The 116,829-nt window shown below is 38.7% G+C and overlaps 2 protein-coding genes across 7 annotated transcripts; both read right to left on the bottom strand.

Moving 5' to 3' along the window:
* Window positions 1–30,863: 30,863 nt before the first annotated feature.
* Window positions 30,864–67,823, bottom strand: LOC120496313 (coiled-coil domain-containing protein 169-like). Its single transcript, XM_039696642.1, has 9 exons — window positions 67,806–67,823; window positions 60,942–61,432; window positions 54,546–54,628; window positions 53,983–54,093; window positions 53,844–53,884; window positions 40,316–40,414; window positions 40,062–40,115; window positions 37,079–37,155; window positions 30,864–33,797 (listed from the first exon to the last, which is right to left on the bottom strand). The coding sequence occupies exons 1-9, from the start codon at window positions 67,821–67,823 to the stop codon at window positions 33,695–33,697; spliced, it is 1,077 nt and encodes a 358-aa protein (XP_039552576.1). The 3' UTR covers window positions 30,864–33,694.
* On the bottom strand, window positions 66,373–83,625 carry SPART (spartin). 6 transcript variants are annotated; one of them, XM_039696605.1, is made up of 9 exons: window positions 83,504–83,625; window positions 77,780–78,615; window positions 76,670–76,867; window positions 75,559–75,663; window positions 73,671–73,800; window positions 72,697–72,891; window positions 71,498–71,656; window positions 71,330–71,420; window positions 68,402–68,588 (listed from the first exon to the last, which is right to left on the bottom strand). In XM_039696605.1, exons 2-9 carry the CDS (start codon window positions 78,611–78,613, stop codon window positions 68,402–68,404), a joined length of 1,899 nt encoding a protein of 632 aa, XP_039552539.1. In that variant the 5' UTR covers window positions 78,614–78,615; window positions 83,504–83,625. The 6 variants fall into 6 exon arrangements, with proteins under 6 accessions (XP_039552538.1, XP_039552542.1, XP_039552539.1 ...); XM_039696606.1 differs by lacking the exon at window positions 83,504–83,625 and adding an exon at window positions 83,296–83,319; XM_039696607.1 differs by lacking the exon at window positions 83,504–83,625 and adding an exon at window positions 79,187–79,291.
* Window positions 83,626–116,829: the final 33,204 nt, after the last annotated feature.

The raw sequence follows: 116,829 nt of genomic DNA, 5'->3' as shown, positions 1-116,829 counted from the left end.
TTATTGTAAAATTTTTCAGTGTTAATTTCTCATATGTTTGTCATTGATGCTTCATTTGTCACAGACTTACAATAATGGGCAAAAGAAAAGTTTTTGCTAGATTATCTGTCCTGTATTTCTCTTCATTGAGGCTATGTTTAAAAAAAAACAATACTCTCTCTAACTGCACAACTGAATTTTTGAATCTGGTAAAATCATTCACTGTTACAGACTCTTTTCCTCATTTGTTTTCTTATAAGTGACTTTTCCAAGAAATTAATCTTTTTAAACTGCAGACCAGGAGTTAATTCTCTTTACATAGAGCAGATAAAATTACATGCTGGTCATTGGATAAAACATTCTTAAACTTATTTCTACGTCTTTGTCCACTGGAAAGAGATCTCATTGTAAAGAGAACACATTCCGTATTGGAAAGTTATCTTATTTCACTTTCTGATATTCTATGAATGCTTTAACCATGTCAAAGAAAGACCTCTAGCATGGCTTGTCAGACTTATGTCTCTTATTGTTCTTCCAGGTATTATTATTTCAGGTACAAGTAAGGACATGTTTAAAGAGCTGTTTTGCTGATTTGATTTGCCCGTATTGGTTACCAAATTAAACCTAAAGCCCTGTCTTTTGGGTTTATAAATTACAAATTAGCCATCCATGTGCCAAGTCAAATCTTTCCTGTGAAACAACTCTATCCATCTCCAAATATTCTCCATCATCATGTAGTATAGAAAGATATATATTTGAGTAAACTCTTCCTATAATTTTTCTTCTTTGCAGATTGCCAGGAAGCTGAATTAAAATAATTCTGAAGTGTAGGATCTGAGTTTTTGCTGGTGTTTGATTTAAACTAGTTAAATAGAATTGATATTCTTTTCTGACTGATAACCTTTAGCAGAAGCAATTTAAATAATTTAGACTATGTATGTTAACAATAACCTCAACTCAATCTCAGTGGTATTCACATGCGCTCTAGGCTGAAGATTTCAGGACTGTTTTTTTCATTTGGAGAGACAGATGGAATGTTTCATGAATATAAATGCACAAACTCTTTTGGTTTTTTTTTAGTTTGTTGGTTTTGGGTTTTTTTAATGACCTAAGATCAGCATATGTGGTAGTTTTGTTTACCAGCATTTTAAAAATAAGTTAGAGGGGCTAGGGTTGGGATACAATTTTGACAAACATTACTTTTAAAAAGGAGATGCTTCCCAAAAGAATTTAGAGTGTGAAATTCTTCACCAACTACTGGCACTTTTGAAGTAAAGCCCCAAATAATATATTTTTGCCAAGTGGGTCTTGTCAGTCAGAACAGGGCTGGAATATCACAGTAGCTCAGACAGGATTTTATGAGGAGAGGGAGGGATAGACATAAACTCATCCTCAGGTAGGTAATCAGCCAGTGTGTGTCCCAGGTCCCTAAGGGATGTGTGAGGGACATAAACAGGAAACACCAGGGAAAACCTCAGGTCATTCAAAGAGGAGAAATGAAGTGGAAGAACTTTAATGACACAGGAATTGTCTCAAATTTTAACTGCATAGGAATAGCATTTTCACCTTCTAGATACTATTTTTTGTGATGCACTGGCCATGTGAGGTTGTCTAGCAGTGTTTACGGGGTTCCACAGCTCCTGTTACAACCAGAATCAGATCCTTTGGGCAGGAGGACAGATCCTTTTTCTGACTGAGGATATGGATGCCATCCTCTCCCACAGTCCATTCCCAGGTTAAGGGTGCAAGGCAAAGCTGTTGCTGTAACAGCTGCTACTCCTTACATTGTCTACACTGATGGTCCTGCCACTCAACCACCCCAGGACAAAGAGCTGCAGCAGGTAGAACTAATTCCATTGCTTTTAATTAAAGATTGATCTATGTTATTGCTGAAAGTAAAATTCTTATTAATTTAGAGATTATTACCTCATTCTATCATTAATTTAGATTACCTGAGTCTATCATGGTAATCTTAGAGATTTCAATCTAATCATCTAATACCATCAGTGCATGCATAAATAGTAAGTATTATTTTAAGACGCTGAGCAGGAAATAATTTTATTTCCAAATTATTTAAAACATAGGGTCTAGAGAAAGGCTCTTTAACAATATCTCTGGTTATGTTAAGAGATAATATTTGCTATTTGGCTATTCTTAGCTACCATAAGGTTGGGTACTTCTGTAAGGTTCATCAGGTAAAAGACAAACAAAAGGATCTCAGATATCAATCCTAAATGTTGCTAAAAAAACCTAAGGTAATGTACAGGCATTGAAAGTTTTGTGTCTGATGGAGCACACTGCTTTAATTAGCAGTGTTTTAATGGAATAAATGTGACTCTTGTGGTAATATGGCTTAAGGTAAAATCAGATCAAAGTATAATATCCCACAGTCATCATAGATTGTGTCAGGGATGCTCAGACAGCTAAATCAGCATACACAGAGCAAAAAGAATGAAAGTTGGAGACTCTCTTAGGGAAACCAAACAGCCAGTAAATGGAGAAGGCATCTAAATGTAGCTGACAGTCTTCTCATCTTCTCCCAGAGAAAGAACTTAAATACTTAAAACTAGACTCAAACTTTAGAAACCTAAATACATCATCCCAATATACTGCCCTTCTGGACAGTTCCAGGCACCTCCAGCTCTACTGCACAAAATCAGTGTTAGCTCAAAATTTTTCAAAAACTTGACCTTGAAAAGTCTTCAGCCAGTCTAAAAGACAATGATCTGGGATGATTCAAAATTATATATCTTTAAGAGCTGCTATTTTAGAATTACTTGTTAAAAATGTAAGACAAAAGCTCTGGGCTTGCATAGATTGATGTTTTCTGTAATTTTAAAACTCTGGATTGTCAGCTCAGTCCTTTGATAATAAATAGAGCCATTGTAATCTATAGGGTAACCATGTTTGTGGGGGGAAATTAATGAGGTCTAGAAAAGAATAGGGTAGCTGGCCAATAATTCTTTTTCTTCTTGTCCATGTATGTATTTATATTTTGAAGGTTTAGGTACAGTCAATGTGAAATAAATTCACATATAGATTTACAGGCAAATTTTGATCAAAAGATGCTGTTACCATTAATAGCCATAAAAAAGTCAAAGAGAAATCTTAAGATTACATTCAAATCATTGTTGATAGAAAGGAAATTGGTATTAAGAAAGTTAATCCACATGCTCTTAGATAGTAACAAAGCAAAATCTAATTTGCCGTGAATGTGAAATTCAGAGTCCTCTGTTTTGAAGAACTAATTAATTTTGCTTTAGTACACAGAAATTTAGTGTAAAATATCCCTTGAAAATGTATGAGAAAGGCTGTTTTACATAAACAGAATTATACTTCATTAAAGCTTTAAAGAACCATAAATCATGCATAGTTTAAATTTGTGAAGCTTCAATAAAGGAAGTTATTGCGGGAAAAATAGCATTTCTTTAGGGTTAACAATTAATTGATGATATTGTAGTAGATAGTGGCATTAAAACTTGTCTTTTCTTTCTTCCTTTTTGGGTGGTGTAGGCCTAGGGGAAATTGCCTCCAAACAATTCTTGTTTTCTTTCCTCAGTTTAATTTTACCAGGGTTATTGCATTAAGAATTATCCAAACAACAGAAAAGCCACTTCTAAGTTTAAAAAAAAAGGCTTTTTTTTTTTTTTTTAATTGTTATGGAGTGCCATTGTGGAAAGAATCAGACATTAAGAAGATATGTGAAGCTCCCATGGACCCAGAAGCTGTCACGGAATGTTTCAACCCTTTTTCAGTCTTGTTAATTCCTCAGTTATCAGAGAAGAGGAAGATTTTCTCTGTCATTTGTCAGCTTCCTTTTAAAGTCTTTCTAATTCTTTAATTAAACTTCCTTTGTAAGAGATCTCCACAGTGATGTCAAAATTTCCATGATAAATCAAAGTTTCCCTGTAAAGCCAGGAGACAAACACTCATTTCTCAGTCTGTAACACTGCTGTCTGCTGTGATGGTAACATCTCACTTTTCTAAGTGGCAAGTTATTTTGAGAGTTGAAGAGTAACCAATGTCAAGGTTGCAGAGAAAGATTCAGCTGAGCTTTTTTTTGGTCACTGAGTGTGCCTTCATTTGTCCTCTGTGGAATCTCGCAGTTCTCCTATCCCTCAAGCAGTCCTGGAGCTGAAGCACTCTATCATCCATGAGTTGCCCATAAGGATTGGGTGAGTTTGAGTCAGTAACCTGTGAAGTGTCACACAGTGAAACAGGCTCTGCCTCTGCTCTTTATCTCTGTCTGTCCCTCATGCATTCCTGCAGTGTAGCACTTTGCTTTCCTACTCTGACTATCATGTTCCCCGGAGGATATCTTAGCTCTGCCGTTCCTCTTTTCCCTCCCTTCCTCCCTCTGCTCAATCACATGCTATAAGGTGCCAGACACATCCCACACCATACCCCAATCTGTACTGCTCTCTCATGCACAGGAGAAAATACTTAAGGAATGTAAAAATATGTGAATCCTTGTTAAAAACAAAATATGATTATTTTTCAGAAGAAATAAAGCTCTTAGAAAGACTTTTTTTAACAATCTAAAGATATGTTTACATTACTCTGGGACATAAAATTTTGTGATCGTCATCCATGAAGCCGTAGTTTTATCCAAATATATCAAAAAATGTTGACTGTGTCTCAGTTTTGTCCTTGCAAACTTGTTTTTGCCTCTGGCTTGCAGGGTCCTTTTTCTGCCCTGTTATCATTCTTTCAGCCTGTGCTCTCAAGCTATGACTCTTCTGGCCTTGCCTTTTCATCAAGGGTCTTCAGGACCTATGGCTGTGGTCACTGACCCTTAACAGCTTATATGTCTGTAAGAGTAGCTACACTGAGTTTCTTTTCTGCCTGTTTCCTCAGGCACAGTGCTGCCAGATGTCTGAATACAGCAAACATCCCATTAACCAAGAAAAACACATAATCTCTCTCAGAACGGCACTAAATTTAACATGGTCATTAAAAAATGCTGCTAGGGATTCATTTCATAGACCTGCTACTATTCTGCAGCCTACAAAATAAAAGACTAACATGCCATCTTAATTACACCAAATAATTATGAGTTGCAATCAGAGACTCTTAAGATACATTTCCTCCAGAAACTGAGGGGAGCATATGAAAAGGGGAGGGAATTAAAATGAAGTTGATCATAAAGCTGAGATTTTCCTTACTATGCATGTTACCATGTCAACCTGAGTTATGCAGCATCACATTTGAGATCTATTCAAGACCCCTTCAAAAGCTTAGCAACTAACCAGGATATTATAGATGGATTTTCAGCTGATTTTGACATCTTTTGCATGATAAATGCTACTTAACCACATTCTTTTTCTGGTTTAATATCAAATACAACTGAGCAAATGTTTAATTATATCCATGCAGATGGTTTATTATGTAAGAGATAATTACTTGTCCCACTTTTTAAGTACTAAACCATTCAGAAAACATGAGGCACAATAATTTTAAGACAGCAAGTAACTTAATATAAAGTATTATTTCTTGCACATAGCAGAGAAAAACATGAAACCTCAATATCCTGTATGTGTATAAGTCTCAGATGGTTTAATGGGGATTCTTTCATGTTACTGTGTGAATATTTCTCCTGTTCTAGCTGCCTTCTTAATGTCAGCATAGCTTTCCACTTCTGTCTGACAGTGGCCTAAAGCCTTTGAGTGAAAATTGAAGCAATGTAAAGTTTGACAGCTAATCTTTCAGAAAATGCACCTTTCTTTATTTTTAAGTACTTAAATATTCTTTGTAAAATACCTTATATATATTATGAGAAGTATTAGTTGCAGTTTCAGCATAGATTTGAGCATTATATAATCTGGTACACAACAAAAGTTGGTAGATAGATCCTATTAAAGAATTTGAACATTTTTACCTGTTTCCCATGTTAGTTGAGCTATTTAAATGTTTTGAGAAACAAAAGATGCAAAAAAAATAACTTAAAAGCAAAACAAAAATATCAGCCTGAAATTGTTTAAATTCTCATTCTTACTAAAGAACTTGGACTTATTTTAGTAAAACACTGTATTAAACCTGCAAAAGGGAATAACTCCAGAAGTGATAAATCTATTGCACAATATTGTGACAATCACTTAACTAGATGAAAGTCACCAATAATGTAAATTTACCATCAGATGCAGAAAGTTCCCTTGCTCTTAAGACAGATGCTGAAACCACTGTTCTCAGACCAGCAGAGCATATGGAGTTTAGCCAGTTGCACATCTTGCCTATATTGTTTCTTCGATGTCCAATGGTGAGAGAGTTTCTTAATCTTTTCCTCAGCACTGACACAAATACTCTTTCTCTCTAGTCAGGTGTCTTATTTCATAACATTTTCAGGAATTCAAAATGGTTTTGTTCTCTCCTCTTCTCCAATTTGATTACAGTTTCCAGTGCCTGCAGATGATCAGGAGGCAGTTGATGGACATGACTTGTTCAACAGCAAGCTGGCAGGGATCCTCCAGAAAGTATGAAGAGTCTCTGTGGAAGTAGATGATCAGGAGGCAGTTGATGGACATGACTTGTTCAACAAGGGCATCAAGCTGGCAGGGGTCCTCCAGAAAGTGTGAAAAGTCTCTGTGGAAGCATGGATGGTTCATACCTTATCACTGCCAAAGACATGTTCAGGTATGTGCTCAGTTTGACAGTGTTTGCTCCTTAAAGTCTCTGTGGAAGCATGGATGGTTCATACCTTATCACTGCCAAAGACATGCTGAAAGTTCAGGTAGGTGCACAGTTTGACAGTGTTTGCTCCTCAATTTAGAGCAAATTAATTTTTAATTGAGAATCACTGAATTTTATGAGTTTCATATCTTTAGCTAAACCAGTACACAAAATCTCTGTCTCAGCAAATGTCTTCCAGACAGATCCATTTATACAATCCCTGCATGTTCCTTGGGCAGCTCAGCATATTCCCCAAGCATCCATAATCTCAGTAAGAAAATTGTCTTCCTATGCTACTTCATATTCCAGAATGAAAGTGGGACTATAGAATAATCAACATTCCCCTCTGGCTCACTTAAGTTATGTTACATTTGCACACAAATAATATGCAGGAGCATAACCATACTGCCTACTCACTCAAACATGTAATTCCTGGGCTGTGGTTTCCAGGGATGTCATCTTTTATCTAATCCCTGATGATGCTGGATACAGAAATAGTCCAGCAGAAGGTGGGTATCTGAACCCAGGATGACTTATGTTGCTTTCTGTTTTCTCTCTTTCCACTTGCAAACAAAAATAGGGAGCAAGAGGGAGAAAGAAGCAAAGGGCAAAGGTGTATTATGAGGAAGAAAAAAATCATAATAATAATTACTTTTTGGTTGTGTGAATAGTTTTGAAAAATGTACCTAGAGCAAAAGCTGTGCTTTTGTCAGGCTTATGAGACAAAAATAATATTGTTAGAAGTTGATAGCTTTATTTTGTAAGGGAGCTGAAGTGACCCTATACAAACTAAGGCTGAGCTCTATATTAAGATGAATCCTTGAATATCTGGTTTGAAAAATGCTTTTTTCTCCTTTCTCATTAAACAGAGATTGCTTTATTGTTGCTGGGCATCCACAGTGAGTCCTTCAGTTTCCCCACGGCCACATAGTGTATAGTGCAAAGCTGGAAGAATTGCCCTAGATTCTGCACCTTTTCTGCCCTTCTGTCTGTGTAAGAAGGCATGAAAACTGCAGAAAGAAATGTTGTAATAGCGATTCTCCTGAACTCCCTGCAGAGTTTTTGGTGTTCATACTTTTTCATTCTCGAGCTGGAGAGGAAACACAAAGCTTCAGGGTGGGAAAGGATAAAACAGGCACAAAGCTGGTTGAAGAAAAAAGAGGAAACAAAGTAAAGACAGGATTTAAAACATGTGCTTCATGTTTTAGTATTATAACTATGTGTGATGATAATACGCCTGTAAAAAGCAGTGGTCTAATGGTCTAATCAGTAGGAATGTGTGCTCTTATGTGTACCTAATATAATATGTTCTCAGAGATGCAAGTTAAAATGAAATTTGTGAGTATAGGTTTTAAAGAGCACTAATTTCTACCCATGTTGTGTCAGCCCCATCTATATTTCATGGTGTGCCAACTTAAAACAAAGAGTTTTAAGTATGCAGCAGTGTGTCTACCCAACTTAAGTAAAGAAAGTTGATTGGATGATATTCTGAATAAATCATGTGTATGATTGGTTTTGTTACAAGACACTATAGATTAAAATATTCTCCTTTAGGTACATAAGGAGTCCTGGCATGTTTTCCCAGAAATAGGATCTAGCAGACAAAAGCAGAGCAGGTATATTCCTGAATTTATGAAAATTTAAATACATGTATCTGCTGAGAACTGAGGTACAGCATAGCTATATGGCAAAGAGGGGGTGATTGCCATGTGGGGGCTGAGAGGAAGAAACAGGCTGCTGTGTTGAAAACTGAGGGGGAGAGTGGTTATATAAAGATGAAAGACAAGGTGCTGCCTACAAGCCTGATATAAGAAGATATACTTTGGGAAAAATCAGTGGTAATGAGACATAAACAGGAAAAGGAAAGGATATATGTGTACGCCCATGTACACACATCGGACACAAGGCAAATTAAGACAAGGGAGGTTAACTGTTTTGTATTTATTCAGATCCTCTTATGTTGTACATCCTAGCCTCTCCATCCTCTTTATTGTAAGTTTCTTATATGTGTCTTTTTTTCCTTTGGATACGAGTATGAGATAAAATTCAAAGGAAAGCAAATTGCCTTGATTGGTTTTTTCTTTTGTTTTGTTTTGTTTTGCTTTTTAAAATGAAATATGATACAGCAGACTTAAAAGAAATTTAGTCTGATCCAAGCAACCATAAATCTACTCCTCAGAGAGCCAGGGTCAAACCTATAACATATATAATATATGTAACATACCTGCTGTTTGAGAGGTACAGCCCATTGGTTTCTCAGGCTTTCATTTGGAAATGTTTGCCATGGTGTGATTTGTGCACTACTCACAAGCATATGCTTCCTATATTAACAGTGCTAAAGAAAATACTGCCATTTATTTTATGATTCAGTGTATTGCAGTGGGGGCCCTTTGCATGTGACTGTAATACAAATGGCATATAAATAACCCCTAAAAGCAGAGGGGGGTTGTAATGGGCCTCTGGTATAAGATATTATTTTATCTTCTTAGTCCCAGTTTATGTTGCATTTGGGGAGTTCTTATTCTCACAAGTATTAGGTTATGTGTCGGGTGTTAAGGCATTTATAAAATTAACAGTTCTATTATACCAACAAATGAAAACTGGCATCAGTTGTTAATCAGACCAGTAGCCTGTGGAAATGAGAACTGTGTGATAATGGGAGAGGGGGCTCTGTGTGCACATTGATCTCTGCCTCTCCCTCCTAAGCACTCTGGAAAGCCGATTGCCACAGAATGGCCGGGCTTTAGCAGAGAGAACGTGTCTGTGTCTTACCATGACCAGCAGAAGGCAAACCCTTTCTGGCCACACAGCTCTGAATGTACAGAATGACAATACCAGGTCTGCCTCAGGCAATGACAGACAGCAAGCATCTTCTCAGCTTAGTTTCTACCCTAGATCCTCCTAAAGCTTTAATCCTAAAGCTTGTCCTTCAGCCTGGTGCGCTGCTGTGGTCATCAGATACTGTCTAATTGTCCCTTTTGCTTCTGTTGTCCTGGTAGAATATATTCATGAAGTATGCTTATGTATCCTTGATGGCAGGCTCAGAGTCTCTGCTGCCTTCTTTGCAGACACAAATTTGCAATAAAATACACTAAACTGAAGAACTGTGATGATAGCCTCTGAATATTGTCTTACTTTCCCCAAAAGGGACAAATGAAAACTAAATAGGAGATTAAAGTTTCCACTCCTCTCCTAAGGGTTGTTGTTACAGCCCTTGGTTATGAAATTTCAAGGGCTGGATGTGTGTGTCTGCAATTGCATTCCAGATTTCTATGAAGTATCTTCAGAAGATCTTTGTTGAATGTTTTCTTTCTAAGACTGGATTTGAAAAAGAGGTGAGGGGATATATTTTCTGTTTATGTTTCATGTTTTATCTTGACTGCAGCAGAAAAAAGGCATCATCAGACTGAAGATGTTTGGAAAGCAATATTTCTGCTGATCACATTAATTGTAAAATAAAACCAAGTCAATTCTCCTTAGATTTGAAGCATCTTCCTCAGCAATTACAGAAACTGCACTTTGATGTTTAGCAAGTGATAGAAAGACTGCTTAGGTGAGGAATCTGTAAAACAAAAAGGTTTGTTTTCTAAAAATAAACAAAGAAGCAGTTTCTAAATAATGAAAAAGACAAATAGAAAACAAATATTAGAGGTATAAGATGAAGAAGACATCCAAAAGTAGAGCTGAGCATGGGTAAGATACAGGACAGATAATCTAATTATTAAAAAACAAACCAGAATTATGACTGAGCAGAACATTTACCCATATGCTGATTGAAGCATATGCTGATTAATGTGTGTGAAGTTATACTTAAGACTGCTAGAAATAAGTAAATCTAATTGCTTTTGCCTTTAATTAAACTGTACACAGAATTTTACTTTGTTTAGAAATAATATAAAATAGCGTGTATGCCTAGTAGCTTTAAGAAAGTGCTAGGGATTGAAGAAAAAAGGGTAATTATATAAGGAAAGATTATATGTGCCACTCAAAACTGTGAGAACACTCTGATGAATGAACTGAACTTCTCTAAAGTATAGCCAAGTCTGCAGAGCTGAAAAGCTGTGTTGAGCTGTTCATCTTAGGATTGCACATTTATATAAAAGAAAATCCCACCCTGATTCATCACATTGCTAACAGTAGCAGAATTCTTAATAAAATTTCAAGGGTTGCAGGAGCAGTAGACCTTTGGCATATAAATGAAAGGTGTGGATGGATATAACAAAGTGTAGTTTAACTGGACACTGTTTCCTCAGATCAAAAAAAAACATTCATTTTGTTATAGTAAGTATTATGAACCCAGGAGACTTTGAAGTCAGTGGACTGCGGACGTTTTTATTTAGAGGTTGTGGTGGAACAAACCTATTCCACTTTTAGTCTGAACACAGTTTGGGACCCAGTGCCAAAAAACTCCTGAACACACAACTAATCACTGAGACCCAATGGAGTTGTTTACATTAGTAAAGTAGTATTATTGAAAAAGTGTATGCCAAAGACAAATGCCTTCTGTGGAATGATACACATTAAAGTGTGTGGATACCTCATCAAGGTACAAAACCCATGAAACAGGCTCTGTGGGATCAAAGCACACATATTTTCTGCAGTGGAGTGAGCAGTGGAGGGGAAGTCCTTCTATAGGCAGTTTGTTGCCAATAACACAATTGTGAATTTGCCATCAGTTGCCTGAATAACTGATAAAGCTTATTATCTCTGGCTGTACCTGCATTCTAAATGCATTTCCTACAGGGACAACCCTGCACTCCCAGGTGCAGGATGGCTCCTGTCCACACTGGGACTTCCTTTGCCTGAACAAACTGGCTGCATCCAAACTAGCCTTGGGCTTCCTCCTCGGGGACCTACATGGTGCCCTGGTTGCTGAGAAACATAATTGGTTTTTAATAGATTGCATATTCTAGTAGAAATTGAAAGAAATTGTTTCAGCCTATCAAGATCTGTATTTTTATAGCATGAAACAGAACTAATGTATTACCTCTTTTGGGGAGACACGTAAGGCTGCTTGAGGCTGCAAAGCCCACTGAGAATGGATTGCAAGAATGTAATGCAGGAGTTAACAGTTTGTGTACTGTCATATCATCTTTGAAGAACACTTTTTTGGAGTGAATTATCCCCAGAACTGCACCTAGACTTTATTTCGTGGGGAACTATATGTTTCAGTCCAAAGGAGTACTTACCCTGAACCAGTGTACACAATAAAGATGATCAGGGAGCCAAGACCCAGAAGACAAGTGGAGGAGTAAGATATTTGGTAGTTCTGAGGAACCCCTTGAGAAAAGGTTATGAATACATAATTCCCTATTAGCCATTCAGAGAGCCTAATAGCTCTCTGAAAAAATATAAACAAGTCACCTGTGAAAAATGACAATATGAATCTTATTGCTTTTCCTCATTCAACTGCTGCCATATAAAATGGTTTTTGGTTTACAATCTCTCCCTTATGGTATCCCTCTAGTATTAAAAATGAATGCATTTTAAAATTATTTTGCCATCTGCTCTTATTAGAGGCTCAGGCTGACTTTTAACAAGAAATACAATTTCAAAGAAATCTAACTCAGTGCCTTACTGTAAATTAATTACAATTGTTTGCAATTTTCCTTTAGCACTGCTCATGTCACTGGAATCAACCACTTAAATGCCACATAGATTATGGATTTCAGCTTCAGCAATTTTGTAATTATGAAAGGCAGTTCTTTATCTCCTATTTTGAGAAATAAAAAAAATAATTAATCATACAAGTACATATGAGGAGCACAGAAAGGTGTGAGATGGGTACTAGGAGATGAATTCTTCACTTAATTCAAAGCTGTAGGAGACCCAAGAAGAACAGCCATATGAAAGTGAAATTTAAACAAGTTATTTGTGCTCTTGGCATGAATCCTTTCACATGGGCCTGTGCTCCTCATAAAGTACACATGGGGAACAAGGAATATCAAAACAGGCTGCAAAGCTGGGTGAAATGAATGTTGTCCTAGATCTCAGTAGGATTTAGGGGTGAGCGCTGCAGAGTGTTTCACCTATGAAGATTGATGTTCCTGGATGTGCAATGACACAGGGTATTATGAACATGCACAGATAGCACTGCATGCCAAAAAGAAATATCTGTCACCCTCAGGTGCCTCAGTCCCTGTACAGTAGAGAGCTGTATAGGGAGTTGCTGGCATAACAGTTTCTTGCTGTAATTCAATATATATTCAATGAGAGGAGAAAATTCACTAAAAAATCACTATTATCTGTGAAAAAATGAGCAGCAGATTGCAGCAGAATACAGCAGATTTCAATATACCAGGCACACTACAAAATAAAATGTATTAGGATGCCTTTAACTGCATAACACAGGTGCAGGAACACAGTATTCTTTGATACTCTATTTCATCATTATGTAAAAAAATGAAATTAAACAAGTCTTCAGGTTCAGAAGACTTTAAATATTAATATTTCCTGTAGAACTGTGATCTTATTAAAAGTACATCTTTTACAAATTAGGTTTTGTGAATGAAGAGCAAATTCAATGCACATATTTCAAAGTTACTTGAAATGTATTTCCTAATGGAAGCTCTTATTATAAAATTGACTTTTTTAGCAGAACAAGGCCTCATCAGAGAGTAAAAATCATTTATCTTATAAAGGCAAGTTCTACTATAGTTACTCCAGAAATCATCAAATACTAGTAGAGCACTATATAAAATTATCGATTTAGAAACTAAAATGTATGTGGTTAGAAAGCTAAATGATACTGGGAAAAGTTTCAAAAGGTAATTGACTTGTTTCAGTAGAGTTCTAAAATAAGTTCAATTAGATCAAGCAATATTTACAGAAAAAAACATCAACAGAAATCAGTTTCATGGCAAAAATCATTGCATCTTACACAGCACCTTGGGAACCTCCATTCTCTTAAGAACTGTTTGAAAACTGTGCTTCCCATCAATTACATCTCAGATAAATGAATCTGTTCTTGAACATAGAAAATAATTTAAAGAGCTGGTTGTTCATGTCGGATCACCATAGGAAAAAAAAAATCTTTATGGGGTTGTGCAACATATTCAGGGGCTTTTGCAGCCCCAAAATCAAGAATGGGTCAGGAACAATATGAAGTAATAAGGAGTTATATGGTGTATTATAGTGCTCAACCTCCAACCTTGCAGGTGTGACACCAGAAAATGCCTGTATTCCAGATTAATACAGAATTGCAAAAGGCAGAGCAAATTAGATGGCTCAAGATACTGCTTCTCAGGTGACTGATACCAGGCTTGGATAACAGATAAGACTGTACTTTAGATTATCAGAACCCCTACATTTCTCGTGTTCCTCTAGTGCAGTGTTCCCTAGCAAGAGATCAGCTTTGTTCTCAGTAACTCTGAACAGTGGTGATGGGACCCTCAGAGCGGAAAGAACAATTTCGACTTTGTAATGAAAGATCTGTAAACAATGAGCAGCATAGCAGTGCTGCATGATTTACTTTAAGTATTACACAGTAAAAGGTTACTGAATCATACACAGCAATCTGGCTGAGTTTCACCAGTCTGAATTTGGCCCATTGCTTTGTCTAATACCCTGTACATGTTGGGCTCTGCACATTGATGTTCACAGTGTAGCAGGCACAGAAAAATATCTGGGTAACTTATTGGTATTTGGAAAGCATTTGTACATTTCAAATTCCAGCAATTTAAATTTCACATTTAGTGCAACAGGTTAATTGTCTGAATTGGCCATAAAATTACAAAAATCTTAATATTTTAATAATTATTTCAGCACAACAGTGATCGTATATCTCATTCTCTTCACAGAAATCTTTAGAAAAAAGCATGAGAAATGCCTTATTTATATACTAAAAAAAAGGAAAAATGTGTACATTCAACCAGGTTCATGAATTTAATTAAACTTATTTTAAAACAGATAATACTCAGATTAGCCTTCCATCCTGTATTCCAGACAGAATCTAGATTGTCTTCTGTGCTCTTCTGATGCACATGATGATTCCCACAGGATTCCATAGTGACAACATTGTATTTGTAGACAATCATCATATTCCATTTTAGTGGCTTCTAGAAGAATCTGTCTCTAACTGTGCATCAGTCTGCCAATTCCTCCCTTCAGCACTGACAGTCCACAGGAAATCTAGTGAACTGAATTAAATAGGAAATGTTTGGGGAGGGTTTTAAATTCTTCATTTGGATACTACGTAATTTTGGATGCTCTTAGGCATCATGCCTGATTGCTCTTCGTCATGTCACAATATTCTCAGACAAAACAGACAAAGTTTTCAGCCCTGTGAGATGAAATCTGACCTCATATTCATCGGTCAGTTAAAATTTATATGTGATTGTTTGCTTCACTCAATACACTTTTATAAGTTAATTTTGTTAGTGTCTTTATTACATCCACTTCCCATTTTGGCAATCCCCAAGAAATACATGAAATTGTTTGAAATTAATATTGAGCTTGGTGTGTCAAACTGATTGTTGTTACTACGATTTTATATGCCATCACTGTGAGCTCAACTGTTTTCCAGTACATTGCATGTATTATTTTACAGCAAAGCTTCAAGGACTTTTTTGCTGCTGAAAGCCTCTTGCAAATTCATTCTGTTTTGACTGGACGACAGGATATCAGCAGGGGATGACTAAAAACCAGCAATAAGAGGAAAAAGTTTCCCTCTAGGAGACTCAGACAGCCAGAATGCAGACTTCCCTTTGGATGGGGAAGAAATTTAATTATGTAGGAAGAATAACGGAAAAAAATAAGAAAATGTAGATAATTAACGACTGGCTTCACCTAACAACAGCAAGCATTCATCTGATTATTGTCAAACAGAAAGTAATTATAACAATATTCAGAGTATGAGCAATAAACTACTTATTTCGGTACTCTTGTCTGTTTCCTAGAATAAAGCACCCCAATGTGACTGTGTCACTTAAACTTTTGTAAAGGGAAGAAAATCCTCTGAGTCTTCTTATGCATATTCTGATCAGCTCATGGAAATGTCAGAATCTTCACACAAGTAAATGGTGTGTGAAAGTCTTCAGCATTCAAAGGAAAAGGGAAGAAAAAAGCCTGGGTACTCTTCCTTCACTGTAATCACATAGTTTTGTAATCAAATGGTATTACTCCAATTTAAAGAAGTTGAAGAGCAAGTCCAGAACAAAAGTTAATCAAATAAATGGGACAGCAGCTGTTAGAAGTGGCCATCTTTGGCACAAGGGTGTATTGTTGGCTTTTGATCATCTTGTCAACTAAAGCCACCACATCATTTTATGGAAAGCTGTCTTTTAGCTGTTGGTCCCCAGTCTTTGTTGGTGCCTGGAGGTTTTCTATTCCAGAAGTTCAAGTTTGAATTTGTTTTTATATGTTTTGTTTTGGGTTTTTGGTTGGTTGGTTGGCTGGTTTTATGTCTAATTTTCCTTTTGATTTTAGGTTTTTTTTTTAGTTTTTGAGGTTTCTACTCAGGTTCTTAAAAATCCATAAGTCAACCTATATTCAACCATAACTGAAATTTTTACAGATTAAAAAAAATAAGTTAAAAATAAAAGCAATTAAAAAATATTCTTCTTCTGATGGAAAAATTTCTTCACTGAAAAGCTTGTCAAGCATAGGGACAGGCTGCCCATGGAAGTGGTTGAGCCACCATCCCTGCAGGTTTTTAAAAAATGTGTGGATGTGGCACTGAGGGACATGGTGTAGTGGTGGTCTTAGCAGTGCTATGTTAGCAAAGATCTTATCCAGCCTAAAAAGTTGCATCATTCTATGATTCTACATTTCTTGGAAGCATTGCAAACCTGCAAGGCTGCATTCTGCTAACCACTAAGTAATGTCTGAATGCAACTGGTGATCCTAACAAATAACCCTTGGTCAGGGAATTATTTTCAAGAAACAGAAGGTCAATAACTCAGAGACAATACTTTAGTTCATCTTCAGACCCACCATTTTGCTTTGGTAGAGTAGCAGTGTAAAGATTACATTCCGTGAGGAAATGTAAGGCTGAAAAATCTCAATTTTTTTTCAAGCTTCAGGCTTCTTAGATCAAGCATTTTCATACTGAAAGCAGACATTCTTACTTATGAGACTATCTTTTCTTTGTGAGACTTAGCTTTATTTACAGCCTGTAGGCATGGGCAGCCACAACCATTTCAAGAAAAAAGTTACTGGTATCTTTATCATGATTATGCAGGTATTATTGGTAAAATATTTTGCTTTTATGTTCTCCATGGACCACAAATGATGGTAGTCTAAACAGCCTTTAATCTTCTTATTAGCAAGAATTATACTTCTTTGGAAACTGACAGTGTCCTGCCTGGAATAAAAAAAAATAAAATAAAGGGAAGTATTTCATTATTGCTACCAATACTTGCAGCACAGTTTCTCCTGCTGATGGCAAGGGTACTCAAGGTGATGGAAACCCACACACTTGATTCTCGCTCAGTATATTTAAAAGATATGAAGAGGCAAGTCCTGAGCTCCTTAAATTAGATAAACTTCAACTGAAAAAAAAGGCACCTGAATAGTAATTTATACTTAAGATTAAATTAGGCACATAGTAGCCATTTTTTAGTTTGGCTCTCAGCTTATATTTATGTTACTTATCATTCTGTTGGCCGTATCTAAACTGGGTAAAAAAAAAAATCACATTTTACCCTGCCCAGATAACCAGACATTTAACATAACATATTTATATGACGTGTTAGGAATTTAATGTCACTAATCTCACAATTTGCTTTATCCTGATAAACTCTCTTTACATACAGATGCATATTTCAAACTGTTCTGCAGTGCTTCCAAATATTAACTGGGAAAATAAAAGATTTTTTAAAGATTAGTGATAGATAAATTCCTTGAGAACAAAGGAATGAGGAAGGTCCTTGAAAGACACTGCTGAGGCATTTTCAAATTATGAGAACTGTTGACAGCACCAGAACAAGCAGATATAAGTGATCTTGTAACTTTTTATTAATGCTTACATTTTTGTGCCTAAATCAAGCCTCATGACAGAGACCTAACCAATGCTTTTGTTAGGTTTTGTCTGTTACTTCACTTTTACTGATCTCCTGTCGTTATGTAATCTAGAACAAACTATACACACTATGCTAGAAATAATGTCTGTGGTCCATCCTGTGCACAGCACAGCAAGGAAGGAACTCTGGTGGAAATGGTCTAACCTATCAAGAATATCATTCCACTGTGGATATCCTGACTGTGGACACCTGGGCTGTGATGGATAGATGGAAGCTGAATCTCATGGACAATTGCCTTTCCATTCCAGTTAGCTAGATGGCCTTTACTTTCCAGGAATCATTTACCTTCCATATAATTTTTCATTCCACACATCCTTACACACATTTATGACTGTTAATTTCAGGCACTCAGCTGAGTTTTCTCAAAGGTGAGAGGGAAATGTCAGTGAGAATGCACTTGCCTCAAAAATGGAATAATTTTCTAGGAGCAATTTTCTTGCTTTCTTAGTCTTTAAAGGGGATCTTAAGAATATTTTCCCAACTTAAGGAGGCATCATAACTCCTATAGGCTTATAATTGGATAATTTCTTGAATGCAAAGAAGCTATCAACTCCACACCAAAACCCCCCCTCAACAGATAGTCTTTCTAAGATTTCTGGAGCTCACTGAAGTAATACTAAAAACATTATTTCAGGTAACAACATTAAGAAAAAAAAAAATTCTGACCAGTCAGATTTTGACATCCCTGACAACTGTGTCCTCCTGCATGCACAAAGTGCTTTCACTCATGAAAATCTGTCTTAGCAAAGCTCAACTTGCAAATATGGAGAAATGACAAGGTTCTGCTTAGTACTTCTGCATGCTTTAAAAACTGCCTGAAAGGCAGTGGTGTGGGCTGAAGTTAAGACAGTCATTAAGGAAAGTGGGATGCTGGCATGAAAAATTAGTGCAACCTGCACTAACCCACCATCAGAGAAAAGAGTAACTTATGGTCTTTTGAACTGCAGCTGCTTTACTCCTTTTTCTTTATCTCCAAGGAGCTCAGCTGAAGATTGGCAGGCTGACCTGACAGGAAGGGGAAGATGGGTGCCTATGTAAAAAAGAAACTTACAGTCATGCAATTCCTGTAAACCAGCCCAGATAAGGTCTTCAGCAAGATCTTCAGGACAACTGAAAGCCAAACCCATGCTCAAAGAATCTTTAAATTATTCCTTTTTGTTTGTGAATGGAAACCTGAAGGTCACTTGAATCTGGTCTGAGACTCATGAAGTAGCAGTGCAAGCTATCAACATTTCTTTGACAAGGGTGTTGCTAGTGGCTTGCTGCCGTCTTGCATTGCCTCTCTTGTTGGCACCAAGCCCCTTTGGCAGCTGGGATGAGTGAAAATTCTCCCCCAGTGGTTGTTGTGTGGTTGTTTCTACTGAGTTTCTGAACACTGTATTCTGATGTGTTTTCCAGCTCATTAGAGAAGGTGATACATAATCCTGGGACAGAAGTCTGGCCCTGGTTTCTGGAGCCCAAAGCACTGCACAACATAAATACAAAACTGTCAGAGCTGCTTGTGGGAATGCTTCCAGGTAACTCACAGCAGGGTGCCAAGGGACTTGGTCTCAGGCAGCATTTAGGACAGATCTACGTGAACTTGGTGCCATTGTGATCACACGTACAGCCACGCAAACAGCACTCAGAAGAACAATGACCCAAGCTATTAGAATATTAAGAAGAACTACTCCTGATAAGAGACAGGTTATACACTTGCCAACATCATGGAATCATAGAATCCTAGAATGGCTTGGGTTGGAAGGGACTTTAAAGACCATCTCATTCCAACGCCCCTGCCACAGGCATGAACAGCTTCTCTAGACCAGGTTGATCAAAGCCCCAAGTTGATCCAACATAGGCTTGAAGACCTCCAGGGATGGGGCACCCACAGCTTCTATGTGCAACCAGCAGCCAGTGTCTCACCACCATCACGGAAAAGATTTCCTCCTAATACCTAAATCTACTCTCTGACAGTTTAAAACCATTACCTTTTCTCTTCTATCACTACATCCACTTCTGAAGAGTCCCTCTCCTGCTCTCTTGCAGGTGTCCTTTATGTCCTGGAAGGCTGCTATAAGATCTCCCCAGAGCATTCTTTTGCCCAAGCTGAACAACCCCAGCTCTCTCTCTTCGACTGTCTTCTTGTGCATGCCTAATAGACCTGGTGTATTGACACTCAGCAGTGAAGAAGCATAATTGAGATCCAGATCCTAAAGGACCCACATCTGCCAGGAATACCTCTGTGACTTGACACAGGCTGGTGGTGATGGAAGCCCAGGCATCAGATGCTTCTTATGAGTCCTTTCATTGCTTTGAAGTGTTTTTGCAATGTAATGATAGGAAGAAAAATCAGTTAGGCACAGGGAAATATTTTTAGGCAGGGTATACAATACTGTAAAATATTCAATGAGTTCTGAAGGCCTGAAAAGTCCTATTTTGGATATACTTTGTATAACCAGATTGTACTTGAAGAATTACTAAAACATCATTTCCCCCCCTTTATTTGCTTCAGGAGATCAAAGTTATAACTTTTTAGTAATACCTTCATTTGATCATAGTTGGAAGACTAAAAACTTCATTTATTTTCTAGTTAAAATAATCAGAAGAGTTTATATATTCTCCTTGAAAGCAAGCTGTTGTAGTAGTTGCTTAATGAATTAACAATGCTCACCATCTTGGCTTCTTCTGGTAGGGAGAAAGCAGCTCAAGTTCTTCCCCAGGAAAATAATCCCATTTCACTACATGTGTCCCTGTTTTGTACTGCAGTGCAGTGGCTCAGAGGCAAAACTGTTGCATTCCTTGAAAATTAATGTTCATAGAAGTTGTACATTGTGACATCTCAGCACAATCTAGTTAAATTTTTACAGTTCAGGCAACTTATATATATTGCTTGGTCTTCTATGTCCTTTACAGACACTCATATGTAGTGTTTGCTCTTTACTCTTTTCATTATAAAATTATGAGATTCTAAAACCAGCATTCAGAAACTTAATAAAAATAAGAGCCAAATAAATGATGAGCTTGAAAATTCTTTAACCTTCATTTTAAGTGCTCCATATGGCAGTGACAAATCATAATCTGATAGTGGGAGACCTTTCACTGTGTTGTTTTTGGGTTTTTTCTAGAAATCTTGCATGTTGGAAGTGATTTAAGTGCATTGCATCTTTTCCCTGCCAACACGTGGTAGTTTCAAACCAGCCAGGCTGATGTGCATGGCAGTTCTGTAGGGAACTCTGCAGTGGCAGTCACGGTGTTTTGTTTCCAATAATACATTCCTGCTAACTCATTACTGGAAGTTTGAAAATGCCTTGAAAGAAGACAGGCCTGTGTTTTCATCCTTCCAAAAGCTGGGGGACAAAGAGTGTGTGCTATCATTACCGTCATGTGGTATTTATTTCCCATCTAACTAAATGTCAGCCTTTTAAAAATCCAGCTTAAAGATTCATTTCAACAGCACACACCAAAGGCAGATTCTCAGGTGAGCTAGATGGTATGGAAAAGTAGGCAACAAACAGTGATTTACAGACATGGAGAGTGTCCAGCTGCAAAACCACATTTCTGTGTTAATCTTAAAGGGAGTTCAAGGAAAGTTGAGAATTTAATCTGCTCTTTGTTGTTCTGGTCTATTTTTGCTTTGGAATGGGGGAAAAGTTGCCTTCACCTTTCAGATCTTATGCAAGAGAACAAATTTATAAAAATGTTTACATTTTTTCCTGAAGGCTTTTGCTCTGACTGTGCCTATTATAAGTGTTGTAACAACAAGAGCTTAAAAAAATGTTTTTTGCCCTTAGGTTGCGGAAATAGCAGCACTGTGTGCCCTCTGCCAGCACGACTCAGTGACTTTTAAGATGAATAAGAGGGCCTTTACAACTCAGTTGGTTCTCCTTCCTTAATAACTACATTTTCCTAAACCTACCAATTTTTTTCTGATAAAAAAAATTCAAAGCAAAAAAAAATAGAAGCAAAGAAATGGAGGAAAGCACGGACCACAGGCAAGGCTAGCTCAGTATCCAGGTCTTTGAAGAAAGAAGCAGAAGGCAGCAAGCAGAACTTTGTCATATAATTTTTTGTTATTTCCTCTGCTTTTCAAAGCATGTTGGCTATTTGATCTCTAGCAGAGAGTCACTGTAGCCATTTTTACACCAGAGGCTTGTCTTTATATACCCCTTTTAGAACTATATTTCACAGTGAATGGCAAGAGAAACTACTAACTGATCTTCAAAACCACTTGCAAGCAAAATGGCAAGCTATCACACCATTGTTCTCTTAATTTTTCTTTCTGAGGCTCACTTTAATTTTTTTCTCTTTTTTTTGATTATTCTTTCCAAATGAATGAGGTGCTACTTGAGCTTTAAATGTCAAAATCCCTTTGAATGGCATTACTGTGAACTCTGGAGCCACATACCAACATGTGAATAGCTAATATACATAGGATGATGCCAGCTTATGAATTCATTTTATTATTCCTATCACCTCCCCACCCCCACAAAAACAAATTTTCAACTAGCTACTGCTATTTTAGGAAGAGAGTAGGGAGGGAATATACTGGCAGGCTGATTGACATAAGTCAGCCAGCTCTTCCAGCTAAAGGTCTGAGTCTGCAAGCTGTTTCCTGTGGGTGGATCTCTGTGCTTAGATTGAGAAGCCTGAAGAATTCAAACTGAAATCAGCTACAGCTAAGTTATAAGCCATAAACTCACACTTTAAAAGTTATTCAAGTGAAGAAACTCTTACAGAGTGAAGTCACTTTACATATTATTATTATTATTACCATTTTACATTTGCTGCCAATCAGTTTTAACATACAAGTGTTCTCCATATATTTTGTGTGTGTTTCTGTCACTTTGGCAGTTAAGAAGGGGTTTCCATCTCTACATCTACCTGGACAAAATCCAAAATCTAAGCCAAATATCCTATCTCTTTCCTTGAAAAGGTATGGATAAAGTCAGAGCAGGGGACTGAAAATATTCCCAGTACTGCTGACAGTTTCATTCAGGCTTATGTCTGTAACCCCAAGGGTGTTTGGCAATGGTTCAGTCATAAGGGATATCCTGTACCAATCTCAGCTAGGACAAAATAGCAGATTTTGCCCAGTTCTCATGCCAGTAAAGAAAGGAAGATTAAAGGGCCTTTTCCTCCATCACTTTCTGAAGCAGAATGTGACAGATTTTGAAACCATCAATTCAAAGTAAAGCCCATGGCACTTTGCAGCACTATGGCTGTCCAAGTCCAAGAGACTTGTGGCTGTCCTTTTGCCTGCAAATGTAGACTGCTCTGTTTCACCCTTTGGAGGATCCCTGTCCCTACAAAGGAGACATTTAGCCTTCAGGAAGAGAAGATGAAAAAAATTATTAGCTGACCATGATTTCTCACACTCACTTGGTCTAGACTGGTAGAAGTGGCTGTCACAAAGAATCAGGATCAGGGCTCTGCTATGCTGCAGAAGCAGTCCATGGTCTGAGCAGCCTGCAGGAAAATAGGCACTGCAGAAATATGGGTATTACATCTTTATGGGTGGCCAGCCAATAAACCCAAATAATCCCTTTTTTTTTTGGTGTATGAAAAAATATAAGCGTGCACAATTTCCACCATTCATTAAATTTTCTTGTTTCATTTTTCTGAGTTAGAGGACTCTTGCAGTATTTAACTGGCAATGCTTGTCACGTTGAGCTGGAAACACCTTTAGAACATGACAGAATTATAGTGCTTACAACGCCCACAGGAAACAGTTGTTATCCCACAGACAAGTGCGAAATTGAGTCACTGTATCATCATCATCTCCTACAGCCCAGCCGAGTGTCCTAATTATAACATCATTCCATATTCAGAACTGTCTAAATAAACTGAAGCCTTAAAGGTAAGTACCTCCATATACTGGGTTGTCTTGCTGTTTCACATTTGAATTACAGACACCTAGGCTGGGTCACCACCTGCAGTGTGACCTTGGGAGGTGGTGTAGACCAAAGTAAAGGCTGTTCAATATTCACCTAACGAAATGCTTTGTCCTGAAGGGAACAGGTCATAGCTATCACTGAGAACTTTCCACTCAGCCATGCAGAGCTCCCTCCTGTGTGCTCACTAGCACACATGCTGACCCAGCACTATGTCAGTTTACTGAGCTTTCCTCCCAATCAAAGGAGCTCATTTGATTACTTAATGGCCCTTAGAAAGCAAATTTAGAAGTAATCATCTATTCTTAGCTCAACCACTTCTCCTTTTAAAAATGTTTACCCAAGAGCCCAGCCCAGATGAATGGGATGTCATCCACAGAGCTGTACAGCTTGCCTGCAATTTCTACCCACCAGCCGGAGGAAGGTATCCAGTAGTTAAAGGTACAATACAGCAACAAGAATGAAACCCCTCCTTTTATGAACACAAGAAAATCCTCTTCCAGTTAGGTAACTGTCACCTGAGAACAAAACTACAGGTATTGCAGATTGTCTGTGGTTTTTCATACACCAGCTTGAAGTTTTCCCACGGAATGGACATCTCATCCAAGTTGGCAGATAAGCTGTACATTCAGTCCCTACCAAGCATGATTCCATTGGTAATAGTGATGGCAATAGTTAATCCCAGAAAGAAATACCTGAATTTCTCCATGCCAGAACCACTGCTTCTGAAATGGGGCCTTCTACCTGAAAATTCAAAGAAAAAAACCAAGACTCATAAATATGAGTCATTAAAAGTCATTAAAAATCTTTGGTACAAAGTACTTTCCACTGATATGTCCACTTATTTAAGTGAAAACAAACTATATATTTTAGAAAAATAAGCATCAACATCCAGTAGTATATGTTCTTTTTAAATTTTTTTATGATATTAAATGGTCTCTTTATTCCAGAAAAGCTGCATGCACATGTTGTCTAGACCAACGTCAATTTCCTACCTTTTCTACCAAAAAATCAAGCAGGAAAATCAAGCAGAAACACCTAGCAATTTTCCTTGAAAACTATTTGCATTTCTCTGGTTTGTGTTTCCACTACCCAGCTAAGAGTCAGATGCTACAAAATAACTTTAGATATTGTCACCTTTAATGCTTCCTGCACAGCCTTGGTTTAAAAATGCAGGACAAGATGTACACAAATAAAAAATACTTATTCAATAACAGTGTCATTCCTGGACAGAAAATATTCTGGTATTTCTACTCACACTGAAGAAACTTGAACTAATCAAGAGTTATCAGCCTGATTAATCAGCTCATAGACAAGAGACTTTTGATACCACTGTTTTGTAAAAATTGTCAAAATCACAACTTCAGGCTCTTAAATATCAGTTGTGTTTAAGGTCAGTGAAGAAATAGAAGAGGGAGACTGACCTGTTATATTTTTAAAAAATTATTCTTGGGCAACAACAAAGTGAAATAACTAAACTGGTGAGAGCATCGCTCACAGAGATGTGTGCAATCAAAATGTTGATTTGCCTGTTGATTTGAGTGGGTGAAAAGGTCACAAAAAATCTCTTAAGCATTTCGTAATAAGGAAACCTTTTTCTTTCCCTTGATTAAGATTACTCTTAGTGTTTTCATATACGCACATTTCAAAATGTGAAATGGTATTTAAAAAATGGCAACTAATAAGCTATTTTATTTAACCATTTCAGCAAAGAGTTTTTTGTTTGTCAAACATCAGAGAATTCTGAATGACTGTGAAAAGCATGTGAGCATGTGTGTTGCAACATACATGCAATGACATCACTGATGCATTCATTTCTGCTCTGTAGGATACTCCAGTAACAAGACACCCTCTAAAGGCTAAACTGTTCCAATGACATTTGAGAGTTCTGAAAGTGCAGAATTTTCTGGTTAAGTTGCATTTCATCATGAAGTGGCCAATAACTGAAATGGGAGATCTCCCTCCTTGGGTTGAATGAGATAAAGCAGAGTTGACAGGAGCTCTCCACCATTCCTGGTCTGACTGGCTGGCTGGCTTATGCTTCGACCCATTCAGCAACTGAGTACTGCAAATTTTAACTTTTCCCATCTGTGTACATCCCCCCATTCAGCATCTGAATTCTGCTTCTCCCCATTGAGCATCTGAGTACTACAATTTTTAACTTTTCCCATGCAACATACAGAGTGTTAGCAGTACATTCCCCTTCTGGAGAACAACTTGTCAGTCCTATATAATTCAGGTCCTCTTTGAATCTACTCTACAAAGTCCTTTGAAAATTCGACTTTTAGCATAAAACACATTGTATATTATCTGGACCAATTTTTAGGGGTCCAGAAATCTACTGGATGCTCTTAGGCCATCTTCACACTGTTATATGGGGCAAGTACCTCAGCTGTGCTTACACTCCACGGCTCAAAAGAATACCAAAAGCATGCAGGTTAACTTCAGAATATATATATTTTTTCATTATAGAAGAATATTAACAGTCCATTAAACTTGTTAAACTTTATAAGTAAAAAAATTATGGCCTCAGCAAACCTCTTTTGTTCTGTAGCAGAAGTATATTCCTTGCCTCTAAGCACCATTTTAGATTTAGAGTTCCTCAAAGGTATTTCTTAAGTAAACCTTTCAAAGTCTTTTATAGAGTAATCTTTCTCCTCTCCCCCGCTTTGTACCAATGCTTATTTAAACTTGAAGTTTATATGAATTTTGATTCTACAATGTTTTTATAGCCATGCTGAACTTTTCCTCAAAACAACTCAAAACTTGTATGGACCAGTTCTGTCTTTCATTGCATAAACCTGTTATTTAGATTTTAGCGGGGGGCATTTTGGGTTGGGGATTTTTTTATGTTGGTGGGGTTATTTTGTTGTTGCACCTCATCAGAGCACTGGCTGAGAAAGCTGTAGGGTGCTTTGTTCTCTGTAGTTCTCTATAGTGTAAGCATGTTCTTTTCCCCATTTTCTGTATCTTTAGGCACAGTGTGTTCCATCTTTCCTACCTGGAAATGCCATGGGCATTGTTCCTAAGTGACAGTTGTCCATAGAGCCATCCTAAGCAATACAATTCAAGCAACTTCCAGTAAAAGTTTTGATGGTGAGAGGAGAGAGGACAGACAGTTCAGAGAGGACATAGCACCTCTGACAGTTCAGAGAGGCACTGCTGTGGCTGGTGCTGGCACTAGGAAACAGATGGTTACCAGGCCAGAAAATAATAATGGAACTCTTCTATGTCTCAGGCTGCAGATGACCAACTTTAAAAAAACAAGTTGAAGCTCTAAGTCTGCAGCCCTGTGAAATGCCACAGTGAGAAAGGATGTGCTGCAGACATCAGAAAACAGAAGAACCAGCAATTTAAGCAATTAAGTAGGCAGGGGAGATTACCAGGAGGAGTGAGACAGCTATTTTTGCCAAGAGTTTTGGAATATGTGCCCTAAAAACTGTTATAACTTCCCCCACTGAATGCCAGCCCAGGAGAACAGTGTGAAATGCCAGATGTCTGCAAAGCATTTAGCACAAGCTCCATCTTTGTATCCTTCTTATCCTTCTCAGGAAAGGCTAATTGCAATGATATCCACAAAGTGACAAAATGAGCCAACAGTGGAGAACGTGCTGTTATCCTGAACCTTTTATCCATGAGATACTGTCAAATGCTGGTATCTACCATTAAAAGCCTTCATGTTGATTTAATTGTTGAGTTTTTTTCTGATTGTCACATGCCTAAAACCTGTGGCTTTCAGTTACACGAGAGATCTTAGCATGAAGCAGGGTCGTGGAGAGGACAGAGCAAGTGCATGAACCCACTACCCCTGTAAGGTAACTCTTACACATGTGCCATGTGCTAACAGTGTAAAACCCGGGCTGCCAGGAACAATCTGGGGCATGATAATCCTGTAATGAGCAACAGCAGGTGCTAAAGTGCTTAAAGTAAATCACTCCTGCAGTCAGCGAATTGTTATTTATGTCAGCACCACCAAAGAGTGCAAATCTGACAGGATGGGTGGCAGCCAGTGACCCCTGAAACAGGGGGCTGGGAGCTGCAGGGGATCCCTGGGCAAGGAGGGCACAACAGGGCAGGGACCATCTCACTGCCTCCACCAGGAGCAGTACAAACTGGGGACAGAGCACCAGGGGCATCTCCCTGGGGACAGGGACAACCAAGGCTGGGGCAGGACATCTGCCTGCAAGTGCAGCTGGGGATCAGGGGACCAGGGTCAGGCCCAGTCCTGGATGACTGAACCATCAATGCAGAGCCAAGGAACTGAGTGTGATTTTATAACATCATTTGTTGTTTTCTAATTTTGATTAGGCTGGAAAGAGAGATTTCTTCTATCTCCTTCAAGCCTTTTGTTGATTTGGATTGTAAGGAATTCCTATTACTCTTCCATCTCAGCCTGTCTGGGTGGGTACACCCAGAAACACCAGCCACTGGAGGTATTGATATAATATTAGCCAAGGGAGGAATGAGCACAGCACAACACAGTATGTTTCCAGGATTGGTGCTGTGCTCCAGATGTCTGGAGTAGAAAATTCAGCACAGTCTGAATGGTCCTCCATTCCTCTCCTCTCCAGCCAGTGAAGGACATGGGGCTCTCACACCTCTCTGAGCCGTGGCACAGGAGCAGCCTTCCATCCTTGCTGCACAGGTGTCAGTGAGACTGAAGGTCTGGCCTGATAAGTGCTTTCTGGTGGCAGCCTCAGGCAAGGTAGATTATTTCATCCAAACATTTAAGTGTATTTGGACAAATTATTCTTGCCCTAGGAATATAATATAGTAATGAAATTATGCTGTCAGCCATTGCAGGCCTGGCAGGAATTACAAACTATTTTAGTCCTCCAAGAACACATTTGCCCAGGCAATAATTTGACTTGTCATCAGTAAATTCTTAGCTCAGCTTTTTAAGAGACAGGAACACACAAAAAAGGATTGATCTCTGGGTTATTGATTCCTATCACAATTGCATCAAATTTTCTTCTACAGCCTGTAGCAAATTGATCTATGGACTGTATTTTCCCACCTGTATATTGGAGGTCTACAGGCTTTAAAAGGGCTTTTCAGCATAATGCAGCAGCTTGTTGGTTTGGTTTCAAAAGAACATGGAGCTTGCCAAATGTACTCAAAGGGAAGAAAAAAAAGAAAGGTAATTTGTCCTTGTAAGTAGTGATGCAACATGAGAATAGATCTGTAGGCCTTGTAAATTCAATGCCTAAAGAACAGGTCCTCTGTTGAGTGCTGGGCTGCTGTGTGACAAAAAGACCAGTCCAAAGGAGAGTCAAATTGCAGCTCAGTATTACTTCTTGGCTGAGATCCTCTACTGATCTGGGGTGTCACTGTCCCTAGCCAGAGCAAGAAAAATAAAAAAATTTACAAGAACAGGGTTCAGCTTACCTTTCTACATGCTGGACAGGTTATTCTGAATTTGTCATCCTATATCTTCTTTCCAGTCAGGGGAAAGAAATCCAGTTGATGTGTCACCTGATCCATTTTAAGCATCTCTGTTAGAATGAGAGGAGGTGAACTCTGAAGGTGTCTGTTTTAGGTTGCTTTTTTTTTTTTCCCATTGACTACTCATTGAGTATACAGTGATTAGCTCAGACTTAGATGTATGACTTTTAAGCTGCAAACTAGGACAGATGACTCCCATGCTAATTTTCCTTCTTTTCATCTTTTTAAAAGATTTCTCAGTATCCTATTCCTAATCAGCATAGGATGAGTCAAGAGTGCACAGCTTTGTTGCTTCATCCTTCCCCCAAAATAACCCTTCAGCTGTGCCAAATTTTTCTGGTCCCTAGTCTGCATTGCTCTGTTACACCACATCATTCCTGAGCAGATTCCACACAGGACACTTGCTCATTGTGTGGAGGGATCAGACAGATGAAGGGGAAGCACCTGCTGTAGGGTGGTGTGGGAGTCAGGCCTGTCCTGGATCTCACATGGGCTCCTTCTCTTTACAGAGCTGACATTTTTCCCTGTGACAAGACATGCACAGCAACTGGTGTCACTGCTGTGTCACACTGGGTTGTGTTTGTCAGGAAATACCCTGACATCATTCTTTACTGGTAAATCTTTTCACTAAGGTGCAGCAGCCACAGCTGTTTCTGCACCAACAGAGCACCAGTATTATCCATCTTCATTGCAAGACAGAAGAAAACCCATTTTATTTAGGCCAGACTTACTCAGATTCATTGTGGTTTTACCAGCTGGCTTCCCTCCAGCACCAGTGTATGTATCTTTGTGTCACTTTTCAACACCAGAAACATATGTTCTCCCCAAATTACAGATGGGATCCTGAAGCAGAATTCATCTTCTCCCAGACAACAAAGGGAGGGGTGAGAAGTTACACAGGAACCAGAGCATAGGAACTTTAGCAGCCTAGAAATGGAGCCTGTGAGAGCCCTTTCTTAGGGTGGTGCATTGAGTTGCTCCCAGAACCACAGGCAAAGCCTGGCCCCACCTGCATGCTACTCCTGTAGACATGAGAGACTCATTTGATCTCTACATGGTTCTTAGCTGGCAGTTTAGGGCACAGATTAGTGAAGTGCAGGAAAATTGGATTCTAAGATGTAACCTATAAGGAACTAAATCCAGTGTTTGTATTTCTGGAAGAGAGTATTTAACTCATCTGCCAAGTAAATAAGGTGCTGCCACCTTTGAAAAGCCTCATTATCCAGTCAAGAGCTGTCTGCCATTAGTGTGACACCTGTGTGTAAAATGATAAAACTGTAGCAGTTAGCTATAATTTTAGTCCATGCACATTATATCTGCATCCAACTAGTTGGTTCAAAGTACATGTCATGTTTGAGACAAGTCTGGCAAAAACAGCAGAAGCTTAATAACACAAAAGTTCACTTCCTTATTTATTTATTTGCTTGCTACTGTGTCTGCATCACATTTGTAAAAAAGCCTGCACAGCATCCTCCTCTACTGGAAATGTATTAAGGCTGAACTATGCACTTCATCTTTACCAGTAGAGATCGAATATCATTGGAATGAGGGAAACTGTCATCTGTACCACCTAGTCAGTTTAGATACAGAGAACCCATTAAACAAAGTATTTAAGCAACAAAATATCTTGCTTATTATTAATGATATCCTGAACATGAGGAAGCCTATCACCCCAGTCCTCCGCAGCCTGTGGTTATGCTGCAAAATTACATAATAATCAGCCACGCAGTCAATGCCTGTCCAATAAACATTTTCATTTTATTCCATCATAGAAGAGTACACTGCTGCTAAATGGATTAATTAAAAAAACTATCATGACTCAATACCATCTTCAATCATGAGACTCTAAAACAAAAAAAAAAGGGTTTTTTTTTTGGAAATAAGATATGTGTGCTTACCAGCATTTGAGATTTTAAATTCATATATTCCAGAAACACTATGGGTAAATACTTAAAATGCCTTAGTTACATCAAAATCATGACTCATCTGAAATTAATGGAATTACATGAGTAACCATGTAAAGGCAGCACACTCTCAAGCGCCAACTTAGGATATCAAATTTCCCAGTCCATCAATTAAAGCCACTTACACACTACAATCTGGAATCTCAAGTATATTCTACACTGAAGGAAGAAGTTTGGCTAGACTCAAACCTTCACCTCTGATCCTGTCTTCCTCTGATATTTAGCTCCATTCAATCACTGACCACAACTGTCAGCAATTCAGTTTCCCATTTTTGATTTCAGATTCCTTCAGTGTCATGTATGATGTACAGAAACTTAAGAGGAGGACAACTTTATCTTGAAATGGTTGGCAGCATTACAAAAAATCACCCTATTGTGAAATCAGGGGAAAACCAGACACCACTACACTCCCATATCTACTTTAAATAAACCTGATTTTGTCTTCTAGACCTAAAATAATACTGCATACTATGAGGTATTTGAAGAATTAATTAATCTTAAATGTGCTGAAATATTCATATTGAATATGTTACATAAAGACATCTAACTGTTCATTGCTGCAAATGTCAAAAAAACACATTTCACAGGGCAACAAAACAGTAAGAAAAGCCCACACAAGATAAATCCAGGGATTTCAAAACACTCATTCACCTAACCCCACCAAATGAAACAAAAAATTCCTGCATGTTTCGGGAAAGCTAGAAGTGTAAAAGTTTTATTTAGATCCAAAGAGACCTCCAATTTTGAAACAAAAAACTCACTTTTTGCTGTTGCAAAGAAATTGGAGTTGTCAAATTTAGCTATCAGGTTCGTCCTCATTTTCAGAAAATTAGGAAGAAAATGAAATGCCAATTAAAAGAGTATGAGTACTGAACTATAACCATTTTTCACAACAAAGATTACAGCTGGACATACAATTGGAATGGTCAAACAGCACATTTTAGCAATTCATTGTCATACTACTTCATTTTGAATCCCAAATCAAATCAAATTGTTCTTGGCAAGGTGAAACAGGGACTAAATAGGACATAGTCTGCTTGTCTCCAGGTCATTCCTGTACCAACAAATACCTCTTTTAAGGCTTAAAAAAAAGTCTCTGTTCAAGTCCTCAGTGAGGAATATCCTTGAGGGAAGCATCAAGTCTCCTGTTGTGAAAAAATGTTCTGCCATATTTGTGCATTTTTTCCAGTTATTCTGAGGTGCTGCACAGACCAGACTTGAGTGCACTAACATTTGATTAAGAGACAGCAGTAGGAAATGTTTGCTGCATGAATCCAAGAACTGGATCTTCTTTACTACTGCAGATGTCCCTTGTCTTTTATGCCAATAGAGCCATTATGATGATTTTCCCCTCTCCTTCACCACAAATGCCAGCACAATGAACATTTGGAAATTTTTCAGGTGAAAAACACAAACAGAAGAGTGCTAACCTAACCAGCTGTGCTATGCTGTGAGGGAAAAAAACAGCCAGGCAGATCACCCTGCTTATGAAAGAATGATACCATGTGCATCATGGTAACATGCCAAATATCTGTAATGAATTTAATACTATGTAAGAGAAAAAAAAAAAAAAAAGGATTTCCATACTGAATATGCTGTACCATGCTGGAGGCCTTAGCTCTCTGCATTTTAGAATGACACCATTGGTTTGTCTTTTGCTGTAAGCTTAATTACAGTGTCACTTTAATGCTGCCAGTAATAAGGAACTCTTAGTACTGCTCTTAAAGAGGGGAAAAAACTTTATTGCAGAGTTAGGAATGCTCTTAAAATAATAAAGGGCAGTCAAGCAGCCACATTTGCTCTGCCAAGAGCTTTTAAGATGTAACCCAGAGGACTGAAGCTTCATTACGAAAACATTTTTTCTGTTGCCACTTGAAAAAATTTTGCCAAATTTAATGACTAAAATGTAGGTAATAAAACTGCAACATTAATTGCATGCTTAAGAATGAAGAGACAAAGTAGTTCTACTTTCACTGAAGAGATGACTTTTAGGACTGGCACTATTTTGGAGCCTAAAAGCACAAGGATCAATGCCACTGAAGAAGACAGATATTTTTATAACCTCAACACTGTGGATACAAGGGTTCATCTGATAATTCAAATTTCAAAGAGCAACATACTAATATCAGGATATGTGTTTCTTTATAGAACATAGACAGTGTTTAAGAGAAACAACATTCCACAAGATAGGCTCTGAAGATTCCTTAATAAAAAGTGCTCAGTTTTTCTGTTATTTCTGTCCATTAGTAGTGCCTAAAGCAGCTGGAAATGGTGCTGTGCTTCTAAACCATGCAGACAGAAAGTGGTAGTCAACATGAGAGCTGTGGTAAGATGGCTTTTAAAAAAAGTTATATTTAGACAATACTTCAGGTTACATCAGTCTGCCTTCTTCTTGGATTGAGAGGTCAAAAATGCTAGAGGCTTGTTTGTTTTCCATGGCTGCATAGTTCAAGGATCTACACAGTGTATAAGACATTCAATATTCTCCAAGTTTTCCAACACCCTCACACTCAGAATCACCGATGTGAAGTAGAATGGAAAGGGTCAGAAGTCACCAGTACAAAGATGGCAGCTAGAAGAGCAATTCCATTAGACAGGAACACTTACATTAAGGCAGCCAAGAAGACATTCCAATCTGGATCTGGCATTGCAATAAGGCACAAATACTTTCATTTTCAATTTAGAAACTTTCAGTCAAATTAAATTTTTTAAAAAGTGACTGGAAGTACTTGGCATTACTGTTAAATCAGTGCTTTAGCTGTGGAAGCTGGTTCACTCCTACAGTCTTTTTAATTGATCGTTTTTGAGGATTAACCATCTTCGGGTTTCCTGGAACACTGTGTCTTCCTCTGAAATAAAATGGGTGAAGTTAGTCAGCAAATGTCACATTGCCGGTAAGTTTTAATGGCTAAAAATGTGCATGTTTTCTATATTTGCATATCTGATTACTACTGAGAATTAATAAACCTGAGAAAGGAAAAAAACAAGTATATTTCTAGGTTCACACGTTAGCTGAGCATCTAATTATTCTGCAAACTCAATCTTCATTTCATGATTCCTGTTACCTAAGTGATGTCATTTGGAGAACATGAACAGAATACTAAATATTGGCACTAGGAGAGTGAAAACTAGCTACAAAGACATTTTCATCAGTTAAAGAATCCCCACCAGAAAAGGGAAAAACACTTCATGTAGATGTAGTTGCAGCTCTCTGCAGGTATCCCACTCTGGAAAGCCAGGCTCTAGATCCCACGATCACCAGAAATGCCTGCAGGAGATGCTGCCAGCAGACTTTTGAAGTGGTACTCATCATGGATACATACACCACCTACATGAAACCAGCTAGAGCTTCATCTTCATCGTCTATGAAATCTGTGGGAATGTAAAGAAATCTCCAGGAAAAGCATGGCACTTCTGCAAGCTGGAAAGGTCATTCTCCTGGCCAAGAAGCCTGCCTCTCTGCTCCTATGCAATGTCCCTTTGCTTCTCTTCCTGTTCATTACTGCAGAGGAAAGACAGCACTTTACATACTCTAACAACAATATACAGAGCTTCAGTGTCTTTCTCAAGCAAAGGCATTATATAGGATGACTTTGGAAAATATATCACAACATCACACTGTTATATTTGTCATGATACCCAATTATGTGATAGAAGCTACAATGATGGTATCTGTGCAAGTTTCAAATTTGTGGGGAAAGAGGCAACAAAGTCAAACCTAGGGCTCACTAGTCTTTTGGGGAATGACGCATCATTTGTTCCAGCTCTTACAAGCAGTCTTGAGGGAGGGAGAACTGTGCCCATACAGATATGGAGATACTTCTACTCAGAGTTGGAAGATCACAATCCAAGCCTCCAGTGTACTTGATAATCAATTATTAAAATTCAAATCAGTTGATTACTTAAAATCAATTGATTAAACTGTAGATCACTGTACAGCTGAACAGAGCAGAAAATGCCTGTGTGGAATTCTGCAGGCAACAAAACCTCTTCCCCTCAAAACCAGCTAGACTTACAGACTTAGAAGCCAGGTAACTGCAGCAGTGCAGTGTTGAAACTGCCCCACCATAAGTCTCAGTGTAACAGCAGGGGTCAGAGTGACAATAAATTTACTGCTCAAATTGCATCAGAGATATGAGCCGTCAAGACATCCATGTTCTTCCCAGCTGTCAGCTAGCCTATCTTCTTCTCCTGTGATTATCACAAAAAGGACCTCTGCTGAACTTGCTTCTGTTTCGGATGGCCAGGAAACTGAATGCATCAACAATTAGTTGTTGGAACTCTGGTTACTGAGAATTTTAGACTCTCTGTTCTGACAGGCACTGATCTCTATACCATCTCACACATTTAATCCCAACCTCAGCAAAAAAACCCCAAAGAATCCACATTAGTGGTCACAACTACTACCCAAAAATGTTTTTAGTGTTCGTTTAGTACACAAGTTGGGCTTTCTGTACATGTTCCTATAATTAAAACAAGCATTACGCAGTTTCTTAGTATGGTTTGAATTCCAATGCAGGTATTTTGTAAAAGGGCAACAAAGGTGAGATAAGAACTCTAGACAGAAAATTTTCAAATTACTCTCAAGAACATGCATGTCTTCTCTTATTTTAATGAAATTATTTCTCATTAATGTCAGCTTGAACAAACAACCCCCAGGCTAGAAATCAAAACATAATTTAAAAGGAATAATATAACAATGGCTATAGTTACCTTGTGATGTTCATGAGGTGCATACTTATATTCTAGTATTTTCTTAAAATACAAATTATGCCAAAACCCCACTCTTAGATCCATGTTGCCAGCAAAGATCGAAGTTTGTCCTGAAAGTTCTAAGTCACTAACTATAAAAGTCAATAATCTGAAAACTAGGTTCTTATATACTAAGGACAATTTAAAAGCTGAAAAATTATCTTCATGTGTTTAAAGAACATTGAAAAGTTAAAAAAAAGTCCTCTTAGGGAAAATGGATTGAGACGGGATATTTTGTTATACCACACATCTTCTGAGACCAGCAGTTACAGGACACTATTTTCTTTTGTTTGATATATAGAAAATTACAGAAACACACTGTCATATAATTGCAGAGTAAGTAATGGTCTACTAAAATAGATTGTAAAAAAACCCACCATAATCACAGATCAGTGCTAACCCTCAGCAAACCTCCGTATCTGGCTGATGATATTTAATCTCACTGCAGGGGCAGTGAATCCTCCTGGTTCTAGCTTTCTGACCCTCTTCATAGGAACCATGTTAAATATCACTGGGGTCAAAAGTGATACAGTGGCATATGAGGCACTTCAAACCCACACATTGCTTTTTATGTACTGATAAACTTCAGTTATAGAACTGAATTAATATTGTACTGCATTATTTCATATTCTACTAATATACTCTCCTGGAACACAAAGATTCACTATTCCAGTTTATGAAATCCTGTGATTCTGTGTTAGAACAGAATGAAAGGAAAAGCCTGGTAAGCAAATAAGTCTACACAATACCATGTTTATAATTAATTCATTACATTTTTAGATGATTCCAACATATATTGTGTATGCTCATTTTAATAATATAGGTAAGTGGCTTTGTGGAAGAGTATTCACTGTGAGACACTAAATAGATAGAAACCATACTATCTTAGAAAGTTTCCAAATATAAATTATTTGGGAGAGTTTAAAAATTAAGTATTATATCTCCTTGCTTCCACACTTTTGTAAGCATCTGTTTATGGCCACTGGAGGCAGGTGATAGGGTCCAACAAACTTTTCATATATGCTGCCTATATTCTTCACACTTTATGTTCTTAACATATTCAATTCAGTTAAAATATAAATCTTATCAAATTTCAAGCTTATCCACAAGTATTGCAATCAGAAATTAATTTTATTGCTACGTATCTCAGAGCGGGTGGACTTCTTTCAAATTTATATTTCTAACCCATATAACTAAACAGAAGTCTGTTAAACAATGATTTAAACATATGTATTTTCAACATTTGCATTAAATAAAACTGATGAAAAGCAATATCAAAAATTATGTTGAGTAATACTTTGTCAGAAAGTCGCATTGTTCAAAACAGTACTTAGCAAAAATTTATTAACCAGAAAACTAGAATATAAAGGAAATTTACCTCAGTATCTGTTTTTCTCCCTTGCCAGTCAGAGCATCTGTTTTTTTCCTTTCAAAAATTGTAGGTTTAGCTGAGGTCTGCAATAGCCAAATTTTTACAAAACAAGTTAAATCCTAACCCCAATCACGTTACAGAAGTAAATAGGATTTACACAAATTTACCTTATTGAAGACAAGAAATTTTTGTAATTGAGGAACTCCAGTATTAAAGATGATGGCTAGTATAATTTATCATCTTATCATATCTGAGGAGATGTGATTCTGTGACATACAAGGAAAGAGCAGTGCCAAGGCTGCCTTCACTGTTTTTGTAATTTATATGAATATAGATGTCCGTATACATTACTATTATCCATAGCACTGTTTTTGCCGGTACAGTTTACTCCAGGCCTATCCCAACTAAAATTAGCCATTGTTGTACAAGCAGCTTTCCAACTGTAGCAATCTATAACCCTGCACCTTTTCTGCAAAGAAATCCCAGTCGCAAGTTAGATCCCACTCTGCTACCAAACGTTTGTGACAAAAATCTGGCCTGAAAGTATGGCCTTTTTAAAGAACTGCTATAGTTCTTCTTAGCTTGCCTCTCAAACTGATTTCTGAATACCACCAGAGAGTGCCTTTAAGATCCATGGACTCCAAATCCTAAACCAATGCTTTGCCAGACTGAAAACAAAACAAAAAAAGCAAACAAGAATACACCAGAAACCCTTGGTGTCTCTAGCATGAGCTCTCAGGATTGTGAAATTTTTAATTTTTTTTAACTATCATTTAAAACTGACTGCATCCTTATGGATCACATAATACAAACGTCAAAAGCACTCAGAAGATAAATATATTTTGTAAATAAATAAAAAAAAAAACAAACAGAAAAGCACTCAGTAAGAAAAAGGTAAATAACAGAAACCGCCTCTCAGAAACATCTTTGTCTTCTGCTTCTGCCGCAGGCTTCAGGAGGGATCCAAAACAAAGCAGGTTTTTGATGGTTTTCCTCCACCTGGTATTTTTTAATACCTACCAGTAAAAAACTTATATTTTATGATCTTTTTTTTTCTTACTGTCAGCTATAAAAAAATACAAACAAAGGCTTAAAATAACACTATATCTATTCTCTGTAAATAAGAGTGTGTTTTTTTTTCTTACTGTCAGCTATAAAAAAATACAAACATAATGAGATAAAACAAAGGCTTAACATAACACTATATCTATTCCCTGTAAATAAGAGTGTGTCACTAGGATACACTATTGTCACAGGACAGCAATACCCTGTGGTATATTTACTGTGCAAGGTAAGGAAATTGTTAGCCTATGGGTAAATCCTTCTACTTCAACAGCAGCCAATATTACTGTGCAGACTCTAGAACACTGATATTTTAATACAGTTGAAAAAGTCTGTATTGAATGTTCTCTACAATAGAGAATGTGCCTCTATTGTAAAGTGAACTGTTAAAAGAAAAGGCAGATTTTAACATATGCAGGTTTTAAAATAATACAAAAGTCAAATCAAAGTCATGGTAGAAAAAGACCTAAAGGGAACAGATAAATCACTGATCCTTTTGAAATATTAAACCACAGAATCATAGAATATCTCAAGTTGGAAGGGACTCATAAAGATCATCAACTCCAACTTCCTGCTCCTTGCAGGACTACCTAAAATTAAAGTGTCATCCAGTTTCTCCTTGAAGTCTTAGTTCTATGACCAATTCCCTGGGGATCATGATCCAGTGATTGACCATCCTTTCAATGAAGACCCTTTTCTTAACATTCAATCTGCACTTCCCCTGATGCAGCTTCATTCCCTTTCCTCATGTGCTATCACTGGTCACCAGGGAGAGCAGATCAGCACCTTCCCCTCCTCTGCCCCCCTGGAGGAAGATGTAGTGTGGGGTGAGGTCACTGCTCAGCAATGTGGTCACCTCTCAGACTCAGGTGCTCAAAACTGCAAACTGCATCTGGGATGTGGGGGTGACTGCCGTGATCAGATCAGCAATGTACAAAGTAGATGTTTAATCTAAACTACTCACTTACACTCTGCTTAGAGCTCGGGAGGAGGGACAGAAAAGTCCCCAGGGAAATTAATTTCATCTTGTCCTAAAACAGATGTGATACTTTGCACATGATTCTTTCTTCATAGATTACAGATGATTCCTCTACAACTACTTTAGAATGGTTATTTGATGTTTAGAGAATTAAAGATAGGAATATTAATCTGAGGATGACTATTTTGCTCTCATATGATACTGAAATCATGACAGGAAATAATTAACTGCTGAAAATATAACGCACTAACTACCTCCAGTGTTGATGGCAAAATCTAGACCCCAGTGCCTCACTATGAAACATGCCAGTGCATATGCCTCACTTCAAATGGTGTCTTACACATATTTAAATGTTTTTATAGGGAGCTGAACATAGGCACTCCTCTTGCTAGCATGTTCAGTAATAAAATCTGCTTTTATTTCCTTTCTTCCTCCAGAAGTTCTCAGTTTCACTGCTAATGTAAAAACATTAACAGTTATCATGAGCATTTCCCAGGCTTTTTCTTGGTTTCATGCTGGAAAGTTCATTTAAGCAATTATTTTAGATTTCCCAAAGTAGCAATGAACCATGTAAGAGAATCAATTGCCCACTGTGCAAACACATGCTAATTACAGGCTTTTACCCCAGTTAGCTATGAAAGTGACTCAGTGGCAGCAATTCTTGAATATCACACTAAGCTATTACTTTCATATTATTTAGGAATTTAGAGCTTTTCTAGAATAAGAAGTACTATAAATCTTTACAGATTTCTTTACAGGTTTCTCCAGTTTGTTGTATAAAATTTCATGTATTACATAATTTGTATCAATAAAATTTTTCAAAATCAGCTTTTGTAAGATATTTGGTATACAAATGACGTAATAAAACATCCTGATCTAATGGCATTACAGACATTGTTGTTACATTAAGAAAGCATTAATAGTTACTGAGTCACACATGTTTCTTACCTGTAAGATCTCTGAGAGGTACAAGCGCCGCTCATCATTAACTTTGTGGTAAGCCTACAGTTAAAATGAGATATAGGCAATCATTAAGCACAAATTTTAAAACCTGAATCATACAGAAGATCCAGATATACAGCAGAGTCTTTTTTCCAGTGGCTTTTTTTTTTTTTACTATTCTATTATGTGTTCAACACACAATCTGTTTGCCACACAACATAACAGCTTTTACAGTCTAGAGGGATAGAGTGATTACAAACCTTTGCTTCTTGTTCCAGTCTAAGTTCATAGTCCTTTAGCTGGTTCTGGAGACTCTTCTTCTCTTCTTCTAGTTGTTTAAGAACCTCCTTTAAGGAACCCTGTGGTTATGGTAAATAAAACAGTGTTTTACATCTATTTCTATTCTCTATAAAGAAGTCATCGCCATAGACCTTATTCTTCAAGCATTATGATGTTTGTCATTCTCTTTGGTTCCTGTGCATTTTTTGTTTTCGTGGTTCTAACCGGCACACTGCAGAGGCAAAAGCAATTAGCCACATGCTACAATTACCAGTTATGCATTACACATTTCCACTGTGTTAAAATGACACAGGTACAGTTTTCCACACTGCTGCTCCTTGGCATCTTAAGCAAAGTCACCTTGCGGTGACCAGTCAAAATTGCTCCTTTGTTCTAACCAAAATTCTCTCTGATGGCTCTTTTTTAGTAGGAAAAAGATTTCACGTCTTACCAGCACATCCACTTTCAAACTACTTGCTGAGAGAGCTGCTGGGCTGGTTGAAGAGCCACATGGGACATCAAAGGTAACTCATACCAATTTGTCTAGAAAGCAATACTTAGAGGGGAGACTGTCTTAGGTGTGCAGCCATCTGTGTTGCCTACAGTAGGAATGAGTAACAGCAGTAGAGTCCATTTTTGGTTACTGGCACCGGCCAAATCTTTGTTTGTTGTGTAATGGAATTAATTAAATTAATAATTTAATTAATTAATTAAATACACACACCCACACTTGGGAGGACCCAAGCAGGTCCTCCCCTACTACTAACACAGGGAATTGTTTTTCATAATCCCATTCATAATTTGATCCACTCCATCCAGTAGAGACATAATTATGAGTTTTGCCCTCCAAATTCAGGAACACTGCGTTACAACAAAGAGGAATTTGGGCAAACATGCGAGGAGGCCTGTGTGGATGAACAAGGAGCTCCTGAATAAATTCAAACATGTGAAGGAAGCCTAGAAGAAGCCTAGAGAAAGCCTAGAGGAAGCCTAGAAACACAGACTGGTAGCCTAGGAGGAATACAGGGATTGTTTGAACAGTCAGGGATCAGTTCAGGAAAGCTACAGTCCTGACAGAATTAAACACATTCAGGGATGTCAAGGGCAACAAGGAAAGCTTCTATAGGTATGTTGGTGATAATAGGAAGTCTAGGGAGAATGTGCTTCTTTCCAGAGAATGGATTGAGAGCGGTCTTTAGAAGGAGGACTTGGGGATGTTGGTAGATGAAAATCTTGGCATGATCTGGCAATGTGGCTTGCAGTCCAGAAAGGCAACAGTTTCCTGGGCTGCATCACAAGGCTGAGGGTAGTGATTTCCCTCCTCTGCTCTGCTCTCTTGAGACCCCACCTGGAGTCCTCCATACAACTCTGGGGTTCCCAAGATAAGGATCTGGACTAATTGTAGCAGAGAAGGACCAAAGAAGGACCACAAAAATCCCTGGGCTGGAGTACCTCTCCTCTGAAGACAGGCTGAGGCAGTTGGGGTTGTTCAGCCTAGACAAGAGAAGGCTCTGGGGAGATCTTACAGCACCTTCCAGTACCTGAAGAGGGCCTACAAGAGAGCCGGAGTGGGACGTTTTACAAAGGTATGTAGTGACAGGACAAAGGGTAATGGTTTTAAACTGCAAGAACATGTTTAGATTAGAAATTAGGAAGAAATTTTTTACTGTGAGGGTGGTGAGACACAGGTACAGGTTGCTCAGAGAAGTTGTGTATGCCCCATCCCCGGAGGTCTTCAGGGTCAGATGGGACTCTGAGCAAGACAATCTAGGGTAAGGTATCCCTGTCCATGGAAGGGGGGTTGGAACTAAATGGTCTTTAAGGTCCCTTCCAACTGAAACAATTCCATTATTCTATTATTATTCAAGGCCAGTTTACACCTGTTTGTTCTTGTACTTAAATGTGTTATAAATAACTGTTCTTCTTCCTCCCTGCTGTTCATCCCCAGCATGTATAGACTGAAGACATGAGCTTTTTTTTTTTTTCCCCATTCATTTTACTAGGATGATTAAGCTGAACTTGCAGAAATTATCTTTCACACACCAGGCAGTCCTTTCATCTTATCATCCTAGTAATCCCTTTGTATACCAGGCTGGAGCTCAACCTTCTTAAGGCTAGAGAACAGAACTGGCCTACAGTATGCAGTACTCTAAAAGCCATCTCACTGCCTTGAACAATCAGTGACACTTCTTTACCTATACAAATTTTAGGATTGCATTTTCCTTTTGCACAGCTACACAATAATGGCTCACAGTCAACAAGGCATCAGCTAGAACACCCAGATACTCCTCTGAGGTTGTATCTGTTCTCAATTTATAACATAATTTCTTTACTCATTTCTAAATCCTTTGGTCTACACTATTAAATTTTACTCACATTTTTAATAATCTACTCTTCACTGTCTTTCTTTTTCTAAACCACATCCAGATCCCAATTATATTATATAATTGGTTTCAGGAGAGAGATATCACAATCTAATTCTACTGTGTGTATCAAGGTCATGCATTAAATATTAAGGTTCATCTTAAACCTAGTCCTGGAAGACCTCTGCTTGTACTCTCCCAGCAGACTCCTCCACTAATCACTGCTATCATGTTCCATTTGCCAGCTCTTTACTCCACTAACAAATCTATTCATTTTCATTTTCTCCAAATTAATCAGTCACTTCCCCTGCGACACGATATCTTTATCAGAGGTTACAGTGAACAAGATTACTGTATTTATTGTGACAACAAATGTATTGTTTTATCACAGAATGTCAACAGGTTTGCCCACAATGAGCCCCTTTTAATAAATCCATATTTCAATTTCATTTTGCAACAATTATTCCTCTCTTTAAACTGAAAAAAATGCTTTTCTTCAGTGCACACAATGTGCACGTTTATTAGAACCACTTGCTATCATATCAGTGATGTGACAGGCCAGTTCTTTCAGAATCCTGAAATATAGATTACCCATCTCCCTCATTTTATGCATCTCCAGCTCCTTGAGTTTTCCTTAGGATTTGTTTATTGTCATTTCTCTTTCAAAGCACTTGCTGACATTAGCTATTTTTTCTTTTCCTGCATTTTATTGTTTCTGCCTTTACTTAAAACTTAGGCAATATATACGTGTTTAGTTTAAAGTGAATGAGTTCATGATCACTTGATCTGACAGGTTTTTGACTGGATTTTTTGCAATGTTTTGGTAGATCTTAAAAATCTAAAATACATTGTGTCCCTTTTATCTATTATTTTCTGATAAAATGTGTATCCATTGAGTTTTGTGCCTCATCTTTATAAGCACTTGGTTTTTAGTCTTTATTTACAAGTCTAACACACAATACAATTTCTGTTAGTAGTCTAATAATATTATATTAAAATTGATCCATCAAAATATTATATTTATATGCATATTTGACTGGATGGATTCAGTCTGAGGTGAAGATATCTGCAATTAAGTGTGCAAATATGAACTGAACATCTATGAAGAGTTAGAGTGAAGACAATCAATGATGTGCAGTGATTCATTCAGCTAAGCAGCTAAAGAGCTCAGCTCAGTTCCATCTGAGTTCTTCTAGAGAGTCCAAGACATTCACGTGTGGCAGATTTTACACATGGGTTACACAAGACACATCCCCCGGGGCAGTAACAGGCTACTGTGCACTGAAACATCTTCAAGACTTTTTGCTTACACAATTATTCCACTGAAGATGCCAACCAAATGAATCTAGATACAAATTCCTTCACTCAGTTGACTGTATTAATAAGACCTGTAACTGCCTATAGTAGGAATTAAAAGACCTAGAGAAGAGAGAGACATATAGCTACATATAGAAAAGTATTTTTTTATTACAAGTATTTGTGTTCTAATATTTAAGAGTCATATTGTTTAATGTACATTTCAATTATTTCCCAGTACTGTTGTGACTAAACTTTGTTTTCCATTCCATCCTCAAGATTAATTCATCCAAACAGCTGATGAAGAAAGAATCAACAACATTTTTGTCAAAGTCTCTCATGTCTGCTGCATACCACATCTATCTCTGTTTTGTTCTTTCCTGGCAAGTGTGTATCTTCAATACTCGTTATCCCTTCATGGTTTTGCTATCAATGCTATTACATTCCTGGTCAGTCAGGTTCTTCCATTTATTTGCTCAGGTCCCCTGTGTAAAATAAGTATCTGGTTTAGATTTATTTTTTTTTTAATTCCTAACACAGGCACCTCCTTAGACAAAATAGCTGAATCCTTTCCTTTCTATACTGATTACTTGACCATCCCCTTAATAATCAGTTATTTATTCTCATGACCTTAATGCTTTGCTAGACCTTTGTTTACCAGATTTTCCTGGTAAACACTGAAACAAGATAACAACTCTCCAAATATTTTTTCCTGCTTTTTCCATGGCAATTTAAAAATTTTTCCCTATTTATCATGCTTCTTTCAGATCCAGAAGGCCAGTGTCCATATATGGTTTATTTCTCAGAGAGTTTATAAAGGCTTGCTGCTGGTAAAAAAATTATATCTGCCTGTTTTAAGTCTCCAGTCTTTTCTAGCATCTGCAGATTATTGCAACTTTTATTCTTTTGCATAATTTTCTGCACTACATGTTACTTTTTGGCTCCACATTTTATTTTTCATTTTAAAAATTTGGGGTTTCATGAAGATTTCCATAGGGATAATTTCTGTCAAAGTAAGATTTTTCAGGAGCACGGTGAAAGGCACAGTACTTTTAAACATATTTCAAGAGAGAATAACCCCTCACACTGTTCAAAAGACAAAAAAGAGATACAGAAGAGCTGTATTTTTGAGGAGAATTTTGCCGAGGATTGAACAATTATTAACTTTAATCTGTTATAACAGGCATACTGGAGACATGAAAAGAATTGAGGAGTAGTTGCAGTAGTTTTTTTCCTAATTAAAGCAGAAGTATCTTGGATGCAGACAAAATCTTTGTCCAAATACAGAAGGCTTCTACAGTCAATTCAGGCAATGTTGGCCAATTCAAGGAGAAAAAGTAAGCTGCAGATTAAAGACAAGATTTGGCTTAATTCCACTAGGGTCATGTGCTATTTCATTTCAACAGCAGTGTCTCTACAGAATTAAACAAGACAGAGAAGATCTCAGCACACTTGAACTACAAAACTAATTTTTTTGCCTTCTTGACCTCAGTGCACATTAATGATTATAACCACGTGATGGCATATTTTGTACAAAATCTTTTGTACCACCTACTACATATTTTGTATCACCAGAGCTCAAATACAGTAAATACAAAAGTTCATGCTGCTTTCCAGATTTGTTCTATGTAAATCCACAACACACCATTTACTTCTTTACTAGATTGTCCATCATTGTTATATAAGACAGCAAGACTTGGTGCTGCAGCTGTTACTTACAACAGAGCAATTTGGTGTCTCCTCAGTGATGGTACTCATCTAATTTCTTTGAGTTCTTTCACTTACAAAGTAAACTACTTTTAGATCTTTTTTCATTAGTCCTTTCAGAAGCACTGTTTATTTTTTGCTGCCAATGCAGCTGGTCCACTGCAGATGCCTGGGCATTCATTCAGCTCTGGAGCAAGGATGTTATCCAAATGCAAGCAAACAAACTGCACTACACTGCTTTTGATGAGCAAGCAGACGGAAATAGGTTGATAACGTGACTAAAAGTACACAGTTACCTCATAAACTGTAATAAACCCATGATTACAAATCCCTTATGAAATGAGAAAGCTATCACTCAACATTTACAGACTGGGAAATGAGGCCCAAAATCAAAGTAGGACTGGAGTTGCAATTGCACTTCAGGCAGAATTTAACATCTTAGTGCTAACAGAGCAGTCTATGCAGCGTCTTACATTCTTCACATCTGCTTTTGTCAAATAACAGGGAGGCATCTGAGCTGTTGCTGTTGTGATTGCCCCTAAGACCAAGCTGAACCAAGCTGCCTGGTTTGCTGTTGAAAGCCTTTATGGAGTATCAGTACAAAGCTTTCCAGTGGTCAACCCTCTAACAGTGTACAACCTGGCAAGGATGTTCTACGCATATTACCTGGGGAAGAAAGCCACTTCTATCTAACAGCATAAATTTTAACCCAGAAATAAACTAGTTGCGTTACATTTTAGTCATCTGCTTCGCCAAGAGTTTGAATTCTCACATCTCATAGCCTGAGAACGCCCTTGTCACCATCATACTTAACTAGTGCTGACACAGTTTTTGAAGCCAGGCTGTCAATGAGTCAGAAATACAAATATTTGCATGAAAACAAATGGAAAAATTGAAAAAGGCTGAAAGGTCATGTCTATTCCTGGAGTGAAGGCAGGATTTCAGGCACACTTCTTGGGGTTTTCTTGCTGATTTCCTATTGGTTTTCCATCTCTAATGTGCAATCTGTTTGAATCCCAAACTAGATACCTTTCTCACAGCTAATACCTATTAAATGTACTCAGCTAACCCTGCTTGAGAACTTGTATTCCTGCATCCATGAACCTAATTGATGACACAGATCTCAGTATGACAGTACTGAAGTTCTTGTGGAAATCTCGTGACACAGATGTTCCTACTCAACTAAAAGACCTCTCCAAGTCCCCAAACACTATAGAATGCAATTTCAAAACCAGACACTAAGAAACTTTAAAGGACAAAACTTCAGAGAGGTTCTAGAGGTCTACTTTAGCCAGGACTGATTGATTGTAAGTTATCTCCCACTCCTACTTTCAAGGCAGTAATTGGGGAACTAGCAGTCCTTGTTTATCTGCAGGTTTTAGCTACTGTACATCAATACAAATCAAGAAGTGAGAAACAACAGCATATCAACTCAGACAAATCATTAAATCTGGATTTGCCTTTTCTGAATTCTGTGGGAAGCATGCAGAAAGAAACCTCACCAAAACAAATACAATTCTCTATGATCATGGTTGTATAAGCAGTTTAGTACTTCATACAGTAAAACAACACCAAAGTTCACAGAAAACAGAACTTAAGACATGTAGTAATACTGACTTGTAGCAGACTTCTCACATCATGAAAAACACTGAAAACAAAGAAAGGGCCAGTGAGAGCTCAAGAGAACCAGAAGGAGATTCCCAGTAATGCAGATTTCCCCCAGAATGAAAAATTGTCTACAAAACCCTAGGATGAACCAGTATGATAAGTTCTGGAAAAGCTTTTTAGAACTAGTTTAACTGAATCCTGATCTTTTTTTTTTTTTTTTTTTAAAGATAGATTCATTACAGGTTCTTCTACTAAGCCTTGAATAGTGGGACATTGTATGCCAGTATGCCTGAAAAGAAGACATAAGCTGCCTTAGAAGACTAAGGCATTTAACCTGAATTTAAGATCCTTAGTTTTCAATACATCATCCATGTCAAACAACTCTGAACAAGCTGGTAAAAAGCTAAAAGACACACTGAGATTTTAAATTAATACTTTCTTTATATAACAGAATTTTGTGGTCCTTAGCATGATTCACTCTCAGAGCAAAGACACATTAATCTTGTGTCTAGCAATGACAAAGTCCAGAGTTTTACAAAGGGAACACCAATTCTCCAGTTTCTTTTTCCCACCATTTTCTTTTCACTTCACTTGACAAAAGTTACACATTTGGCTTAATATTGCAAGAAAATGAAATTATATGTAAAGATATTGTAATTGAATTTTAAGGCCACCCACACAAATTGCTCTCATTCTAGATTTTTCCTTGCCCTGCTCTCAGTGGCAACAGTGGTGACAATTTCTAACAACCATTTCACAACAGACAAGGTGCCAAATCCATGGCATCATCAAGAAGCTCAAATCTGTTTTCATGAGAGCCCTGCTCATGCAGACTAATGATCCTTATGGCAATTTGCTTCCTCTTTAATTTTTCTCCATGATTTAGAACAAAAGCAATATATCTGTCAGTTTTGCTTAAAAAAAAGCAACACAAGAAGCCTTTAACATATCATTTCGAACTCATTAATAGCAAAACCAAATAATAAATCTTTAGTTTTACTGAAATGGAAATTGATTTTAGATTGGTATCAATAAGTTCACGAGTCATACACCCCATAAAAAAATTATACCTCAAAATTATTTAGCCTAGCATATTTCCCCATGCAACATGCACTTGGATCCTGTAAAAGAGTCGGCACAGGCAGGGAAAGGCTCTCGGCGCTTGTCTAAACGCCAAGTGCCCCCTTGTGGTCAGCATCATCCTTAGATTCCAAACCTGACCCAGAGTGGAATTGCCTTAGTGCCCTGTACTAGTGCACAGGGGTGGGATGCTCACTCCCTTAAATCCTTATTTCAGTGGTCTCCACACAATGCTCACAGGGGCTATGAGCTGACTTGGGCAGGGGAAGTTAAAACGGAGACTTCCAGCGCTGTGGTTCAGATTGATAGAACAAGGAACTAAGGAATTCTTGAGAACAGACAAATAGGAATGTCACTTGACTCCAAGATTCTCCTTTGATTGTTTTCTTTCAAAGTGTATTCTGCCGCTAGGCACACCACAAAGTGATTTGAGTAAAAGAGTCTCCTGGTTTGAGTAAGGCCACCAGGAGGAACAATTAATGCCAACTTGACTTGGAAAGGAAAAAGATCTCTTGGAGGTATTTGAAGTATTTATTTGAAGGTCAAATCAAAGCAGTAGGAAGGGGAAGTCTGTGAGGAGGCAGGATAACAGCTTAGGGCAGTCAGACCAGAGACAGAACTTTCTCCAAAATACTTCCAAATTTCATGAAAAACCAAATTAGTACACCAAATTTCTTCTTTCCATAGAGCCACTCATGGCTTAACCCAGGAAGAGCAATAAGATTCATTTAAGTCACTTACTAGAAGAATTGTCAACATTTGCTATGACATTCTAAGTGCTGATGTTCCCTATAGGCAGCTATCAATGCCTACTGAAATACAAAGACTTCACTGCATGTTTTCACAAACCCAAGATTCCCTTCCTGTCATATTGCAATCATGTATGTCTCCAGGGTGACACTGCCACACATTCTGCTTGTATTTTAAAACTGACAGCAAACACTCTGAGGTGGTTGTGCGAGGCTATCAGTTCTGTGGTCACTGTCCTTATAGAAAGGCAGCTTTGTAAAGCAAGTATCTGGCCCTTAATGTCAGAATTTTCTGCTCTGTGGTGGTGGACATTATGAAAAAATGGTGATTTATCCCAGAAGCCCTGGTTCCCGAGCTAATCTTAACTAGAGCGTTGCTAAGGCAATGCTATCAGGAGTGTGCTCCTCTGAACTGATTTTGCAGTGTGCTTCTCAGTATTTGCATACTAAAGCTCCTATCTAGGGATTTGTTCCTGCAGAAATGGTGAAAGAGAAGGGAACAGTTTTCTTCCTGCTTATATAGGAAATTATGCTTAGCAGAGACCATGTATTTTACCAAAACTCATTTTATGAAAAAATGCAAACAAATGAAAGCAGCATGTTTAAAAGATGCAAGTAAAATTCACATCTTGTTATACTTTAGAGAGAATGCATTCCTTCTCTAATTGTTTCTGAAGTACTGTATGACATTTGTATTTTTCATTGGGACATGAAGGAAATTACTGACGAAACAGTTTTCACTGTTGGAAATCCCTTGTGCTTGTCACTGTTATTTTTAATCTGCCCTCAGTACACAAAATTTATTTTCTAGACCCTGCCGGTAAGGATTTCTGTGTTCAAGGTATTGGTTCTGCATTTATTGCTATTTGACATCTACATAATTTTTCTGAATCAATAAAAAAGCATTATCTCATATCAGTATAAGGACTTCAGAATAATAACTGTATATATAAATGGTGTAGGGGTGTTTTTAATAGAAAGAAATTATTCTTCAGTTCAATTCCAATTCTAAAGCAAAAATAGTGCAAGCCATCTGCAACAATTACTGCAATTTTTCAACACAGAAAATCCTCTGTGCTTCCTTGTTCATCACTCCAGAATTTGCATTTGTATTCTTCTCTTTCATTCAGGTTTTTATAGCTTGCTGACTGCCAGGTCCCTGATGACTAATATCTTTTTTTTTTTTTAATGTTGCCTGTAGTGCTTGATATTAAAGAAAATATTTTATGCTACCTATACCTAAATAGGTTGAATTGTTCTATAGACAAGTCTTCCTCCCTCTATTCACTATAGTAGGACCTTAAATAACTAGCTTGAGTGAGCTAAATCTCTTCAGCAGCCTTGAGGTAACTCCTCTGTTAAATATAGCTGAAATTGTTTAGTAAATTAAGAATTGTTAGAGGTCCTTCTAGTAACTCCAATTATAATTCTAAGTTTCTTGGGAAGACAGGTTATAAATACTTGAAAATAATATTTAATTTTCTAAATACATTGCTCAAACCAAAATCTACTGAAATTCTACTGTGTACTGTTGCCATGTTGTAGGAATTGTATCACCTTGCTGAAAGAACCACTTTTCAATCTTTCCATAGAGCTTCACACAATCACAGAATCAACGTTTTTGGGATCAAGTCCAACCATGAACTCAGCAGTGTCAAGTCTACCACTAATCCATGTTGCCAAGTGCAACAATACTTGTCTTTTAAATACCTGCAGGGATGGTGACTCAACCACTTCCCTGGGCAACATGTTTCAGTGCTTGACAAGCCTTTCAGTGAAGAAATCCTTCCTATGCAATGAAGGAAATGTATTTTCATATAGGAATATATTTCCTATTCATATGCAACTGCAAGTTGAAAGCTGAATATCACAGTGTACTTTTGATTTTACAGGCACACACGCAATGTCTTTATATGCCCACTCTCAGCATTTTTAATTTGAGCAAATGTATATTGATGACTGGCTGAAAACTCTTTGTTTTTCTACCACTCACATCTGCTCTTTATTCTCATCCGTGAAGAAGCTAAATGTTCTCCCCTAATCCACTGAACAACCCTCAAAAACCCCAGAAGAGCTTTAACAAACCTAAATGCCTGAACACCACAAAAAATTATCTGTAAATTTTTACCAGTGTTTTATCTTCTAAAATTATATACATAAAAAGCAAAGCAGCTCCTCATTCTCCAAGAGTATCTGTAAATAAACACTTTTTGAATGGCTTCAGTAAAAAACCCAACAAAAACAAACAACAACAACAACAACAACAACAAACTAACCAAAAAACAGCAGAGCCCACATAATGCCTTTATATTTCTGTGCTTTTCTGTCTCCCAAAATCAAAACAAGAAAAAAATGAAACATTTCATTAAATCCTTAAAGCACTTCCTTTTCTGGTTAGCAAACAGGCATATTTATTAACTCTAAGGTGGAAGGACTTGAAAATGCATGGCCTAACATATGGGCTCCAGACTTTCCCAGGCTTCACTAAGTGAGTCTAGGACTCTTCAAGCTCTCTTCTAGACTCCTTCTGGCAGGATGAACCTTTCAGTCAGGCTGGCATTCTTCCCTTTATGGGAACAGTAATTAAACCTCTCAGAATCACGGCTCATTGGTGAGCAGGCAGTGCAGTGCATAGCGGGGATTAGAAATGTACTGGTTGGTGGGAAAGGAGATTATCCTTCTGGTAATGCCTCCTGGAGTGCCTGGCAAGGTGTAATTGGATTGGTTAGGAGAGTCCTGGCAATTGGACAGAAATAAATACTTGTGATACTGTAACTGTGCATGCCAGTCTGTGCTTTACAGGCTGACAGGAATAATATCATCCAAAGCAGACTCTGCTGTAAATTTTCTAGATCAGTGTTCTCTGTCTTCGAGACTATTCTTTTAACATAGTCCCAGCTGTATTTTCAGATGAACTCAGTGAAACAGGAAAGTGGGATTGGGAAGATTTTGTTCTCTTTTTAATTGGCTGCTAAAGAAAAAAAAATCTTGCCTACCTACAAAACACTATGGTCTCTAGGACAACACTAAAACTGGCAAAAATGTTTTTCTGTTTGAAAGCCATGGATCAGATCAGAAAAATCAGTTAATTATTCACACCCTGCTTACAGCAGATAATTATCCTTCCCACTAACAGAGCATGCAGCCTCTTCTAGGATCACTAAACTCCCAACAATCTTTAGATTCTGAAGGACCAAAAAAGTCAGATGGTAACACTTCTGTAAGTATAAGCAATAGGAATAAAAATCACAACAGCCCTGCTTCATAATGTTCATTATCACAATGTGTTACAAGGCATTACCATATCTTTATCTACCTTCCCTATTTCTAAAAGTCAGTAAGAAGCAGAAAAGTTGTCAAATATTTCAGCAGATGACAGGCTAAGGAAAAAGCAGTTCTGAATCTACAATGATTTTTTTACTTCATTTACTACCTTAGAAGACAAAATTGCCATAATATTTGCTAGGATTTTTTTCCTTAGCATTTTCTCCTCAAGATTGCAGAAAAAAATGTTTTAAGCTGTGTTGAAATAAAGGACATGAAGTATTGAGTGCAGTAAGGAATAAAATTTAAAAAATGAAAACAAATACTTCTTTCAGTGATGCAAAAATTTACTGTAAAATGAGGACTTTTTCTGTGACTATATTATGCAAAACGTTACTCCAACTATTCATCTAGGTTATCGCAGTTGATAGAAAACTGGGCTTATTGGCTGATACAACAGAGGACTGTGTTGCCATGCAGAGGGGCCTCAAGAAGCTGCAGAAACAGGCAGAGAGGAATCAAGTGGAATGTAAATGCAGTCCTGCCCCTGGGGGAGAAATAATCCTAGGCACCAGTATATGCTGAAGCTGGGTGTCTGGGAAGCAGCCTGGGACAATGCCTTTGGGGTCCTTGTGAGCAAGGTGACCCCAAGAAATCAATGCACTCTTGCTGCAAGGGTGGCCCGTGGTTCCTGGGCTGCATTAGGAAGATGTTGCCAACAGGTTAAGGGAGGTAATCCGACCCTTATCCTGAGCACTTGAGAGATGTAGCAGCATTGCTGGGTCCAGTTCTTGACTCTTCAGTACAAGAATGATATGGACTTCTTGGAGCAAGTCCAACACAGGGCTATGAAGGTGATTAAGAGACCAGAGCACCTGACAGATGAGGAAAGGCTGAGACATCTGCAACTGTTCAGCCTGGGGACAACAAGGCCCAGTGGTTCTCATCAATGTGTATAAATTTGTGATGGGAAGGAATGAAGAAGGAGCCAGGCTCTTCTCAAAAGTGCCCAGTGATAGGACAAGAAGACTGAAACAGTTGGAATTCCATTTGGTCAAAACTGAAGACATTTATTACTGTGAGTGGTTAAAGACTAAATGATTACATGAGGTTTAATGTTTTCTCATTTATTCATAGATCTAGTCCAGCTATTCCATCTTGCAAGCCTTCCTGCAGATTCAATTATAAAACTTTCACTCAGGAAAAAAATTCACTACATAACTCTTCCCAACATTCAGGTTTTATGTACTTCTTACATAAGGATTTCACTCAATATTTTATAAGCAATTGCATATATGAAACAATAAAAACATAAGCAGAAGTGATTGTTTTTTCTTACAGGCCAGGCTGCTGCTATTTTTGTCATGAAAAACAAAGACTATATGAGTTTTTCAATTAGGCTGTGATTTGTTGTTAAGCCAACTAAATGTCACAGTACTTACCACAGGCATTTTATCAAAGACGCGAACAAGGGACAGTTTATCTGTAAATAAGCAGAAAATTGTGACCCATTGATATAATTTCAACATCTCTAATCACCACTAATTCTATTGAAAAAAAGATACAAATATCCATTTCTACCTGCTGGATTTCCATGAATAAGCTCCACCTTATCTCGAAGAATATTAATTTGCCTTTCCAGCTGTTTGTTCAATTCTATTTGTGTCTCATATCTGGTTTTCCATTCATTATCTTAAAGAACAAGTACAGAATTATTATATTTCCCAGATTAGTTCATGTCATTTTAAGCAAAAGCATTTTTAAAAACTGTTCCTTTTAACTAACTGAAGACTGAGAAAGTCTTCACTTAGTAATCTTCATAAATAAGCATCTTTGCATATAAAAGAGCTTGAAAATACAAATCAAGAGAAATTTTCACTAGGCTTACTGTGGTCAGAATATTAACCAACTCTGTGAATTTATATTATTCATAGCTTCATGAATAATTAACAAAAAAAAAGCTAGTGTGGCCACACGTAGTATTTCTTAATTTCATATCTGAAGCACCACAGTTATAATAGTCATGTTTGAAAAGTGAAAATTTAAATTTCTAAATAAATATTTGAGCCCCTGTAGGTCCTTCCTAAAATAATTATTTATCTGTGTTTCCTAATAAATTAGAAAGACAGTTGTAATTAACTTACCTTCATTTTCAACACTGTTAAGACTTTTTTCCAGTTCTGTTACAGTGTTTCTCAGTTCAAATATTGAGCTTTCAAGCATCTGCCTGTGGTATTAAAAGAAGTCAATAAATTGCTACATGAGCCAAAAAATGGTTCTGGTACTAGTCCTATTATTGAAATCAGAAAAAAAATAGATCAAATATATTTTTAGAAGATTGATTCAGAAGATTAAGATGTATTGGTCATTTCTATGTAGTTACATTATCTTGTCCATTCTTAAATGTATTGAAATATGGTTACTACAGTGGTTAGTACAGTGCCTTTAAAACAATAAAGCATTTCTACTTTGTGACTAAAACTACTTCCACAAAACCCCAAGACAGACATTTCCTAAAATATAATAATTTTCTAGCCATCCATCAGAATTTAAAAAATGTAGAGGGGACATTGATCCTCGTTTTTCAAGTAAAAGAAGATGCCCAATGAGTATATTTTTTAAAACAAGAATACACCTGAGAGATGTGCTATTTGAAATTCTGAATTATTTTTTTTCATTTTGACTTACTGCTCAATGATTAATAGTAATTTCCTAAATTGCACCCATATTAAATCCAATCAAAACAAATGATGATTTATGACTATCAGAAAAGAAAGTGAGTAATTAAAGTGAGTGTTTAAAAAAATACAGGACCCCAAGCCACCATTTTTTAGGAAAATATATTTTTGCCCATCCTGTATACTGGTCAGCCAGAAAGCTGAAAGGTATGGTGAAAACCAGGCTCTTTCTGCCTTGGAAGGTATGAACAGAAGCTGAAGGTAGCAGGGGACTTTGACAAGAGCACAACCCACCTGGCATGCTTCAGACTATGTTCTGAGTGACTCTCATCCTTCAAAGTGGCCAGATGGTAGTTTAGTGTCTTACAATGAACCCTATGGTCTTGATCACATCAAGAAGACATTACTGATAAGTTATTGACCATATTCACACTAACAGTCTGGTTCTCTGAAGAGATGGCGATGGAGAAATGCTCCTGCCTGTGAGGTCTCAGGAAGTCAGACCACATCAGGATAGGTGCAAGCAAAAAACACAATGCCCAAAAATGCAGAGACAGTTTGTGGTTTTGTCCTTTAAAGCTAAGTTTGGAAGGCAAACATTTAAAAAAAAACAGTCAATGGGTCTTGGGTACCTCAATTTTTCAGTGCCCAAATTAAGATATTCCAAAAGAACTAAGAACACAAACTCTACAAGAAGGCCCTTTGGGAAATGCTTTACAATGCCAATATGATAACTGGTGTCTTTAAAACTTTAGTCTAGTTCATTAAAACATGCAAGAAAGAAAATGATTAGGCTGTAATATTGGGGGGGGGGATGGTGTTTAAAGGACAGCTTCCATTGTCAACATGTATATTCATTTTCTGAACATGTCTGTAAGAAATTCTCTTCAAGAAATAATTATCAAACCTCTGAGAAATCAAATCTCTGATGACAGAGATTGATTACTGAGGAACTGCATCACCTCTTGCACTCATTGTGCTCACATTCAGTTGGTGACACTTCTTTTTCATATCTTGAAGAAACAGATTTCAACTGCAAGCTGCATAAGCAAACCAACTGCTCATAGGGAGTTGAACAGGTAAGCTTGGAATAAGGACGGCTGAAGTGCTGAAATTGCAAACAAATATAAAGAAGAGTAATTTAAGGTAAACCAAGTACTTCAGTGAAAGAGACACACTGGAGAACAGTAGGACAGACATCTTGAATGGCAAGGGAGAGGTGGGGTTTCCAAGCCCTCCTTGCTCCATTGCACTTTTTGTCTTTTCCAACGTTAAATTAAGACAGGGGGCACATTGGCAAAAAAATAACTACAGTACTGGTAACTTGCTAGAGACAAAAAGGGTAAGGTGAAACCCAGCCAAAGATAGCCTTGAAGCATGACTCAAAAAGCTTTAGATGTAGGAAAACCAAAGGAAATCTGATTGCTGCTGCCTGTTTTTTCCCACTCCAAATCAAAGAGGCAGATGGCTAGGAAGAAGAAAGACAAAATCTTACTACATTGCTGCGATCATTTCAACACAAATAGATCAGGTTTCTGCAAAGCAGATTTCTATCAACTTCCTAGAGCTTGGAAAAGAGGAAATTATGATGACAGTGAGTGCTAAAATGGGAGTTTTTTAAAGGAAATAACACTGAAAATTAGAAACAGTCAAAGCTGTAACCAGAGCTGAGCTGTATCAAAATGAAATTGTTTTCATTTTCAAAGAAATCTTAACTAAGTGCTCAGATGCAGAGGGAAAACACAGGAAGAATAAGCTCTTTAAATCCAATGTTTCCAGTTTTCAATTTCTGTTACCATTCCAAGACTAGATACAAAATTTCTTTCATTAGATTTTATTATTCTTTCTGCACCATTAACAAAACTAGAAGCCAAATTCCAATTATATTTTGTTCTGTTGAATATATGTACGAAAATGGTAAATTGTCAGGTGTCACACTGCAATTGCTACTCTGACAGAAAGTCTTTTTTCCATGTGGCAACAGAAACCAGTTTTCAGAAAAATAGAATTATTATTAAACATTTAATAGTCCAGTAGCACCCAGAATGCATCCAGGGTGAAACCACTCTATTTTAGGCAGTGCTTATTCAGTAAAATGCAATCCCTGCCCAGACAGAGAAGGGATGTAGAAATAAATCACTTTGAGCGGCTTGATAAATATGGCTGGGGTTTAATGTTAATTTTGCATTTCTGGAAAGACATTGCGTGTCTAATTGTGAAAGGAAGTGAAGGTTATGCCATGTATCTGTTAGTGTGAATTTAATGCAGCTGTGTATAGCTGGCTATCTATAGCTGCCAGAGACTTGGTCCTTGCTTAGAGGGACTGCACTGCACTTTTTACCTGCAACCTCACTTGTGTTAGACATAAATGGACTATTCAAGGCCTATAAATCTTCTCCATGTCAATGAACAATTTACAGTCATCACAGAAGAAAGCCTGTAAATCCTGAAACCTCACATTTAAGTTATCATGAGAACCTAATCACATCCTTGCATACTAAGCATAACAAAAAAAGCTCTTGTGAAGAAAATGAGGAAAAAAAAATGCAGTTCAGATAAGAAGACTGTGATTGAAACTACAAAAGAGAGGAAAAAAGCTAAATTTCTTTTTAAGGCTGTCTACAGGTGTTATTTTACTTGACAATGGCAGCCACTTAGGATGAAAACTGTTTTCCTGCACGTTTTCTACCCAGGTCTGGATATCTGGAACATGTATCAGGCAAAAGGCTGCCTGAAGCAATTTTCTATAGTCAAGAGAAAAACTCAGGAGAAAAGTCAGGAGGAGCTCAGGGCAAGTCATCAGCTCTAGGGCATCAGCTCCATAATATGGCAGCTCTTTACCGAGTCCTGTAGAAGATAAAATGCATAGATGCCTTCAGAATCTACAAACAAAGCAGAAATAATATTGCACAGTGCAGGGGCACCACATGGAAGAGCATGTACGGTATTGAAATCTCTGGACTCCTGACACCTGCAGTCAGCAGTGTGCTGGGAAAATGCTGCAGCTTTCCTGGCAAGGAAAGCCACAGGAAATGAAATCTCAGAAGCTGAAGCAACATACAATTCCATCAACATTACTAAGTAGCTGACATGCATAAATATATATCTTTAAGACCTCTTTGTCTAATAAGAACTACACTGCAGTATTACATGCCTTCTCTCTCTCTCTCTCTCCCAGAAACATTTGCCATGACATTTCCCAATCAAAACGTGCACTGAATCTTGGTCACAACAATACAGAGTTAGATTTCAGCTGACTTTCATTACAGTCAGAAAAAAACTGGATTCACAGTACTACATCCACAATCATTGAAGAGTCAGTAGGTACATTAGGAACAGACCTCTTATGGACATGAATGATTCAATTTACTCTGTGAAGTAAAAATCTCTTCTTCATGACTGCTAAATGAGAGGGTAGGTGGGCTGTTAGCAAACTGCCTAATTGGCATAACAATCAGATACATCAATTTACTCTGTGAAGTAAAAATCTCTTCTTCATGACTGCTAAATGAGAGGGGTAGGTGGGCTGTCAGCAAACTGCCTAATTGGCACAACAATCAGATGCGCCAGTAAAATGATGACAAGGGTGAGATGGCAGTGAAGGAATGCAGACATCTATCTGCAAGCCACTCATCCTCAGCTTGCTTTCTACCCAAGGCAGAGAAATTGGCACCTCCTAGGGTGTGAGTCATCACATGCATAACAATCAGATACACCAGTAAAATGATGACAAGGGTGAGATGGCAGTGAAGGAATGCAGACATCTATCTGCAAGCCACTCATCCTCAGCTTGCTTTCCTACCCAAGGGAGAGGAATTGGCACCTCCTAGGGTGTGAGTCATCTCATGGTAGAACAGCCAGGCAAAGTAGGTCAGATGAATCACACCTTCAAAAAGCTTTTCTGTATTCATTGACTACACATGCCACTGGTTTAGATGGAGATGTCTAACAAGCCTGGTCATTGGTAATTAAGCTGAATAAATAGCTTCTGGGAAACAGACAATATTGTTGATTTGCACACAAAAATAGTTGTAGAACCCAGCTGGAGCTGAAAGTCTTTTACTGGCATGCCATCACCATAAAGGTTTTTATTAAATATATATTTTATTTTTATCCATAAGTAAGTCACCACAACTCAACTTTTTGCCTGATCATCATTAATATCATGTGTCAGGTAAAAGAACTGGTGCATGCAGAGGATAACTGATCTATTGACCCTGAGACACTACTACTAAGTCAGGAGATTTATTAAAGGTCATTTGCTTACACATTGGTGCAAGTATGTCCAAGCTACTTTTTGTGCCATTTTGACTCTGTTAGTACTGGGTTTTCCTTTTCAATTTATGAATGAACGTTTTATAAAATCCACAACTGCAGGACTAGTTTGAAGAGGTCTGCAGCTCAGACACGGAAAGAAACATTGTTCAGGTGAAAAATCAGTACAAATAGAATGCTTGAAAATGGTATGTCAATGTAAATATCAAGAGTCTGAATTAAGGCAGCACAAGAGCTTCTGACATTTCCTGTTTCCATTTATTAACATTCAAAAGGCAATCATGTTGTTCAACTCAGGGAAAAATGTGTAACTTCCTAAGCAAACTGGGGAAAAAACCAATCCCACCAGGCATGAGCATCAACAATTATCAAAGCACTGAAACAAATGCTGCTTTAGCAAGGGGACTGACTGCTAAAAGGAATGAGTCCTCATCCTTGCAAACTGCATGCAGAGATGCTGTACCTTACTTAGAGGTCTCAGAGATATTTACTGATCCTAGAGACAGGTGAAATCCAGCTTTCCACTTTTACTCAACACTGTAGAAAGAAGAGTGTATAAAGAGCACCTCGTTCTCCATTTTATTTGTCTTCCCCCAGCGAGGCATGCACCCATGTAAAAATCTTCTCTGTTTTCCCCCTAAGTGGTTTCCCAGCCCAGTGTACTGTGCTTGCCTTGGACACATATAAGTCACTCCATAGTAGGAGGTATGGGACTATGTTTCAGATTTGTGATGAAAACTGTGTTGATAGCACAGTGATGCTTTGGTTACCATCGAGCATTGTTTACACTGCGTCAAGGCCTTTTCTTCTCCTCACCCCATGAGTGAGAGGGCTGGAGGTGCCAAGGAGTTGGGAGGGGACAGGGCCGGGACAGCTGATCCCACTGACCAAAGCCATATCCCACTATATCATGTCACATTCAGAAATAAAAACTAAGGTGTTGCTGGGGCTGCTTTGCCTCGGGAAATGCATAGTCCCACTGGTGGTGAGCACCTGGAGGTTTTTGCATCAGTTGCTTTTCTTGGGTTTTTTCCTTTTTGTTGTTGATTTTGTTCCTTTTTAGTTATCAAACTGTCTTTGTCTCAACCCGCGAATTTTTTCTCTTTCACCCTTCCTTCCTTCTCTCCCCCATCCCACCCACTGGCAGGAGAGGGAGCGAGCGGCTGTGTGGGTGCCGAGCCGCCTGCTGCGGTTAACCACGGCAGCCGGCCCTATCTTCCGCTACGTCTGACATTATCCCGCTTTTTCGGGCTCCTCGTGCCGCTCGCATCCCTTGGGCCAGCCCCTCCCGGTGCCCAGCAGAGCGAGCGGCGCTCCCCGCACAGCCGGGCCGCGCTGAGGGGCTCCGGGCAGGCCGTGGGCCCAGCCCGCTCCCCTCGCCGCGGAGGCCGCCGCCATTTTACCGCAGGGAGGCGGCGGGAGCCCCCGCGGGCGCTGCTGCGGGGCCGCTCCCGGAGCCGCCGCCGTGCCGGCCTCGCTGCTGTGCCGGCCTCGCTGCTGTGCCGGCCTCGCTGCTGTACCCGGCCTCGCTGCTGTGCCCGGCCTCGCTGCTGTGCCCGGCCTCGCCGCGTCCCCCGCCGGACTCACTGCTTCCGCCTCTCCCGCCCCAGCTCCAGAGCCAAGCGCTCCGGTTCTGCCGCCCGCCGGCCGCCGCCTTCCCCCATTGCCATTGCCGGCGCCCGTCCCGCTCGCATCCCGCGCGTCGCCGGCGTTGCGCGGGGTGACGGCTGCGAGCGGCCGGCGGAGCCCGAGGCAGCGCTGAGGCCACCCCAGCCCCGGCTCGGGCACCTTTTATTCCGCAGTCCCTGCGGCTCTCCCGCTGCCCAGAAAAAGCCGGGAGGGGAGACGGGGTCGGGCGCTACCGCCGGCACCTGCCCTGGTGCCCGGCACCTGCCCCGTCCCGTCCGCCCGCGTTGTGACGGCCCGCGTTTGACGGGCTGTTCTGTCCTCTGGTCTAGCGAAATGCCCAGCGTGTGGCTCGGGCAGCACCAGAAAGGGATGGGGGAAAGAGGATACAGCTTTGGCCCAGTTAAGGTTTTGACTGTGTAGGTTGAACTGTGTGCTGAGCTTTTCGTGGCCTAGGGAAACACAAATGTGTGCAGATTTTTAAAAATATTTCTTCTGCATGGGAAGTAGCCCAATTTTAAGTAGACTCTGTGACCCACATGTGAAGGCAGGCACAGTACGGTGGAACATGGCCTACGGCATGACCAGCCCTTTTTTTAGCATGCTCAATAATTGTGATTTGTGCTATTTACTAATCAGTATGTAAGACCCTAACTTGAAATAGGAGTGTTCAGAATAATTTGCCTTAATCATCATCACTGATCAAGTCAGTGGTGTTAGTCAATACGTATTGGAAAATACTTTAATTATCTTACATGGTCTCGATTGATGCTTAAAAATGTTTGATGTTGCATTTTTCAAACAAGAAATTTCAGATCAGTTCATGGGTTTCTCAAAGTAAATCTTTATGGGGTGAGTTAATCAGATTATTGCTGTGAAGTGGTATCACCTCTGTAAGGTTCTTCCTTTCACCTTCTATGGCTACTTCAGTGCCAGCTTTTGACATTTGTGTGGCTCTACAGTGAGCCAGTACAGCTGCTGAAACATTGAAAACTTACATAAGGGAAAATGTTTAATGTTCACAGTTTTTGTTGGTTGGTGATCTGAAGTGCCTTACCAGCTGCACAGGAAAGCACGCCAGGCTTGATGCAAGGGACAGGGAGAAACTAGGAGCAATTAGTGCACTCTTAGATCAACTCACCATTTCACAAGACTTAATGCCTGTTAGAGGAACTATCTGTTCACTTTCCCAGGAAGGGGGTGGACTTTAATTTTCCTTTACTGATATATTATGAGAGAGGGTATAGTTTTCTCAGTTCAAGTAATTCTGTTGCGTGAGTAGCAAGCCAAATGCCATAGCCCTACCACTTGCTGGGTAACACAGGCACTGCTTTAAAAGTTTTAAACACAGGGTATGTATTACTATTACTTTAACATAATATAAACCAGTATTGCCATCCACAAGTCAGTCCTGAAATGTGAATTGTAATCCTAAAGTGGTGGTGTCACATTGAAATTGGCCAATCTAATGCCTCACTGATACTGCAACAGCAGGGCAATAATCCAGCAGGATCTAATGAATGGGAGCACAACGGTAGGATGGAGAGTGGGAAGATTGATTCTAAGAAGAAAAAATAATTTTAATTTCACTTGTCTGATACATGAGACTCCTCCTCTTGAGCAAGAGATGATTTTTGAGTCTCAAATTGTAACTGATTCTGTCAGCTAATCAGTGAATTACCATCTTTGGTGTGGGTTAAATTCAGAATTTTCTGATACAATTTAATCAAGAAACAAATTTAGAAGAGTGCTGCACTGTAACTGCATTTAAATTTAGCTGCTCATTTTGCTTTCATGTATTACTGAATGCTACCTTTCTAATATTCATATTAAAAACACATTTCATAACAAACCAGTAATTTAAATAATGACTTGGACCTAGGTTAGCATTCATAACTGAGTGTACTGAATATTAGTAGCAAAGTTTTTAATCAGTGACCATTTTTTATTGTTACAAGTTTTTTGTGAACAACTGCTTCAAGATTAATGTAACCAGCCTGATGAATTGTTCTCAATGGGTGGGCACATTCAGAAAGCTCAGGAAGAGGCCTGGAATCACAAGGAGTCTGAGAACAGAGGGCACAGGGGAACTGAGGGCTGTATCCCCACCCACAGCATACTCTTTCTGCCCCAGGAGATTTTAATTTGACCTCCTCTCCAGGATACTTTCAGATCCCACCCTCACTCAGGGATTACTAGGTGTCTTATCCAGGTAAGCTCTCAGGAACCAGGTCGCTGTGCACATAAGGATGAGCCCAGACCACACTGGCTGGGTTGGCACAGCACAGCAGCCCTAACTGGGTGTTTCATCTGATGGTTTGGGAACTGGGGTGAGAGAAAAGCACAAGTGTCTCGTGGACTGAGGTCTTGAGTGTGTTCTGGGGTGACTTTATGATGCTGAATTGTATCCCCATTCATCTGTTCAGCCCAGACATAAGTTTTGCATCTTTAAGACTGGTTTAAGAGTGAAGGCGGGGAGAGAAGCGCGGGGAGAGAAGCGCGGAGCTTGTTATCAGGGACGGCATTTGCTCCCCCGCATCCTTCTCCTGGACTGTGTTGTGTGCAGCACAGACAGATGGCAGGAGACAGCTTTCCTTGGGTTTTTAGCTAGTTTTTAGCTACTTGAGGAAAAAACCGGACCGTGGTTTTTCTTTTTGAAGTTTGAACCTGCTCTGGACTGAAAATCCAGAAGAGCTCTGGCAACTTGGACCTGTGGCCCAGTGGGCCAGGCCTGGACCACAGCATTTCCAGCGCTGGAGGGACTGATGAGAAACTGAGTGAGCTGAGCTATAGCCCACCAAGGGGACTTTCTGACTTTGTCATCTCTTCGGAGCAGCAAGAGGTTTTATTGTATAATATTGTTCATTTTTTGTGCTGGTGAATGCTTTGCCTGTTAAATAAAGTTTTGTGGTTTTTCTTTTTGAAGTTTGAACCTGCTCTGGACTGAAAATCCAGAAGAGCTCTGGCAACTTGGACCTGTGGCCCAGCGGGCCAGGCCTGGACCGCAGCATTTCCAGCGCTGGAGGAACTGATAAGAAACTGAGTGAGCTGAGCCATAGCCCACCAAGGGGACTTTCTGGCTTTGTCATCTCTTTGGAGCAGCAAGAGGTTTTATTGTATAATATTGTTCATTTTTTGTGCTGGTGAATGCTTTGCCTGTTAAATAAAGTTTTTTTCCACTTTCCTCCAAGGAAATCTTTTCCTGAATCAGTTGAAGGAGGGGTCACTTGAATCTGCTTTCTAGAGGAACCCCTTTGGAGGTTTTCTCCAAAATTTGCCCTAAATCAGGACAGTGTGAAACTCCAAACCATCAATATTTTTAACAATCACAGCATTAACATACTGACACTTGCAACACTAAAGAATTTTCCTCCATTCCTTTATTCCAAATCAATTGGTTAAAATTAGGTAACTGGATACCACTAAAGGCATTATCATTGTTTTAAGGCTTTTAATGGGTTGAGTTCAAAAATTTTAGTAAGAACAGTTAGAAAACTTGGTCAAAACACAATGTGTTTTGAAAACAGAATTTTCTTCTTACGTATTTATGATATGTAAAGGCTTTAAACACCTAGAGTTACTTAAAAGCAAGGTAGACCAGTTGCTGAAGGCATAAATTAATATTTACAAAGAAGTTATTTCTGTAGCACCAGTAATTAAGGTATGATGAATGGCTGTGTGGGCAAAGGGAAACTTGTGAATGTTGTATATTTTGACTTTACCAAAGACTTTGATGTAATCTCCCACAGTACTTTTATAACTGAATTGGTGAGTTCTAGATTGGATAACTGGTTCATAAGGCTTCTAGAAAATTGGTTGGGCCATCAGGCTTGAAGTGTGGAGATCAGCAGTATGACTGCTTGACTCTGGGATCAATACCTGAGCCAATACCCTTAATTCCTGATTGACAACCTGGAAGACTGAGCACCAGCTCAGCAAATTTGATGATGGCGATGAGTTGGGAGGAGCAGTTAGTACGGCAGGAAGGGTGACAATTCACAGGTAGGTGTACAGCCTGGAGAAACCTAATGAAATTCAATAAAAATCAAGTGCAAAGCCCAGTATCTGGCACAGGTAAAGCCCATGGATCAATAAGGCTGGACTAGTGTCTAGAATGCAGTGCTGTAGAAGACACAGGCTTCCTGGTGAAGAAGCTGGCATGAGCTGCTTACAGGAAACAAGACCGAAGGGCTCCTGGGCTGCCACAGCAAGGGCATGGCCAGAAGCCTGAGTGAGACAGCTCTTCCACTCTATTCAACACATGCTAAAGTGCTTAGCTTTTGACTCCCAAACAAGTCCCAAGGGCGGCATTAGGTCAGGAACTTGCCTTTGCTCAGGCTGGAGAAGAGAAGTCATCAAGAGAGCTTAGTGCTGTAACTAGCTATGTTGTATGAAAGTCTAAATAAGATGGAGAAGCCAAAGTTTCCTCCAGTGTGCATGATGGAAGGATGTGCAATAGAATGCATCTGCATTTAAAAATGTTTGTCTCGGTATAAGGGGAAATATTGAGCAGAGGCAAGTTGGGTAAAGGTTACCCAGGGGGGCTGTGAAGTCTCCATCATTGGAGATAATCACAACATGAGCAGAATTGGGGCACAGTACTGTGCTCCAGGCTGGACCTGTTTTGAGCAGGAGGTGGATTACAGACCAGGGGCTCCCTTCCAACCCTCACCTTTCTATTGTAAGCTGGTCATCATGTTTTTTGTAGTGGAAGGTAGGTTTACCACTTCTTTTTAAAGGATTATGGATTTATTCAGGGAACATTAAAAATAAGCTATTCCAAGTTGGTTTTAAACCAGCATTAAGCAAACCAATCAAACAACCTTTGGAATCTAGAGGAATCCATTCAAATACAAGAGTTTAGATTTGAGGTAAGAACCACGGTTTTTATCTACACAATGATGAAAATGTCAGAGATGGCTGTAGCTTAGAATGACTTAAAGATCATTGTAAGTAATCCTCTCAAGACAAGATTTGAGACTAATATTGTAGCAGAAAAGTCTTTGAATAAATTTGGAAGTAAGAATGCCTTAGGAAATCATGTAGTAGTTCATACACTACATAGCTTAGTAAAATATCTAGGACTGCCATGTATCAAAAGATGTTCAGTGTTCCAACAAAAGCAAGTTGTGAATAGAAAGCCAAACTAAGACAGGAGGTTTGGGGAGCTTAATATATGAAAAAGAGAGCTGAGGTAAGGCTCTCTGAGTAAATGTGGGAAGGCTGTTGTATATGGTAGAAGAATGGAGGAGAAACCTATGGAGTTGCTACCCCGGACCTAAAAGTGGCAGGTGAAGCGAGGCAAGTTCAAGCATCATACTATCAGCTGGGAAAATTAACTAAACTTTGAAAAAGGGAAGATAATGGATATATCACATTACAAACTATAAAATGGGGTAGGCATCATGCAAAAAATAGTTTTAATCCATTTTGAAAGACATACACATGAAGAGAACAACAGCAGATTGAGCACAACACCACTACCTGATACTGATGGCATTTAAATATTGTTTTTCCTCAGTGTATTCCAATGTGGTCTCTTGAAGACTGTAACACCTTGATCTTAACTGTTGTTTTGATGGTTTATAGATGAAACTGAAGGGTATAAGCTATATGCAAAACCTCAAAATGGCAGGGACAAAGAAAATGCAAACGCCTACATTCCTATTGTAAATACAGCTCATAGCAACAAAAAATGATTTTGCTAATGTTATGTCTTCAGCAATCTTTAACTGGCTACACAAGCTGGCAAGTGGCAGACTATAGTAACAGAAATTGTTGCAGTGTACTTTGGATGGAACTTATTAGTTTGAAATATTTAAGGTCTAGTTGATAAGCTTGTTTATACTGCATATATACCCCAATACTGCTATTTTATTACTTCTGAAGAAATTCTTCCACTTATGGATCCATATAGTAGCTTCATATGGCAGTATTCCTGGCAGCATCAGCTTCATATCATAAAAAGGTCAAGCACAGATTTTATTTTTATTTCCATAAATCCAAGTTACACTTCAAGTGGTTAGATCCTTTCTTTCACATTTCTCACCTTAAGCACACACCTTCTGTAGCTACCACAAAATATGCACCCATTCTAACAGACTCTAGCTGTTACTGTATTTTTTCAATCTTCTACAAATATCACTTGCTAACAACAATTTATAGTTATTTTCTCCATCTACATGAAATGGAGATAAGTTGTAAGTTGCTGGCATTCTGTCTGTTGCAGGTCCAGCCAATATTAGAATGTGCAGCAGCTTTAAAACTCAATAGTAAAGTGTTAAATAAGTAGCAGTGTCAAAGCATCTCAAGGATTTAACATCTTGAGTTATTTTACACTATGCTACAAATGAGATGACAGATCTACACAGAAGTGTCTATTCTACACAACTCTTCATTAAAAGGGTTTGTCTTCACTGTCTTTTTCAACACTTCACACCCCTGTGCAACTATTAATTTAATGGAATAAAGATGATGACCATTAGAACTATTTCTTCAAACATTAGCAGTCTTCCCTTAGGAGGTCATGATACACAATCTGAATCTTTCTGGATCAGCTGAAAAGTACAGAATGCATAGAATTTCCCACTGCCCTCTAATATTTTCACAGAAAAATACTTTAATTTATGCAAAACCATACTTACTCTCTCTACATAAAAACCTGAATTTCAAAGCATCTTTGTATCTTCCTTATGAAGTCAACTGGAAAATGCATTTTTCTAGACCTGTAAATACTCTTTTAGAAGAAATGCTTGGTATCTTTGGTTTACTTATATGCTGGATGAGGAAAAACAAAAGTTTGAAAGGGAATGACTACCTAATTACCTGAGGTTCATCTTTCATTTCTCCTAACATGAATTTTGGGTAAGATCAGCTTTTTTGTAGGTGAAAAGAGAAATTCTCTGTGAAACAAAATGCTTATTTTAGTAGTGCATATTAAATAAGACAAGGCTTGATTAGTAAAACTAATCCTTAAGGATAGTTATAAAGCCAAAACTGGTAATTTTACTTATTCCAGAATTAGCAATCCTACTCTTTCTGTATCACCACTTTCTTTATAAATATAAAGTGTTACAAAAATATTCACAATAGTATTTCTATATTAATCTATTATTCCATATATTATTTTTAAAAAGTGCTTAAAGACACAGTATATGAACTGCAAACTCATAAGCTTCCAGTTGCCTAAAGCCCTGATCGAGTTGTTTAAACCCCTTGTTCTGTACTGAACAAGGAGGTGACAACTTTCATTTCTCCTCCTACAAATGCTCTTCCTACTTTTACATTTTCTTGTCAAATTAAGTAACAGTTACTTGAAAAGTATAGTGTGACTTATGTTCAATGTCAGATGAGCAGTGTAGTTACTTCTAAATAGGAAGTTTCATCTCTAATGTAAGGCTCTGAGAAGTATGTAATTGCTTTCATTTTTTACCCTTCTTCTCATTATCCAATATTTTATATTCATCTAGCACAGCATGGCCAGTTTCCTTTGCGGTTCTCTTTACAACAGATTTTATACCAATATTTTCAATGTTAAATGCTGCAACACCAACATTGATTGCAGAATTCATAGCGTTGTCTGTAGCATGACCAGCATCCTCTCCATACCTAAGGAAAAGAGAGCAGTTTTGTAGATTTGTATACTTAAGATTTTAATCCTCACTGGAATTCTTTTGAGAGCCAAAATTCAGGCATTACCAAGAAAAATAATAAGCACAGAGCCCAAATGTCTAAAGAATAAAATTAGAATTTATGAAGCCATTGAATAAAGGTTGCTCCTCTATCAGATTAATTGCTCTTTGAAAATACCAATATGCTTCTACTCTTTTTCTTCAAGAACGCTTCCAGTCTTTCTCCCTTTTTTCTCTCTAATTTTGAAGAGTAAAAAACCTATTTCCAGAATGGTAAGAAGGGAGGGGAGAGAAGTTTTATGCAATCACTAAGGTGCTTTTTCACCTTAGTTCTTAGGTAAAATTCCTACACTCTCTATATAGAAAGCCAACTGCATCCCAGGCTGCATCCGAAGGCCAGCAGGCGATTCTGCCCCTCTACTCTTGCCTTCTGAGACCCCCACCTGGAGTGCTCCATCATACAGAACTCCAAAAGAGTCAACAAACCTATCTTGAGAATGCAATGAAAATTATGAAGTGATGAAAACCTTTGGTCTCTCCCGTGGGCTGTGAGTCCAGCTTCTTTGTGCTTTAGTGAGCAAGTTGGCAGTCTCAGACTAAGGACTCAATTGTGCACAGAGAGCACAATGAAGGAGAACAAGAGTACAGTGAGAGCAGTAACTCCAAATGTTCTGGGTAACCAGACATTTCTCCAGAGAGCACTGCAGTCAGACAAACCAGGGCAAAGGGCCAGTATTCCTGGCAGCATCAGAATCCCAGCAGTCAGCAGAGTTACTTTTTCCCTGTTCTTGTTATGACCAGAGGTTCTTTGAGGACCTCAAGATAGAGAGAAGCAAAGAACATCAAAGAATCCAAAAATCTACAATATATCAGTACAGCAGCCAGAGCATGTGGCTGGAACTGACAATGAGACCGAATAAAAAGAATTAGTGGGCTTTTTGTTTTGCCTTTAATTCTCTGATAGAGCAACAGCCTTGAATCATCAACACTGGATTTGCAGGTCAAAGAATTAATCTCACAGCAGAAGTATTTGTCAGTTTGATTAGTTTGTCAATTTGATTATTTTCACGTCAGGAGCATCATAAGCCAGCATAGCATCAGTAAAATAAGTAACCTCATTTAAAGCAGGATTGTAGTTTATCCAGTACAGTAAGAGCAACAACTTGCTGATGTCTGATAACTAATTTTTTAGTTTGCCTGCCTGAAGTGTGTAATTTTTAACTCTTTAAAAAATTGTGCAGATATATATACTGCATTTATTTAGATAGTTTTAAAAAGAGGTAGTGGCATGGAACTTTGGCACACACATTACTTCTGAAGCTACATTTTCCCCCCCGTTCTCATCAACATGCATATGATGAGCATCTCTTTAAAATTCCATCCACAAGAGTACTGCAGCTAAATTTTGGCCATTTTATTTTTAATTAGAGACACTGATGGTGCTCCTTTAGCTCTGTTTCCATTAAGTGGAATTTAGCTCATTCACTGGTATTTTGAGTGGCAGACATCTTTGTCACTGAAATAAAAAACAGCTTATAGAAGGGAGATTATGTAAAATTTTGATCTAATTACAAGGATAGATTTTAAAGATTCCTTATCAAATATTTTCAATCACATTGCATTTAGCTACAACAGGTAGTTACTTATTGTTTTTCATTCTTAGTGTCTGTTGTCTGCTGATCTCCATATTTCCTATATTTGTATCTAAAATAAAAACATTAATTTGAATTTATGTGAAATGAGTACCAGTACAATTTCTCCTGACAGTCCTACTGCAAACAAACATTAGCAATAAACCACAACTGACTAGAACTTTGCTATTTGGCCTCCTATTTGAAATGCATCACAACACAACCCTGAATGGCAATCTGCTTAATACTGTATGCTGATGTTTATCTTGTTACCATTGGATTGTAGCCTGTATGCACTCTCAGCAATCCTTTTAGTATCTCTTTTGCTACATTTATCACCAATTCCATTTAAACTGCTTGCTTCTTCTTACTCCTCACTTTCTATTAAATCTATTGACCTTTTTGTGAGGGATGCATTTCATGTTTCACAGTTATTTCAATATATTCCATTATTCTCCACAGCATATTCCAGTACATGCATACAGCTTTCATCTTTCCATCAACTTAGTATCATCATCTTAATCCCAAATGTTACTGTCCTCTTCCCCCACTATCTTCTTCTAAGAACATCTTTATTCTTCAAGCGAGGCTATTCTATTATTGCTACATATGCCTTAGATTTCCTTACAAAATTTTCTTTTTTTGTACTGCCTTGCTTTAGCCAAACCTGCTGCAGACAAGGTTCTTTTATTTTTCATAAAATTAGCTAAATTTGCATAAATTCAGGATTAGAGCTCAGAGGTTTAATCCAGTAATTCTTTTCATAATGATATTATACAATAGAACGAAAATATAAATCTGAACATTATTTGTAAGGCAGCTTGAAGCTGTAATACTTCTACAAAGAACTAGAACTACTTCTACAAGAACTAAAAAAAACCCTTTCCATAATCATTTACTCGTTTCGGATTTTTGCATACAAGAGATGCTCATTACTGTGCACTTACCACCTTATCATGTGCTACATAATTACAGCAAAGGAGGCATTTCAGTTAGCTTCCCTGCACTTTCATAAGCTTTTTTTGCCAGTATTCAGAGACAATAACAGTGTGCTGTAGAAGATGAAAACAATAAAAACATAACTTACTTGTATTTGACTGTTTTTACAGTCTCAGTTGAAACACTTTTGGCAATGCACTTCGCTGCACTTTCTAAACCTTGCCACACTGTTGAAAACCCTGTAGAAACAATCAGCTTATTTGAGTTCATACCATTAAAAATATGCCATTAAAAAAATGTAAAGAATTTTTATTACCTTGAACTCCACTTGCTGCTACAACCAGAGCACCATCAAATGTAGATTTGCCATCTTTATCTTTCTTTAGGGATTCTGGAACTAATTTGCTGCCATGCTTCTTCACATGTGGAGCCAGCTCCCTTCCAACACAGCTCGCTATAGAACACACCCCTTCAACTACCATAAAACAATAGTATGCAGATTATTTAGTGAGAACACAGAACATCCTTCTTTAAAAGCAAAAAATAAAATAAATAAAATAAATTTTAAAATTAAAAATAAAATAAATCTTCTTCACTCATAATTAACAGGAAGCTTCACTGAAGTCTTAAGTCATGCTTCTATTTAAATATGTTTATATGAAAGACAGCCTTTAATCCACATGTAAGTGCCCAACTGATACAAATCAACCTTATCTTTCAGGTTCTACACAGCTGCAAATCCTAAGAAACAAGTAAGGCTGGCCTTGTGAATAAAAAGTGCCTTAAAAGACATACATACACATCTCACACTCAAATTTCAATAAACTGTTTCCACTGCTTTGTTATCTCTAATTTGTAGATAGAGAACAAGTTGCTGCTTTCCTGACTTGTCTTCTGCAGAAGTCTTTCTTACAAGCATTCCAACTCTTCAAAGTAGTTTTATAAGATCAGCACAATTTACTTTTAAACTTGGATGAGTCACTAGACAGTAAATATAAACATTATATGCAATTAAATAATAAAATTAAATTACTGTGAGCTGTTAGGGTTTCCAGGCACCTCTGAATACCAGGCCATTTCTATTTTGATATTTATACATGGTCAGATGGACTTGTTTCAGGTGTGTGTGTTTAAAAATATGCACACACATGTTCTCTTGTGGTACTGTATGTTAGTAACCAGTGAGAGTAGAGGTTTAAAAAAATATGGTTACCCATTTAAAAAAAAAAAGACAACATTCTGAATTAACTGTCTAAAACTCTCAAAAGCATATCAAACTTAAGACTATATAGACTATTCTTTTAGGAAAGAAAAGAATGTCTCAAGGCCAAGTAATATGCACTAATGTTAAAGCACATCTCTTGCAGGAGATAACCAGGCACAAACTACTGATCTCTGAAGTTTATCAAGTCAGTAACTGCTCTAGTTTACTGGCTAGAGAAACCAGCTTGCATTTTACGAAGTTTTTATTATTTAAGGCAAAAATATGATATTCTATGAGATGGAAATTTTTACCTAAGAATTGGCTGACTTTCACAGCTCCACCAGTAGCCTGTTTTGCTACGTGAAGTCCCTTTGCTACAGTTGGGTTGACTTCCACAGGCTTTTCTTCTGGTTGAATGTGCTCTCGCAGTTTAGAAGCTCCTTTGTGAATAGCTTTACCCGTGTATTCTGCTCCTTTCATTAGGCCCCAGCTTACCCAAGATGCACCTTCAAGGCAAAAATTGTTTTTCTTAGTATGTACAATTTTATGGACTGTGATTCTTTCAGCTATCCCTCCTCTGCCTCTGCAAAACAGGAATGTTTAGAAACATTCCTCATTGGAGTCTGCAATTATATTCTCCCCTGAATGGGCTAGCACAGAAATCCTGCAGTAATTTCTGCACCTATACCACCACTTTCTACATTCATTTCATTTACGTTTAACACAGCCAGCCCACATCCAAAGGTCAGCCTAATACAGATACTCAGTTTTGTCATGGATATGCAAGCACCAGCTGAGTTAGAATTGATAGAACTGCACATCTCAATGCTATTAGCACTCAGAACATCACACAAACCCAACCCTCTAGCCCTCCTTGCAGATTCATATACAATCAGGTGGTGGTCATCAGAATATTCCAAAGGTTCTCAGAGGAACCACGTTTATCAGAAGAAATCACAAGAGATGCCTGCTGTAATATGTGTTCATGTAGAAGTAAAATTGTTCTGTCACAGTGGTTTGAGTCCCAGCAGGTGATATTCTAATAGAGTCAAAAGAGAAGCCAAACTCATTTGCAATGAACAAACTGTTGGCATTGGATTTATATTCTGCATGGTTTTTATAAAGCTCATCAAGGCATCCTTTAGAGGATCAACACTGGAACAAGGGAACAATTACTTCTGATCACTTTGCTTCTATCAGCACCCATGCATTTAGATGAAAATACTGTTTAAATGTCACTAACATTGGTTTCTATACAACATAAGTGCCCTTATTACAGCTGTACCTGACAAGATTCCATGGGCAACTTTCTCACTCCATTCTGGTAACTCTTTCTGATCTTCCACTTCTTCAGGTTGTGGCTGGATATGTACAGTCTGAGGCAAGTGAATTGCATCACTAGAGGCTTCAGAAGGCTGACAAGTGAAAGCAAACATCTGAGCATCTACTTTGCAACATATCATCAGTATTTCTGGTTTAGATCATACACATCCACTGTCAAATAATACTAAAATTGTGCGTGCCTTGGGTAAATGTAAAGAAACTCAAGCTAAATTTAACACTCAATTACTTTTTCCACAAAAATTCTAGACATCCAAAAAAAAGCTTATCAGGCAGGACAGCTTTTTTGTACACTTTTTTCATCCAGCTACAATGAAAAGGTTTGCTTGCCAATGCAGCCATATGGCCAAATAACTAAGCAGGGAAACTTTACACTACTAGTTCACTGGCAAAACAGATAAGAGACTGTCCATCTCTCATTTTTATCTTCTCGGATAGAAGTCAACTCTGTTGTTATTCAGCATGGGAACTGCAGTCTTTGGTTAGAGAATCCACTAAAGGAATGCAGCTGTTGAGGTTGTTTTGTTCCTCATTCTTTCCTCCCAAATTCAAAAATAAAGGAGATTATTCATGCTGTGTGCTGTTGCTGCTTTTTCAGACTGGCACAGCCAAGGAAAACATCAAACTGTGCACAATACTGACCCCTATTTAAGGCTGGGTGGACAGGTTCTTTGTTACTTCATGTCAGACTCTACAGTTTCTAGAGTAGACGTTAATCATTCAAACACAGCAATCACTACCACAGACTGCTTAGCGCTTCTAAAATGTCCAACATCACTTTATACAGTTCGCAGACAATGTACAATTAAACTTTACAGAAATCTAAAAAAATTGTAACAGGTTTAACTTTTTGTTAAGAGAACTTTTCCAATGTAAAAGTAAATAAGCCCCACAAGCATTTAAAAGATTGAAAGAACTAATAGTTAATGACAGAAAGAAAAAAACATTTTTGTTTAGTCTAGAAGAGTCTAAATGAGAGCATTTATAGATTAAACTCACAGGCAGATGAGAATACACAATAGAGAACAGTATTTGCTATTACAGGGAATAACCTCCCCTGAAATATTTACTGGATATAAAAGCAGGGTATTGCACATGTTGTAGTAAAACCAACATTAACAGGAAAGAGGAGATGAAACCTTAGGAGGCTGCTACCCAGAAGCTTAACAATGTTATCACTGACATGTACTACATCATCATTTACTGCTTGACAGCAATGTGAAATTTTGGTGTTCAAGAAATGTCTTCAGAATGTGACCAAAACACTCTGCGGGCTGAGCAGGAGAAATTACCTCAATTAACAGCTATAGGTAAAAAACAAAACAAAAAAACCCAACCTATTAAAAAACCCAAACTATGTTCCAGATGTAATTTAGTTAAGCCACAGGTTGGGGCACTATAAAGAAAACCAGTCAACAAGACTTCTAAGATCTACCCTAAGGAGCAAAAATGGATTCTCTAATAAGACAGGGGACTCAGTATTGCAATTATATTAAATACAGTTGTCAGTTAGATCCTCATGAGTACTATGTAAAACAGACACATTAAATGGCCATCAGACTAGGTTTTGGAATACTTGTGCTATATCACAGTTTTTAAGACTTCAGAAAAGTGCTGATTTGAAATGTGGCAGGCTGCAGCAACAGAATTGGTGACTGACAAGAAACCAAACTATAACAACACAAAAAAGCCATCCAACAAAAATAAAACACCACAGGACACAGCATACACAGCTGCTGTCAATCAAATCAGCAATTCTAACATGCATTTCTGTGACTTTTTTTTTTTTTTTTTTTTTTTACTATAGGATTTTGGAATGTCCTGGGATTTACCTGGACTTTGTGGCCAGACCTCTGTTTAAATTTATCTTCAAAATGTGCTCTCATAGTTGCTGGGAGCTCTGAAGGTAACCCTACTCTCTCATGGGATCCTGGCACCTGTGACATCGCATCAGGGAACATTAACAAAAAACAAAGTTTTAGGAAAATATGGAACTAATAAGATATCCAATTTGAACTACTTCTACGCAGGAAAAATTACAGTATTTTATCCAGTGAGTGAATATCACATAATTCTGTAGTACTTTCCTCTTTTAAGTAAAAGTTATTGTATTGGCCTCCTCTGCTAGTGAAATTCCCTGCTGAACTCACTGGGATTTACACCATAACAGAACTCCGCCCTCATGGGATGCTCCAAACTGGTCCTTCATCATCAATGAATTCAGCTTTTGGTGAATCAACAAAATTCTTGCATGAAAAAATTTAATCATGCTATAATCTTTTAAGAAGTTATTGATCACCACTCTTCCAGAAATGATGCTCCAGGGCTCTTACAGTATATTTTCCACTTTATTACAAATCACTGAATTTTACTGCACATTTCTTAGACTATGGGGGTTTTTTTTGTTCTCTCTACCTGTCAATATCTTACTGCAATAAGGCACCAGATTTATCTACTTTGAGATCCCATTGGAAGGCAGATTTCTGAGGTACATACTATTTTCACAGATCTTCTCTGAAGTGGCTTAGCGTTTTTTAACTGTAAACACATCTGGGCACAACATTCCAAGAATGCCAGCATCAAAACTACACAGAGAGTTACGTGCATGCACACAAAAGAAAAAGCATGCTTTCTCCTGAACACATAATTTCATTTTGGGTCCTATGTTCTCTTTCAGAAAAATAGAGAAAATATAAAAAATGGTCTCAAACTCCGCTCTCTGCTTACAATTTAGTATTTACAAATTTCTGTTTGTCTCATCTCATAGGACCTACAGTTTCATTACAATGCTGATTTATCATGGCTACTTTATCTATTTCTCACAGATGAACTTACCACAAAGACAAAAATCTGTCATTTTACACAACTAAATGTAAATGTGAGAATATATTGATGATTTATACCTTTCCTTATTGGCTTATAACAGACTGCCCAGAAATTTACCTGGATTCGTAGGTCAGACATCTGTTTCAACAGATCCTCAAACAGCTCTCTGTCAGCTGCTGGAAGTTCTGAAGACAGCACTACTCCCACGTAGGACCCTGGTATCTGGGACATTGTGTCGGGGAACATGTAGACCCCAGTATTGCAGCACAGAACAGGAGACTGGGTGCACATCAGAGGATACAACCAGTCACAAACCTAGGAAAAACAAGTACATAGAATCAAAGGACGCTTTTTAAAAGAAAACTAGGCAGAGCATACTAATACACGTCATAAACTTGATTTTCCATAAAGTTTCTAGTGGAACCTTCTAGTGAAAGGTTCCCTGCTGATGACAGCGGGGTTGGAATTAAATTATCTTTATCGTCCTTTACAACTCAAACTGTTTTATGATTCTATGATGAAAAATAAAAAGCCTTATACCATCTTGAAAAAAAGAAAAACAATTCCCATGTGATTCTGGAACTATCATTCTTGATTAGTTTTGACAGTAATATAGAGAAAATACTAATTTTCACAGGACTAGAATTCAGGCTGATACCCTCTTAACTGAGGTCTCATCTTGAGACCCAGATGAAAAGAACTGCCAAGCAAGTCAGGATTCACAGCACCTATACCACTTTGGAGACCTCAGGACAGGTTTATATGACAGGACTAATAGAAATGCATGGCTGTCACTGGCCTACTATTGAAGACGCCTAACATGAGTGGAGCTGAACAGCAGACCCCAAATCAGGATCCAGCAGACTCCCCAAACCAGCCAATCTTAGCTGTAACAAGAAGACCCAAAGTCAGAATCCAGACCAGAAATACTATGTTCATTACAGAACATGCTCACATGAAGCAGTAAGGACTGAAAAAGTACAAATAATGCATCTTTTATTTATAGTTCTGAGTCTGGATTAACATGGACCCTCAAATTTCAAATTATCAGTTGCCATAACTGCAATACCTTATCACTAATTGAGAATTAAGTGGGTAGCACTCAACACCATTTTATCCTGATTTGTTATAATAGGTGAATCAAAATGTCTTCTCTTCATGACAAAATAAGTCAAGAACCACGGTTCTTGAAATTTTAATTAAAGGAGAAAATTATTTTCCTGTTACCTGAAGAAACGCCGGTGGACGATTCCGAGCAGTTTCACTATTTGTATCCAAGAACTTCACGATGCGCAGATATCCAGGATATGAAGGAGCACTAACCTGCCCGTCAGGAGTCACAAAAAATATCTGTACTCCTTGGGGAATCAAGATCAGCTCATCTGCATCCACTCCCAGGTTTTCCAGGGGAGGTGGCTGAGTACATTTGTTGTGGTAGTAGTCCTCACTGACAGAAGAAAACTCCCCGGAGTCTGTGCCGTAGGACACAGTAAAGTGGCCATTGGTAGCTTGAGGAGTATAGGCAGGAGGTGCTTCATTTGGCAGACAAAGAGGTTTTGCAGATGATGGACTCATAGCTGGAATTTGCCCCTGACTCACAGCTGCACCACTTCCATCTGCTGCAGGCAACTGACTTGGAACCAACAGAGAATTAGGGGGAGGGGGTCTTTCTGGCTTTTCTTTGGAAGGAATGGAGGGGTATAACTTGGGCACCCCAGAAGGGGTATCCATCATAGCAGGAGATGCTGGTACTGGTGGGGTGTTTTGCTCTAGACTGCCAAGTCGAGCACGAACATTTTGCAGGGTCTCTCTCATCTTCTGTTGCATTTGCCTGGCAGACTCCCACTGGGACCCCACACACGCAGGACCCTCTGATGGAATGCTAACTCCTCGGAGCAAGTGGTCAAGCCCTTGCTCATAGTAACTTCTTGCCTCTTCCTTCTGACCCAGTTCATCTGTATTCAGTCCTTTATTGATAAAAAAAAAGGCTTTCCTGTACTCTTCATTAATGGCTTTAATATTTGCATCTTCTTGCATAACCGGATCCCGCAGTTGTTCCATTACTGCAAATTGGAATAAAAATCAATAAGAATATACAGAGAGAAAGCCAAACAATGTTTACCTTAGAATAAAATGTCTTCTTAATGATGACCCTACTGCCTGTATTAGCAGAAATCTATCTAGTTGCTTGGAACAGTGTCTGATATGTTATGGTTATCTCCTAATAAGCTGATATGATTCCAATGCAAGGAATCCAAGGAATCTATAACCATCAAATCTAGCCACATCACAGATATTTACTTCTTAAAAATTAAACATCAGAAGAACATGGACATGCCTGATACTAAATTTTTCATCTTCAATATCAGTAGCAAACAAGAGGAATAAACAAATAACTTTAAAAAAATCTAACTTTCCCAAAAACATCTCTAAGGTTTTAAAAAATTCAGTTACCATTTTGTATATTTAAATAAAGGCTGTACTTACAAACAGTACATTTCCATTTGAATAATTTAAGATAAAGCACTCAACAGATTTTTAGATCTCGATCAACTAACATCAACAAACAAAACAGTGAAATACTTTGAACAGTTAAAGCTGTGCTTTACAAAATAAAAACATGGAATTACTTATTTCCTTTACAGTGTTTATAGAGTGAGAAAAGGCAATTGTTATTTTACAATCCTTGCTCCCCTGGTGACAAAAATTGGAAGTACCAACATGTATAAAAGTTTGCAGGTTCTAGGTCTGTTTTGGAATGTATTCCTCAAACTGCCTGATGTATTTCAACTAAAAAGAGGAAAAGAATCTAGTAGGCTTAAGTACTGGATAACTCATTGTTTTAACTGTACACATATTGTCAGTCTTGGCCAAACACAGGAAATACAAATAATAAATTCCAATGAATTTGGGTTTGGTTTGGGTTGTTTGCTGGCAGCCTTGAGAGGCATTGTTAATTCAGGAACATCAGGCAATTATACTAGAAGAGAATAATGATCCTGGGGCACAAAAATGGGATACTATGTTAAATTTAAGAGCAGATATTTTCAAGCAAAACCACTACCACATTCTCTGCTGTAAGGGAGATGAAAGAAAGGAGACATCTGTCAATCACAATGATATTAAGCCACAGAAAACATGGGGTAAGTAAAATCCAAAGTGCAAAACTAAAAATACTTCCACTACAATGCCCTGTAACACCGCTGTACAGGGCATTGGTGAGAATTCACACACTGAGCCACATCCAAGGAAGCTGTGCCAGAAGAGGAAGTGGTGGGCAGGTTTTTTTCCTGACGAATCAATCACTCTTCCCTACAAAGGTGTAGGTTTGGCTTACCAAGGCAATACAACAAAGGCTAAGAGACTGGATTAGTCTTTACAAATATAATGGGTGAAAAGAAGAAAGTAAATTAGTAAATAGTAAATAATTACTGGGAATTAAAAAAAAATTAAATCCACACTTATAATAAAATCCTGAAATAGTACCTACATTTAAGTTTTCTTAATGTCTCTTCTTGTTTTAGACTATCAACAAGCTAAAAAATATAATCTGGAAAATATCCTTCCTCTACTCCAAGAAAAACAGAGAAACTTACGAAGTGCAGGTCACAAAAAGATTTTAAAGAGGCAAAGGATGCTTGTTCTACTTCCACACTCTATAATGAAAATGCAAACAGCATTTGGGTGACTGATGCATCTGCAGTCACACAACAGAAGTGCCATGTATCTGTTTTTATGATGCTACAGAATCCAATTTCACATAAAAGTCAAATGTGTGGTTTCAGTACAATAACAGAACCGTAGTTCAGAATATAACAGGGGTGCTTGAGAAGGCAGCCCAGTGGAATGGGTCAGCAGCAGCTCAAGCCACCAGGTTCACTGCCCATCATGTAGCAACTTTTGGTCTAGAGGAGATTTTTCTGATTGACTGCAATCACTTGTTGCCAAGAGGCTCAGCATCTTTAAGCTAAAGAACAACACTGGCATAAGTGCGTATTTACTAATCACCAAGAACATCACCTTTAGAAGTTAAAAGTATGCTCCTGACCAGAACAACAGCAAACAATTAGAGCAAAAGCAATTGGAAAAAACTCCTTACAAGGTTGTGAATATAGCTCGATCCTTACAGCAAAAAAAATGGTGACAGCAAAACCACATCACTGTGTGTCAACACTTCCATTTACTATTGAAAAATCCATTTTTCCTTTTAATTAGGGTATGAAGATAAAAACCATTCAACAGTAAAGACTCTGATTTGAAAATTTTAAGACTCTAATCTGAGAATTGTAGGTTCTTAAAACATAGAAAATGCTTAGAAGACTGAGAACAACAGAAAAAATTAATCTGTCATCACCATTTACTTCTCTATTAAGCAAAATGTACTTGTTTAAGATTTTAGTGCCTGTATCCCCAAGCCTGTATAAGGCTTTCTAAAGGCTTGAAGTAAATTATTCATTTGTGTGAACACGACTGCAGTACAAGTCCCCTTTGACCCACGTTTATTGATTTGTTGTTTTTTTTTCCTGGGTGAGGCTAATGCAAAGATACTTTACAGGTTTCAAATAATACTTTTGCTAATGATTGTTAGCATATAACAAGAAGAGACATCAAGTAAAATCCTAACTACATTTCAACTTAATATTTAATTAATTTACTCTTCACTGTATAGTTCTCATACTGACAACACCACTGTTCTTGCTAAAGCTCAGTCTTTAATGGCACCAGAAAAGGTCTGTAAGGAAATGGAGATGTCAGCACCATCAGTGTCTACACAGCACTGGTGCACAGCAGAGCTACAAAAGCTGGCTCAGGAACTCTGATTGTCTGAAACATCCCAAGTTTGCAGTATACGTGCAGCACAGTCACCTCCAAATAATGCATTTGGTTGGCAGAGCACTTGGAAATGGAGGAAGGACTTCACAGTAGATTTCAAGCTAAACATGTGAGAACTAGAAGTCAGCCCAAATAAATTAATTTAATTCATTCTTAGTAATTGATTAAAACTAATACAAAAGAATTACATAAGCTTATCTAATTGCTCCCTCACAAGAATAAATATTCTCTGAAAAATAACATTTAAATAGCAATCTGATCATATCCAAGGAATATCCTCATTTGCTATTATTTTCAGCGTACGATCTTAATATAGCATTTAAGTGTCCTGCATATTTCAATATTTATCTGTAATCCACTCCTGTACAATGACAAATTTCATTTCCTCTGTTTTAAAGCTGTAATAAATGGAAAAATGTGTTTTACTGGATACTGACAGCACAGCAAGCCAATCTTTGTTCCTATGGCCTGTTCCGATCAGCCCAGATCTGTACCATTTAGTGTTAATTAAGATATAGAGGAACTTTGTATCAGAGAAAGCCAGTCCAAAACTGAGGCAAGAGCTAAAGGGCACTGTAGATAATCACAGATCAGTCGAGCACTTGAGCCCTTTTTCTTCTATCAGTACAGATATACTCTGTGGTTTTAAGTGACTCGACCAAAGGAGGCTACAGTGCAACAACGAAACTTGACTTTAATTCAATATTGTAAGCTACCATCTCATCCATCCTTCCTCTCAAGCAGGAAAAGTCCACTCCATTAAATGTAATGTATATTAACAAAAATACAGGTCAATGGTGGATCTCACTGCTAGACTGTAAACATGAAGTCTAAGGCTTATTAAGAGGATTAAACAGCCTGACAGAGGCAGGATACACTTGCCAACTCACTATTTTTGAAGGACAGTAGGGGGGGGAAATGCAAATCAATTTTTAAAAAACCCTGAACTAAAACACCCTTAATCCAAGAGTTCTTACTTGCCAACTGTTTTTCTCTCAGTCACCACGTAAGAAGTACCACACAAACACAATTGTTTAAGCCTTATTTCTGTATGAAAAGAGCAAGTAAGAAAGTATTAGTAACTTTCAAGAATTGAAAGAATTAAATGGTATCTAGAATATAAACTAATACAAGCCAGGTACTAGCTAAGAAATTTACCTTTTTTTAAGCTTTTAGCTTATTTAAATTGTTTAAAGCCTTTAAATTTTTCATTAAGTGGTGGCCTACTCCTAGTTTTTAAGCAAAAAAATTAATTTGTCATGCTAGATAATATCAGACTAGACAACAGAAAGAGTTAGTGCTATTAGAGTAATTATTCCTCTCAAAATTACCAAATACTTCAGTGAACTGCCATCCTCTGACATTGCAACCTACACCTTCTCAGGCTGGTATGCTAGCACCTACATTCACCCAGCCAGCATGTCTAATTTTCCTCATCTACTGCTGCGTTAAGATTATTTCTGTCCAAATAAAAGAAATTCCTTCTTGGTCTGCGCCTCCACCACATGCTGTCAGCACAGAGCTTTCAGGCCCCGGGTGCCTACTCGTCACTTCTCTAAAAGAGAAAGCAGAAAAGCAGGGGGCAGATACTGCCCTTCCCCTCGCAGCCGCGCTGCCCCGCACTGACGTTCTTCGCAGCACGAAGTACGAAGACATCGTAGTACCATTCCAAAACATTGCAAGATCGTCATGGAAAATTCAGTGTTATGTAAGACTGCTATTTAATACTATTTCATTAGCTATGTGTGCCTGCCGGTTTCTGATCACTACCAACGTTTTACCAAATTCAAGAAACTCAAATCGGTCTGACACGAGTCCTTTAAAAACAAAACAACAAGACAAAATAAAAGGAGCAGCTTTCCGAAGTACTCTGACAGATAATCTCTCAAGACACTCAATGCATTATTTACCATCAGGGTCACCTCAACCTGCCCAGATGCCGGCCCTCCCCGCCTCTCCCTGCCACCACCTGCCCGCGGGGTTCCCGCCTCTCCGGCGGCCGCAGCCCGGCCTCGGCCCGCTCCGCTGCCTCCCCCGGCCCGCCCCGCTACAACCAGCGCCCCGGCTCCGCAGGAAGCCCCGACAGCCCAGCTGGGCCCGACCCCGTGCCCGCCTCACCGAGCCGGGAGCCTCCACGGCGCTCAGCCCGGCCACGCCTGCACCGGCGCGGCCCAGTCCGGCCCGATCAGTCCCGCCCCCGCCCGGGGCAGGCGGCAGCGGGCGGGGCCGAAGGGTCGCGGCTGTGGCGTCACCCGGGGCGGGCCGGCCTGGGCCTGGGGCGGAGCTTTGCAAATTAATAAATAACGCTGGAGTGTGGAGTTTTGTCCTAGTTTTGGTGTTTTGTTTTGGTTTGGGGGTTTTTTTGGGTTTTTGTTTTGTTTTGTTTTGTTTTCTGCTTGTTTGGCTGTTTTTATTTTGGAGGTTTGCTTGTTTGTTTGTTTCTTTTTCTGAAGGGGGTTTTTTGGGGGGAGGGTTGAAAGGCTATACAAGATTAAAAATGCAAAATTAGAAATGCAGAGTTAGAAAGCAGCGCATCTTGTACCATATCCCTACTTCAACCTCTTCTTTTTTCTTTTTTTTTAATGCTCTTGATGTTTGGGGAGGAACAGAGGTCTGCGTGTTGATTTCACTTCACTATAAAGTAGTTTCGCTGGGAACATGGAAGATCACTTCTCTTTTGATTCTGGTTTCTGTGGCTCTCACCACCATCTATGATCAAGACGTCAAACTGAAAAATAATGTACATTCCCAGTGATACCATGGGGTTTTTTTTCCTATTGTTTTTCAGTAGCTGAGTGGCTTTGCTATTTGTAAGGAATTGAGTTAGTAATCCATATATCTCTTCATCTTTTAATAAGAATCTGTAACTCTAATTAGGTGTACGTGTGTGCACAAAAGCACGTATACCCCAATTCTAGTTATGGAGTTGGTATGAATATCCAAAAAATGGAAAAATAAGGCCCAAAAGCTATAATTCTGAAGTCTCCCCTTTCATGTCATGTTTTCTCATTTTATTTTGACTGCTACTCCAATTGTGCCAAAGAGGCAGGCTGCACTGAGCAAGGTTGTTCTTCCAAAGTGGCCATCTCCAGGTGAGACTTACTTAGCAACCTGGGCAAGCTCGAGCTGGTTGCTGCCCTAAGTGCTGGGCTGTGGGAAGGGGTATCTGCATTTGTGCATGGGTGCTGTAAAAAAAAAAAAAAAAAAAAAAAAAAAAAAAAAAAAAAAAAGAAAAATTATCTCACTAAACATCCAGCACTTGCCTTAGATCATGAACGCTCATGTTTTCAGTCGAACTTCCAACGGTTCAGTGAAATAGCTGCTCAAATTATTGGATATAATCTGGAAGTATATTACTGATTTGCAGCTTTAATAATCAGTGCTGAAATTCCTCAGCAGCTTGACTTCCAAGTGGAAAATTTCTAGCCTGGTTAAGTCCAGCAAAGGTGAATTTCATGATGCATGACTCTTTATCTGTGCTAGCTCTTCCAGAACTTGCTGGGTTCCATCCCTGTTAAGGCTCACTAACTTCCTTTCTCAGGTACTGTGTGTGTGCTGACAGTGAATCAATGTTTAACGTGCTCAAGACCACAGACCATAAGAAATTCATAGTAAATACTGTCTTTACGTAGTGGCAGCCCTGTCCAGCCCTTTGGCAGATGGGTTTACCTCTAAGCTTCATTTAGGTCCAATGTATCTCTGGAAATTTGTCACATAATTTGGTTTCTAGCATAACATTTCTCTAGGAATTCTGTGTTCCAAACTTTTCACGTGCCCACTCTTCAGTCCTTTTCCTACTGACAAGAAACAGAGAGCAACCTGAGAGAGAAAAAGTTGTCCGCACATCAGGGAGAGTTCCTCTTTCTGAAGAGCAGTGATGATGAGAGACAAGCTGTCCACAAATCCAGGAGGGTTCCTCTTTCCAAACTGCAGTGAGGACAGTATTTGCACGTGAAGCAGTGTGTGGACAGATGAGCGTTTGGACTGGTGGAGAGGGCCCTAAACATTCGTTTAAGCAGATGACAGGTTGCACTCAGGTAACCAGATGTTACTGGATTGTGTTATGCCCATATATGCAAAGTTTACAAGGAAATAAAAAACGTTTTTATAACAAAAAGTGACACTCTCTTTTGAAGCAGGACCACAAGACAATAGAACTTTTAAAGGTTTTTAACCATGCAGGGGATACCATTGCCAACATTGTGTTGTGGGAGCACACCTAGTGAGGTCCAGAAGTTGATGAGGGGCACAGTAGTGTCAAAAGGGAGGGAGGGATGAGCTGGACAGGTGAGTACCAAGGCTGTGCTCTGAGCTGTTACACATGGGCACATGTGCCCTGACAGCCTTTCCTTCCACCAGATGCTGCTTTGCTGTATCACCCCCCACCTCACAGGGCAGCTTGTATCTCTTGTGACTTTATATAAGCCCCAGTACTATTGCTTTAAGTCAGAATTAGAGTGAGGGTTGAATTGCTACCATGGCATGTTCCCTCCTACAGCTAGAGAAAAAAGCTACTTTTGCCTCACCTGAATCTGCAAATTTTAAACTGTGTGTTTTTTCTGCAAGTCTTCAATCTCATCTGTAAATGGTGATTCTGCTTATGGTAAGCTATATCTTTAGTGATTTCAATCTTAACATCCACTGTGGGCTTGCTTAATTTTTGTCTGCACTTTCATAAAAATATTTTCCCCCAAATATCTCTTTTTTATGCTTTATAACATAAAGCTCTATGCAAGCTAGGCAATATCTATCTATGTAATGTATTAAGGTATATAGGCATGTATATATATTTCTAAGCTGTTTAAACATCATAAACAGTAAAATCATTGAGGGATCTCAAACTGGTCTGTAAATGCTAACAAACTGGAGGGAGTGAGGCTGTGAGTAAAAATGATGTGAGAAATTTCCCAAACCACTTAGTTGTATGCAAATAAATTTCATTGGCTCACACCAAATGCCAGTACAATTGTAACCTGGTTACACATCCAATGGGAATCAGGCTGCATAGACAGAATGCTTTAAGTCAGCAGCCTCCGAATCACTGATGGAAGCACAATAAATCACTGTTGTGTGGGTACAACTGAATATATAATTATTCCACAGCTCCTAACAATAGTAAAAACTTCTGTGGTAGACAAATTATGATCTCACTGTGATTATTACCTTTTGTCTGACTTCAAGCTCCATAATCATTTGCAGAAAAATTACCCTGAAGCCAAGCAAAGAAATGGCAATAACAGCTCTCTGACAAGGGTAATATTGCACCTTTTTAAAATTTTGCTATCCACTGACCTCAGACTGAACTGGCACTTTGTTAAGGTGCAAGAACACATCTTCAGCATCTCTGTGCAATGTTGACAGCCTTGAGCTACGAGCAGGGATAATGCACTTAGAGCAGACGAGTATGAAACATGCCATACGTGCCATAGGAAAGGCACCTACTTCCTGAGACGATCCCATCTGGGAGGGCCAGTCCCAAAGGGTGATGGAATAACCTGCTTGTTACCAGTACAGCCCTGGGAAGAAGGAAGAATTTCTAGTTCAAAGAAACAGTCCAGACAGCATCTGTGCACTGCATTTGGCCATGTGCCAGGCTGCTGCCATCTTGTGCAAGTTTTTTCCCTGCCTTTTGCTGGAAGCAATTATTTGCATGTGTGTAATCACTAAATGCTATCCCCCCAGTCTGCTGTATTCTTGTCTTGTACATACAGAGCAAGCACAGAAAACCAAGACCCTTTTATAGGACCCCAGATTTTACATTTCTGACTGTCAGAGATACTACAAACATGGTCCTCAAGTTCAGCCTATGGACAATGTTTCTGGAAAGGGATCTATGTGCTCTTGGAAGGTCTGCTAATGGGAACAGCAATGGGAGAATGAGAGAGATAGATGATGGACCAGCTTAAGTTGACTGGGAGTTCAGTTTGTTTATTCAGCAATACATAAAATGAGTTGACAAAAATGGTCAGAAGAGGAAATACTTGGGAAATATCAGGCTCTGTAAAGTGGTAACGAAGTTCTTCTCTTGGATGGTTTATAGGTGATGTGACAAGCCACAGCAAAGCTGGGCACAACAAAACTCAAGTTATTCACACATGTTGATACAATATTGAGATGCTGGTTGTTCAGTTCAGAGGAAGAATAAATTCAAATGCTGATGGAGGCATTCCATCATGCCTCCTTTGTGGTACTTGGAATAGTGGATACTTTTATTAGATAGCAGCCACATGTTTCCCAGAATGATGTGACATGCTGTCAGACTGCAGAAAGCAGCAGAGATGTTGAAATATGTTTCTTTCAGCACCAAAGTTGGAAAAGTATGCTGCTGTCAAAAAAGAAAGACTATTGAGGGACACTTTGCACTTCATAAGTGCAGGAGTGAAACTATATGCAGCTAATAAATAATACTGAATTATGACATTTATCCTGGGTTTCTTAGTTGTTGTTTTACAGGTTTTTTGAAGGGGATGGAAGGCTACACAGGAGATTAAAAATGCAAGGTTGAAAGTGCAGAGTTAGAAAGCAGTGCATCTCATACTTAATCCATAATTAAATATATATTTTAATACTCTTGATGTTTAGAAGAAACAGAGGTCTGCATATTGATAGCACTGCACCATAAATTATTTTCTCTGGAACATGAAAGGCAACTTCTCTTCTGTCTTCTGGTTTCTGTGGCTCACACCACCATCAAGCACTAATATGTCACACTGAACACTGATGTATAGCACCAGTAAAATCAAGTGTTGTTATTCAATATCCAAGTGGCTTTGCCTTTGTGATAACTTGAGTTAGTAATTTGATTGCATGTAGTCTCTTTGTCTTTTAAGAAGAAGACATAATTCTAATTAGCTGTATGTGTGTGTGCACAAAAGCGTATAACCCCAAACTTTACAGTGTGCTATTCCAAAATTATATTGGCAGAATTAGGGCCTTGTGATATACTATAACGAAAAATAAATTTCATAAAAATTTTTCTACAGATGATTTGGGGGAACACTTGTTTTCCTAATGATTCAGATGAGGCAATCTGCAACCCTGCCCATGGAAGTTCTGGGTCACCTTCTTGTAGTCTCAGCTCTTCACAATTTAAAATTCAGATCTATCTCCTGTTCCTTAAGTTAGAATGGGCCTGAGGGCTGTTATTTGTTAAATAACAGCATGTTTTCAGGCATCTTCCTTTGATGAACCTGTTTTTAGACTACAGGATTTTATGAACTGATGCTATGCAGGGATATTTGTCATATTTTATGTCCTATTTGGTATGGTTATATTAAATACTAGATTAAAGACATCTGCTTAGGTAGATTACCTCTCTTCTTATGTTTAAGGTATGTCTGTCCTCGGATAAATTTAACAATCTATTTGGAGTCTCACTATGTGTGTGCTAGATGAAGTAGATCTTTTTTTTCCTGTGGAGGAAAGTGGGTAGCTTTCCCAACAGTTTGTACATAGAGACTGAGTGTTTAACTAGGTGGCATATCTGTCCTGTAATTGTATCCATTTTCCCCACCTAGAAAAAAGAAATTGAAGGAGTCGTATATCTCTATTTGTTTTGAAATACAACCTCCTCAAATTGATGGGCAGGAGTTCAACCAGAGTGATTGTAGTTATCCGCTGAGTAAACTCAAACAGCAGTCTGGCTCTGCCCAACTCTGTACATAGTGCTCTGGAAGAAACGTGGAAATTCTTCTAGTTCCCAAGTCTAGCAGCTGAGACCACCCATGGCCTTCTCAGTATCAGGACGAGTCCTGTGCCTGTGTCTGCTCCCTCTTGGTCCTTTGGTTACCCAAAGAGGTGTTCAGAGGGATGCTTGGTGGATCAACATCTTGAGTGTGCAATTATATTCATCCTAAAGTGCCTCCATCTGCCCTTAGCAGAACCCAAACAATACTGTGAGAATACTGAGGGTTCAGCTGACACTACATAAACACTTCCAAACAGTTTATGGATCAAACATAACAAAATGGATATTTCTTAAACAGTGTTTTGTAGAAATGCTGAGCTTTGGTAAATAAATCTTGAACTGGGAAATGGATCTGGACTTCAGTTTACATATGTGTGTTTTTAACTTAATTTATTAAGTCCATTTATCTGAAGGCATGTATAAATCTTTGAAAAATAAAATCCCGCATTTGTAAAATACATCATTCAGAAGGCCTGTTCACCATCAGATGCAGTACTTTTAACCTTGTTCTTATCCTTTCAGTTTGCTATTCAATTACTATTTTATAATACTATACTTTCTTTTTTTATAATGAATGCTGCAGTCAACTTTTTTAATTGACAGAAGTGCAATTGGAATTTTTGTATCTCTATTCTGCTCTATTCCAAACTGAAACTGAAATGGCTTGTGTGTAGCAGAATTGAACTAGAGATATGCTGATACTGTATAGCTAGATGGCAGCATTCACATTGCTTTGAGGAAAACTGTATTTTAACTTAATTTATTAAGTCCATTTATCTGCAGGCATGTATAAACCTTTGAAAAATAAAATCCCGCATTTGTAAAATACATCATTCAGAAGGCCTGTTCACCATCAGATGCATTACTTTTAACCTTGTTCTTATCCTTTCAGTTTGCTATTCAATTAGTATTTTATAATACTATAATTTCTTTTTTTTATAATGAATGCTGCAGTCAACTTTTTTAATTGACAGAAGTGCAATTGGAATTTTTGTATCTCTATTCTGCTCTATTCCAAACTGAAACTGAAATGGCTTGTGTGTAGCAGAATTGAACTAGAGATATGCTGATACTGTATAGCTAGATGGCAGCATTCACATTGCTTTGAGAAAAATTGTTATTTGTATGATTTGGCTGCTCTGTTACAGTTAAATGGCGTGGTGCTATTCTGAAATGTGCTGCCTGAGAATGGCTGAATAACTAACACATTTAAAAATCTTTCATTTAGGTGTCTAAATTGGAGGTTTACACTTTAGCCCTACAGAAAATGAGTACGAAATGTAGTACTTACACATTTATCCAAAAGGACAAAAACTTGATTATGTGCATACATCTTTTAAAACCAGCTAATGTTTAGCCTGAAATCAGGCTTTGTTGTATCTTATACAAGATTCCATTTATGTGAGGCTTTTGTATCATTAAACAACCTACAAGCTGGTTTGGATGATACACAGAATAACTTCCCTTCTGTTACAGAATACTTATATACTTATTATACTTGCAGAATTATACTGTATTTTGTATACTGTATTATACTTACAGAATACAAAATACTTATTCAACAAAGTCTTCATGAATGTCCAACAAGCTCCTCCTATCATCTATCCCAAGCCTTACCAATTTCCTCAAGTATAACCCCACCACCTCTTTCCTTGCCCTGTAAAGGGACAAGGACACCTTTCAGAACATTAGTCCTTTTTTCTCCCTACTTGTTGAAGATGTTTATTTGTCTAGTCCAGGCTGCTACACACACAAGCATCCTGTCCCTAACGTGTCAGCCCACATGAAGGTGAGCCTTGGAAGACCCAGGATAGGGAGCATGGGTTCCCCTGGCTCACACAATCTGAGACATACACAGAACACTCTACCGGGAGAAAAGTTTTGGCTGTCTCCACCTTGTCCTCTCCGCTTTCTGCAGGATGACCTGAGCCCTGGGGCTCATTTGCTAAAAGCCTCCTTTGCAATTATATGCAGCTTTGAGTGCCCAGTGCTCTATGAGAAATAGATTTTGATTGCACTCAGCTGGAGACCAGAATGAGCTGCAAAGAGCTGAGTGGACAAAAAACACAAGGAGTGAGAGCAGGGAGATGGGTGTTGTGGGTGGTGAGGTGGAGACAAATAGGCATGGCAATGGTTCTGTGCAGCACAGACAGTACTTTGTAAATCAAAGTAAAGGCTTTGGCACCACTGCCCACAGCATTCCCCTGGAGAAACTGGCTGCTTTTGGTTTGGACACCGGGTAGAAAACTGGCCAGCTGCTTGGGCCCAGAAAGTGGTGGTGAGTGGAGCTACATCCAGCTGGCAGCCAGTCACTAATAGTGTTCCCCAGGGCTCAGTACTTTGTCAATGATCTCGACAAAAGGATCCAGTGTCCCCTGAGTCAGTTTGCAGATGACACCAAATCAGGCGGGGCTGTGAGCCTGCTGGAGGGCAGGAAGGCTCTGCAGAAGGATCTGGACAGGCTGGATCCAAAGGGCTGAGGTCAATTGTGTGAGGTTCAACAAGGCAAAGTGCTGGGTGCTGCACTTGGGTCACAAGAATCCCAAGCTGTAAGAAGGAACATTTAGGATTGTGCTGACCAGATCTGGAGGCACAATGAGATCCTGGCATTGTCTTTTCTGGTAAGCTGTTGCTGTGGCTGCAGCAATCAAAACAGGATTGACTTTATCTCTGCTACCACAGTTCAATTATTTATGTATTTCAGCTAACTGTCCTTGGAGAAGCTATTGAAAGATTGGAAGAACATTTTCTGCTGCTCTCTGTGCATTTTTATCTCTTGTTTGTGGACTAAACTGCAGAAAAGAAAGCAGGATGGCTATGTAATGTGCAGAGGTGTGAGCCTGAAATGAAGTAATACTGAAGTGAAAAATAAGGCTTTGTTCAATCTGTACTGCAAACTATAAGATAGCAGAGAGATACTTACACCAATTTTCAATATTTCTACATAACACTGAAGGTTTTGTAGGTTGTGGCTGTATTTAATTGAAGTCATAATGTAAAATGTAAGCATGATTTTATTAGCTAAAATGCACCATTAGATTTCAATTCAGTAATTCTGGATTTACAGCCTTGTTTTGACTGCATTACTTGCTAACCCATAGACTAAAAACTTCCTGAATTTTCTTGATTTCTGTAAATCCAATGCCTATGATTTTTATTTTATGAGAAATTTTTTATATTTACTAGTTTGATAGACAAAAACTGCCATCAGAAACTAACATAAAGCTCCAAAGTTTCTTAAGATGGGTAATATCAAGTAAAGGTCAGTAAATCTCATAATAAAAAGCTGTGTAATATGGAACAGTGGTCAATAGTTCATACAATCTAATCATCAGAAGTTGTAAAAATTGAATGAAAAAGCCACCTGAAAGTTCACAGCTCTGTTATTAATACTGAGATAGGAAACTAAGTGGGGAGCCTTGACCTTGAATATACAGGTATACATGCTAGGTAATACATTAGTTTGCAGTATGATTCAAAAATGAGACCACAATGACACAGACACCTAAGTACTTCTAAAATATAATGGACTGACCTGCTGTAAATGGACTTACATCTGTAGAGTTTTGTCCAAGGGTCTAGAGAATTTGTGACCTGGTAACCTGTCTGTTTATGCTAACTCTTCTTTCCCAGGTTAGGAGGCTGCATTCTTTACCCAGACACATCTCATGGTTATTCCAGCTTGGATATTGCAATATTTAAATACCTGAAGCATATATAAAAGTTGAACTTTAAACAAAAGCTTAGTTTTTGTCTTTATGTACTTAGGTAAACTGCCTAGTACAAGCATTTACAATTTGTTCCACTATATAAATAAGCTACAGTAAAATTATTGTTTTCTTCATTCAGTCTTCTTGAATGAAGGAGAAATATGTATTAAACTTAGTGGACATGAAACTTTCCTGAAATGAAATTGGTATTTTTTAACTTTCTTGAATTTATATTAAACTTCAGAATTATTGTAATTGAAATACTTAATTCCATTTTTTATAAAGGGAATACAAGGAAAACCCTTCTGGAACTAATTTAAAACAAACAAGTTTCAATAACTATCACTGAGAACTCTTTAACCTACAAGATAAAGTATGTGCATGATATTGAAATGCAAGTAACAAGGTAATATCTCAATTATTACATTTTAATGAGTTTTATACCCTATTCCCTCAGTGCCTGAGACATTATTATATTCCAGAATGATTATTTTATTACCTCAAATATTATGTATTTAATAAAATATTTAAGAAAACATAATATGCAGCTTAATTAAAGCTAGGGTTTTTTTTTAATGTGCATCATCTCAATCAATGTTATTAAAGAATTAACCTGGCTTGAAGTCTGTATACCTGGTCTGTAGGACCAAAACATCCTTCCACTTTCCTTTTTACAGACTAAATGAACTAATAGTCCCTTCAGCTTTTGAGTACTCAGGAATTCATGCTGTTTGCATACTAGTGAAATGCAGAAAGGCCAAAGGCATAATGACCTTAACAGTCAAATGATCCTGGTTTAAAAACTGAACAAACAAAAACAACACATGAAGAACTGTTTCTTTTTCTTTGATTTGACAGTTGTTTTCATGCCTTGTATGCCATTTAAGGTAGGTTTCCATCATCTGCAGACCTGATGGGACAACAAACTGCTGTGCAGATCTGAGAAACTTGTTGAAATAGCCCTGCTGCCAGAGAAAATGCAGCACCACCAGCACCCTAAGGATCTAAAATATACCTCTAGGTTGTTCCTATGGTGTGCAGTAGTTAGTGCATTTCTTTTGTTTGTGTCCTGGACTGTCAAGCAAATTTTATTCTATTTGCCATCTGTATGGCAGGCGTCTTTTGTTAAGCATTCTATCCAGAATATAATCTTGAGACTCTGGAACACCAGTGAGGCTTTCTCCACTGGATTTTCCCAGAGGAACATCTGCCACTTCTTCCACTGGATCTTCAGAGGAAGACTACACCTTTTTCTACAGGATCACTGCTCCAATGGAACCCCACCTGACACTGCAGGAGGACTGCAGCCACATTTCCAATAGGACTGCTACCAACACCCTGGCCAGCAGGGTGTCAGGTTGTGTTCTGACTCTGTCAGTGTTGTTTTAGTTTACTGCATTGTTTATTTTATCTTTTTATTTTCTTCGCTTTTAAAGAGCTGTTATTTCCTGCTCCTATATTTTTTTTGCCTGAGAGCCCCTTAATTTAAAATTTCTAGAAATTCAGAGAGGGGGGAGTTTTACATTTTCCATTGCAGGGGAGGCTCCTGTCTTCCTTAGCAGGCGCCTGTCTTTCCAAACCAAGACAGGTGGCATAAGCGAATAAGAAGCAATAGGACATGGATCTCTCTGCAAAACTAAGGGGCTGTGAGAAAGGCACACCCCTGTGCACAGGGAGGCAGCTGCATTTGGGCATGGTGGCTTCCATCATCCAGAAAAAGAGTACTTCTGTACAGCGCCTCACAATGAAAGGTAAATTAGCTTTCCTCACAATATGCCATGTTCCTCTTGGACTGTTCAAATGCTTACTTTGTTCTAAGTTAAAGAAAATGTGGTTTTGAAGATACTCCTTCTCTATGACTTGTTTTTACTTGTAAAGTGCTTTAAATTAAATACATATTTACTCAAGTGGAACTTGTTCCACTGTTCTTGTCATATATTTTCAAGAGCTGCCTGAGTAAAAAAATAGATATTCAACAGCATAACATTGTTCTCCTGACTTAAGGATAGGTAGCTAAATTGTTTATACAGTTTCCTTGTTTTGGTTTTTGGTTTTTTTTTTAAGCCTTAAAAAAAAAAAGTTCCTGTATACCTTTTTGTCTTGTAGGCATGAAAAGTCAGTACATTAAAAATACTTTTGGAATGAAATTAAGGAGCCAATTGCAACCTAAATTTGAGTTAATCATTATTGAACTGAATTCTGTTTTAACAGGACTATACACATTAGAGGTGAGACAACTTCTAGTTCTTTGTCTAGTTTGAAATACTTAAAAAGGACTTATAGCCCCTCTGAAATGTAGCACTCTCATTTTATTGTATTAGATCTTTATGTCTCAGCTTTTGCACTTACAGTAAAAGCAGCATTTTCTACAAATCAACTATTGCCCTGAAGTTAATTTTCCCTTTTGGAAAACATTATAGACAAAAAGATCTTAGAGATTAAACATGAGTATATAACAAAAAGAAACTTCATGTAAAGCAACAGGTATGTCTGATACCGCATTTCCCTAAATACATGCATGGACGGCTCCCTCCTAAAAAACATTCTTGCCTCTTGTAACCTTACTGAAAATAATTATATTCCCTTGTTAGCCAGCACTGACTATGCTACCCTGTTTAGTAGCACCTGATGTTAAGAACATGCATGATCCCAGTTGTTAGTCTACATTAAATGCACTCAAATAGAGATAGAGTAAGACTCTGACACTACCATAAAGTCTTGAACCAAATTTTTAAAGAGATTGATGGAGCAAGAGAAGTTAACATGAACCTGCTAGCAGGCTCATATCATATGCAAGGAAGAAATAAAAGACAGGTATGACTGAAGTAATATACCATATAGGTATGGAAAACTGAAGTTTTGCTAGCAGTTCAATGATAATCAGGACATTGCCCTACCTGTGCTAATGTAAGGGCTCTGGAGGGGAGAAGAGCCCACTCCAGCCTAATGCTTACGTACTCTTTCTGACTGTAAAGCAGAAAAACTTGATGAGGTAATGGGAAGGTTAATATAATTAAGAGCAATGGACCAACAAATGTTCATTGTCAACCTGGGTCAATCTAAAGCACCTCAGGCAGCCACGTGGTATAGTTAAATCAAACTTGGCAATTGTGCTGAAAATACATCAAACCAAAATTGATTCAGAAATTCCTTGAACAAATTCTCTCATTAACTGCAGAAAAACCTAGCTAATCATCTTGCAATAATACACTGTTTAAGCCTGAACCCATAATTGATCAATTTACTTTGTGGACACATTCTTGAAACAAGCATTCTACTTTGAAAATATAGAGTAAATGACATAGAATTTTATGAACAAAATATTTTTTAGTAAAATAATTGAACACAGTCCTCAGAATCAGCTGATAATCCCACCACTTTCCCACTCTTACAGGTGCTTACTGCTGTAAAGGCTGTTGCCATGTATGTTCTTGGAGTACAGAGCACAGTGCAGGGCTTTCTGCTGGTAGTGCTGGCCAGAGCAAATTATCCTCTTTGTGCAGCAGCCCCTTTCTGAGGAGCATCAGTGGTGGCTGCAGTTGGTGAGGGCTGGGAGCTCTGAAGCTGGAAGCAGAAAAGGACATGTGTCCAAGGCCTCATTCATGTATGGTGATTCACTTTCTATAGAGCCCAGGAAGTGTCTCCCTGTGGGACAGGTACAATACAAAGATTTTCTATTAAGCACTTGAAAACTGAAGTGTTTTCAGTCTCCAGACAGAAAGAAGAATGTATGCAGGGCCACCAAGATGTATTGTCACACTGGCTCCTGAGAAAGTCCAGGAGTTCTGGGCAGGTTCAGGCAGGCACTCCAGAACTAATCTCTTTGTCAAAGAAGCCACATTTCTTGCACAAGTGACAGTCAGGATCAATAATTTGGAAAACTGCAGGAAGGTGTGTCTGCTGTAACAGTTGTAAATCTGCAGGAATGAGGCCCAAGTGATGTGGGGTGCCAGCTGTGCTGAGAGTAGCTGGGGAGTCAGGCAGTGATGGCAGCTGTGAGAGTGCTGGGTGGCATTGAGGGATAATGGGGGAGCATCAGACAGTGGCCAAGGACAGGAGAGGGACAGGGACAAGTCCAGCCCAGCTTGGTATGTAAAGGCACATGAGGCTGTGTGTGGGATCTGGGGCAGGCATGTACTGTGGGAGCTGCTGCAACAGCAGTTGCTTGAAAACTGACCAACTGCATCTTGCTTCACGCCTGCCAAGACCTAAAGAGCTAAAAATTTATTGTATTTCCCAGCCTCTCCCCATGGTACATCCCACTGGCCTGGGGTGGGGGGGGAGCTGCCTACAGTGACCCTGCAGCTTTGAAGGAAGCAGCTAGTCCTCTGTATCAGCGGGAGAAGCTGATTTTCACAGCTCATCCTTTATCTGTAGAATCGCTTGAGCTCTTCCTCAGAAATGGCTGAGTTTCTGTGATTCCTTTGTCTGGTATATGCAGTTAATTAAAATCTCTGGGTGCAAAACTTTTTTGAATGAAGTGTCCTAAATAAGTATGTTATTATCATTGCCAAAATGATTTTGAAACCCTGCTTATCTCCATATTTTTTCCCTAGCTTGGTTCCTTTGGAAAAAGGCATAAAAATAATGAATAATGTGGTGATACCATCTTTTCTATTGCTTTAGTTTTCTAGATGTGTTGGTATTATCTGTTTCAGCAGTCATCATTGCACAGAGTAGACATAAACCATAAACTCTCATTAGGAGACTGCATTACAGCTTAAATTACACTTAGCCATCACCTTGAATTTGTTTGTATGTCCTTCAAGCAAATTCTAAGCCAAAAAATCATTAGTAATACTTTAGTATTTCTGGTGTACACCACCTTTACAAACAACTCAAATGTTAATAATTTAAATTTATTACTAAGAGTAGTGTCTTGTGTTCTCATAAATGAAACAAATCCTATCACTTCACTGTTTTCTAGCTAAAGCTGGAAAAACACTCGGTTTATGAGAGAGCAGCTTTACTTGGAGACAGCAAGTAAAGAAACAATATGTATCACTCGTTGACTCTTTTCTTCTGAGACTAGTATCAGCTGGAAGCTGCATATAAATATTCTATGTTGATCAATACACAAATGTCAATAGGCGCATAGAGAAGGCGGCTTTTAAAGAGCCATTTATGAAAGACTTCTTAGAGAAGCAGTTACCAGTGGATGGGAGAGGCCTCCTGTGTATTTGGTTTTGGTATGAGTGTCTACAAATCATAGACTAGTTGATGTATACACTAGTCCTATTTACAGGATTGCACATCAGCTGGAAGCATTCTCAGCAGCTAACATCAGCAGTGCTGCAACTTGCTGTGGAACTGAAGAAATGTGTGGCTGTCACTGCTGTACTCTGGTCTTGGATTACAAAGGTGTTGCAGTCTATAAATAAAAGACACTGCAGGTTAGAAGAGCAGGTATTTTGATTCTTCCGGCAGTAGGGATAAAATCTACACAAAGCTTCAAATGCAGTAACAATTTCTTTGAAATATTTTCAGAGTAATAACAAAAAAGCTATAGATATTTTTTTTTTTTAAATCTGGGTACAGATTTGAGCACCAGAGAAGGTGCCTGGTAAAGGCTAAAACAAAGAAGAGCACTAGAGACAAACATCCTTATCATCTTTTTGCTACTTTCTTCTCACGTTATCTTCATTCATAAGGACCAGAGGGGGGCTGTGCATGGGGCACCCCACCAGCTTTGCCTTCCTGCAGTGCCTCGCAGCAGCCAGCTCTTTGTTTTTCTTTTTAGTTACATTTCTCAGTTTCTCTTCGAGTTTCTAAGTCCTGTGGTTTATCTTTTTTTGCTCACCAGAGGGAGATAAGAAGAATAAACCTCTTTGTTCCAACAGCGATAAAAGCACAAGAGGGAAAAATCTTCATCTATTCTTCATCTTTCTTCAAATCAGCAAAAAGAGGTCTAAGAGAATGCTATATGTGTGAGTCTGTGGATTAGGGAGGTGTATTGAGCCAACATGGGGCCAGGGTGGTTTGCTTCATCCTCCTGGCAATCCAGCAGTGAAAGATTTGCAGGAGAAAATTGTCTGCAACAACTCCTATACACATCTCTCCAAAACATCTATCTCCTAGGGAGAAAAAAAGCAGTAACAAATTGTTCAAGAACATGGATAGCCAAAAGATCCTGACCCTGCAAGCTGCATATCAGAATCTCCTGTAAGGTTTGGGACCAATTTGTAGGCAACAACTCTCCCAGCATTCTAGCAGTTCATTTTGCAGGGTAAGATTACACTGCGCAAGTTAGCGATGGCAGTTTTAGCAGAACATTGTGGTTTGCTTTTTCCCACCTGGAGAATTCAAATAATCTCAGTAGCACTCTCAGACTCATGGGGGCCTGAGGACGGTTCTTGACCATTGAGTATAGATCAAGAATTAAAGGGTGACCATTCCTGGTCCAGGCGGCACTCTGAGCATAAAAATCTCAACTTTTGCTAAATATAGCTTTATCAGAAAGAGATGTTTAACATACAGAAATCAAAATGAGCATAAAGCCCTTGGTGGCCCAGGTCATTAAACTGAAGCTCCTTCTCCTGCTTATTACTTCAGCATTGTCACCACCAGCACTAAAAATTTTATGAACCTAAGCTGTTGTTCCCCACACATTTCAATGGTCTAAAACAAGTCCTCGGGAAAAGAAATTCCTTTGTTACAGAATAAAATAAATGCAACCCCCTGGAAATACTTGTTTTGTCTTAGTATCCCTTCTTGGCTTCTTGGTGCATTTTTTTGTTAAGTCAGAAAAGAAGAAAGGATAACTCTATAATCTTGATGTAAACTACCAGGCAGCGGATTCAAACCTTGGGTGTTTATCACTATGAGAGTGGAGGAATTGGGTAACCCTGCTCCCGGTAGCAGGGCTGTGATGCTTTGGCAATGCATTCAGCAGAATGCCAGGCATTATCAGTTAATAAGGATCTTCAACAAAGCCTGATTTCTGTATGCTGAAAAAGTCATGCATGTTCCTTACTAAGAAGCTATGCACACTTTTTTTCAAAACCACTGTAAAAAGCATAAAGAAACAATTTTATTTTTTTTTTTAATGTAGCATGTCTTATTTTTCTTATATTTTTACTTTGTGGTGGGTTTGTACAGATAATGCTGTACATAGTACAATATATGTTGGCAGTACTATTGAAAAGCCAAGCACAAGGGGAGAAAATATATGAAGTTTATCTCATTATCTTTAGGAGTCTCCTGATAAAATTGAAAATGGTGTGTTTTTATAAAGCTTCCCAGTTCTCACCATCTAGTTCTAATTAAAGCTTTATGTAAATTCACACATCTTGTCATAAGCACAGAGAAAGTATGGGGAAATTAAAAATTCAAGACATTCATATAATCTTTTAATTTTGCATATTTTAGTATCTTTGCTTTGAATTTTTGCAGGGAAGGCTAATGCTGTCCCATCAAGACAGCTTTTTTATATGTGTATGTTTTAGCCATAGCAGCAATACCTGCGTGTGGAACACAGAATTCACACATGAAGCTGAGCTAATACAGACACACAGAGACATCCACCCTCTTCCCAAGAACCTTGCAATACAATTTAAAGGGAGTTACAAGGAGAAGGAATAATCATTGGGAAGAATGTGGGGAGAGGACAGGATATCTCAGATAGCACCAAGACAGAGAAGCCATTATAGATTTAGCTGTCCTTCTTTTAATTTCCAGTAATGTAGTGAACATTTGGCTGGGTGGGTATTTCTGTCTGCCTCTAAAATCAGAGAAAAGCCTGCTCTGCCGGGGGATGAATAGACAGACTTGTTCAGTGGGACATTTCCCCCCTCTCAAGGCCACATCATAGTTCCAGAGTGCCCCCATAAAAACTTGTCCTCCTGAGAGCCAGGTTGCCTTTCCAGCTCAGGGCAGTGCCAGGGTGTTATTGTTGCCTCATTATTTGAGGTCTCTCACTCCTGTCGGTCAGCATTGCCCCCAGATCAGGGAGCTGATGCACTTTGCACGGCAAAACCTTTGAGAGGCAAGGTGATGTTCTCATTAAAGAACATGGTGATGTTCTTGTAACTGTGAATCCCTCAGGAACATCCTGACCTTCAAGAAACTGTTTGTTGTTTGAGCTGTTTTCTTCAGAAAGGCCACTGGAGAACATGGAGGAAAGGTCTGACATACAGGGCACACACACTGATATGTCAGGCAGAATCACGGGAATATGTCATTGATGAATCATTCTGTGTTAACTCACCTACAGCTCTACAGAGAATACAACTACAACCTGTAAAAAATCATAAAATGTTACCTCAGGTACTGCATAGCAAATCAATTAATAATTAGTAATCCACTAATAACAACCAATTTCTAAAGTTTAATAGAGTGTTGTGATATGAAGTTGTTTCAGATGGTTGTAGGGACTACAGATTTTAGGGACTATAGGTTTTGTATCCATATGTATGTGTTTGATTTCTTACTACCTTGGATTTTGTATAATCATAAGCATATGGAAAAAATGCTGCAAAGCTCCATCAAGTCAGACAGATAGCAACATCGTTTGGACATTTTCAGATGACCAGATGAGGGGAGAATCACATCTTCTATGAAGCCAGGGGTGAAAGACCAGGCTCCAATGTTTAACTTGAACAGTGAGAAATAAGAATGGTTTTAGCAATTAATTAAGTAAAAGTGCATTTATCCTACATAGTACTTATTATAGTGGCTTCTGAATATGTTGTTTTAGCATCCTTATTAGCAAGTCTCAACAGATCATGCAAAAATACTGAATTGTGTCTTGGCCGTCACAACATTAGTCTGTTACTCATTTAAACAGATTGTGGAAAGAGAATTTTTTAACAGCTGAAGTCCAGGCACCTGGCAAACAGAATGTTTTGCAAGGAGATTGGTTTGTTTCACTTGACAGTTTTATTAAACTTTAATCATCTTTTCAATGAGTGCGTTGTTTAGTACCCAGTGTTCCTATGTCCTAATTCAGGGACTTTTAAAAAGATGAATACTTATTTTTCTGATTCTCAAGCACAGTGCAGTTCTGCTGTCTTTCATTATTAACTGTAAACCAGAGATAGAAATTGCATAGATAAAAGAAGGCAATAAAACAAAATTAAAGTGCTGTCAACACTAGATTTGTCAGAAATTTAATGAGCTTTGCCATAATGGGTGCTGATTATAGGTAATATTTCACAATGTCATTCATTGCTCAACAAAATAATATACTTTTAGGAGACAGCTGTATCTGTGTTCTGCAATGATGGAAGTACTTATAGATGAGATTGATGTGTGCTGTGAGCAGGTGCCATCACTATCATGCTTTAATTAAAAGCTGTGGGGATTATATGATGTTGAAGTTGTCTCTTACCCAGTATTTGCTTCCCAGAAAGCCTAAATAACAGTAATTGAAAACCCAGCTCAGCTGGAATTGTCTGCTACTAGCCATTTCTATGGTTTAATGCTGATCTGATGTTTGCCCCTTTTCCCTCTGATCTCTACATCTTCTCCATGCTGCAGCAATGCTGGTGGCATGTGGCGGTGAAGCTTATTATGAATCAGTAGCCAAAGGTGTATGATAAGGCTACTGCCCTGCCTGGAAACTGTGAATCCCCCAGCCCTATGAACAAATACCCATTAGCAGCTGGGCCTCATGGGACAGCGTTTATGGCAAGCACTATACAGTGTTAAAATTTCTGGCATTTTAATTGCTCTGTCACTGCCCCTGGTACCTAAGAAACTTGCTTCTAGTTACTTTCTAGGGAAGAGAAAAAAACCAAGGAGTTTACTGATGGATTTACAGGCAGATTTTCCAGCTAGGTCGGATCTTTCATTTGCCTTCAATGCTTTTTTTCACAACTATAAATCTAGTTGTTTCAACTGATTACTTTCCACTTGCGTGAATGAGAAAATTAGGTCAGTCACATCTGTTCGGTGTCATCCTCTACTCATTTGCATTGGTGTAACCAGGTAGTTGCTACACCTGTAAAAACAAGAGAGGGACAAGTAGCTCTCAGCACAATGACTCACACCTGGTGGGTGTGCACACTAAGCTCAGAAGTGTCTTTCATGGTGGGGAATCCACTTGGTAACTGATCTTTTGTGTTCACAGAGACTTTAGCATGGACACAGCTACTCAGACAACCAAAAGCAGGAAACCATTTCAATTCCAGATTCACCTTTATGTTACTTGTTACTCTGGCTGCCATCACACAGAAAGTATTGGCTGGATTTCTTGATAGCAGAGTTTGAGAAGAATACATCAAAGCAAATCAAAAAGGCAGTTTTAGAGGAATGCTATGATATGTCACTCCAAGTCCTTAAAATTCTTGTTGATACTGGTAATGTTGCTCACACAACCACCTCCTCATTACTAGAGCCCTCTTTATCTGAAGGAGTACCAAAGAATCCAAAATCTGGTCACATATTATCTGGAGCTGGCTCTAAGGTTCAACACAATAATATTTCTGAAGCTAAGAAAGAAATAGTTTATAAGCACTAAGATTTTAACTGGCAACCCAACCAACAGCATTCTGTATTCTTCAAATGTTTAGTCACTGCTTTAACTACCTTTTTTCACTGATCCATCTGATATCAAGACATCAAGAATGTAAGAATGAGCCTATGAGCCTATGTGAGGCTATGGCAGATGTTCTGGATAATCTAATATGGATGGGGAAGAAAAAAGCCAAGCCATATTTAGCTGGCCATTTTCAATGTCTCTCACCGTACAGTGCACATAGGACTGGACTCAACATTGCCATTGAGTTACTCAACATTGAGTGGCCCAGGGTAATCTAGGCAAGCTCTAAATCTGGGACATTTTCTGGTATCCTCCTAAATATCAGCCAATGCATAGACAATAAAGTTTTGCCTTTTTGAAGCATGCCCAATAACTTTTGGATTGAGATTTGTGAAAGTGATTTTCTTTCTCTTTTTGGACACTCTGAAAGATGCCGACAATATTGTGAAAAAGGCCCACTAGCTCTTTAATGAAGTCCTGACTCAATAAATAACTCAATGAATCAATAATAAATAAATCAGTTAATTAAATAAACAACTGCGAAACTTAATTTTTTCTCCAGGTATGGTTAGATGAAGACCCAAATCTCCTGAGATTCATTACAAAATCCAAAATGGTACAGCCCAGTTCAACACCTGATAGCCTGAAAGCTGACTCAGATCAGTCCCTGAGAAGTTTTTAGATCATCATTTCCCTTTGGAAATTCAGAGTGTGTAGACATGTTCAGTTTGGTGTTTCTCTTATTTCACAGGGATGAGATCCAAGCTCAGTGCCCAACACTGCCCATGCAATACAGCACACCCTCCTTCCTGTACCTGCTGCAGTACCCGAGCTCCTCAGGACTGAGGGGGAACCAGGTTTCTTGGTAACTCCCTGTTCTCAGACCACAGTTATTCAGGGCGTCATGTAATTTGTTTCAGCCTGTTTTTATTGACTGGGTAAATAACTCCCTTGATTACAGTAGTTGCAGTTTTCCCTGGGGTTACATTTGGCAACAACCTGCTCACCCTTCTTTAACTGCACTGTTAATTAGGAGGCCTGTGTTTCCCTTTTTGTCAAAAGCAGCTAAGCTCCTTGCCACTGGAATTCTTTTTTCTCCCTTCTCCTAGGGTGAGAGAACAGTAATTGTTTGTTTGGTTATGCTTCAAGTCTTTTGTATGCTTTTAATAAAATCTGTAGTTAATACTTTGAAAGGGTGTTTTGTCCCTTCTGCCTGAGCATATCTTGAACACAACTTTTCAATGGCAATAAACGAAAATAAAGAATAGTTAATTGCATTCCCAGCATGACTCTGACATTACTTGGAGTTCTGCAATAGCCTTGGATGGCTACATGTGAATGTCTAAAAGAAGTCAGTGGGATATTTGTAACAAGCAACAAGACTCCATTAACATGTTAGACGGAGAAGTTTGGCCAAATACTGTCAAATCTTTCACAGTGTAAAAATCCAGAGACACTGGACTTTCTGGGTACTCAGGGCAAGCAATTAGTGCCCTTTTCCTATTTTAGAAGAAAGCAGTGATCGTCTTTGACCTGTTAAAAAGTGTAAAAGACCATGAAAAGCTTGCATAGACTCCAGCTGAAGTCAAAAACAAAACTAGACATGTCAATATAAGCAGAAATAGCATTCCCACATGGGAAAAATTTCTAACAGTATAATTTCTAAATACTGATTATATATTACTTATTACCACCAGATATCAAAATCTGAGAGTTTAGTTTTAGACTTTGAAAAAATTAGACATTCATATGCTTCCAGATAGAAAATAACCACAAGAGATTGTATTCATCTCACATAAACTGTTGAGAGAATATGTCTATAGCCAAAGGAGGGAGAAAGGCACCTCCTGAGGGTGACTCGGGTTTTCAGTCTTTAGGCTCCAACTTTAAAATTAGATGTGCCCTTTACTTGTAAGAGAACATAAATTTCTCTTGTCATTAAGAGATGATAGTTTTTCAAGTAAGACATACCATACTTTTCATATCTGGACTACAAAAACATTTTATCTGATTTATATGCTACTGATCACTGTCATGACCAGAAATCTGAAATATCATAAGGATTCAGCAATTTCTGTAGCCACACAATGGGCACTTGAAAGAAACTTCATATTTTCCTGAAGTGTTGGTCCTTGCCTGAGGTAGTCTGTTCAACTAGATGAACCACTGATCTACTAAGAAGACTGTAATGTACTTATTATTATCTTCTTATTCTTGTCTATTTTCATATTCTTGTAAAAGCTTTATATTAAATTTTAAAACCTTGACCTGACTTTCTGAAGAAAAGTTGTATTTATGCAGACACTGAATGAAAAATATATTTATTGGCTTTCAAGAATCTTGCTATTCTCTACTATGAAGTACCCTGCTCCATGCTTACAAACCATTTTGCACTTTGTCCTGTAATATTATTTTATATAGTTTGATTTGAAGGCATCCAGCTGGTTCTGGGAATTACTTTAGTACCAAAAAAACTAAGTAGACAAGTTTATTACAATGCCTTAGGACAGCAATCGCAGATGTATTTAAAAGCATGAACCTAGGAGAGGGTTGTTCTCATGTGCCATATCCATGCAGCCTTCAGGACTGAGTGTGGGGGAATAAGAAATGGCAGCTCTATCACATGAAAAGTGTGTGTTAGATAAAGTGACAAGGAAGTGGATTGAAAACACTGACTGAAATGGCAGGCTGAAAGGACTATAGCCACTGTCACAAAGTCCAGATGGAGCCAAATCACTACCAGAGGTCAGAACTGAGGCTAACCCTGTTTTAACATCCTCATTAATATCCCGGATGATGGGAAAAGTGCACTCTTAGCAAGTTTGCCAAATACAAAATAGGGAGGAGTGACTGATATAGAGAATTGGTGTTCTGCCCTTCAGAAGGACCTCAGCAGGATGAAGAAATGGGCTGACAAAAGCCTTATAAAGTTCAGTACAAGGGAAATGCCAAATCCTGCATGAGGAGGGGAACAAGCCAAATCCTGCATGCTGGGACCTGAATAATTGGGAAGCAGCTTGACAGGGAATAGTCTTGGAGTCCTGATAGACAGCAAGGTTTCCCCAAAGTAGCCATGTGCTTTTGCTGCCAGGGTGGGCAGTGGCTGGCAGACTGCATTAGACAGAATATTGCCAGGAGGCTGAGGAAGGTCATCTTCACTCAGCCTTAGTGATGCCACACTTGGACCAGTTCTGGGATCCTCAGTACAAGGTACAAATTTCTGAAGTGAGTCCAACACAGGGCTACAAAGATGATTAAGGGACTGAAGCATCTGACACATGAAGAAAGGCTGAGTGACCTGTGACTGTACAGCCTTGGGAAGAGAAACCTTGGGGGAATCTCACCTATGAGTATAAAAATGTGATGGGAGAGAATAAAGAGGGAACCAGGCTCTTCTCCATGCTGCCCAATAACAGGACTAGAAGCAGCAGGCATAAATTGAAAGACAAGAAATTCCACCTGATCACAGGAAAGGCAAGTTTTTTTTACAGTGAAAATGGTCAAATATTGCAACACATTGCTAAGAGAAGCTGTGGAGTCTCCATCTGCAGAGATATTTCAAACCCAGCTGGGCAGAAGGCAGGCAACCTACTGTAGCTGACCGTGCTTGAGCAAAGGGGATGAACTAGACAAGCTCAAGAGCTCTCTCCCAACCTAAGTGATTTTGTGACTTTGAGATTCATGACCCTTGAAAGTCCTGGCATTGCTAATAGTTTATTGTAACCACAGTTCCCTGCAAATGCAAATTGAATGGCTGTTTGTTCTGACTTTATATAAAGCTTCCAGAAGCTTAGTTGAAACTAGCCCAAACACTTTTGTTGGGTCTTTTTTCCCTCACAAAATCATATTATTTCAATGAAAATTCATATACACAGTTCTCCATGTATTTAATTTTGGCATATTTTCATTTCAGAAAGCTTTGAAACTCCTTCCTATTTCGCTTTATGCATTTTTATTTATTAAGTGTTTCATAACAGATAAGCAGTAGTAGTGCTGCAAGATAGATAGAATACCTAATTTTTAGAATCAGTAAAGGAGTTAACATGTTTTACTGATTGAAATAGCTTTTAAATATTGTATGTCAGGTTAAGTTTAGTGCACAGAAAATCTAGAAAAGTTATTCTGCACAGCCAGCTCATCTTCATGATGAAAGGAATACTGACATTAAATGAACAAGAAGGAGACACTACGTTCAGGAAAAGAGGAAAACAGTGACATTTATGTCTTGTTTTGGGGTGTCTAGCTCCAAAGACTTCCTTACTCACCCTAAAACAGTGGGATTCTGTGTCTCCTTCACCCTGGTGCTGAATAGCAAGAATCAGGTATAAAGGCCTCTGCAGTGCACCAAATACATGCTGGAAGAGGGCCACCATGCACTGCTGTCAGAAAATAAGATCTGAAACCCTGAAAAGTTTGTAAAAAAAATAAAAGCTCTTTACACTCTTGGCATTAAGCACATATAAAAAATATTAAAAAGCAATCTGAATACAAGACACCAAAAGGAAACCTAAATTCAGGAAATGAAAGAGAGGTCTGTAAGTGCTGTCTCTGGTAGTATATTCTCTTTAAGGAAAGGCTTTTATTTCTCACTATTTTATCAGTACCCCAGTGGTAGTCTGTGAGCTAGAGATAAAGTGATTTTTTTTTTTCCTGCTAACAAATGAATTCTTACAGGATTCTAAAATGGCTCCAGTTTGCTCACCTCTCAGATGTCTATCTCTTTTCAGAAGGGTATCAGAGGTAAAGTTTTCCCAGGCTTTAGAGACAACCAATAGATGCCTATTAACTACCTGAGAACAGGACATGTCTTGACTTCTAGGGTGGAAAGTAGGGAAGGATGGAAACAGTGAGAAGGCAGAAACTGGAGGACAGAACAGACACCAATCTCTTGACTGTCAGAGTAAGAAGGGAGGAAAGAGTTTGTTACTATGTTTTCTGAGGAAAGAGCTGCTTCCAGCATAAGGAATTAGAATTAGGAATTCCTTATTCCAGAATAAGGAATTAAAGAAAAACTTGGAAGTGAAACCTTATGGGGCCATTCAGTCAGTGATGCTACAGCCCAAACACAGCTCTGCAGGAACTTATTTTCAGAGACGACTTGTTTTCATCTTAAAGGCCAAAGGTCTGTTAGATCATCTCACTGAGCTTCCTATTAGCATACCAAAATCTTTTTGTCCCCAGTTACTCCAGAATACAGTCCGGTAGCAGAAATGTTTTTGGATAATGTACATCTTAACTAAAGGCATACTGAAAACCTTGAAAGACATCCTGCTTTCCCCTGGGGGCTTGCTGTAATGGGTCATGTTACAAACGTTTGCTTTATGTCTAATTGGAAACTGACTGTTTTCAGGTACCTGTCACTGAATCTTATTATCTCAGTGTCTGCTAGAATAAATGGGCTTTGCAGGCTTGGTATCTTCTTCCCAGGGGAATCCTAATGCAATCCTGTCATCTTTCTGTTTTCTGCTTAGTAAGATGTTAAGATATTTAAATCCCTTCCTATAAGGCCCTTTTAAATTTTTTATATAAAAACCTCCACATTTTTTTCCTAGCATTTATCCTGTTCAGCATCCCTTGCTATATTTTTAACCCTTTTTTAATATGCAGACACTGCATATTATATTTTCCCCTATTAAAATCATTGTAGTTTTTACATTATGGAGTTATTCTCCACTGGATTGAATTTGGAAATTCAAACTCTATGATCCCAGAGCTTCTCAGTTTTCCAAGATGTAGCCAAGATAAATGTTATCAAGCCAAAGAGCAAAGACTACTGAATAGGCTTTTTAAATTTTAAACAATATAAAATAGATGTGCTGAATATTCTAGTCCTCTATTTTCCCCTACTAATTACCCATCTCTACTGTTTATATATAGATTTGCTCTATATTTAGTAATTGGATTAGCCTATTGTTTGGATTTTTTTATTCACAGTAGACTTTTAATATCTCTCCCTCCTACAAAGTCATTTTTTGCAACTTTATTTTGCATTTTTGTGAGAGATATATACTTGTAATTACAGGAGTTCTACAAATCATCACTGTGAATCACAGACATCAATAAACAGGGCTGATGAAAGACCTTTTACTGCTATCAGCTATAACATGAAACAGGTTACTCAGACAGGCTGTGACCTGTGAGATCAGATTGGTATCTAGAGTTTTAATCGGTTCCTGCTGTGGTAGAGAAAAATGGCTATCATTCATCACTAGCAAAGCATGCAGCAAGCAATAAGAACGTGGGAGCTCAGCTACTTTAAATAGTAGCTGCTGTGTATGTACATAGGCAGTGCTGTGCCTTGTGTCTACTACAAACAATACACTGTAATTATGAACACAGACACAGAATAGGTGACTTGAAACAGCAGAGGTCAGATAATTGCAATGGCAAAGTGCAATTGCAGTGAGCAAGCATCATTAACTAATCTACTCAGATAATCAAGAGCCAACTAAAATTTCTCCATTACACTGTGGAGAAATCACAAGGTATTCCAATTAAACCAAAGAAAAAAGGCAGGGGAACTCGTCAAGTAAAGGAAGAGTTTGTCTACTTCTGTTTCCCCTTTCAACACTAATATAGAGGGCTAATAAGCCTGGTATATATATTGTGGCAAAGTGCACTGCTCTTTTTCTTTATTTTGAAAACAGCAAGACTGCAGTGCTCCAGGTATGATCAGTACAGTAGAGGCTATTTGATTCATGGGTTATGGAATCCACATGGATGGTCTGATGCCTCATCTTGGAGCTCATCCCACAGTTTTAATGAGTCTAATCACTGACTTCTAGGGAAAGTAGGGGAAAGAGTGCTAGGGACATGAATCCACCTAGCAATGGCTCTGTTAAGCTATCCTCTGTTTAATCTCTCCTTTCACCCATGCATGGTGGCATGTAGTCATGCACTTAATACGTAAGGCATAGAGTTCAGAGGACAACCACTCTTCCAGTTTAATTAAAACACTGCCAGATGCCAGCAATGCCAAATCTTGCATGCAAAGCAACAGTTATTAGTCATGATTCATTCTGATAAATAGTTGTAATTTTGATCATTTCCTCCAAAACCAAAACATGCATTGTTTTTGTTCTGAGACTTTGTTGTACTGAGCTGAAGCCTTTATGAAATGCCTTTGCCTTCACAACACTATAGATGTTGATCATTGCACCTATTTTTCCAAACAACAAATATAAAAACTATTTTCCAAGATTACTATTGCTATTACTATAAATTTTGTTTTATTACGAAAAATTTTTGTTACAGATAGTTGATCTTTAACTAGTCATGCACAACTCACATGCTGTATTATATACACACCACTACGTTTTAATTACTAACACAAACAAATAGAACTGATAGCAACAAATTAATTGTTCTTTTAATCTTAGAGTTTGTATTGGAAGGGGAACTTGAAGGTCATCTAGTTCTAATCCCCCTGCCATGAGAAAGGACACCTTTCACCAGACCAGGCTGCCCAATCCAACTTGCCTTGAACACCTTCGGGGATGGGACATTCACAGCTTCTTTGGGAAACTTGTGTGCCCATGTCACACCAAGCTCACAGTAAATATTGGTTTTGTAATATCTAATCTAAACCTACTCTCTTTCAGTTTGAACCATTTCTCCTGTCACTACATGCTCTCATAAATAAAGTCTCCCCATCTTTCCTGTAAGTTCCCTTTAGGTACTGGAAGGTCACAATTAGATCACACCTTCTCTTTTCCAGGCTGAACAATTCCAATTCTCTCAACCTTTCTTCATAGGAGAGATGTTTCATCCCTCTGATCAACTTGGTGGCCTCTTCTGACTTGCTCCAACAGATTCATGTCCTTTCTGTACTGGGGACCCCAGAGCTGGATGCAACACTGCAGGTGGGGTCTCACCAGAGCAGAGAAGAGGAGCAGAGTTCCTCCCTCACCCTAGTGGCCACCCTGATTTGGATGCAGCCCAGGATACGGTTGGCACTCTGCTGGATGCTGCACTCTGAGAACTTGTTTGTGCTTTGTAACCCGAGAAACAGTCCCCAAGAGTCAGCTTCCACAGGATCACCAAGTCAGAACATGAGTTTCTTTTGAAACTTTTCAACTGTCAGCTTCTAAGTAGAAAGAAGCAGTACCTGTCAATAACAGCTGAGTAACAGATGCCATAAGTACAGGGACCATAAATTAGGGGCCTGACTGAGGAAAGACCTATTATACAGCAATGGCATTTCAGCATTCACTTCAGCAATACCTGGCAGAAGAACCTGGCAATGGCACTAAATGGTTATTAAAGAGAGTGATTTGAAGAATTCAGAAATAGCTGTTTCTGAATTATGCAGTACCATTTCAAGGTTCTGTCAAAGTTACGGGTGTTTTCCTGTGTAGCTCTGAAATGAAAAACAGAGTTGAGATATTAATGTTCTATGCAGGATATTTAATTTAAAACATGCACAGTGCTAAAGCTTGCTATCAGCTGCTTTATAATACAGAGAAGCTTGTAAGGGAATAAAATATGGTTAGCAGAAATGTTTCATTTTAAGTTTTAAGTTTTCTCTTCACATGAAACACAAAAGGGTATAGTTTATGTTCTGTTATTGTTTTGATACTGAAAAAGCTTATTTTCTTGTACTTCTGGATGAAAAGGGAGTAACTGCAGTGATACTGGGCATTCTACATAGTCACAAAGCTAGTGGGACCAGACTGCTGTGGAGAAGCAACCCCAAAGCTGGAACTCTTTAGAGCTTTATTTGCCACCTTTTACACCACTTGATACAGAAACATCTTTGGGGCCAACTTTAGACTATTCTGCTGCTAACATGTAGTGCAAAGCACCGAGGCTACCTCAGGGTACCTTATGATCCAGTAAGAAAGGCACTCAGGCTAAGTGTGCCTTAAGCTATTGCTAAAAACATAAGCTATTGCTAAAAACACCATCTTCTGGAGCTAACATGAGCAACAGAAAGAATATATGTCATTTTACATCCCTTCAGATGCTGAAGCCATGCAGCATCTCACTCAGGGCATATAGTTCAGGTCCCATCCTGTGGAAAGGTTCCCTAACATTTCGGTTTTGAGACCTCTTACAGAATTTTCTTAGACAAAAAATAATGTATTCATCATAACTGTTGTCAAACGACTGTATGTTCACATGAGAACTTGCTGCTCTTCCTTAAGATAATGCCAAGGCCACAGAGGTGGTGTAATTAGAAACACAGAGTGGGAGCTGCCTGTGGGCTCCTCTGTTACCATCACCCTGCTGAGTTTATCCTGAAGGACAAGCCATACACACAGCACAGGGCAGCACAGCCTGCTCGGGTTGACATTCCTCATGGATCGCTAACACTGTGATGCACAATAGTCTTCTGGTTAGGATTGCTACAACCCCAAAGGGGAACATCTTGCAGCTGTTCAAGGCTTTAGGCTTTCCTTCCCTGCTGTGGGCATCAGCTGGTGCTCTGTGTCACACTGGTAGGTTCCACTGCTCCCTGAGTGAGCTCTGCCTCTGTCTCACACATGAGACAGAGTGGCAAAGGATTATTTCTGGTGGGTCCCTGTATTATCTAGCATGATGGCAATGGGATTTGCAGGCAGGCTGTGCTCCAAGGCAACCTACTGGGATAATAAAGATGCAGAGTGCATCGGGCTTCTCACAGCATCAACCACACCGTGCACAACACAGCTGCAAGCCCAGAAGACAGAAGCAAGAGGGAACAAGATGCTTATGGCTTTGTCTGGGACATAGTTCAAATGCCCAGTACAGACAGTGCAAAGTGATCTATCACCCTGTATGTGGACAGTTGGTGGCTCAAAACTATGTCTTGGTCTTGTCTGTATGCCTTGGCCAACAGCTCCTGAGCCCTGCACCTATGTCTTACTTCTTAACCATTTTTATGATTATGGTGGTTCAGAAAAACACCAAAACTCAAGATACAATCTATGTATTCTTAAGAAATGTGAAATTAATTTCACATGGTAGGACAATTAGAACACACTGCAGCCAGGGGACTATTCACAACCCAAGGAATCATAGCCATGTGATAGAAGTCATGTTTTCTACTTCTTTGGTATGTTAAGACCATACAACAAAGTCCTGATGGGTCCTTGAAGGAAGGTCACTGAGTTCAGACCCTGCTCTTAATGTCAAGGAGACTTCATAATTCTTTTTAGAAACTTTCTGACTCTAAGACACAGAGTGGCAAAGGATTATTTCTGGTGGGTCCCTGTATTATCTAGCATGATGGCAATGGGATTTGCAGGCAGGCTGTGCTCCAAGGCAACCTACTGGGATAATAAAGATGCAGAGTGCATCGGGCTTCTCACAGCATCAACCACACTGTGTACAACACAGCTGCAAGCCCAGAAGACAGAAGCAAGAGGGAACAAGATGCTTATGGCTTTGTCTGGGACATAGTTCAAATGCCCATAGACAGTGCAAAGTGATCTATCACCCTGTATGTGGACAGTTGGTGGCTCAAAACTATGTCTTGGTCTTGTCTGTATGCCTTGGCCAACAGCTCCTGAGCCCTGCACCTATGTCTTACTTCTTAACCATTTTTATGATTATGGTGGTTCAGAAAAACACCAAAACTCAAGATACAATCTATGTATTCTTAAGAAATGTGAAATTAATTTCACATGGTAGGACAATTAGAACACACTGCAGCCAGGGGACTATTCACAACCCAAGGAATCATAGCCATGTGATAGAAGTCATGTTTTCTACTTCTTTGGTATGTTAAGACCATACAACAAAGTCCTGATGGGTCCTTGAAGGAAGAGACACTGCTCTTAATGTCAAGGAGACTTCATAATTCTTTTTAGAAACTTTCTGACTCTAAGACTGCTCCCACAGCACATTTTCCAAGGTGTTATGCAGCTTTGCATCAAATTTGCTATTCAAGCGGATTTCCATTGTTGCTCTGCCATAAAGCTGACCTCAGAAGAGTCTATGCCACACATGGACCTGATGTGTGGTTGCTCAATGCATTGGTCTGGAAAGACTTGCCAAATATTGAATGTGACCTGGCCAAAGTCATTGTAACTGTGACCAACCTGCCTGAATGGATTTTTCCTATATGAGCACCATGTTGTAATTCAATGTGAGACTTGGAGGAGCAAGGCTGGGAAGTTGCAACATTCTTCCATGAACTCTTTCTTATCTTATATTTGCTCTTAATTGTAAGACTATGATTGTTTTATTGTCAGTGAAGATGGTACTCCCAGGCTGCAGGCCAATAACTATTTAAGCCAAGCTGAAAGCCCAGGGATTAAAGCACACAAGGGACTCAAAAACACTTCAAAAGTTGAAGAGAGAAGGGGATAGCTGACAGTGGTTTAATTTGTGGCCAGAGGGATCCATGCCCCAGATTGTGAACTGAAGCCTGTGCAGAGCTTGCTGTGTAAAAACTGGGAATTAACAGTGATTTTCAGAGAAAAAGCAGGAATCAGTGCCTGTTCCCACAGCATGGAATAAGACCCTTTAGCTGAAAAAAGCACCAAAGCTGGACAACATTTGAAGAAAAGACTGCAAAAAGGGGAAAGATCTAAGGAAGTAGGAAAGACAGACAAGAGAAGAGACAAAGGGTTTTAACACTATCTTTTCCAGAGGCACAGAGGAAGAAAGCATCCCCGCCAAGTCAGGAATTGCTCTGACTTCTCTGTCTTCCTAGAAATCATCAGTAAGACAGTGATTACGGCAAGAAGGGCAAGAAGCCCTAGGAGTCCACTCAGGAAGGCTTCAGCTTCCTCTCAAACACAAAGGGAAGCTCAGAAGCAAATGACTAATGGCCCAAAGCTTTATTTGATTTGCTGCTACAATTATGTAGTGGCTGGCAAAGCTCACTGGCCTCCCTCAGGTACTAATCCATACTGGGCTGTTTGAAAGAGCTCCTGAGAAACTGGAGCTTAGATAAACTCATTAAAAGCATTTGAGAGGCATTTCAACTACATTAATGCACTATATGGCTAATGAGGATAGCCATGCTGCTCACATATAAAAATACTAGTAAGTCATCTGTTGGCTAGCTGAGGTTCCTAAGTTATGTCTAAATGGAATAAAGATATGATGGGTACTTGGATATAAAGAGTGCTTACAGACTGAAGATGAATTTGGTAATCCCATCAAAACAAAAGGGTAAAGACTGTTTAAAGTTCCACTTAGGCTAATCTTTGATTTCAAAGGCTGGCAACTAGACCAATTTATTTTCAGAAAATAAACTTGGCATAAAAATGTTTAAATAATTGCCCCCAGGTGAAGTGCTCCTTGTGCAAACCTGGGGGTTAGAAATTAAAGAAAGATAAGAATACAGACACACAGCATAATCTTCTGTTCCCCTGGCCTGCCTTTGCCCACATCTGTAGCTGTGACAGATCCACTATAGTAACTATCTGCTTACAACCCTGTTGCTGCAAGAACATGGAGGCCCTCCCATCCAAAAGGAAAAATAGTGTGTCATGAACAATGGATCAAACACAAGTAACATTTTTCACCTTCAGAAAAATGTTACACAGGTAACGTTTTTCACTTGCCCCTTATAGTAAAATCTTTTTTGGGTGTTCAGAGTGAATTGGTTAAAAAGTAAATGTAAGAAAAGTGTGGAAAAAAATACAGCCCTTTAATGCAGATTGGATCACAAGAACTGCAAAAAAAAAAAAAAAAAAAAAATTCTGGCATAAGACTCTACTTGATATATACAAATTTTGGATAGCTTCTACATTTCAATCCCTGGAGAGCATCTCAAGAAGTATCATCACTGCCAACACACAGACAGTTTTGACAAAATTCTCTTTAATTTGGTCTTAAAAATCTGCAACAAGGGAAATTATGAAATTTCCCATGCTGTCTCTTCTGGGGCATTGCAATTCTGGCACCTAACCTAAATCTCATGCTGAGGTTTCAGCTGCTGTAGCCCTTGCTCTTTTGTCTGCAAACTTTCAGAGGGCTCGTGTGCCACACAGGCTATATTCTTGTTTATTCCTGCTCGGACAGCTATGACCCTGGTGAATGATGCTCAGGCTGAGGTTCACTGTAACCTCCTGATTCTTCTTCACGGAGCTGTTACCTGGCTGTTCCCCATCCTGCATTTCTGCATCCACTGGCTCTGACCTTGCGCTTGTGCTTCAGGAGCACCTTGATTTTCCCAAACATTTCTCCAGTTTGCCAAGATCGTTCCAGAAATCTAACCGCGTTCCCCAGCATGGCCACAGCCTTCCCACAAACTGAGCACACGTGCTCAGTTTGCACGTATCCCTATCCGCATCACTGGTGACAAACTCTGCTGGTTTGAGTGAATCAGCCGCTGTGTTTCCCGTGCTGGCAGCTGAGCGCTGCTTAGGCGTGCAACAGCACAGCCAGGTCGGCACCTAGCTGTGCCTCGGCTTGGATTTATCACGGGAGTCAAGCCCGCCTTTAAACGAACTAAAAGCTCCTTTTTCTCGCTCCTCCTTTATCAAAGAGCGAGCGTCCGAGCCCAGCCGTTCGCACGGAGCCGCTGCTGTCGCTGTCACATCTATCCCGTCCTGGCGCTCCGCGCGTTCGCAGCGCAGCGGGTGCGCGGCCGCAGCGGCTCCGGGCCGGGCGGCCCTGGCGGCCGGCG

Source organism: Passer montanus, unplaced genomic scaffold (genome assembly GCF_014805655.1).
Source record: "Passer montanus isolate IOZ18808 unplaced genomic scaffold, ASM1480565v1 scaffold99, whole genome shotgun sequence".
Classification (NCBI taxonomy): domain Eukaryota; kingdom Metazoa; phylum Chordata; class Aves; order Passeriformes; family Passeridae; genus Passer; species Passer montanus.
This window is presented reverse-complemented; position numbering and strand designations above follow the sequence as displayed.

Coding starts and splice junctions, on each gene's coding strand:
- LOC120496313 (XM_039696642.1), bottom strand. Junction 40,116..40,315: donor GACTGGAACAAGAAGCAAAG/GTTTGTAATCAC, acceptor TTTTAACTGTAG/GCTTACCACAAAGTTAATGA. Junction 37,156..40,061: donor ACCTCTCAGAGATCTTACAG/GTAAGAAACATG, acceptor TGGCTATTGCAG/ACCTCAGCTAAACCTACAAT.
- SPART (XM_039696605.1), bottom strand. CDS start 78,613: ATGGAACAACTGCGGGATCCGGTTATGCAAGAAGATGCAAATATTAAA. Junction 75,664..76,669: donor TGTCTGACCTACGAATCCAG/GTAAATTTCTGG, acceptor GCGATGTCACAG/GTGCCAGGATCCCATGAGAG. Junction 71,657..72,696: donor GAAAGTCAGCCAATTCTTAG/GTAAAAATTTCC, acceptor GTTTTATGGTAG/TTGAAGGGGTGTGTTCTATA.